The following is a 131,488-nucleotide window of genomic DNA, read 5'->3' as shown; positions in this document are numbered from 1 at the left end:
AGAATTACTACCTGGATGTCTCCATCTCATTAACTGACGTGTTATTAAATATTTTATAAACATATATAAAAAATTAAATATATTCATTAGAACTAAACAATTTATCCATACTTAATTAAGTTAATAAACTTATAAAGTTAGTAAATATTTTTTTTATCATAGTAATAACAAATATTTTAATGTTTATATAAGTACTCTGTCACTTGATTTTGTAGTTAGATGGTCTGGATGTTTTTAACTTATTGATTAACTTGCGAATTTGGATATTTTATTGAATTTTTTGTGTTATTCTTTTGCTAAACTTTTAAAATACTGATTTTATTAAAAACTTTTTTGTATACTAATATAATTATATTTTAAATGTTGAGTAGAAGAGAATACTGAGCAGAAAATCTTTAATTTACACATTTCTTTGTGGAAAAGAAAAAAAAAAGTTGGAGATGAAAGATGACGGAAAAAATTACTAAACGTCCCTTTGATAACAACAATCAAATCAGAAAATATTTAAATAAAAAATTAAATATTAAGTAAAATATATTTTTTATTAAAGAGTTAATTAAAAGCATTCAAATTTATTATATATTTAAAACTTTGATTAAATCTTTGTTTTTCTTTTGCCAAGATCCTTTGATGTTCCTTCTTTTTTCCTTTTGGGTTGCTCATCAGTTTTCTTGGGCCCAAACATCATTTGTTTTGGGCTTGGTTTAATATCAGAACTGGATTTGAGTTGCTATATTGCACCGATTTTAACAATCACTGACTTTTTTTTTATTCTCTTGCACACAAATATATTTTTTGAAATATCGAATACATTAAATGTTTTAGTTTAAATAGTATATTTTATACATTAAATATCGAATATCACTGATTTGGGTTACTATATTTTATTCACTACCTGAAGAATTTGATACATACCATTATCCTTCATTTAAATAGTACTATATGTATTTTAATGACACAGTAAAATTGATGCAGGAGAATAATCACGGAAGGTAGGTGTGGCCAAACCCAATATTATCAATTTGATCAGTAATCTACAAAATTGAGTTCAATATAAAGACTGGGTCTCTTAACAAACTTAAAAATTGTCTGTTTTGAATGTTAAATCGAATCTCAAACAACGTTTATTCCGAAGGAGGATGATTATGGGAAAAATTAATCAGTTCGAGCTTGACAATGCAGAAAAAAATATTAGATATTCAGACTTGAAAGTTCAAAGTTTCAATTTGAAAACATTAATTTATTACGCAACTGAATATCTGAAGGAAGAACGTTTTCATTTTAAAACTTTTCAAAGGTCTTCTTCGCCAAGTAAACATGCATTCAACGACTCTCAATATAAAAATCATTAATCATCTAACACCAACAAAACTACTCGCTGTTTGAACCGTGTCCTTTCCATTCATAACATAGTGGATTTTATAAGAAGACCATTCCAGGAAATAGTTTATATAGCTACTTGAACTTTTGTTTATTCAAAAGTCAAAGCTCTTCGCTTTAAAAGATGACTGGAAATGCAAGTGCAGCTTTGTGCCATTTGAAATTTGCTGCCAAACATGACCAAGAGGAGAGTGAGATGGAACAAACTTGATATCATTATGTTTGCTTATGCTTGTATATCAATCCTTCAGAATACGTCTTGTGCAGACGATGCGTTGACTCCAACATCTTCCATTGCAGATGGCCAAGAACTCATTTCTCCTGGACAGAATTTTTCTCTTGGATTCTTCACTCCAGGAGCATCAAAGAGCCGCTACATAGGGATATGGTACAAGAATATTACCCCTCAAACAATAGTTTGGGTAGCAAACAGAGATATCCCACTTAACGACTCCAGAGGAAATTTAACCATTGCTGCTGATGGTAATATTGTACTTTTTGATGGAGCAGGTAACAGAATATAGTTTACAAGTTCATCAAGCTCAATCGAAGAACCGATTGCAAAGCTGTTGGATTCTGGAAACTTTGTGTTGATGGATAGCAAGAACCATGATTCTAAAGGTTACATATGGCAGAGCTTTGATAATCCAACAGACACAATGTTACCTGGGTTGATGTTGGGTTGGGATAAGAACTTACGTATGAATAGATATTTGACTTCTTGGAAGAGTGCTAATGACCCCTCTCCTGGAAACTTTACCTTCAGGTTTGACCAGATAGAATTTCCCGAGTTGGTAATCCGCCAGGGAACGAACATCACATTCAGAAGTGGAATTTGGGATGGCATCCGTTTTAATTCGGATGATTGGTTGTCCTTTATGGGAATTACAGCCTTCAAGCCACAACTTTCAGTAAATAGCACTGTGGCAGTGTATTGGGATGAACCTGGAGATAGATTGTCAAGATATGTGATGAAGGATGATGGACTCCTTCAAAGATATATCTGGGACAACAAAAATTTTAAGTGGACTCTGATGCATGAGGCAAGAAAGGACTTTTGTGATAACTACGGAGCATGTGGGGTGAACGGTATTTGCAATATGAAGGATATTCCTGCTTACTGCAATTGCTTGAAAGGGTTTACACCACATTCTCCGGAAGATTGGGATTCATTTAACTGGTCTGGTGGGTGCATCAGGAGAACACCCTTAAACTGCACACAAGTTGATAGGTTTCAGAAACTAAGCTGGGTTAAACTACCCATGTTGTTGCAATTTTGGACTAATGAAAGCATGAATCTTGAAGAATGCAAGGTGGAGTGCTTGAAGAACTGTTCCTGCACGGCGTACGCAAACTCAGCCTTGAATGAAGGGCCACATGGATGCTTGCTCTGGTTTGGGGACTTGACTGACATTCGGAAGCTTATAAATGAAGAGGGTGTACAACTTGATCTTTATTTAAGGTTAGCCGCTTCAGAAATAGGTATGCAGGGGTTCTGTTTTAACATGGCATGTAATGTTTACCTTCACAACATCTCTATCTTGGTACGAAAGAGTAAGACAAAATTCAGAACTCTGTACTTGGCCTTTTTCTGAAATATTTTTCATCCAGGCTTCATCTGAACTATTTGTTGCCTCGTTCTAGGAAAACAGCAGTAACATATAGTGAAGACACAAGTTATTCATTCATTAGCATTTTAACAGAATGTATTCTTGATTAAATTTTCTTATATGTTTACATATGCATTCTCTTGAAGAAATACGTGTTCTGAAACTTAAGCATCTGCTTGATTCTTGTGAAGAGTCCACTGCTAATGCAAGTAAAAGGAAAAACATTGCACTGATTATTTCGGTACCTGTGGCACTGCTTCTTTGTTGTATCATTTTCTACCTTTCTAAGAAGTATATAAAACGGAGGACAAGCACTAGTTCGGGTAAGATTCTTAAGCAATTCAATTTGTTTATTTACATTATTAAATGTTTTCACTTCAAATTCTTCCATCCAAGAACCATTTATTATCTTTGTTGGACAAGGACATTTATATTTGAGAGGAAGAAAGAAAATAAACTGCTATAATAGCTATAGTTTACTGTGATATGATTATCATTTCAAGGTTCAATACATATTCAGCTTAGGGCTCAGATGATCAACTGATCAAGAAAACTTAGCGACTCGTTATTTTTTTGGTGCTTCAAAGTTTAACTGGAGCGGTAGAACAAAACTATTTTCTTATTAAATAGTTATCAAACATGCATGATGGTTAAGTATATCTATAAGTTACCCATTGTTTCTTGCAGTCACAATCACAAGTCACAGAAATCAAAATGAAGATCAAGCATCACCTATTTTTGATATAGATACTATTCTGGCTGCTACAAACAATTTTTCCGTTGAGAACAAGATCGGGGAAGGTGGTTTTGGCCCAGTATACAGGGTAATCTTCTTTTTCCGTTAAGAAGCTTGTTTTTATTTCTCCTCTTCAACTTAACTGTCACCTTAAAATCAGGGTAAATTGGCTAATGGACAAGAAATAGCCGTGAAAAGGCTATCAAAAACCTCAAAACAAGGCATCACAGAGTTTATGAATGAAGTTGGATTGGTAGCCAAACTCCAACACCGTAATCTTGTGAGTGTTTTGGGAGGGTGCACTCAAAGAGAGGAAAGAATGCTGATATATGAATACATGCCAAATAGTAGCTTGGACCACTTCATTTTTGGTAATACCACAACTGCAAGACTATGTAGTTCCCCTTATTTGCAACTTTGAAAAGCTCTGCCAGCATATATATATATATATATATATATATATATATATATATATATATATATACTCTTTTGCTTTAAATAACCTGTTCTGTAATGGCTAATCTGATCTTTCTCAGATCCTATACAAGGAAAAGTTTTGAACTGGAGGAAACGATATGAAATTATCATTGGGATTGCACGAGGACTACTTTATCTCCACCAAGATTCAAAACTAACCATCATTCATAGGGATCTAAAAACTAGTAACATCCTACTAGACAGCCAATTGAACCCCAAAATTTCGGATTTTGGTGTGGCCCGCATCGTTGAAGGAGATCATTCTTCAATAACAACAGAAGAGATTGCCGGGACAATGTAAGCTTTATGATGAATACTGAGATTTACTCAGGATAATATAATTTTTTTTCTAAAAATAATATAATTCGTACTATCAGTTGTTTGCTGATAATGTATGCAGTGGTTACATGCCTCATGAGTATGCAGTAAACGGGATTCTTTCCCTGAAGTCTGATGTATATAGCTTCGGAGTTATAGTGTTAGAGATACTAAGCGGGATCAGAAGTAGTAACTACAAAGTCAAGCATCCAGATCATGATCACAATCTGATGGGGCAGGTAACCAAAACTAACTACATGCCCTGATATGTTGACTTTACTGTAAAAGCCACTTGTTGATCTTTCTATGTAATAATATCTTTACTTTTACCAGTATTAACCTTCTCTTAAAATAACTAGGCATGGACATTATGGAAAGATGGACGAGCTGTGGGATTTATGGATGTTAATTTAGACCTTACAGTGGTTCCATCAGAATTACTAAGGTGTCTGCAAGTTGGTCTCTTGTGTGTTCAAAAGTTACCTGAAGATAGACCAACTATGTCTTCTGTTGTTTTTATGTTGAGCAATGAAAGCATTGTTCTTCCCCAACCAAAGAAAACTGGTTTCTTTGAAGAAGAGTCAGAGTATCATCATGCGTACAGCGAGAATGAGAGTTTTAGTAACAATGCTATGACTATAACTCTATTAGAAGCTCGAAGTTAGTGGCTAACTTACTTGTATTGCAATTTTCCTGGCAACATTGTTGGTCAGAAAAAGGTTTTCGGCTGATTGGTTCTATTTTGTCAAAGAAAAACCACTTAGCTGTAGCTGCATGACATAAAGTCCCAACAGAATAACTTATTTTCTGTTTTGTTTTTTTTTTTTCGTATTCCTAAATCAAGTTAAACAGATCAATTCCTACCACTGTTCATTAATGAAAGGAAAACACTTTCCCACTTCACAATGTTTGTTACCCCAAATATAAAAAGACTAAGAATTCTGAATTAGTAAAATGGTTTTTCATTTTCCAATAATGTCTTGATCATCAATTGAATGAACTTTTATTAACTCTTGTTGAATATAATATAGCAATTAACATATATTAAGAAGATTCTTAATGATATTAAAATATTAAGATTAGTTTCTCTTAGTTTAATATGAATTTAAGTCTCACATTAATAAAAAAAGAATATATAAAAAAAATTATTGATAAATTTATTACATCAAAATTTTAGACGGAAATTTATTACAACAATCCTAATATTTTATTCTTTTCATAATTATTTATATTTATCAAACAAAGTTAATTATTAATCCCTAAATTTACCGAAATTGCATAATCGCATATTCAATTCTAATCCTTGGTTGAAGCTCAATAACTAACTAATTTCCTATTCAGGAGAAGTTCGAGAAAATATAAGACAACATTTTCAAACTTGATTATCCAATAAAATTTTATTTAAGGGATTGAGAATCATTGTTCTAGTAAGTTTTTCAAACTTACATTATACCATGAATTTCTCATACGAACAATTTCTTATATACATAATTGAAGCATAGTCGTTGTGATTGAATAAATTAGATATTACTTTTAAAGTTCAAAGTAATAGTCAATTACACCAAGTTATCATCAAATCAATTTGAATCGTTGTCAACTATTTTAATAATTTATGAAGGGAAAAAATAAGTCTGATTTTGACGGAGTCATTCAATATTAGATTTTTAGACTTCAATGTTTCAAATCGCAAACTTTATTTTATTCCTCGAGATTTTTTATTTTTTATTTTTTGCAGGAAGTCTATTTTTAAAATATATAAAGTTTTTCATCTGTCACATTTTTTTTATAACTTTTAATCACCACATCTCAATAGTATATACTAAAATCTTCCAACAAAGTTTGAAACATGATAACCTCATTCTTCTTCATCCCTGGAACTGTGAGTGATGTTGTTTTAAAAAGCGTTAAAATCAAAATTTATTTATTTTATTTAAATGATTGAATTGTGATTTTATGATATTAAATTGTTTATTTAACGTAAGTAAATTTATTGGCTGTTTATTTTTCTTAACGACCATTTGGTTAGAAGTAAGAATTAACGGCAAAAAGTAAGCTCAAGCTCTTAAAGTAAGTAGTGTGGTTTTCACTGTATCTCTTGCATATTACACCAAAACAAGATCAAAAAGTAGATCTCAAAGATGCCGCAACTATCAGATATGAAGGTAAATTTACAGGATAATATTTATGTACAAATGTGCTAGGTGATGCTATGCTTCTTCTAACTACCTAGCATCTAGCAATGTGACTGTAACTTGGTTCACACTCCATGATTCATCTTGCTTACTTGAACTAGAATCAATCTCCGCAGGATTCTTCCCTAAGGAAAATCCAGGGTTTCTGGGTTGTGGCATTAACGAAGATTCACTACTCAGCATCAACATCACTGAAGACATTGTTGGCCTGTCTTCTGCACGTTCTTGGACACACAAGAGTCCAACGTGTATGCATCTGAGAACTTCAGATGCTGAATACGAATCGCCAATTGATGAATCAACAAGTTCCAATGCACTGCCATCTCTCCAGTGTCTCCATGCCTGCAAAAATAAAAAGTACCATCAATTGTTTATTAACAGAACTTGATACTATCAACTAAGTATACTCTCACTTACATGCCCTAGAAGATTCATGTCATCGTTTGAGTAATAGAATCCTCTATTTTTCTTCCCAGTTATAATTTCCAGCGCTAGCACTCCAAAACTAAAAACATCAGATTTCACCGAGAAGGTTCCGTCCATAGCATATTCAGGAGACATGTAACCACTGTCCATGAGAAAAATATACAAATAATAAGGTCGGTATATTTGGTCTTGCAGAGAGTAACGTTTGCAATGAAGTGATACTCACTATGTTCCAACAACTCTTAGTGTGTTTCCTTCTGTCTGATTCGCGCCAAAAAGTCTGGCCATCCCAAAGTCTGATATCTTTGGGTTCATTTCACTGTCAAGTAGAACGTTGCTTGCCTTGAGATCCCTGTGGATAATCCTGAGTCTGGAATCATGGTGCAGATAAAGTAGGCCTCTAGCTGTACCACATATAATGTTGTAGCGTCTGTTCCAGTCCAACATGGGTTTTTTGGCTTCGTCTGAAAGCATTTAGATATAAAAATAAGACCAGATTACGCAAAAACATGCATGCATTGAAAAAACAAAAAATCTCAGGTGTAGAATGTTAAAAATACATACCAAACAAAATGGAATAAAGGCTTCTGTTTTCCATGTACTCATACACTAGCAACTTCTCATCCATCTCAACGCAGCATCCAAAGAGCCGAACAAGATTTCGATGTTGAAGTCTGACAATTAACTTGGCCTCATTCTTAAATTCTTCAGCTCCTTGCGATGAGTTTTTTGATAACCTCTTCACTGCAATATCACGGCCGTCCATCAGCCTTCCCTGCTAGCCACACAAGCACTCCTATTAGTATAAGGTTTTCTGTATCGATTATTATGGAAGCTATAAAAAACAAACCTACCCTGTAAACAATACCAAACCCTCCTTGTCCAAGTTTATTTGCTTCTGAGAAGTTGTTTGTGGCCATTGCTAAGGTTTTAAAATCAAACATTGGCAACTCTATGTCATCCATGTTCCTTTCTCCAGAGTTTTCTCTGTTAGTTGAAAGTACCCCGTCACTTGTCAGCAATTCTCTACTTCTTTGGAAAGAACCTGGTTTTGTGGCAAGAACAAGAATGGATGATCATCTACCACAACAGCGTGTATACCATATTTACTTCACTTTACGTGGAGAAAAACATTACCTCTGGGGGTAGTCTTCACATTCGATATACCTAACACTTTCCTCTTCTTCCAGTAAATCACAACCAGTCCCACAATTACTACCGCAGCAGAAATTGTAATTCCTATAATCTCTCCGATATGGTTTGACTTTTGAGACCCATCTGCAGTGTCCTCTGTGAAAGATAGGTTTCTTTTAGTACATTTATCCACTTAGTATTTGTTCTAAGTGGAACAAAATAGGTTTTGCAGTGTAAATACTAGCAAAAGTAAAAAATAGATGATGACTACATAACTAAAATATTCAAGACAGAAAATTATGTCACTTGGAAAACCTACAAGCTCGTTGAAAAAAATGTGACACCATTATTTACTGTGTTCAAGGGAACATTAGTGTGTCTGAATTAAACTCAAGCAGAAATGTAACTTGTCAGATTAGCTACAGAAATTCAGTTCAAGGAGACTGATGAAATTAGCTTAGTTTTCTATTGTACATTTTTTTATTTCCCTTACAAAATGAATCATTGAAAACACATTCACAAAAAGGTTAAGAAAAGTAAGAGAATTTTGCTTGCTTTGATGTAGACATGCAGCTTGAAATGCTTCCCACCAAAATGTATAAATATAAGTTTGAGTCCCACCACAGTGCAGATGATACTCATTAATAAACCAGATCCTTATCTTTTTTGAATTTTCACACCTCACTTTCCAAGACCTACCAACCTATGAATTTAGCATGATCCAGGACCCTCTTTTCCCATTGCCTAATCATATTCAATCTCTCCACTTCGCTTCCCATATTCAAGCATGAACAATAGGCAGAATTAGTTGTGAAATAAATTCAATCAATGACATTTCTTGCTACAAAGTTTTAAACTAAGAATATCAATGCGGCCAGATTTTATGTAGTTAAAATTATTCCATGCTTGTAAGTTGTATCAACAGTACTATTCTCTCCATCCATCTCGTGCTTAATTTCGTACACAATAACATTAAAATGCAAATTTCGGAAAAAGAAATCGTAAATGTTTTAATATTGTCGAAAAGAAGATGTGATAAATGTGATATAGGCATTGACTGAGAAAAGAACATAGCATCCGGTGGCGCCCAGAAGAAAACGTAAGGAGTCAAAAACGCCGGCCCACAACGCACCATTTCCTAAGGGCCCATATGAGAAAAGTGAGTGGGCCCAGCAAATTCTAGAAAAATAGTACTTTAATAAAGTGGCGTGAGCCAAAAATATCTGGAAAAAATAGAGAATTCGAATTTATTTAGTTAGGTCACCCAACCACTGGAATGAAAAAGGTGATGAAGAAATGCAATTCGTTCATATTTCCACTGTAGACAAATACCTCTCTTTTTTTCCTACCCTTGGTCAGAAGCCACGTCACACGTGAAACAAGTTTAGGGCGGCACCAAGAAATTGAACAAAAAATCCTCCTAAAATTTAATTCCAAAAGATCTGTCTAGATAATTTCCAAATTTTCGTTCATTCAGGTTTAGGTGCTTAATGTCAAAATGACCTTTCAAAATGTTTCAACATTCAATCGATTCGAATTCAGTCGACCAAATTGGTATGAAACAGAGTATGGAAGATTGGAAGACAGAACAGAAACAATTGTTTAATAAAACAGATGAATAAGTAAGCATAAATTTTGTCATTATTAAGTACTGTTTGGTTTTCCTAAACAGTGTTTAAAATAATAAAAGCAAATAAATAGCGGTGAAAAATGTTAAATAATGTTTAGTATGTAGGTGGTACCTGCATCAGAAGCTGCTATTCTGACAAAGAGATCTTGTCCACCCGAAGCATACTGCCTCATGTCTATGAGTTCACCACTCCACGTAACACACCCGGTTCCTCCGTTTGTGACCTCAATGTTGGCATAAGCAGTGCAAGAACAATTCCTGCGACACCAATCTTTACACTCTTCTAGGTTCATGCTCCTGTTCGAAAACACAATACTTGTCTCTGGCAACTTCACGTCCTCCACATGCAAAAACTTGTCACTCCCACAATCCAAATTCGTGTTCCTCACACACCCATCAGATCCGTCTCTCAAATTCCACGCCTGCTGGTTCTTCGGACTGAACCCTCTCATACAAGTGCAAACCGGCGAGGCGTTGCTGTCACACAAACCATAAGAACCGCACGCTTTGTAATCATCGCACTGATCCTTAGGTGCATACCAAAACTTGGTCCATGTGTTGCTGCTTGGCACCCAAGTAAGACGCTGAAGTTGATCGGCACCCGAAGTCACAACTAGCCTCGACAGAATAGAACTGTTCCCAATGGAGAAGGAATAGTACACACCATGGTTATCGTATGAAAAACTAAACGTGATGGAGTCAGTTTCAGGTTGCATCTCTGGTACCCCACTGAATCTCTCGCCGTTCCAAGGCCCACTTCTGTATATGATATTATCGTCACGCCACAAGAAAATTTCTGGTATCCCACGAGGATCTATCTTGAAAGAGTAATTTCCACTCGAAGGGTCTTTTCCTTCGCTTTTCCACGAGGTTATGTGTTTCTCCACGCCAGTGTCTAGGTTCCACCCCATTTTCATCCCAGGTAAGAGTGTGTCTGTTGGGTAATCGAAGCTTTGCCAGAGATAGTTTGTGGGGTCAGTTACGTTTTCTTCTCTGAGAACTAGATTTCCCGTGTCCAAGAGCTGAAGAATGGGGTTGTTGGCTTCGGTGATATTGGAGGACCAAACAGATTCCCCTGACGGAGTTGTTAGAACCATGTTTTTGTTTTCTCCGATGGTTAGAAATCCTGTGGAGTTGCGAAGAGGGTTGTCTCTGTTGGCAACCCATACTATGGGTCCGTTGCTGATGTTGTTGTACCATATGCCTAAGTACCAAGAGGAATTGATCCCGGAGAAGAAGCCCAGAGCGAAGACTTGGCTTGGTGATACCAGGGTTTGGTTGGTTAGAAGAGTTTGCGTTGAGGTTAAGGTGTCTGAGGAGAATGAAATTGTGATGTGTGATGCCAAGAACCAAAAGAGAAAGAATACTAAACCTGGCATGTTATGTTTGCAGAGGGAGAGTTGATGAAGTGTTTGGTAAGGAAGAGAAATACAAGTTTCATAGTTTTGGTATTGTGTGGGGTAGTGAGGAAACTAAGAAAACCAAATTGAACCCGGCATTGGCATTCTTTCTTGTTGGTCTATGTTGTTTCTCCGTTGAATAAGGTTTCGCTTTCCCAAATCTGAAAAGAGAAGCAGAGTCGCTCTTTTATGCGACTCTGTTTTTTTATCAGTCAACAGTCTGAATATGGTTAGCCATTCCAAAGACTCATCTCACGACCGCCTCTTCTTGCGTACGTTTTTCCTTTTTCACTTCATCAATCACCACAGAATCATGCAAGAGTTGATTTATGAAAAACATCACACATTAAATATTTGATTTTTTATTTATTTTTTTTGCCTGAAGTAAGGACTTTTTATGATCTTTTCTCTTTTCAAACACTGTTATTTTTAGAATACTGGTTAATATTTGTTATGAATTGATCATATTCACTTTATACGTTCTTTCAGGTGTAAAAAAGGGTGAGTGGATGATAGAGTATAATAATTAATACAGAAAGGTAACTGTGATTTAGTTTTGGGTTGGGTGGATGACGTTTTGTTCTTCCAAATGTGAAACTAGCGGCGGCCCAATTAGGTCACCAAATCTATGTTGCCTTCTTTTACCACAAAAAACTGACAGCGGATTCCAACAAAAGCATGCTAATACTACTATTAAGCCTTAAATTTTTTTTTTCTTCAAACGTAGTGGTATTTAATATAATTCTTTTAAAATTCTACAATAAAATTAAAAAAATTAAAAAGTTATAAGTCATAAAAATACGTTTTCAAGTTTTAAATGTATAGCAATAAAATATTTGATCATCTAAACGAGACATGTGCAACTAAGTAAAATTATTAAAAAATGTAAAAATAAACTTGACATGTAGGGTAAGAGTTATGGTTAAAGTTTAGAGTTTCAAATTTAGAGTTTAGTGAAAAGGTAAATATAATTAAATTAACTTGTACATTAGTGGATAAATCTAGAAAAACAAAAATTGATACGACTAAACTTGAGTCTAAACTCTCATGTATGATGAAATTGAGTAAGTTGACTACTGTATAAGTAGAAACGGTTAGAGTTAGTGTTCAAGATAAAAATGACTACAATAAGTTTAATAAGTTCAGGATAAAAATGACTACAATAAATATAGGGAGAAAATGGTAATGTTAGGGTAAAGATAGGTAAGATATCTAATATATAAGTATAATGACTAAAACTTTGTATGAAAATTTTTTAATATGAACGCCCACGTTAAGTAAAAATGAGTAAGAAGATTAGTATGAAATTAAAAGCAACTCAAAAATCAATTGTGGAAAGATTGTTATAATTCATTGAAGCCCTACATTGGATAAAAAAAATTAGTAAGATGATATTTAGGAAGAGCTATGATAATTAAACGTGAGTTTGAAATTTCACATAGACTAAAAATAACTAAAATAACTAGTATATAAGTAAAGAGACTTATATACTTAGTAAGGATATTGTAGGAATTTAACGAAGTCTCACAATAAATAAAAATAAAAAACATTTAGTTGGTTAGGATTTTTGGTTTAAAAATTAGGATCAAGGTTAGAGTTTATATTTTGGATTAGTATTTAAGATTTAGGATACAATTAGAGATAGGTCAAAGTTTACTGTTTATATTACGAATCAAAGAATAGACATTATACTAGAGGAATTTAAACTAGATTAAGAGAAATCATGAAATTAAAATCACGATTGTAATTATTATGTACTGGATCAACACATATTTTTTTTAATTTAAAATATTTGAATACATAAATTTTATTAAAAAAAATTTACAGGAATGTTATACATGCTTCATCATTACATTATTAAATCCAATAAATACATTAACTGTTATAAATAAAAAATAATAGAATTAAATGTCATATCACTAAATAGTACAAGAAAGATGAATGTTATTTATTTTATATATAATGAAAGCATATATTTATTTAAAATTTATAAATGGTATAATTTTCAGTTTATTAAAGTATAAAAACGTGAATGTTTATTTTAATGTTTTAAAAATAAGAGTATCACCTAACATAACTCTTGTTTAGAAGTACAATAATGATATTTTGACAATATTTTTTTAATAATATTTTAACATCATTTAAGTGTCATTATGTCATTTAAGTGTCATTATGTGATAGGTTCAAAATTACTCCACAATCAATAATAATAATCATAAATACCAACATGGACCAATTACAGAATGACACGTTGGTGTTAAAATGTTGTCGAAGTATCATTATTCTTAAAATTAATAAAGATGTAAGTGTAATTTTCTTTACTTGGTCTTTAGTTACTGCTGGCGAGTTTCAAACGTTAAGACTTGAGTGAAGTTATGTTTTTTGTTTCGGCCACTTGTAATGTTTACGTCATTGAAATCCATGAAATAGGTATCGAGTGAGGACAAAATATTTTGTGCTTGGATGATTACGTAATTGAAATGCAGTAAATAATTTTGTTTGCGTATAGACAAATTTTGGTTCTAGATCGTCGTGACGAAAAGGGGTTGAAACTTGACCATGATGGGGTAGGAGATTTGAACATCATGTAATTTGCAAGAAGGTTCTGTCGAATGAAGTTTTTGTTTGAAGAAAGTGATAGCAAGTTCAATAATATTGGATGGAGAGGGAAAATTCATGAATTTGTTCCCTTCAAACACGTCGTTGGTATGTCCTAATCAATCAGCCATTAGAGAAAGCGTGGATACAAAACTCAAACATATATTCCAACACTTTTTTAACATGATTTCCACATGCACTTCTTGAACTTTAATGAATTAATTATATGCAACATCAAAATTTTTTTAATGGAAAAATATACTTTTATATAAATTAAAGAAGTAAAGAAAATATCCTGCAATTGAGAAAAGAGCAGTCTGTTGACGACTTTTATGTGCCAGAAATTCCGGATTTATTTTATGCATGTGAAAGACGCACAAAAATTATGATATTGTCCTCCAAGATTGTACTACACCTAGCACCAAATTGACCACTTTTTATAATGTGAAACTAGTTTTTCTATGCCACACTTGCCTAACCTGCAAACAATGATTGATGTAGGTCATCAACTTTGGCCTTATGTTTCACAAGGATCTGGACATGAATCTTACTGTCGAAATCAGAATCTCATTCATCAATAATTCGTAAGTACTTCTATAAACATTAATAGACCAGATTTGTCTTGTTTTTACGTGACATATACAGGGGATTCAAATTTTAAGGGTATACTGTAATTTAATTTCAGTAGAGCCAAAAAGGAAAAAAGAGAGCCATATTTACGCTTTAAGTGTGACAGAGAATTGGAAACAAAACCGGCACGGAAAGGGAAGGATTCGATTTCTATCTCCCTACCACCATTGTGACTGTCAAATCATTTGAAACATCAAGACCTTCCATGTAAAATTGTCTGTCCTCAGTTCTCCTCATGGAAGTAATCAAAGGTTGCGTAGGCGTGGGAAGAGTTGTTGCTTCACTTTCCAGCATCAACACCACCGCTGACATGTTTGGTCTATGAGCTGCTGAATCTTGCACACATAACATCCCTATGTGTATGCATCTCAAAGCTCTGATTTTAGGACTACAATCACGAATGCATGGATCGATTAGCTCCATTGCTCTCTGTTCATTCCAAAGATGCCACGCCTACATCATCATAAATACATCGGCATTTCAGTAAACTTAGTGATAAAAATGTTGCAACTCTCAAAATTTTCAAATTAGTTTTTCTAGACATGTTAGATATTTCAGCAAAACAAAGAATTCACGTTGATAACCAAAAAAGTTCAATAGGAGATAGATACTCACATATCCTATGAGGCTGGAGTCATCAGAGTGTCGAAAACTGGTGTTTCTGCGGCCACTCAAAATTTCTAGTAGTAATACACCAAAACTATATACATCCGATTTGACAGAAAACAGACCTTCCATTGCATACTCAGGGGCCATATAACCACTGCAGCAGAGTTATGGATTAAGATTAGCCCGGTCCAAGCAAGAATTAACAAGTGGATGACTTAACTTAGAAGTAAAATCAAAGCATACTTACTATGTACCAACTACTCTGTTTGTATTGGCTTCATTCTGGTTCCCACCAAATATCCTAGCCAATCCAAAGTCTGATATCTTTGGGTTCATGTTTTCATCCAGCAAAATGTTACTCGCTTTTAAATCTCGATGAATTATTCTAAGTCTTGAATCTCGGTGCAGGTAGAGCAATCCTCTTGCAATGCCTTCAATGATTTCAAACCGTCTTCTCCAATCTAGTTGTGTTTGTTTGAATGGATCTGTCATTATGTATACCAGAAAATGCACAAATGTTAAGAAAATGAACCAAATAGTCTCTTTTCATGTTAATTTAAAATGCGTAAGGAAATTGACGGGGTTAATGTGAAGAAACATACCAAATAAAAAACAATCCAAGCTTTTGTTTGGCATGTATTCATACACCAGCAACTTCTCTTCCCCTTGAATACTACAACCCATTAGTCTAACCAGATTTCGGTGCTGTAGTTTGGCTATCAGCATCATTTCATTCTTGAACTCCTCTAAGCCTTGACCAGACCGTCTTGAAAGCCTCTTAACAGCTATTTGTTCTCCGCCTGGAAGCTTTCCCTGGTGAATAGAGCAAATCGTTTTTTCCATTACATTTTAGAAAAGCCTGTTTTTATTACTAAAAAGATGGGCTTTACAGAAGCATATTTACCTTGTATACAGGTCCAAAGCCACCTTTGCCAAGCTTATTTTCTTCTGAGAAATTGTTTGTGGCTATTGAAATGCAACTGAAATTGAAAAGTGGAAATTCTGGCCCGCTTAGCTGGCTCCCCTCCAAACTATGATCAGCTGATCCTGAAAATTCTGCTGACATGTCTCTGCTCCTGCTTCCATCATAAACTGGCAGTACATCACTATTCTTGCAACAAGAAGCTGAGGAAACTGTAGGCAGAACTACAAATAACACGTAAAGCAGGCAAGTCAATACCAATAATAGCATCGGACAGCTTTGTCGTCAAATATCTGATAAAAAATAATAGAATCTGGGGAGATGAATTATGAATTTTTAACCTTTAAGTTTTCCCTTGAATCTATACACCAGCCATACAATGATTCCTAGGCAGATTAACCCCGCCACAACAGCAGATATTATCGCAATCATGTTCTTTTTACCTCCATCTGTATAATTTGAAGATACAAAAGTCATACAAGTTATTAGAACTTGACTATCATAGAAGCTTGTGAGAAATTTAAAAAGATTATTTGCTTCTCATCATCTTCACAGACAATAAAAATCAACGTATCTTAGTGATTTAGAATTTGAGATGGCTAATTAGCTGAAATACAAGTTCAACCAAGATTTGTCATTCTACTATTTTATTTTCCTTTTCGCAATATAAATTGGTTTAAATGTTGGAAACAAGATAGAAACAGGATGAATACAGTCAAGTTTTCTTCATGTGAGACCACACATGAAACATTTGTACTGATAAATGCAAATTAAATTTGAAATGCTAATTTTGAAAACAAAAATAATGGATTAATTACCTTACCTAAATCAGAATGAGCGAGACGGATATTGAGTGTATTTCCTCTAGTACCATAATGTTGAATGTCAACCAAATCGACATTCCACACCATGCACCCTATTCCATTAACATTGGCATATGCCGTACAAGAATCATCGTTCAAACACACTTTCTGACAATCATTCGTGCCAACCACACTTGCGAAATCCGGCAACCTCATAGAACTAAGCTCCAAGAACTTATCCTCTCCGACGCTAACCTGAGTAGTGTCAGCGGAAGTAACATTCTCCCTCTGAGCCTTGAGTGGAGTCATCCTCGTACACCCACCCGACCAGTTCCCCTTACCCCACTGATCCCTGTTCTTCGGTTCAAAACCTCGTATGCAAGTACAAACAGGTGAATTCGAAGTGGCCATATCACACGCCGCGAAACTCCCACACTTGTTGTAAACCTCACACTCATGCGAAGGCCCTCTCTGAACCACATCCCAACGTTTCTCATCCTCATTCCACCTGAACTCTCTCTCATAGCCGTCCCACCCAACTTGAAACCTCACCTTATCAGTGCCGGGGTTATATATGAAATACCTACCTCCTTTACCATCCCCATTAAGCATAAAACCGTAAAGATAATTTCCTGCTATAGACACCCCTTCAAACATTATACCATCCCAATACCCCGTCCTCCATCTTCTTTTGTCTCCTTCCCAAACCACTATCTGAGGTAACCCTTTAGGATCCACCCCCATGGTGTAGTTTCCCTTCGAAGGATCCGTTGACGATTTCCATGAAGTGAACACATAGCCACTACTATTCCCAGTTGAAGCCCCCACTGGAACCCTCATACCAGGCATGAATGTATCCGTTGGATTCTCAAAGCTTTGCCACAAGTCTTTCCTTTCGCATGAGAGAACGAGGTTACCAGTTTCACGAAGCTTCGCCGAGCAGTTTTTGGTGCTGCTATCGATGGAAACTTGGGTGGACCAGACAAGGTTCTTGGCTCCATCGTGGACTACGAGGTTGCCGTCATTCGCAATAGTGATGGATCCTCCTGTGCCGTTGATGGGTTTGTCGCCGTTTGCGACCCATATAACAGGTGTCGCGGGAATGCTGTGGTACCAAATTCCGACGTAGCGGGAAGAGGAGTTGTCCGAACTGAAGAAACCCAAGGTGAAGTTGAGCTCTTCAGACACCAATGTCTCAAGCCCCTCGTCCCTGATAACGACTTCCTGTGTGATAATGATCTCTGAACTTGCCGCCAAGGAATACATATGGTGAAAAGAGATGAAAGAGAAGAGAAAGAAGACGGAGATGGACATCGCCGCCATAGTGTTATAAGCTGTTGCGGTGACGGAATGGGAGTAGTGAAAGCATAAAGGATAGGATTGTGTTTTTAGCTTTGGGGGGAAGAGATAGTGGGTGTGACTGTGGTGACATGAAAAAAAGAAAGAGAAGACGAAATGTATTTATTTGACCGGAGAGAATAAGAGCCGATTTGATTTTGAGAAGAAGACACGTTTGTGTTGTGGTTGTTGAAGACACGGCTCCCAGATTGGAGAAAGCGTTGAAAAAAAGAACCCAATACCCTTTGTGTCTCATTTATTTTTTGTTTTTTTTCCTCCCAAGAAAATAATAAATAATAAATAAGGGTAATTGTACCTTACATAACACATGTATTATTTTTTATTAGATTTAGAATATTACAAATGAATAATAAATTAATAAAAAAAACAACACTGTATGAAATTTTTTTTTAGTAAATAAACAAATAAAAGATACTGCACTGAAGAACAACAGTGATGCAGTAACTTGTATTAATAATTGACTTTAATGGCTTCCACTGCAGAGAGAGATTAGAAGCCACAGTGGGAAGAAGGTTCCAGTTTCCAGCTGATACACATTACCGCACTGTATTTCTCACAGTGAAGCTTAGCACAAAAAGGAAAAAGAATAGTAAGTAATCATATGAAAAATGGAAACAATGGCGAAAAAATCTAGACTGAGAGAAATTGATAGATATGTAGAAAGTCTTCGTAAAAGGGAGATAGAATTGAATTTGGAGGAATAATTACCTGTTTTACTACTTTTTCTCAGCCGATTGATTCAGAACATCATGTCACATTTGGTGCCTGCCAAAAATAAAGAAAAAATTAAACGCGACTCCTTTAAATAATTAAGTCAAATTTTAAACTTAAGTTAACCTATACGACACACAATTCAATGACTTACAAATAAACTACCTCTTCATTTAACAATAAACAGTCGCCATCTCTGACACTTTCTTCTCTTCTACTTAATATGACTTTTACCCATTTGGTGGTTTAAATGTGAATCAAACATAAAAAAATAAAACTACCAAATTTTGTTTTTACTTAGAAGAATAATGAAGGGAACATAAATCTATTAGTTAAGATGTATTTCCTTCAAATGGAATAAAATTAATGTAGATATTAAATTTTTATAGCATAAAAAAATATGAATGATTTTATGTTACAAGTAATAAAGTAGATATTAAATTTTAATTTTAATTTAAAATAATGTACTATCTTTATCGAATTGATATTTTATCTATTAAAACTAAAAAAAAAAATTTATTTCTTTTGTTCTTTATTTCAGCCTTGGTAACATTATTATTATGGCCGGTGTTGCGTGTTATATATGGTGAGAAGCATGGATTTAATGTGATTCGTATGTCCTTCATACTTCACATCGTAAGTTAGGCTCCGCGCTTTATACAATTTTTTTCATAGTAGGAATGTTCGAACGAAAATATTTGTAAATAGCATATTATTCACATAACATACTTTTGCATAATTTTGGTCTTCATTTTTATCAATATTCATTTGAAAAGAAAATCACAATTATACCTTCATTTTGAAATTTTTTTTAAATATTAAAATTTTAAAAAATTACTTTTCGATAGATTGTATATAAAATATTATACCCAATTAATTATTATTCATTACATAACTGATATGCTTTTTTTATTAATAAATTTATGAATTTATTTGTCAATGTTGAATCCATTATTAATTCATTTTTTCTAATTTAAATTTATGAATTTTCTTTTCATCTTAGTAAAAAATATTTTTAATCATCTAAATTACTTATGTAAAATAAAAAAAAACTTGAAAACTACGAATGTATGAAAGTTTCAATGAATTTTATCAAGAGACAGAATACATGATGGAGGTGAAAACAAAATCATGTAAATAAATTAGATAATTCAAAAATAAATTAACATTTATATCTATAAATAATATTTATTCATATTTATATAAATATATTAATTTTTTTTTATTGTAAAATGATTATTTTTTAAACATCGTCAAGATAAAAATACAGAAGTTTATCAAGATTAATAATAATATACAGAACTATTTTATTTTGAATTGGCGTTAAATTTCGCCCAATAATATATATATATATATATATATATATATATATATATATATATGTTTATTTATCAAATAAAGTACTTTTGTTTATCAAATAATATATATATTTAGTGATTACGTTTTGTAATCACATTAACTAACTAACAATTAGAAATATCAGAAAAAAAAATGGTAAACCAATAAATATGATGATAAAGATATTTCACCCAATAAACGAAATAGATAAGTAAGTAAGTAATATATATATATATATATATATATATATATATATATATATATATATATGAAAAATAATAAATTTAATTTTCTTATTTAAATATTTGAAACATACGTACTGTTATAACATTCGTGAATGCTTAGCCATTATAAGTTTAAGATATTACACATATGTGTAATTATATAAACATTTACAATATATAATCAATTAATTAATATATATAATTAGATAAATTAAGAAATTATTACTTTTATATTTAAAATTATTTTACCATAGTTAATGATATAAACTTTCTTTTAAAAAATTAATAATTTAAAATTTAATATTATTTTATATTTTCTATCTCTATGACAACATTAACTTAGTTTTTTTTAATTAAAATAGGATATAACAAAATAAATGAACAGGTCAAATAAAATTAAAGTTGTTTGTTTACTCTATCAAATTAGTAGTTGGCTTGCCCATCCAACCAATTTTACTATTCTAAATTTTGTAAGGAAACACAATCATATAATCATATAACTTGTTGAGAACTTGTTTTGACTTTTGTAATTATAAAATAAAAGAAATATAAGACAATAATCCTCATATGACTGTATAAATCTATTACATTGTCAACATATCACTGCCTATTGGAATAAGTATTAAACACCATATATTATTACAAAAGAAAACTAATCCATTCACATTAACGTTTTTTAATGATTTAGTTTATTTGTTGTCGTTTATTTTTGTAGTCATAATTATTATTTATGGTTATTTTCTATCATAATTTAAAAATCATGTTTATAATAAAAATTAATTTTGATTAATATTATAATGATTTAAGACATTTAAACAACTAACAAAAAAACACTTTATCCACAGATTAAATTATGACTTTAGAAATATATATCCATACAAAAATGCTCCCTCCCTATTACCGTCAAACTTATCCGCAGCAACAAATTTAATACAATATATATGAAACAAAAAGAAAGAGTTGGATTAACTTTTAGGATACTTATTTACATTTATAAAATGACTTTTTCTTCCTGTTATAAAGTTTTGAAAGTTTTTTTCTCTTGTTTTGAGTTATTCTTATTTTGAAAAGAAAAAGTCAATGTCATTTCAAAGCTTACTAATAACACATCTTTAATTATCATTACCTCCACTTAATATGTATTGATATTTTAATGTTTTTTTTTCATTTTCAAAAAGAAATTATATGTTATTCATTCGATTTTGTATGCCTACCATTACAATAGTAATTTATAATAATGACATATTGCATTAAAAAAATGTAATCTAAATAAAAAGCATTTGTGATATGTATTATACTCAAACATCAATACTCGTAGAATTAGAATCAAAGTAGAATTTGGTTTGTATAACTCTTGAATGTTTTCTATTGGATGAAAAATACCTTAGCATATACATGAAATCTTAAGATGTGAATGAGAAGTTGACTTTGACTTTTGATAAGTCAAATAAGAAAAATGGGTCCAAATATTCTGCAAGTGGACGGTAGCAACTAAACTAACTGACACGCCCCACGATTCACTTATTTTTCTTGTCGTATATGAATTTGTTTTTTTTTTTCTTCAACTGAACATTTTATTATTTCCTAATTTTATAAAAATATTATTTTACTTGTTTGATTTATTAAATTTATATTGGAATAATAACGAGTTATAAAAAAATAAAACAAGATGAAAACAATGTTGTTTTTGTAAAAGTTACGTTTTAAAGTTGTTGACATGTTACCAATTCCTTGGAATATCAGCTAAATTGATCAAATATACTCAAATTAGAAAATAACAGTAAAGTTCATAACAAAAATTGTTTTGATAAGACAATAATAGACAAATAGTAAAGTATGTAACCAACTTTTTGTTATCGTATTAGAATATAGAATATTTATTACCGACTAATATCACTATAAAAAAGTTTTAATAATGGCTTAAGAATCTTTCAGGGGTTTCTTCATAATCTGAAATTCGATAACTTATTTAAACAAAAGACTATATTTACTCACCAATAAATTATTGCATGCTCAAAATGGGTGCGGCAAGTTGTTTATTTTCCAATTCACACATTTTATAATCATCTTGAGAATATATAGAAGTAATTAATTATCTTATATATGAATGTTGGACGTGTCTTAATTTTTTTATAATTTTTTATATTTAATATATTTATTTTTAATTATTTTGTTCTTTCTCATTCTTAATTGATAATTAGTTGATTATAAATATTTGATTATTGGACTTTAAATTCAACTTTAAACATGAATATTTAATTAGTTGATAATTAGTTTATGATAAAACAAATAATAAATTCAACTTTAAACATGAATATTTAATTTTTTGTCATTTTAAAGATTTCAACTTAATTCTCAATACATTTATGATAAAGTTTACATTTGTTTATAAGAAATTAGGGTTTATTAAATAGTGGTGTAAATGCTAAAGTAGAAATTACAGGTTTATTATTTAATATTTTTACATTTAATTGGATTAAGAAACTCAATCGTGATAAAGTCATGGCTGCAAAATTTGAAGCTTAGACACATCATCTTTAATTTTTTGAGAAATTATTACAAATCATCATAAATTCATCAATTTTTTATTTTTCTTCTTTTTAGTACCTCATTCTATAATTATAAACTAAAAGATGATATACTTATAAAATATGATAAATTAAAACATAATAATTATTAAATTTATATGAAAATTTTATGTATTCTAAACACTTATAAGATGAATTTGAGAGAGAAATGTGTGGATGAATTTCAACATAAAGTTATATTATTTGTTTTAAATGATTCTGAATATGAATGAATTTAAAGAAAAAATTTGTGAGTAATTTAAATGTGATAAATGAGTACAAATTCATCCCTCCCAATCTTTCCAAAACAGCAAACCCTTTAAAACGGGATGAGTTGCTTTGAAGAAAAAGGTGTACGAGGAAACAGTGTGAATGGAATGGATTGTATAAACTTTTATGGCGTAAATTTAAAGAGTTTTACTGCTTAAGATTGTATCATGTTTCTAAATACAAAAGGGGATTGGGATCCAACCAAACACCCACTTTTGGGTGGACACTGACGTTATCCGTTATCCAATAATACGCCTCTGTACCAACGATTGTTGGACCTAAATAACAAAAATGATTCTTTGACATGGTTAAAGCAAATTACATTCATTTGACACGCGGTGGGACCCGATAATTGTCAACATCATGAAGGATAGTTTGGTCATTTCAGTTTATGGGCTGGTGCTGAGTTGGCTTATAAAAAAGTAAATGAAACGTTGCGTTTCACTTGCTGCGTTAGGATCGTGTGTGGAATTTGAAATTTCGAAAGTTGGAGCTAGGGTTAGGATTGAGAGAGAACGAGAGATAACGAGAGAACGAGAGAGATCGAGGGAGAAAAAAAAAAGGAGAACTCCATTGCTGCCACCAGAGGCTGGACGTGATCGGAAAAGTTTGTACCAGCGAAGGTGAAGCCGAAGGAAAAGTTCGTACCGGACGTCATCGATGTGGAGCGCGGAAGGTTTGTCCCCTTTCTAATTTCTCCCCTTTGTACCGTTTGAAGAATATAAAGTATGAGTTTCTTCTTCCTTTCTTCTTTTCTCATAATTTGTCTATCTTTCTTTATATTTTTGGTTTATTTTCGGAAACCCTAGACTAAAGGGGGAAATGTCGTGAGAGATAAAATTCTGGATTGGGCAAACCTGTAGGATTATTTACTGTCCTTAGTGTTTTTGGGCTTGCTTTGCTTATTTGCAAAAGGGATTTTTGTGAACAATTTTCTATTGTACTGTTATATATGTTGTAAACTTTTCTATGACTTTAAATGATACTCTCGGATTGTGCAGGTTTTTGGAAGTGATATTGGGGGCCCAACTGATGACCTAGTACGTCTATCAATACCAATTGATACCAACAAGCCTCCAACACGCTCCGTTGATGACATTCTATCGAAATTGATTCCACCTCTTCACAAACCTGAAGGCACTGGATGAAAGAAGAACAATATAAATGCAACAACTTTAAAACTTTCATAATTTCCTTGCCTGTATTTCAGATTTATCGTTGTTGTTTGTTGTCGAATATTGTGCGTGGTTACATGGATGTGTTATTTAGAAAAATTTGTGAACTACTTAACTTATGTTGATCAATTTGTTGTTGCATTAAGTGCTTATGTAATGTTCGTTATGTTATAAGTTTTATATGAAGTTCATTTGGTGAAAATTAAAAGTGTTTAACTTTATGGACAACTTTATTCGGTTATTTATTGAATTGGTTTTCTACAACAATACAAGTGGTTATTTATTGAATTGGTTTTCTACACCACCACGGTTGCAGCGTCCTCTGGTTTCCTCCCCGTCAGAACTCTCTGGTTCTGGACTCGAGATCTGGTATTACAGTTGTGAAATATTATAATTAATAACCTGTTTTCAAAAACCATATAAAACAATACAAACATATACTTAAAGAAGACCAACCGTTGTGTAATCGGGCATTTTTCCTTTTATCTTTAATAACAACCTAATGAAGAAATCGGGGATAAATACATCGTCCATCAAGATGATACAAACTGATGTGTTCAACAACCCACAACTGTAAAGTTCATTACAATAGTTATATCTCTTTCAAAAAATATCATTATTTATTTTGTAACAGTTAAATAAATGAATGTATAAACATACCTGCAAAACTGTTGCACACCCAGCCATGTGTATAACTTCGTGGTAAGATCTGCTATTGTATTTATTGCATGCCCGATTCAAACTACTTACTATCAAACCATGTACAACATCACCCCAATTGTATATATTTAGATCATTAATGTTATCTAGTTTACTAAAAGGGACACTGTTTATCACATTACTATTCCTAGGAAAATAAAATGCTCCAAAACCTAACAAAATATACAACCTGCAAAACATGTCAACACTTCTTTTGGATTTAAATGTCTTATGCTTCATCTTTTCCATTATACTTAAAATTGTGATGTCCTCATCCTTAAACAAGTCATTGACAATGCCACCGACATCATTCTCTAAATTAACACTCTCACCAACATTAGGTAAACCTAAAAAAAAACAAACTTCATCAACTCTAAAAGGCACTAAATTCTCCCTAATCCTAAACGCCTTATGAACCACGTCCCACCTACTGATTAACTCTATAAGAATAGGGCTAGAAATAACCATATCATCAACCATATCCACCAACCACTTGAAAGGTGTTGACTTTAAACGTTCCTTTTGAAAGGATGATAGGCAATCGTTCACTTGAACTATATGTTGTGTCTGGACTCGATGCCTAACTCTAAGTGAGGCCTGCAAGTATAAATCAAACCATATGTTACTTAATTCAATACAACAATGTGCATATTTAATAGTAAATTAATAAAAATACACCATACTTACCATTTCACTGACTTCTTTGTCCATATCACTATATCCTGCAAATTTAACAAAACAAAATAAAATTGATTGTATAATACTATGTATCTCACTTGACAGTCACATGTTCAAATTAATAAATTGGTTAAATACAATTTATCAAACTAATGCATGCATAAAGTGGAATCGTGATATCAAAATTTGAACATTGACCACTTACTGTACCAAAAAATACAATGTATCTAACTAATGCATGCATAACTAACCATAACACCACTTATTGCACTTTAAAATGTGGACATTGATATTGTATATAAAAACTGCTACAGATGTACAAAAACCGATTTACAAATAACCACATCTGACTAACAAGATAACCAGCTACTGCAGGGAGAATATTGCAATCTGATTTCGTTTGGGAGTGGAAGAAAAGGTTGTCCTGCAAGCTCACTGGCTTAGCAGGTTGTGAAGGGTCTCATTGTTTCTAAGGCTCTCATTGTCTCATTGAATATAAAAAACTTCTACGGCAGTACAAAACCAGATTTACAAATAACCACATAGGATTAACAACATAACCACTTACTGCAGCTCATTACTCAACTCATGCATGCATAAAGGGTCTTAAAAACCCACCTCAGTCAACGGCATAGCGACAAAAACAAACTCAAAAGTGTAAAAAACCACCTCCCCAATTTTAAACCAAATGGACCCCGTATCACGCCTACACCCTAGGGTCAAAATGAAACTCAAAAGTCTCAACCTTTTTACTACTCTGCTTCCTGTCGCACCACACATAAAGCTCCTACATAAAACACGTTACCAGCAAAGCAACCCCAACCCCACCTCCAACATAGAACACATCACCAACAAACCAACCCCACCTCCCATCAACCCAAAAATCAGAGATTGGTCCCCCACAACCCCACATCAATAAACCGATGTAGCAAAAAATTACATTGCGACAAAAACTACACAGCCTAAGACAGAAAATAAAAAATCAAAAACCTGTACCGTAAAATCCGAAGACGAAACGCGCGACACAAATCGATACACCAAGCACACGCCTCCACAATAAACCAATGAAGCGCCTCAATAACGTTCACAACAAACGACTAAGGTGTCTGAAAGATGAAACTGAGAACCATATGACAGTGGTGGAAATCGAGTTTCTTAAGAAAACTCAAATGGGGATTTCGATTCTGAAAAAACAAACCCTAGTAGGTGTTTTTCCACTTTTACCCTCCATCACTTTGCAGTTTTTTTTTAAAAAAGCTGACGTGGACCGTGTCAAATGAGTGTAAGTGACACGTAGGCGTGTCACCCTATTACTACTCCCTAAATAAATACAGTTTTATGTTCAGACACAAAAAGTCTGAAACATCCATCAAGAAACTTTATACAAGATGTTATACGTTCAAACTTTACATTCATTATATATATAAATAGCAGTATAATTTAGTTGACAATTTTGACTAAAATGAGTGAGCAGTGCAGCTATTTCAAGCATGTTATGTTAGCATCATCTATCTGCCATGCACGCTTGTTACAGTGACACTGTTGATGGAATTTGATTCGTGACTCCGCTGAGACGATTCTCCTTCTAACTCGGTGTGTCTTTGGATGAACGCTGGTTGTCGAGGAGGAGGAAAATTAACAATCTCACTGTTTAGCATTGACAACACAGTGGCCATAGTAGGCCTCTCCTTCGCTAATTCTTGCACACAAAGAAGTCCAATGTGTATGCATCTCAATATGTGTTCAACATTCTCTGGATTAAATATTTCTGGATCAATCAGAGATTCAATCTCCCCTTCGTTCCATAGTTTCCATGCCTTAACAAGCAAAACACAAATAAATTCTACCATTGTTTTTTGTTGTAAATAGTACCAAAAGAAACAACCAAACAAAAGGCTTACATATCCTAAGAGGCTCAGTGACTCCTCTTCGTTTCCAAAACTTGAATTTTTTCTGCCACTAATGATCTCTAACAGAAAAACTCCATAACTAAAGACATCTGATTTCTCTGAAAATAGTCCTTGCATCGCATATTCAGGAGACATGTAGCCACTGTATTTTAATTTCAAAATGAAGTTAGCAGTTATTTATGGCAAAATATGACTTTGAATGAAAAGAAGGAACACTCACTATGTTCCAACAACCCTTCTAGTATTGGCCTCATCTTCGCTGCCCCCAAAGATTTTGGCCATTCCAAAATCTGATATTTTTGGATTCAGGGCTGCATCCAACAGGATATTACTTGGCTTCAGGTCTCTGTGTATTATCCTCAGTCTAGAATCTCTATGGAGATAAAGCAAACCTCTTGAGACTCCTTCAATTATGTTAAACCTTTTCTGCCAATCTAAAACTGACTTTTTGGCTGGATCTGCAGAAACAATAGAAAGTGAGGTAATCTCAGGAAGCAATATAAATTTTTTCATATTTGTCGAAATAAAAGGTGGACTAACCAAACAGATAAAAGTCCAAACTCTTATTCGGCATGTACTCAAATATCAACATCCTCTCCCCTCCTTCAATACAGCAACCTAGGAGTCTTACAAGATTACGGTGTTGAAGTTTTGAAATTACTGTCACTTCATTTATAAATTCTTCTGTCCCCTGCCTAGATGCTCTTGAAAGTCGTTTTACTGCTACTTTTTGCCCATTTTTTAATTCTCCCTAGAAGAAAATGTTAAGGAAAACTTCAGATTGCACATAGTATTGATAAAATCAAACCTCACATGACAGTTACCTCGTACACCGAACCAAAACCACCTTCGCCTAGCTTATTAGCTAAATTGAAGTGATTTGTTGAAGTTGCAATGTTTTCAAAATTAAATACTGGCACGTCCTGGATTTTAACTTGTTCCAGCTCTCCACTCAAACCTGCAATTCTTTTTTCTGGATGGGTTTCCCTTATGCTCAGCACCAATGATGGTGATCTTTCCGTTCTTGCTGATATCAGGGACACGAACCAAAATCAACAGAATGAATTGACGGAGGAAAGAAAAGGGACAATAACTGAACAAGCAAACATACCAGAACGCTTAGAAGTCCATCTCCATAAAAAATATACACAAGTAGCAAAAAGAAATGCTCCCACTATCACTGTAACTACAATGATTGATGTCATGTTTCTCCCCCCATCTGTATTGTTCAGCAATTAACACATCCACAATAGAATCTAGATATTAGACTAAAAATTGAATGAATTATTTATAAAGATCTGATTTTAAACAAATTAGAGAAACAAAACTTGTATGTACTTACTGAGTTCTGAAGGAGCTTGGCGGATGTAAAGATCGAGTCCTCCACTTGAGAACCTTACAATGTCAATTAACTCGCCCTTCCAAGACATACAGCCAATGCCAGCATCATATGCATATGCTGTACAGGAGCATTTGTTCAGGCACTCTGTTCTGCATGTATCAATAGAAACAGATGATTGGAGTGCAAAATCTGGCACCTTAGACATCTGCAATTTCTCAAACCCGTCTCCTGTGCTGGCTTCACTCCTCTCGCACTTGAGTGCTTCCTTTCTCACACATCCACTTGTCCAGTTTTGCGTATCCCATTCCTCGCGGTTTTTCGGCTCAAACCCTCTCAAACAGCTGCATATTGGCACCTTATCGGGATCACAACTTCCATAAGCGCCGCAGAAGCCATAAATATCACAGTTACTGTAGTAAATGACCCGCTTCCCAACTTTACGTCTGTTCATCCAGGAGCTGTAAACTAGCCTGCCTTCTGAACTCAAGGCCATGGTTCCAAAGAAAGAATGATTTGGCAAACTATAGACCATACTGACAGTTCCATCATCTTCCCTTGCTAAACTGAATCCATTCAGATATGCAGAAGTATACATCCTTGGCAAACCAATAAAAACCTGACCGTTCCATGGACCCGAGCGCCAATACGGCTGTGTTTGATTCCAGACAAACACTTCAGGAAGACTTAGACGTTCGAGGCTGGCCGAGAAGATTCCAACGGCCGGATCAGAAGGGTTTTTCCATGAAGTCTTTTTGTCTTTCTTCCCCGTCACTTGGTTGCTGCTGATTATCATGCTTGGCAGGAATGTGTCAGTGGGTTGTTTGAAACTCTCCCAAATTGTCTTGCCTGTGAGGCTATCCAGCAAGACAATGTTTCCAGTATTTTGAAGTTGCACAGTTGTATTGGACTCAATATTTGAGACATTTGATGACCAAACAACTTGCTTTTTTCCATTTAGTACTACAAGGTTTCTGTCACTGGATATGGTGACAACCCCTGAAGAATCCTCTAGCGGTCGGTCTCTGTTGGCCACCCATATGACATTGGATTCAGTGAGATACCAAACCCCTACATACCGATTTGTTGTGTTTGCAGGGCTGAAGAATCCTAGCTTGAATGCGCCGTCATTAGAGGTCAAGGTTTCAGGGTCTGACATCAATTGAGACACTGTAATGGTGTCTAAGCCAGCTCCATAAATCATGTACAAGTTCGACAACAGAATGAGAAAAATGGGTAACATGTTTCTAATGAATCGCATAACCTGTACCAATTGCCAGTGTATCATGCACTCTTGATATTCATACAGGTAGAACACCATTTGTGAATAAATTTTAGACAAGACTTAAACCTATAAGACAAGTAGAGTTAACTAACTTTTAAACATGTGGTGAAATTTAAGTCAAATTCAACAAGTCAAAATTTACATTTAAACTTATGAATCTTTCTCATTATATGTTCTTTAACACTCATTATGTGTTCTTTAACTTTTTTATTTATAATTAATATGAAACTTAAATTCATTTAAATTCTCATTAAAAGAGAACTTTGTCAAAAGAAGTAGCCTATATACTTACAAAAGCTTTAATTGCAAATATTGTATTTAAAACGTAATTAAACTCTAAAAAGTAACAGTTATTTATATTTTTTTAGGAAAAAAAGTAAAAAGAAATATATACCTAGTTGCAGTTACCTGGAATTTGGGTAATAGAAAGGCACTGTGAATGTGTATATGTATTTTGGTGTGATGACTGATGGAGAAAATTAAGTTTGGAGTTGGAATATATATACTAAGAAGTCGTACCTCAACACTCTGACAAACTGCTTAGATTTAATGCTTCACTCGCACGCCAATCATGATAGAGATTGATGACTCTCTGTTTGTTTGTGCGCATAAACTCCTGCCTACATTAAATCCTCATATACTATTTCTGTGCGTATATTATGATCTCATCTTAACTTCATTGATTTGTAAGGTTGCATTCTTCTGCTTTACAAGTTTATTCACAAGTTAAAAGGGATTATAAGAAGGAAAAACACGAGTTTTTACTAAGATAATTAAAAATGGAAAGAAAAAGATAAATTAAAACTTAGTTAATTAATTTACCAGTCAAACACTGTATTTGAATTTGTCCCCACGGAAAAGCAAACCTCGAGGAGGATCAATTTCTCCACTAAAACTCAGTAACATATGGATTGACCAAAAGTTAATGGGAGCATTATCCCAAAGAAAAAGCAAACCTCACCGTAGGAGGATTTACTTTCTCAACTAAATATTAGTAACATGTAGAGAGGGACAAATAGATCTCTAGTAAGATAATTTTTAGGTTCGGTTTCACTTTATCATGAAAAGACGTATTTGTCTAAGTCTGACTCGGTTATTATATCAGAATTATGGATTCTAATACTATTTGTAAAGAGGTTCAACACATATTCATAAATCTCCAAACTGATAAAATATTGTTCGATTAGAGTCAAATTCTCACGAATTTGCTTTTTGTATCACTAAAAAAATTCTTTTACCATAAAAATATCTTATTTGTATATAAATTCATGTCTCTTATTTTATTTGACGTAAAATTTTGTTTTTATCCAAAAAAATAAGCATCGACCAAAAGTTAAATCCTAAGTATAAAATAATACTTTCTTTCAATCCAATTTCACCGTTGGATTAAAAAAGAAGAATGAAAATGAAAATGGAAATGGAAATATAAACAAAAGCAGAAATCCAATGTGGTCAAAGTCTCATTTGGCAGTACGCCATTAATAATAGTATATAACCTTGAAGGTCGACACGGGCAATGCTCACAAGTTACAACATTTGCATCAATTGGATGAATTACAGCCAATTTTCCCTTTTTTAACCATTTCTTCAACATACAGGAAAACCAAAACCAATTAACAAGCCAAGACAAAAAAAAAATACAAAAACACTGACAAAGAATGATAACATCAATTAGCAATGAGACAGTAAGAAGGACAGAAAAAGTAGAAAACAAATCATAATTAATAGATCGAAAAGGGTTTGGTTGTTTAGAGTTCTACTTCACAAGGGACCCTTTGGAAACTCTTGGCTTTAGAGAAATGCAGCAAGACAGGAGAACAAAATATCCTCAAAACTCGATGCTTGGATTTCCACGACCCAACTTTGAACCTTATCCTTGCCCTCACCAACACATCTAACTCAATATCCCCTGAGGATTTCTCAAGCTTAAGGTCCTTAGGCACGGACTCATACAGGGCCACTGTTTGGGCCGTCAGGCCCACGTGCAGCCTGGTGACATTTTTATGTGACTGGAAGAATGGCTGAACAGCATTGGTGGCAAGAGTTTGGTCCTCATAACGCACTGACACCTCGACACTGTCATAGTATATGGAGACTCTAGAATTTGGGTTGTATGATCTTATAGTGAAATCGAAGTTTGCATAGAGGTGGTTTGCATCCGTCAAGTTGAAGTTGTGGATTGCAGCATTCTCCACACTGTACTCCAACTTTTTAGGCTTCAAAACCAACCAAACTATGATCACGGCTATACCCACAAGGATGATCAAGGCCAGTATTACCATCGCTAGGTAACGGAGAAGGTTTGAACGTTTTCGCTTGCTTCCTTCTGCAGGCTGTGAGGTAGGATGAGCCATTTCAAAAACTCTTCAATGAAGGTATGGTGTTTGATGGAAGAAGCCTGTGAAATGGTGCCGCTTATATATTGCTGCCAACTGATGAAGGATAACATTGGACCTACCTGTTTCTGAAACTTTTATTTAATTTCTACTTTTATCACTTTCAGAATTTCGTGCATGAAACTCAAGACATCTATGGGATTCGTCGTCCAATGATTTTGTTCCTTTCTTGAGATTCAAGTGTCAAGTTACAAATAGTAACATACAATCGCAAGTAATGTAGCTGTCGGTATAAAGTGTCGCTTATACAAAATTTTGCAATAAAACATCATCCACAGTGCTTTAAAAAAAGGTATTATTCAACACCAAAAGTTATGTGCAGGTATCATCTTTAATGTCATCGAATGTTTAAGTTGGAAAATTTACAAAAGTGATCGCGGATGATGATTTTTCTTTTGGAAAAATTATCCTACTAGTGTGCTTGAAAATTACATTTAATTACCACCTAAAACACACACTTACGCAGAGGAGTTCATTCTAAATCCTTAATAATAATAATAATAAACATATTTTATAAATAAAGAGAGAAATTTCACCAGACAATCCATTTTCGTAAATACAATGTCTATTATAAATTTATTGAGAGAGTTATCGATATTTACCACCTAATTGTGAAATAGGCCCTTAAACTGTTTTATTAGTTCTCAATTTTGCTGACAAATTTGGAATTAACAACGCTTTGTATTGGCTTAGAACAGCTGGGCCAGTAAACAAGCCAGATGTCCATATAATACCAGGCCGATTCGAGCATCCTGATTTTACTTGGGCCTTTTCAATTGGGCCATATGAAAATAGTACCAGGCCTTTACATTTCAACACGCATCTCAACTTTTATATATTCAAATTCTAATATTCATTTGTTTGTAAATAAATTTGTGATATATTGTTTTTAAAACTTATTTCCTTAACTTCTGAAAGCATTGAAAATGTCTGTTTAAAATATTAAAAAAACGAATAATAATATTTGTGAGCAAATATTTTAATTTATAAACATCAAGCAAACAAAAATGAAAATGTTACCCCTATTGAGAGAGGATTCCTTGACTTAAATTGCGGTCTTTATTCTGTATTATGAATATGTCCGTTGTAAAGGTTTCTTGTGGTTCTCTTAGCCACACGGTATAACTGATGCTTTCCTTCTTTACCTTGCTTTCCTTTGCTTACTCGGCTAAGCACCAACATCTATTATTTTAATAATATTAATAATGATATAACTTCATTGTAATATAGTACATATATTCAATCTTATTATGTGGTTGTCATGAGTCTATTTTAATGATCCAATATATATATAATATATATCTATAAAGGAAAAAGCTACGTGTTTAATAAAGAATTGTTTGCTTTAATATCATTGCAGCAGGGCATTAAACAAAAGATGCAACTTGGTATTCTCAAATCCATGTTTTATCAATCCTATCTATATCCATTCTCTAGATACAGTTGTGCTTTTGAAACAATTTTGCAGTTCTAATATTAAAAGCATAATTTAGAGAACAAGCCTTATAATGGGCAAAGAGTGAGAAAAAAGGGACTGATTTCAATCAAGGTTGGAAATATGTTACAGGTTTAGCAGTTTTGGCTTCTGACTGTTCATCTTATATTGAACCGCCAATATTGACTACTTACTTTATTTTCTACAATTTGACGTCTGATCCATTGTCATTTTCTCTTTCCAAAGGCTTCTATTGTACAGTGATTTTTATTCTAGAATTTTCATCATCCGCTTTTATCCATAATTAAGCACTACTGCCAGATAGTTTATTAAAGGCCATCATTAAAGGATTACTGTTATATTGAATGTTTGATTATCTAGAAAATAAGACTGGCAGTGGATAAACATAACTCAATAAACATCAGCATATAGAATGGCAGCAATTTTCACAGTGAAAATGATTCTATATTGTTATCTCCCTTGGATATCAGTAAGAGTTACATGGTTGTTGGAGTTACAATTATTTTCTTGAGAAGAAGACTCTAAACTTGATGAACTTTGCTTCTGAACAAATGCAACTTGCCTAGGAGGAGGTAGATGGGAAATCTCACTGTTAAGCATTGAGAGCACAGTAGTCATAGTCGGTCTAGTTTTTGCAACTTCTTGCACACAAAGAAATGCAATGTGGATGCACCTCAAAATATGATTCTCAGATCCTGAAGCTGATATCTCTGGATCAACCAAAAACCTAATATTGTCTTCGTTCCATAGATTCCACGCCTAAGTAAAAATGAATTGAAATATTAGCAAGCAAACAAAGGCTATATGCAAATAAGAAGGCCGTGAGGTGGGAAGAGACTTACATATCCTATAAGGCTGAGAGACTGGTCATCATTTCGAAAACTAGTGTTCCTTTTTCCACTGATAATCTCTAGTAGCAAAACTCCAAAGCTATACACATCTGATTTCTCAGAAAACAATCCTTCCATGGCATATTCAGGGGACATGTAGCCACTATTTTTTATTCACATCACATAAAAGTTAATTCTCAAAGTAAACTTTATGTTAATAATATAAGTACAGTAAAGCATACTTACTATGTGCCAACAACCCTCTTGGTATTAACTTCATCCTCGCCTTTGTATATTCTAGCCAAACCAAAGTCTGATATTTTGGGATTCATATCTGCATCTAGTAAGATATTGCTTGCCTTCAGATCTCTATGTATAATTTTTAATCTAGAATCCCTATGGAGATAGAGTAAGCCCCGAGCAACTCCTTCAACTATAGTAAAACGTTTTGTCCAGTCTAGAAGTTTCCGCCGTAGTGGATCTGAAAATGAAAAAGAAATTTATCCAAAATAGGTTAGCAGGAACTGAATAAATTGTCCATATTTTACTAACGTTGAGTGAGCTGAATGATTGGAAAGTGAAGTATATGGATGCATAAACTAACCAAAGATGAATGCATCCAAACTTTTATTTGGCATGAATTCATATATGAGCATCTTCTCGTCTCCTTCAATGCAGCAGCCAAGAAGTTTTACAAGATTGCGATGTTGAAGTTTAGAAATCACCATCACTTCATTCATAAATTCTTCTACACCTTGTCCAGATGCTCTTGAGAGTCTTTTCACTGCAATTTCTTGACCATCTGGCAGTAGTCCCTATTAAGAGAAATTGAGCAAAATTAAAACGGAAGTTTTAGAAATACTTGATATGAGTGTCACTAGTCAAAATATTACCTTGTACACTGGACCAAAACCACCCTTTCCAAGCGTATTAGCTAAGTGAAAACTGTTTGTAGCATTTTCAACGACTTCAAATTCAAATAACGGTAGCTCATCCAGTTTTGCAGGTTTCTGGACCGCAGTTACTAAGTGTTTCTCACTTCCTGAACATGTTCCAAATGTATTAGATTTTGTACATGTTCAAGAGTCTACAATCTTAGACTTTCCGAATTAAGAGCTGTTGTAAATTGTTTTGTTTCAAATGGTTGACATCACAGATAGAAGCACATATAACAAAAGGAAGCACTATTTATTCTTCTTCGGTGTTAGTTTTCCTAGTTCTATTTTGTTTGTGTTTAAGGCTTGATTACCCGAATCTTCGGCAGTTCCCTTACGCGAGTGATATCTACGAATGGCTAGATAAGCACAGATGGCCAAGATGATTGCTCCAGCAGTTGCCGCTGTAATTCCGATGATTAATTCCTTGCCTCTTCTTTTATTAGTATGCTCTTGTGCATTACCTACAAAAGTTTACAGAAAACACATTCAGAATCAGACAGACATGAACAATAAATTGGAATAATAGATTCTATAACTTGTTAAAAATAAACATAAACAAAGAACAATAAAAATATCATACTGGATTGAAATTCTGAATGGGCGAGACGGATGTAGAGATCAATGCCTGCAGTTTGGAATTTTTGCAAGTCAATTAAGTCTCTAGTCCAATACATGCATCCAATGCCAGCATCGTATGCATATGCCAAACAAGAGCAATTCTTCAAGCACTGTGTTCCACACTGACCTTCCTCAACATCTAATCTCTCTGCAAAATCTGGTACTTTCATTGTTTCAAGTTTCAAAAATCTATCTTCTTGTGCAGCTTCACTCCCATTGTTAAACCTCTGACACTGGAGTGGCACCTTTCTGACACACCCACTAGTCCAATTTTTCTTTCTCCACTCCTCTTGATTCCTGGCCTCAAATCCACTCAAACAGCTACATATTGGTGAACTCTGCCCATTACAGCTTCCGAATGCCCCACATGTGCCATAAACATCGCAATCAGAAATTCCCAGATCCAAAGTCAACCCTTTCTTATTGTTATAATACCTTACCAATTTAATCTTTCCTTCTGGAGACAAGGTAAGGATTCCAAATGAAGACGGGTCAGCAAAACTGTAAGTCAGATAAACAATATCATTTCCTTCATATCCTACACTCCATCCATAAAGATACCCAGTTGACATCAATGGTGTCCCAATGAAGATTCTACCATTCCATGGGCCAGTCCTCCAATAAGGCCGAGTTCCATTAATCCATAGAAACACCTCCGGAGCATGCAAACGCTCAAGAGAAGCAGAGAAATAGCCAGTAGAAGGATCGGAAGCACTTTTCCTTGACACAAACTGTATTTTCTCACCTGTGACTTTGTTAGCACTGATCTTCATGGTTGGCACTGCTGCATCGCAAGGATGCTCGAAACTCTCCCATATGGTCCGTCCCGTGGAGTCGTCTTTGAGCATTAGATTCCCATAACGGGAAATTTGAGCAGTGGAGTTCGTTGTTGCAGTGTTGGACACATTGGACGACCAAATAACATGGTTTTTTCCATCAACTAGAACCAGGTTACCATCTTTGGAGATTTTGAAAACCCCAGAAGAATCAAGGAGCGGTTGGTCTCTATTAGCTATCCATATGACGTTGGAGTCAGAGAGGTACCAGATTCCTACGTAGCGGTGCGTTGAATTCTGAGGACTGAAGAAACCAAGTACGAAGACACTGTCGTTCGAGGTTACTATCTCTGAGTCTCTTATGGATTGAGAATATGTAAGGGTGTCCCTGGCAGAGGTCAAACCCAGGAAAATGATGCAAAAGACTATGAACAAAGCATTTAGCAAACAAGTGTAACTTGGGAAAACCATAATATCAGTGCTCAGCACTTAGTGTGCCGAACTCGGAATTTAATGCTTGTACAATCCTACTCCGTGATTCAATAGAAAATCCTGTTTGACTTTGCATTATGGTTTGCTGTCTCTTCAACAGAGGGCTGAATTAGTGAGGTAACTTATTACTTTTTGTTAACAAAAATGAAAACTATACCACAAATCATAGTAGTATATATTAATCTATATCGAGTTATTTCATATTATAACTAAAAATATGGAGTTGAAGTCTTAATGGTTGAAGCAGAAGTGCCTCAAATTCTTGTATAAGTATTATCATTATATTTTTGTCATACTCAACATTTAGTTGACTCACAGTGCTCTCATTCAGCAGATGAAATGCTACTTCCCTTTTTCTATTAATTTTGTAGAGGGGTTGCCCAGAAAATACGTTTTAGTTAAAATATTTTATGATACTTAGATTCAAACTTATGATCTTAAGTATAGTTTTTTAAATAAAAATATGCTAAAGTATTCTCCTGTGAGATTCTATTCACTAAATAATCACATAACATTATAACATGATTTTTTTCTTAATTCATTCAGTTCATATATCTGGCTTTCCTATACATTATGCTAAAGGAAGTTTCTAAGAAATTGCCAGTAAGACTGCGGTTTTATACATTATTAATCTGTCAAATATCAAATTAATACTCTACTTTTAGTGGAATTTGTTCTATTGATTATGTTTTCTTTTCGTGGATTGCGCTCCAATTGGTAATACTATATCATTTAAGGGTCTAAACAGATTAATGATTTACTGGTAATGAGAGAAAGTTCAAAATCTAGAATACCGTTTTTCAGAAAAAGAACATGAAAACGCGTCCTGCAATAGAATATCAAATTTTAGAAGCCGCAGTTGTTGACTGAGGGTAGAATCAAAACCGCATTGTGTTGAATGTTTGTATAGCAAATTTCAGGAACCAAATTGAAATATACCGTTTTTATTCCTTTGTTTTATAATTTTATATCAGTAATATAATGTGTTCAAGAAAAGCCAATGTTGATTATTGAAATAAAACCTTATTTAAGATATTATAATCAAACCGTATTCAAAATAAAACAATAATGATATTATTTCATGAAGAATGGGCTGAGCTTTGATGCAAGTAATGACAACTTTTTAAGGTTTATATTTCTAAAACATATTTTAAAATCATGCGATATAATAGATGCAAAATGAATGGTTATTATTTAATAATTTATTACTTATTTTTATCGTGTAAATCTACATATGATCTTTTATGATAATTCAATATTTTGTTTACTATGATTTTATCAGGTTGTTAATTAATATTTTATGTTAAAAATTGTATTTAATCATTTTAAATTTATTCTTGTTTAACTATGCTCTGTTCCAGACAAACACTGTGTAAACCATTAAAACAACCCACGAAGCACTTTTAATGGTCTTAAACAAATGACATAGCAAACGACCCTGTGGCTTCTGAGCTTATATATTTTTTTGCAATTAAATACTAATGGAGGGCAGACAACTTCTTCTTCCACCTTCATAATTTCATCTGGATCCCCATAATTTTTTGTGTTTTAGTGTAATTCAAAATATAAATTTTACATTTTAGATATATAATTTGAAATTTATTTTTTATTTTGTATTTCAGATTATATAATTTAGAATAATTTTTATATTCTAAAATAAATAATTTAAAATATAAAAATTATGTTTTAAATTATATTATATTTTAGAATATATAATCTGAAATAAAAATAATGTATTTCAAATTATACATTTCAAAATAAAAAATTATACGGAATGAAATTATGATGATGCAGGAAGAAGCTGCCCGGAAGGCAATAGAACATGTGTACGATATTCAGCCAAAGCCCACATTGGAAAAACATTTCTATAAAAAGGGTAATGGACCAAGCAATTCCTCAAGTACACTCCAAGAGTTTCCTGCCATAAAAATCACAAACAAAAATTAAAAAAAAAAATTCATTCTAATTTATCCATTTCAAAACAAATACAAAACACAACCAAATTGAACAATGTTATTTCCAGACAACTTTTCTTTTTCTTTTAAATTGAACAAGGTTATAGAGAGAGTTTATGATTTTATAGGAATTGAATCAAGAACAAAAATTGAAAAAAAAAAGTAGTAAAATTGAAAAGGTCTTATATTATATGGACTAAAATGTGAATCATGTTCTCTATTCATCTTTCCTGACAGTAAAGTTTGATTTTTTATATTTTTTTAGTGTTGTCTTGATCATTAAATAACTAATTCTTATTACTACGACTTAAGCATATACATATATCGATTTGAGTCACAGAATGAAATTGAAAGAATTGAGATTTGAAATATACTTGTTGGGGCCAATCACCATCTTCTAACTGAGAATTGATTAGTAATTTTGCTGCACGATGAAGGGGATTTGGGTCTCTTTCAGCCTACATACAAAATTTTGAAAATGAAATTTTAATATTTAATTTGAAGACAGTGATATATACACAGATGCAAATGAGAAATGTACCTGCTGAGAAAGAATTAGAGCCATGAGAGCCCAAGATGTCTGCACAAGATTTGATCGACCGCCTTCAAGAGGTACATACTCCTTAATCATTAAACATTGTTAGTAAGTTATTAGCATTGTTTATAATTATCATAAACGATGATTCAATCACAAACCTTCCTTGGGCAAGAAAGGTAACTCTCTCCCCATCCACCATCCTCATTTTGTATTTTAAGTAGAAATTCCACACCTTTACGAATAGCAGCACAGTTTTTGTAACTTTTTCCGGCAGCAACTAAACCTCCAATTGCAAACCAAGAGCAGTAAGTGAAGCAAACTGCCCAATTCCCATACCAAGAACCATCTTCTAATTGTGAATCTTCAATGAATGTTACAGCTTTACCAATGAAATTCTCAATCTCTTCCTTCCTATGCTCTGGATAGAGCTTTTTGAACAACACTAAAACTTCAATCGATGATGCAGTGCATTCAACGTACTCATGCTCAACTACTATGTCAGCAAAGAATTCCGTAGGATTCAGTAGCTAGTAAGTAAGTAATAACCAAGTTAATTAATTAATCCATTGTTAATATTGAATGTCTACACATTGCAACATTAATTAATATAACACTTACTTCTAACCATTCCTGAGCTCTTGCTGGCTCCCATGCAGGTATACCTCCGTTTGCACTCTATAGTGATTAAAGTAACTTTCAAGTTTTATAACATATAGCATTGACAGTATAAAAAAAATAAATAATTAAAAAAGGATCATTGATTGCCTAATCAATCAATTGAAAGCATGTCACAAAAAGTTCAATGATACTCACCTGCATTGACAGTATCAGAGTGACTGAATCATGTATCTTTTGAAGTTCCATTTTTTCTCCCACAATCTCTTGTGGCAACAGTGATAAAAGTAAACAACACTGAAACGTAGGACAATTAATTCGTTAGGTTAAGATGTGTATTTGTTTTGTACACGAAACTTTTTAACAAAACTAAAAATTAGGTGACCTTAATTATAAGTACTAATTAATATTACCTTTAAACATTCTGCAGTGGTGTCAGAAACTTGCCATGCTTGGTCTCTATCTGCCAGTGCCCATGACCCTTTACAAATATAACGATACATACTCTTAAAATCTCCTGATGGATTTTCCGTTACCTATAAAATTAGAATGTCAACATTTTTTTGTGCTGGATAAAACTAATATTGAATGAAAACATTTGTTTTGAAATTATCTACAGTTTTATTATTAATTAGTTATTGATTACGTAATAGCTTGAATCAAGTTATTGCTAGTCATGATTTCAATGAAAACTATAGGTCCAAAATAATTTGTTAAGTGAATTATAAACCTTATATCTTAAAAGTCCATGATTAAGTTAAATTTTTTAAAATTTATTTCTTAATAAATTAGACATTAATAATAGATGATGTTTATAAACGTAAGAGCTTTCTTCCTCAACTTGATATACGTAATTGTAACCTGAGATTTCTTGATGAAATCGTGTGCTTTTGCAAGTGTGGGACCTAAATCATCTACTAGGTTAGTGGCTAGTAGAGCTTGAACAATGAAACCAGCATCCCATGACTGGGTTCCAATTCCCTGCATTATATATATAAACAAATGGATTAATCAGTTTAATTATCATACATTTTTTTACCATTATCAACCATCTTAGCTACTAAATAATAAGGTATAAACTAATTTGTATTAAAAAGTGACAACACCTTTACTAATAAAATTGGTAATCCAATATATTTACCTGCATGGTCATTCCATCTTCTGAAATCCACAAACAATCTGGGATCCTTGCAAGATGCTTTTTGAAAGCATCTCCATTTGGATCTTCTACCCAGCAAGCAAGCATGCATAAAACCTATAAAATATAAGCACGACGGTGACCTTTTGATGAATTCCGGATAAAAACTATAAAAACGTTATTTTAAATACTATCATATTAAAAACGATGATGTTTACCTTTTCCACACATCCAATAGCAATATATCGACTGTTTTCATCTTCATAGTGGATATGTTTCATTGTTACTTCAAGTGCTTTTTCTCTCACTAACTTGTTCAAAGGCCATCGATTTAGAAGTGGTTCGGTGAATACATATAAACTATCCCATATTAGATCTTGTATCCAATGATGAGGATAGTAAAGATCTTCCTGTAATTCGTAAAAAATGTAAAATAACATATATATACATATTAATTGCAATTGATAATTAATTTATCCGTGTGTATTGAATTAGAGTTCATTCCTTAATTAATAAATAATTTTGTTGTTATATTCCTAAATATAAAATTATCTACACAACGTACACTGCTGATTAATAATTATCTTACTTTTGCACATGTATGACGTGCTTTCCTCCAAGTATTTTTATCGTAAGGTTCAACAAAAAGCTCTTCTCTCAAATTTGCTACCAATGGTGTGATTGGAGCCATGAATCTCTTTCCATATAAATAAGACATGGGCATGTATACCAATCGACAATAACACCACATTTTACCTGTATCAGTGAGATAAAATAAATACCTAACAATTGGATATGTTATATTCCAGAAATATAGTAAGAAATAAAAATGAATTAATTAATTTAACCCGGATGCATAGGAAGAAAAGAAGGAAGGATCCAAAATTCTGGAGGCATTGGGTTGCTTCCACACCAGTCAACTACACCAAGAACCTGTAAATACCTAATTAGTGAGATTCATGCATGCATATATATTTACGTATTTAAATGTCACAGAAAAATATTCATACTGAAAGCCAGAATTTCCCCCACGAAGGTATATGCGTTACACCACCATGATCGCGAATCCACTTTCTTGCGTTAGCACAAGCATTGGGTTCTTCTCCGAGAATTCGCAGACATATATAATTAAGTGCAGTGCAAAACATGGTGCTGTGACTTTCTATGTGCAGTCCCCAACCTCCATCTTCGTTCTTCAAATGTTTCCCAGTTAATTTTTAGAAAAGATAATCAGACAAAAGAATCTTTTAGTTTATAGATTAAATATATATATATATATATATATATATATATATATATATATATATATATATATATATACCTGGTGACAATATGTGTAACGAAGAATTTCTTTACGATATTCTTCTGAGAATACTGAATCAAGATGTCCTGTAATGTATAAACAAATGACCTGCAATATTGTTATACAAAGAAACTTATTAATACCAATTTCTCAGTTGAATAATTTTATGATGAATTTTGATATAGAAAGTATAATTTAAAATAAAAATGTTATAGAACTTACCAATGCTGGAGTAAAGAAGAGGGAACCTGCAAGGTGAGCAGGCCAATGGCCATCACTGGTTTGTAGTGCGGAAAGGTAAGAAGCAGCCCTATTCACTGTGCTTGTAGTTTTCTCCAAACTTACTTTTTCACCATCTTCAATCTTCACTTTCGCTATTCTTTCTTTGAACGTATTCTCTCTCAAAATCTGTAACAACGTATTTCCCTCTTCTCATTAATTACCAACCTATCCAAAAACAAAACCCTAATCCTCTATAATTTCTTTTTTAATTATTTTACCTTTTATCTCCCTCAATAATCAACCACTCCAATCTACAATTAATTCACAACTTTCTATTCTTTTTTCTTTTTTCTTTTTAACTTCATCCCCCAATTTACTTTTTGACGAGTTTTGATTTTTAACAACTCACTCGGCACCGCTCGGTCCATCCACTCAAAACCGTTTGGTTCATCCGCTACAGTCAAGCAGGTCAAAGATTGGGCCGCAACTGGATTAGCGTTTAAGTTATTGGGCCAATAGTCCAGCAGATAATAAAATAATCAAGAATATCTAATTAAAGATATTGATAAGCAGGTTATAAACATCTAATCAGATTTTTAGGTAAGTCTACTTATATTTTATTCTGTTTATATTTTATTGAGCTTATGTCAATATTTTATTGAGTTATGTCAGCTTAAGGTCCATGAGACAACTTATAAATAGAGAGTGAGGGCCACAAGCCAGATATTTTCAACTCACATTTCATAACACCCAAACATTCAATAGTGATAATTCTTTTGCAGGTACCTCCCCCTGAAACACAAAGGCAACTGAACGGTTCAAACAGAAGAAAGACAAGTAACTCAGGCGATTCCCGCTCAGGCGATCCCCGCTTTCGTAAACTAATAATACCGTAATAATAGATTTTAAATTGATGTCTACCGTTTAACATCATCACATGATTAATAATCAATTAGTTATTAACTTCCCATATCGGTTAAATTGATTTTTAAAATTAATATTTCTAGAGTCTTAAATAATTAATCAATTCAATCCTTAAAATTGGGTTAAAGTAGTTTTTAACATTGAAATAAATAGTAAAAATCTTTAAAATTAAAAATTATTGATCATTAATCCGTATATGTTATTAGCTGGTGTTTTGTTACGGTACCAACATAATTTTCATGTCAAAAGTCACTGTTATAATTTTCATGTCAAAAGTCACTGTTAACTTGTCAGTTATTTTTGTTTCTTCCGTTAGTTTTGTATTAGTTGTATCCGTTTTAAAAAGTTGTGTAGAGTAGAATGAACAAACGGAATCAACTTTTAATGAACTTTTAATGAGATAAAATAGTCTTCAATAGGATAAAGACGTTTGAAATAGTTTTTAATGAGATAAGTGACATTTGAAATAGTACAAGCAACGTTTTTAATGAGATAGAGACATTTGAACAAAAGCAACGAAGACTACTGTTCATTGCCGGATTGTTGTAGATGTAATGACTCCAGGGACAAAATTATCATTTTTTTTATTTACAGTTTCTGAATTAAAGACTTTCAAAGAATCTAAAAATTAAAATATTTGAAAATAAATAATTGATGTTTAGATCCAAGAATAATGAAATATGGAAACATAAATTTCACATGTTAGGAGAAACTTATCAGAGTGAGTGGATTTATAATGTCAAATATAAATTCAATGATGAAATTGATCATTTTAAAAGTAACAGGCAAAAATCAAATATAACAATGGAGTTTGAGGAGGCTTTTACCAAACATTCCTGGGAATTTTGCCATTTAACAAGACGATGTAATTCAAAGGAACAGTTAATAGTCACCTTAGTAATAAGTAATAACCAGTTGTTCTCTGAAAATATTTTGTAATAACAAAACAAAATGAAGATCAAATATTATCAATGTGAAAAGAGAGTGAAAATAAGATAGTTAGAGTGAATAACAAGCTTGATTAATAAAAAGAATGATAGAAATGGATCAAGTTTGATGTAATATATCTTTATGAAGTATATAATATATACATTATCATAAATTCTATAATAATAATCATTCTAATTCGAAACGAGTTGAATTGAGGTAATATGGTTAGAGTTTATCATCGTGGTTAATAAATTATTATAGGAAAACCTTTTAAGTTATATAATATAACGTCCCATTAATATTAATTTTATTTATTTATTTATAATTATGTATAAAAAGGTTTGTTTGAATTTTGCAATTAAAAAGTTGTTGTCATGGAAAGTTTGAGGAGTAAAAAAATACCTGAAAACGCCAAAGTCGATCAGCACAAGCCTTGGTCTGGAAACGATTTTGATAGAAGTTTTGACGAGCAAGCTGAACTTGGTCTCTCTCATGAGCATTGCCTGCTTCAGAATCAAACTCCCATGTTTGTCTCCCCACAAAATTATTTGTACTAAACAGATATGGATCATTTCCTCCATCTCCTATCTTCAACCTCCACATTTTCCTTTCTTCTTTCTTTTTTTCTTTTTTTCTTTTTTTCTGTGCACACCCTCTTCTTAGGTTTCCTTCTTCCCTTAAAATTAAGTGTGACTTTGCGTTTAATGTGGTAGAAATAAAATAATTAAATGTTATAAAGATGTGTGTCCAACTTAATATTACCCATCAAATTTACATTAAAAAACATCTCTATTAGAAAATAAAACAATTATTGTTCCCACCGTAAGTAAAATAATTTTGTGACACTGAATACGAAAGCATATATAAAATATTATTGTATAGAGTAAAAGAATAATAGTTGGAGAAGAAACCTGCTGATGAAGTTGAAAAGTATAGTCTCTTGTTGCAACAAACTTTCTGATTTTTTAAGATTGAAACTATGTTGTTATGACAAGAGTTGGTCCAATATTTATATGATGAAATGAGTGAGGTAAGGAAGGTATTAGATGTGAATTTACTCATCCGTCACTGTAACAGTCAAAATAATTGCCTACCATTTCTTACAACTGTAATTATGATTTTTTTTATACCACTCTCCTATTTTCTAATACTTTTGGAATTTTATGTCACATCTTCTTAGAAAGTTTTGTTCGGTGCAAAAATTTATATTCGACACAATTATAATAAACAAATATTTATAAGTTTATTATCTTAAAATTTTAAATTTTATATAATATTAATTGTTATATATATTTGTTAATTCGAGTAAAAACCACATAAATTTATTATTTTATGATTGTGAGGGTATAGTATATGTTTGGTTATATAATTTATTAAAGAATGTTGATTGAATGTTTTTTACTACATATTTTTAAATTATACTTATTTTATTTGATAAATATTTTTTATAATTTTAAAATAATAAGAACCTGGATAAATAAAAGTTATTATTGAATTTGTTTAATTTTTATTTTATGATAATAATGTGTATTTAAACGAAGAGGTGAAAAATTTATTTAAATAACTTTCTTCATAACTATTTCTAAAATATAAAATTAAAAATTATTTTCTTTTAAAAATTAATGTGTAAATAAAATTCTCATGATTTATTTAAAAAATTATTTTAACTCATGCACAGTGTTACACGGTTCGCAATAACTCTTCAACTGTCATCTTCTTCATAACCATGATAAGTTAACCCAAAAGAGCATCTTGTTGCAGAATTTATACAAGTTTAAATATTTTTTATTCATTTAATGATATTTATTTTATCATTAATAAAATAATTTATTAAATATCTCCATTTTTAAAAATAATACTATCAATTTTTTTCATTTTTAAAAATACTATGACTTTTTTTCATTTTTAATAAGTAAATATTGATCGTTTTAAGTTGCATATATCATCATATATAATTTACTAAACTAACTATGTTAACTTTAATCCATAAAAGAGTTATATTGTAGGAGTTTAAAAACATTGAATGACTTATTACATATTTTATTAATTGATTGATTAATTAAAAAAAATAACAAAAATTAGAAAGTAATTATACCCTTATATATATATATATATATATATATATATATATGGGGTTTGCTAACGCGCGTACGTCTGTTTTTTTAGCAATGTGTACCGGATTTTAGTAGACAAAAATACTCTTATATATCATGTTTTTCACTTGGTACATTTTAGCAATGTGTACCGAATTTTAGTAGACAAAAATACTCTTATATATCATGGATTCTAAGTTTTAAGGTTAAGGATATTTTAATAATTTTCATTCTCAAAACTTAAAAAAAAAAAAAAAAAACCCAAACCCTTACTCACCCCTCTCAATTAAAAACAGGCGTAAGCGCGTTAGCAAACCACTATGTATATATATAATAAAATGTTTTATTTAATATATTTTAATTGAATTTTACAACATTACTTTATCATAATAGTACACTCCTTCATTTTTTTTATTCTTGAAAATTTTGTCTTAGGAAAATAAATAAATATTTTAATAAATTAATTTTTTATAAAAAAATTCTTATACATTTTTTCTATTTGATTCTATCTATTCCTTCACATTTATAAAGGTTAACTATATGTTTCTATAAATAGAAAATTGTGATTATAAAAACTAATAAAAGACATGACCAGTTTTGTTGTACTATTAAATTTTATTAAACCTCAGCTGTACATCTGCTGGCCAATTCCGGGAAAACACACTGTTGTGTAACACTTTTTAATGGTGATAAAATTTGCTGCTTTTCGTTTGCATTTTTTATTTGTAATATTTTATAGTATTTTCTTTTAAAATTATATTATAAAATAAATATGAGTTTATAATATACTATAACTACTATATATTTTAAAATTTCTCCCAGACCAAAGAAAAATTTCAATCACAAAAAAACAAATCAATTGTTTTAATATAAGATTGATAAAAATATTATACTACTTAATTTTCTCTCTTTTATTACATAGTATTCAAAATTATACAATTTGTTAACAAAAGATATTACAAAATAATAAACATTATAAATAAAGTTTTTCTATTAAAATATTGAAAACAAATAAGCAATATATAAGGCTTCTATATTATATATCCTGATATTCTAATCAATAAACTAAAAGTACTTAACTCAATGTATTAAATTCAATAAATATAATTTTCAATTTATATTCTTCACAAATAAAAGTTCACATGAATATGTTTGTATCTTTTTTATGTAGAATTATTTTTTCTTAACCATTTGATTGTGGAATTATTGTCACAAAAAATAGTCTTACTTAAACTGTACTTTTTCAATCATTTTTCTCAACTATATGACTTGGTAAGTATATGTATTAGTTACAACAAATTCAACTTCACTATTAAATAGAATAATAATGAGTTAATCTTTAAAATGATGAAATATATATATTTTACACACGAAAACAAAATTATACGTGCTTTTTTCTATTGTATAGATTACATGCCTAATTATTGTATGTAAATCTAATCAAATCACATTTTTACCTTCTTGTAATACACTACAATGTTATGAGTTATTAGTTAATAATAAAGAAATATTTTGGTAATTAACAAATGATAGTAGTTTAGTTACATGAAGTACAATACAGTAAATTGTTAACAATTTGTTTGAAATATGATTTTAAAAAGTGATTTTTAAGCTTACTTAAATATTATAAATTAATTTATAAAATGTATCTTAGTTGAAATGTGATCTCCAATACAATAAGAATAGCATAACTTAACTATCGAGAGAAAAAAATTACAAAAAATTAATTAAACCAATTATATATATATATATATATATATATATATATATATATATATTTATGACTGCTAATAAATGAATTTAAATTACTTTTAATATTTATTAAAAATAAAATAAAAAGAATTTAATGATAAAAAATCATAAAATCATCTATGGATGGAATATCTATTTTTTCTTTCTCTTCCTAGTATTAAATGTTATTAATTCCTCCACCATCTTCCAACTACTGGACAAAACACACACCAACATGTGTACACTTATTAATGTCCATAAAGTTTGGAACATATACTTTGATTTGCACTTTTCTATTTGTAATATTTTATAAGATTTTATTTTGAAAGTATATTATAAGACAAATATGAATATATAATATACTAAATTTAATATATATTCTAACAGTTCCTCTCAAATCATTTTTTTTAATCACAAATCAATCAATCATTTTCATACAAGATCAGTAAATTATTTTATAAGTCTGGTCTTATATTTTTATTAGTTATTGGTAGTTTTATCCTATTAAATTCTAATCATTATTATCTAAACTTGCACGTTTCTTTTTCTTTCACTACACATGTTTTTAAATACTAAGAAGTACAAATTTCAATCCATATTTTAATGCGTGTGAGTACTTTTCACAAACTTTGAAAGTAATGTTCTTTCCTTTTTTTTTCTCTCTTTACATTTTCCCATTATATATTACCAATTGGGTTTTGTTTAAAATGTTTATTGTTATATGGAAGTTCGATATTTATGTGATGGTTTTATTTTGAAAAGGTAGAATATTAAATTAAGGGAAAAAATTGTTTTCAGATTAAAATTCATTTTTAGATTTACAGAAGTATCAAGACCAGTTTCCTAATTGAGATTAGAGAAATAAACTTGCTTATTTAATATTATCTTTGTTTTCATTTTCACAAAAGTTTCTTTTGATTAAGTACAAGTGTTAGTAATAGTAATATTTAATTTTTAAAATTAGTTACGGAGAAGGGATAGATGTGTGTACACATATCCATTCTCGTATTCTTCTAAATATTAATTTCTATCTTTATCTTATTTCTATTTAAATATTCATAATTCATTAAGTAATTTGAAAAACTTATATATATATATATATATATATATATATATATATATATATATAAATTTTTTTGTTCTTAGTTTTGTAACTTTTTTGTTTGTTTTTTACTCGTTCAATAATTATTTGGTTTGTTTATATTACAAAATTTAATCAGATTTTTAACTTATATATTTTCTTTTATGCGTGGCTTTGTTTAAATGAGGATTCTCAATTTCATTAAATTAAGTAATTTTTGAGTTACATTTAAATCAAATGAGTGTTTAAATAGTTTTTTTTTTCATTTGGAAAACATTTGTTTTGCTTAATTTTTATTACCTTCTCACAAGTATTTTTATATTTTCAATTTATTTTTCTCTTATCATACTTTTAATATATTCTTTTATACGTTTTCGTTTGATGATATATAAAATCGTTTTTAGAAAAGTTATTATTTGATAATTTTTACTTTTTTTAATATATTAATTTGTTGATTATTTTGATAATGTAAAATCTATTTGAGTGATTTTTTTTATATAATTATGTTTCATAGCTTGTTTTCATAAAACAATTCTATCATTACAATTTTGTAATATATTTCATTTGCTACAATATAAAATTTTATTGTCATAAATATTTTTTTATTACACTATTTATCATTTGTAAAATTAATATATATTTTGATTATTATAGAATTTTTGTTATGCGTAAATGTTTAATAATTATATAAATTTTTAAATTTTTCTTATTATTAGATACTTTAATTTAATATTTATATAACTATTTTTTTTATATTTGACATGAACATTTTAATATTGAATATTTTGATAATATCATAATTTTTTTATTATGATTATTTTTTAAAAAAAAATAATTTAATTAATATTTAAAATAGTAAAAGAAAATATATAGGTATACAGTATATGTGTTATCAAGTAGAGATGAAGGTGAAACAAAAAATTATATGTTTATTAATTTTAAAAATGAAATGAATTTTTATTTCAGAAATAAAAATCTGATAAAAAATATCACCCACTCTGGTGTCATCCTAATTGAGATTACATGATAATAGTGGTTTGGTCACTCTTAATGCTACTTATATCATCACTTCACCAATGTTAACATTATTAAAGTCACTAAATGTAATATATTATTTGTTTTGAAACTCGATATTATTTTATTAACATCTATTTCAATAATCTTTTGTCAACTTAAGTAATATTGATAATGAGATTGGGTGGCATCCTGTGCAAATAAATTCGATCAAAAATAGGTTTACTTACTGATCTAATTTTTATAATAAAAAAATCAAAATTAATATGATATGATTTTTATGATAAAAAAATAAAAAATAATCTGTTAAAAATCTGGAATTATATTAGAGTATTTTTTTTTTCTTGAAATGGAGTGACTCAAAAGTGGAATTTTATAAACAAAAATAATTTGATATATAAAATTTTTATATTTATTTTATATATTTTTCTTTAAAAATATAAAAAATTACTCTTTTATAATTATTTTAACTTATAATATGTATTAAATGAATATAAATATGTGTAAGTGTAATATAGATATAATTTTTACATTTATTTGACACATAATATAAATTAAAATAATTATAAGAAATAATTTTTTATATTTTCTTTTAAAAAAATAAAAGTAAAAAATAAGAACAATATTAAATGAATATAAAAAATTTATAAGCATCGATGTATATTTTTTATATGTGTAATCTAGGGTTGGGCAAAAATAACTTATGTGTATTGTACTATAGTTATGGTTTAGTTTTTAAAAACTGAACTTATAAGAGTCTCGGTCCAGTTAATCGTGAGAATTGTATCTATTCTTTTCTCTTTTCTATTTCAAATTCAACTAAACGTTATTTAATAATAAAATATTAATAAAAGAAACTGTTCACATAAAAAATTAATAATAAAATTTTTAAGACAAAATTTTTTTATCACAATTTTTTATATTTTTTTATCGATAAACATATATTACTTTTAAATAATATTATTTTAAGTAATAAAAGTAAAATATATTTTTTCAAAATTTAATTTTATTAAATGATTAAGTAATAGAAATCATAAAAGAAAAAAAGACTATATAAAAAAAATAATACTTTAAATATATTATATTCTTTAACATGTTATTAAATATGTAAAAATATGTTAAAAAAACTTTTAATGATATTAAAATGTGTGTAAGCACGTACTAAAATAACTATTTATTTTAAAAATCAACTTACTTTAAAATAAATATCAATATTATTATTTTTAAATGATAGTATTTTACAGACTAAAACTAAAATATATTTTTAACGTTAAATTTTATTAAATGACTATATAATGAAATATCATAAAAAATAGTAATATAGCAAAAATAATTAATATTATAGAAATATCAAATAACAAAAAAATTAACAAACGTTTATTAAGAGTAATATAAATAATAAATAATTGATTGATAAAACAATTTTATGAGGCAACAAAATAAATATAAATAAAAAATTATTTTAAAATAAAATAAGTAGATAAAAAGATAAAATAAATTATATACACATATAAAACAAAAAAATATAAATAAAAAATTTAAAAGATAAATATAAAAGTAAAATAATATTCATGACAAAATAAATATAAATAAAAAAATAAAATAAAATAAAATAAAATAAATAATAAAATAATTTTCATACACATATAATAATAAAAGAAATATAAATAAAATAGAAAATAATAATATCAAATAATTAAAAAGTTAATTTGTAAGACACTTATGAATAAAATAAAATAAAAATATTAAAATAAATTTCAATTAAAAAGAACATGTATTTTTATACTATTCAGTTTAAAAACTAGTACAATTCAGTTTAAAATTAGTACAACTCAGTTTAAAATTAGTATAGTTAGTAGTTCAATTTAGTTTATATTGTAGTTTAGTATAATTTAGTATAGTTCAGTCCAGTTTGATAAAACAAAAAACAGTTCAGTTTGTCTAAACTGTTTTACAACTCAGTTCAGTTTAGACAAATTACTTTTTAGTTCAGTATAGATTTTAGTAGTATAATGCAGTTCAATTCTATTTGCACGTTCCTAGTGTAACCATATCATAGTCTGATGTTTGGATTTAGCTCTTCATCCATCAAGATGTTACTGACTTCCATTATATGGAGATAAAACAATCTTCGAAAGATTCCTTCAATTACATTAAACCCTTTTGGCCATTCTAGATATTTCTTTGTAAAAAATATTATATGTGAAAGTATCATTTTTCAAACTGTTGTTAGGCATGTACTCGTATACCAACATTTTCTCCTCTAATTAATACACCAAGAAATTTGACAAGATTGCGACGTGGAAGCTTTGAAATCACTAATACCTCATTCATGCATTCTTCTAGTCCTTGTCCAAAAAGTCTTTTCACTGATATTATAGGTACTCCAAGTCGAACTGGAATTATAAATCTCCCTTTTCTTCTATTATCTGAATGTTTTTCTGCATAATTTTAAGTTAAACATGTCTGGATTAAAGTTGAAAATGTGTAAAAGTACTTTTATTATGAAAGTAACATTTTCTTTTCTGCATTTATTGCATTGGAATTCATTATTGTCTATAAAAATTCACTGAGATACTTTCCAAAGTTTAATCAAACATCATAGCATTAGAATTTAACTTGACAAGAGGAAAACAACTAACTTACACTTTGCTTTGCATTCATCTTCCAAAGAATCTGAGCTACGTCCAAAGTCTGGAACTTTCATATTCTCAAGCTTAGAAAACACATCTTTTCTACTTTACTTGCGTTAGTGTGTTTCCCACAATGCAATTTTTTTCTATTCCACTCGTCTACATTTTTGGGCTTATATCCACTCAAACAACTACATATTGGTGAACTCTGAAAATTACAGGTTGCAGATGCCCCCACAATATTTTTTAAATTTTCTTTTAACTTTTTGTTAATTTTTCTAATTTGTTTTCTTTTGTTTAAATAATCAATGGATGGATAGTTAATTGTGTCGGTTACATCTCAATTTGTACTTTTTTTAAAACATATACTTGTCAAGCTAACATCATATTATATATTATATGTTAATTTAATGTTTTATATTTAATTTGGTATCTATATTTATTATTTCTTTTTAACTTAATCTTATCTTTTAAAAATGAATAATTTTTTATATTTACAAATTAAAATTAAATTAAATTTTTATATAATTATTATACTAATATTTTTATTAAAATTTAAATTTTTATTAAAATATTTTAATTCTTTTGTCACTTTTAATCTCTTAGAATTTTAAAATTTTAAACCAATGATGTTATTTTCTACTTTTAATTTTTTTTATTCTAATTTCAAACTAATCCTATTTCTAAACCAAAATATATTTAATAAAAATGTGATTTCTTTTTCAATTTGAAAAAGGACAAACTTGTTTTATTTTAAACAATTGAGATTAAATTGAAAAAAAAATAAAACTAAATTGAATATAAAATAGTAGTCATGACATTTATTACTATCACACGTGTTGATTTGACGTAGAGATAATTTTTATATAATTAAAAAAAATTAAAAGAAAACCACAGACTAACACACACCATTTATTAATTATTTGAACAACATTAAAAAAAATTGACAAAAATTAAAATAAAATTAAACAAAAAAATATTTAAATTAAATTAAATTAGATAAACTCAACAAAATTAGAAACCAAATTAATACTTAAATCAAATTTTTAATTTCTCAATCTATTTTGGTCTTAGAAGTATAGTCTAGAGATTGGAGAGAGTAACCCACTTACTTAGTTTTTAAAATAAAAAAATAATTTTAAAAAAATAGTTTTTTTATATTATACTTTTTCAATGGTATAAATATATAAGTATAATTAATATTTATTATTTATATTTCAATAATTAATTAAAATATACTAATTTAACATGTAAATATAATAACTATTTTAATTTATTCAGTTAAAAACATTAACTAATAATTAAAACTTAAAAATATTTATATTTAATTAAACATGCTTTTACTATTTATTTATATATTTTTCAAACAGATAAATGTGTCCGACTCCCGCTTTACCATCCTGTCCACGTCCATCCTTCTACATATGCCTTCCTTTTAACTCATGCCCAACTCTCTAACTTTAAGAAAGCAACCCTATTTTCTATTTGCACTACCATTTTTACTTTGGGCACTTTCACAAGTACATATCTCATAGTTATCTGTTTTAAAATATATAAATAAACTGTTTTAAAACGCTCATAATAAACTGTTTATATAATTTTCTATGTAATAAACATCATATTATATATTATATGTTAATTTAATGTTTTATATTTAATTTGGTATCTATTGATGATTAAACTAAACTATGTAATCATTTATTACAGGTTGATTTGTAAGAGCCTGGAAATTAATTAGAAAATTTAATGGAGTATTAACTTAATGAAGTCAAAAAAAAAATTGTTCCTTTAAAAATCATTTTCAGATCCATTCTGGCTTATTAACCCAACTCCATTATTTCTCTAAAAACTCAGAACTCCAAGTTCCTCTGCCTTTTCTCTAACCTTCACACTCACCGACTCAGTGCATGTCCGTTTAGGTGGTGCCCAAGCTTCCACAGCGGAGATGGCTTTATTTTGAACCGATTGTTTCTTTCATTCGGACTGGGTATTGTGCGTTTGCTGTGAGAGGTTCTGTGGAGTCGTTGTTTGACTGTGAGAACCCTAGGTAAGGGGAGCTAATTATTTTCTTTGAAATTATTCTTAAATCTGCTTTGTAAATGAATACATGTTGAATTTTGGAATGTCATGCGATTTTGTACGGTACGTTGGATTTTAAATATATAGGATGGTTTAAATTGAATGGTGTAATTGATGGAACTGTGATTGATTGCTTTATAGTGAGTTTTGGTGAACTTAATTACTGTATTGGATCATGTTAGAAGTAGTTGGGGGTGGAAGTCATGTTATAGCATTTGCCTAGATAGAAGGCTCAGTGTTTGAGTAGTGTTTAGGGTGTCTTAGAGGTAGTAGGATAGTGATTTCGAGCAAATTAGGTAGTTAGTGTAATTTAGTTGTTTTGTAGTCTAGACAAGTCAATTGTGATTTGTTCAAATCATAAAACTGACCTAAAACACATTAAAAAGGTAGAATCAAGTTGGAGCCCTAAGTGATGGAATTTGGTATTTTAGAATGGAATTTGAGTCTCAATCACTTTAAAATCATTGTAGGAATGTTAGAAACCATCTAGACAAGTTTAATTAGGTTTATATCACAAATTAGAGGTCTTAACAGTTGGGAAAGATCCTTGGAAATGGTAAGAGGGTGTGAGTGTGCATAATTCTGCAGAACTAGCGTTCTGCAGATTATGCAGACTCGCTATGCGAGTAGTTTCGCATAGCGAGTCGCTATGACAAGGTGCTCTATGCCAAGGGCATTCGCAGAGCGAGTTGGTGCGCTGTGTGACTGACTTGAGAGGTTGTCTTTGTTTGTGGATTCGCCTGGCGAATCCTGTCGCTATGCGACTGGTGGTGGTCTGGAACCACTGTCTTTTTAATTCGAAGAGCGAATGGGGCGCAAGGCTAGAAGGTTTAGGGAGTTAGTCTCGACTTTCGCTATGCGACTTGAGTGCGCTATGCGAGAGACCAAATGTTTGTTACCTACGCGAAGTAATTCGCAAGGCGAGTGTGGTGCGCTATGCGAGCTACTCTGGTTTCACCATGCGAGTAATGTGCGCTGTGCGAGAAGTCCTGAGCTTAGTTGTTTAATTTCCTTTGGCTTAATGATTGATTAATTGGGTTGTTACACTATTTGTGAAGCATGTTTTAATATCTATGGCCTTATCTTATGGAGCCTAAACATGTATGTTGATTCTAATTAAAAGTTTGAGTTGGAAAGGAAAGTGGTATGATCTCAAGGTGGTAAGGTTATGTTTCAAAGTTTAGAATCTCTTGGTGAGATTCTTAGTGTTTAGAATGAGAGTAGGAGCTTAGTCTTGGGGGTCATTCTGAAACTCCAATGGTCTTTCTTCTCACGTAGAGAGGATTGAATCATGTGGTGAGGAGTAGCAGGAGGTCTTAGTCTTGAGGACTTCCAGTACGCCTCAAGGCTCGGAACAGGTTAACCTCGTGAGTGTGGTAGGGTAGGGAACCCAAGTTTCATAAGCCACAACAAGTGCAAGACCCGTCATAGCTCGACTACCATTCTAAAGTCCGGACGAGTCAAGTCTAGTATTCAACATGTTAAGATGTATGTTTATCTTTCTTGATTGAAGTTAACTCTTGTATGCACATATTGTTATATTGTATGTTTTCTTTTATATAATTAGCTCACCCTTGCTTGTTTGTGTTCGTGCTATGTTGGTCTGTTCTTCTTGCGATGATCATCCACTTGGATGGGAGCAGATGTCAAGAAGATGCCCCTGGAGCAGGCCTTGGAGGAAGATAACGTTGAATCCTAGTTTCATTAGGATTTCCTTATGTGTTTTGAAAAACCTTAATATGTAGAATCCTTGGTATGTTGGAGGACTCTAGTACTTTCAGATTTAACTCCCTTATATCTTAAGGATGAATGTAATCCCAATATTTTGTTATATGTTTCTAACTATTTTTCAATATTATAACTTGATGACGTCTTTATTATATATACATGTCGTATATTTTGGAGATGTCACATTATTCACTCATTCCTTTTTTTTGGATACTTAGACAATACTACGTGAATATGTTACGTATAAAATACCATTTTATCAAAATACCATCATTATTTACATAAATGCATTGCTTTCATATATTCCAAATACTAAGAATAACACAATTTATTTAAAGTACCTTAAAATAAAAATTAATACCGAAAAATGAATCCATTGTTTAAAAAAAAAAAAGACTAAAAATGCAATTAAATTTGGAAAGAAGTATCTGATAAAAATATGAATGTGAGGGTGCGCAGACAATCTAATTAATCAAGATTAAATTCTTAGTTTACAAGAATTTCAATTTGAATCTAAGGTATTTAGTAATAAATTATCTATAAACAGTTTTTAACATTAATATGTTTTGGTGTTATAGAATATTCATGTCTGAGTAATAATTAGAGCAATTAGGAATGATAAAAATAACTGTATTTGTAAATAAAATTTAGATAATTAGTATAAGTAAGTATTTATTATTTGTGAGTTATAAGTATTTTAATGTCTGCTTTTAAAAAGATTGAGTATGATATTATACTATTTGTGAAAAAATATATTATTTTAAATATTCCTATAAATTTGCATGTATTAGTAGATTATGAATAAATACTATCCATTTGCTAACCCGATTATCCGTTAGGAGAAGTGTATGAAGCCATAAATGTTTCAATTGGCAGTGAAATTATTAGAACTTAGAAACCTATGACTCATGCTGACCTATGTCCTTACGTGGCAACACATGAAGAATGTGATGGAAGAAGGTTACGTAAGATAATGCTTGTTTTCTTTTTCTCAATTATCCTGTATTATATTTTCCGATTATAATAATGACATGTAACATTATATGATTTTTTCCCCTCTCTTATACATTTATTTTAAGTACAAAATAGAAAGAAAACAAATAAAGGCAATTATTTCTGGTAGAAGTAAGTGGCAGACAATTTGAAGTCTCCATTTTTTTTCTCTTCCTTTTATTCTATATATTTGGTTGGTCTGTTAATTTTATGGTACGTTTAAACGTATCAATAATTAAAAAAACCGTTTTACTTTTCCTCTATGTTTTCCCCTTTTTTATAGTTATTTGTGATTAAAATAACTCTTTTTACAGATGATTTTATATGATATAGTAAAAAACTCAATAGCCTGCAACCATTTCTTATCATCGTTGCTAAAAAAAAAATCCTATTTTAAGTTAGCTTTTGCATTTCAAGTTTATTATCAATTATTTGCTTGAAAAATTAAGTACGAAACTTTTTCACGTTAATTTCGGCCGTACACTGGGGCCGGCTTATTCGCTACAAAATTCCATTTTTTTCAATTTTTTATAGTATTTAATTAGTCCGTTAACATGGTAATAACACCAAAATGATATAATTTCTTTTTCAAATTTATTAAAATAATGCAAATCATAGAAAATATTATAAAAATAGATAAGTCTTATTAAATTGATAAAATTTAATTGTGAAGAATTCGTGTCAATTTAATATAACTTAATATATTATAACTTTTTTAAATTTTCAATCAAAGTGAAGTAAACTTGGTACTACTTTAAATAAGTGTCAATTTGGTATGATTTTAGTATTTTGTAATTTTCTTTTTAATTATGATTGAAGTCGTATCAGTTTAATATAATTTCACTATATTGTGATATAAATGAAAGTCATGTTAATTTGATATTGTATTTTTTTTAATTGAAATCCAAAATAACTTTATTTTAGAGAGTAAAAATCGTGTTAAGTTAGCGTGACATTTTTTACTAATTTGACACAATTTCCTAACTTTTTAATAAATTTGACACAAAATTGTACTATTTCAATAAATTTGAAAACAAAATTGTATCATTTTAATATTTTTGTCTCGTTAACATATTCTTATCTAAAATTGTATCATTTTAATTCCGAGTAAGTTATTTTTTCTTTCATATTGGTTTCCTTCTTACTTGCATGTATGTTGAGTTTAATGGATTATATGCGTGTTGAGTATAGAAGATGTATATTTATTAGTTTAAGTTTATAATGATATAATTAGTTTATGAATAATTTTTTTTCCAAAAGAAGTTAGTACTACGAGTGAGCATAATCATGAATTGAACGAATTAAATTTAAAAAATGGTTGAGAAAACTAAACTAAATTGTATTATTTATTTTTACTAATGTATTAAGAAATAAAAAATTATTATTTTTTATAATATTCATAACTAAGTTAGATATAAATAAGTTGTTATATATATATATATATATATATATATATATATATATATATATATATATATATATATATATATATATATATATATATATATATATATATATATATATATATATATATATAAAGTCATATAAAAAATTAAGTGATATATAAGAAAAAAAAATTACAAATACCAAAACTTTTAAGTTTTGGATTGAAAAAGATATTATGTTATCTTATATAAATTTACTTTAACTCGATGGTGAAATTTCTCAATTTGTCTTTTTAAAAAAAAACCACCTGTTTATTTATTAGTAATTTATTTATTAAGTTCTATTTATTTTATTCACCTGTTTATTTTTTATTTATTTTTCTTTTACTACTTATATATTTATTGAGAGAGAAAATAAAAAGGAATAAGTAAGAACATGAAAATGAAAATAAAATATTGTAAAAATAAATGTTATATAAATGAAAGCTAAACTTTTAGACTCTTTAAATTATTTTGTCATTAATATTATTATGTGTTTCGGTTATGTGGCTGAGTCCTTCACAATTTGTCCTTTGTTGTGGACTGGTCTCGCTCCCTGCGTCTCTTGTTTGCTCGTTTGCTCGGGGGTGTACCTGTTAAATATATTCCGATACGAAAGTCAGGAGTTGAACCGTTCGGTAATCTAATATGACAATGACAATAATAAATACATAGCAATTGCCTCTATCTACCTTTTACCTTTGACTTATATTTATAGTTTTTTAGCATGGGCCTAGGATTAGCGATATTTTAATCTCGGCCCAATCCCGGTCAAATACCCTTAAACGCGATTTATCTTAATTTCCTTAACATTAATCATTTACGCTTATGAGGCCGGTTGTCCCTGTCAGCGCCTTTGTGTGTTTTGTTGGCCGTTCGATCATATGAAGTTTGTGGACTCTCATAATCGTCCGGTCATGTGATTATGTACACACAAAAAGAGAGAGAAAATAGAAACTTTGGAGAAACGGGACAACTTATTTATAATTTCCATTCCAATCCACTCTCATTTCCATGTATTTCTACACTTCTATATATAACCATAAACACTTATTTATTTTTATTTAGAGTAATAATAGTATACAATATCTGTTTTATTTATATAATAATAATAATATAAAATGAATGTAAAATATCTGTTTTATTTAACTTTTTCAAATTTCATTGAGTTTCCCTTCCAATCGGGTGATTGAGAAAGTGATCGAAAAAGGCAAATTTATTTGGATTGTCCTTAAAGAAGAAGAAGGTTTTCCGAAAACTTTGGACACATCATAGGCATTTGACTGATAGTAATTTTGGGAACATGATAATAACCTTCGTGGGGGAGAGAGGAAAAGCCATTATTGGTGTCTCATAGAACCCACTGAGACACAATGCGAGCAAACACAGACATAAGTCCAAACCTTCGAAAACTACATGAAATTTCTATGATTTGACTTCTTTGTTTCTTCCCTTTATACCATTTCGGCACCTTCCCTGTGTGCTTTTCTTCCTTTGCCTTATATAGCCATAAAAAATTCAAAAAGGAAGACTTGTCAGAAGGAAACCAACAAAGTAAAACCCTTATTCTTTCCACGCCATCAAAAAGTTACCACTTTTCGAAATCTGTAAGACAAAACATCTTAATAATTGTTTTAACAACTTTTTTTTTTAATAATTTTTATAATTATATCCCTGTTTTATTGATTCGTATATTTGAAACAGAACGATAATAAATTATTTGTTGTAAAAAAGTTTTTGAAAAAATATTTTGCAATGAGTTTATCATTGGTTATTAGTTATGATCGTGTGAAAAAATGTTATTAGTATAATCTGTATGATCGAAATTAGAGTACAACTATCGCTGTTAAACACCTAATCCAATACGAGTCTGAAATTAATTATGTGTGGGTCAACTCTTGCGGACAACATAGGTACCTCACGGCATCTTCTTGCTTTCGTTGTTTTTTACCTTTTCGTGTTTGGATTTGGCAAGGATGCTCCAAAACCCAAGAAAGTACCAAATTTTTATGTCTCTCGAAAGAGAGGAAAATGCTAATTCCATGAGTCATTGTTAAGACCATCTTGTACCTTCGTTTGTCACACTGCAGAGGTTCCCACGCACCTTCCACGAAAGACTAACCCCTTTAGACAACAAATCTCCCTCCAATTTCTGCATCAAAAAAATACTCTTCTCCCTTTATTATTAATTTTATTCAAAACTACAAAACTCTCCTACAATAATAACTTAATGACAAAAAATGTTTAAAAGATAATATATCATCAATACTTATGTTATAATCATAGACATTATTTATGACACCCATCGATTTCTCTTTCATTCTTTTTTGTCCTACTAATCAATCAAGATGAGATGTAGATTTAAAATTTTCCTTTACAAAAACCTCGAGTACTTGAATTGTCAACTTCTAAGAACACGACCATCACTCCTTCCTCCAACATTTTCTTCCATTTCTTCCATCATTCATCTGTCTATATAAATGCGCATACCCATATTAACAACTTCCCCACAACAAAAGTTTCTCCCTTTGGTCTCACTATACAACACAACCCCATTAATTTCTTTCTTTTTTGTCACGAGTGTTGCATTGAGGAAGTAAAAGCAGCGAAAGCAGCAATGGGATCCAGGAAGAACCCGGTTGTTTTTGAGGACTACTTCCCTGCAATGATGGAGAAGCTGGGAACCGATGGGTTCATGAAGGAGCTGACGAACGGTTTTCAGCTGTTGATGGACGGAGAGAAGAAGGTGATAACGTTTGAGAGCTTGAAGAGAAACTCTGCATTGCTTGGGTTGGAAGGGATGAATGATGATGAGATAAGGTGCATGCTAAGAGAAGGTGATCTTGATGGTGATGGAGCACTCGATGAGATGGAATTCTGCACTCTGATGTTCAGGTTGAGCCCTGCTTTGATGAACAATTCCAAGGAACTTTTGGAGGAAGCCATTTTCCCTTCTCATTAGTTTCTTCTTCTCTCACACAGCTCCTTTGCTTTTCTTTTTTCTTCTTTTCTTCTTCTTTTTTACTTTCTTTTTCTTTTTATGGAGCTGTTTGTGTTTGTAATTGGGATTTGTGGTTAACTAGTTGAATGAACTTTTCTTATTCAACAATGTCACCACTCGATAAGTTATTACTATTACTCTTTACTCTTCATCTTTTTCTATCTGCTTTCTCAGCACCACCACATTTGCTATCGATCCTGAATGCTCTGAATCATCTTATAAATCGTAACTTGTTGTATATTTAAAGGGACTGTGAAAACATTATTTTTTCTAACAAATTTGCTTTTGACAAAAACAGACTGAGAAAAGTAATCTAAATTTCCTCATATACTGCAGTCAGTTACTGTTATATAGAAACATTGCAAAGAAAGAGCTTAAACAGAGCATGCCAAATTCCTTTTCACTTGTTATTTCCCAAACCTGAATTTTTAGAGTTTTCCATAGTTAACTTTGATGTACCGATAAAAAATGTAATTGCATATATTAAGTGTAATGTGGCAGATTATGAACACATTTATTACTTAATAATTTCAGGTGGAGCCTTAATTTATTGATTTAATACAAATTTAGATGAGGAAGCTTTCAAGGATGGAGTAAATGATTTAAAAAAATGTTATTTTTCTTTTTATCCATTTTCATCACATTATTTTATTATATATTTTTCTCATTATCCCTGTATTTTCTACTTTAATAATTGAAATTAAAATAATTTCCAAACATGTAATTATTAAAAAGATATAAAGATTATATAACATCCAATCTTCCCGTTTTCCTATTTATTTTATTGAATAAAATAAATCTCATATTTCTTTTTTTTTTAAAAAGACTCTAGTTCGCCTTTTTTTATTTTGTATGGTTGGACAATCACACCACTAAAGAGGGACGGTCAATCATATATGCTTGAACTCTCAAATTTGAATAGGATAGGACGAATATCATCTAGTTTTGGAGGCTGAACGGACAGTTCCAGCAGTAAAGTACTTCTTAAGAGACACTGCAAATCAAGGTTAAGAGTAAGTGCTAATTAGTGTACAATGGATCGAGATTGTGTTGTGATTAAGTTTTCATTAATCTTAGGCTCGTCTCAAAAACTATAAGTAGGGATCAAAGATAAAAGATAGGTGATCGCATTTATTGTGAATTTAAAATATTATTTTAACCCGTTCGAATTAATTAATAACTTAAGTATGGAAGTACGTTTGACATGTACTCCAATCGATTTGGAGCGTTTATAAAGTAAAACTTGAACTAAAAACAAATACAACTATCAATATAACCAAGAAATAAAAGTGTAAAGATATATTATGTGAAGTTACTCAACCCTATACCCGAAAGATGTCTTATATAAACTTGTTTTGATTCACAGCAACATATACACATTGTATTAAGCTTTGTAAAGTGAATAAGATTAAAATTGTATACAAATAAAAGAATAACATCAAAGTATGATTTTTCAATCTTATAAACAATAAGTAGAATTTATGCTACTCTTAAGAAAAGAATATCTGTCTTTTCACCAATATCTTTAAAATACTATAATATAATTGATATACGAACAAAAACATTTAAGACCCATACTAAAAGACAAAAACTGTCTTGGGAATTCTGTTTTTATTTATAAAAAAAATCACATTTATATATATCATATTAACAATATGTGCATTTTTATGAAAAGGATAGTTAAAAATTATTAAAAAAATTGTAAACTTTAATACAACTGTGTGAAATTAGTGCTTATATATGTATATAGAAAGATAGTAAAACTAAGATAATTCCCTTCACAGTTGCCATAAATAACAAATAATATTATCTTTGGTTTTGTTTAGTAGTAAAAAGTTAGAAGTTAGAAATAAGTGATAAAAAACAAACATAAAAATAGAATAAGACATTTAATTTTGTATAGAGCAAAAATTAATAAAAAATATATTGGAAAGATTATTTAAAAGTTATTTATACCAGATCAACCTGTCAAATAATTTTAACTAATTAAATCTAAATATAATTAATTAATTTAGAGTGGATTTTATAACTTAAATAGTTTTTAATCAATTATTTAAAATTTAAATCAATTTAAATTTTTTGAGACGCTTTTAAAATTTGGACATTTGAATGTGGTCAAAGACTGAAAAAGAAAACAACAAAGTTAAAGAAGACAGGTGAGAGAGGGAAATGTAAAATTATTTGAATTAAATAAAAGATAAAATCGAAAATAATTATAATTTTAATAAGTGAAAAGAAATCGTTTGTACTTTATATTTTTTAAAATAATAGTTTTATAAAAAATAATAATAAACTACATAAAAATTATAAAATATCGATGTTGTCAAAAAATGTGAATGATTTATATAATATGATGTGTCATTAAAATAAGTATATAGCTATTTTTAGAAATATATACTAAACTATAAATCTTTTGTGTTGGTATATATTTGTGAGTTATAGAAGGGATTGATTTATTTAAAGAGTAAGTAAAATAATTAAATTTGTAATCTATATCTTTTTATTTAATTTTAAATTAACAGCTTGACAATAATGAAGTTTATTCACATTTTGAATCGTGAAAAAAGTAACATTTAGGACAAAGGTGTATATGTTAAAAATAATTATGAAAAATCATTCCGAGTCTTTCCTTTGACATATTTAACAGTTTAAAAAAAAAAATTAAAGACAATCGAAGAATAGAAGGGTGCCATGAAAAAACTCTTGACCTTTATAGCATTTTTTTTTATCGTATTCATTATTTTATTTTTTTCATTCATTCACATCTTACAATTCTTTCAATATACTTTAGTATTATTGTTTAGCAAATAATTCAATTTACTGAAATATAAAATTACAATTTTATAATAAACAGAAGTTGTAATTTATGATATAAATTGTGTTGAATAATAACTTCAAATAACACAAACCATGTATATTTCATCAACTAAAAAAAACTCTACATATGACATAGATAAACCTCATAAGTGCAATAATAAAACATAGAAAGAAAATTAAATATATTTTTTCTAAGTCATACAGTTTTAAATGAAAGAAAGCTAAAAGCAACTCTTTTTCCACAATCTTTTGTGTGGGGAAGTGCTGGTCAAAATTCTTTTCCTTATCCAAAAACTTAAAGCAGCGAAGAAGGTCCTACCCCTCCCCTTCCCCTTTAACCCTTTTTCTTTTCACCATGCAGGACTTTCATTTTTCAATCGAACCAAAAGTAAAAGTATAAAACTTAAACAAAGCCCGTAGCAGTTTGCTCATTATCACATTTATAATGTGATATCAAGGAGTATATGACAAGAGTTAATCATTACCACAATCAAAATGGTCAAGTCAAGATTATATTTCTTTTTAACTCTAGCTAGCTAGCTATACAAGTCCCATAGTTCACATAGACCCAATTATGCAATAGTTCCACTCCACACATCAATGACAAAAATGGTTATTTATGACATACTAATGCGCATACATGCAAAGCAGAAACCGCATAGTGACACGGAGCAGCGCTATCACACTAGTCAATAATCCCTATGCAGAGATATTGAGAAAAGTGAAATCAGGGACAACATATAAGGCACAAAGTATGGAGCTGAGTTTTAATTCTCAGTGCGTTAATGTTGACGTACTTCGTTGATCAATCTCTTCTAAACAGATAACATTCAAGAAAATTTACCATTCAACATTAACGAGGTACAGACCACACGTGTCCTTTGGCAACCGAATAGAACGGAGAGCTCTTTCCGCAAAAAAGTAACAAAGGGTCTTTTACCCAAAATGTCATTATCACTTTGGATAGAGGATATCGTAGTGACCAGGGCGATATAGCAGTGTGATGAAAGGAATATTCTTTACGGAGCTACAACTAGCATTTGGGAGATCACCAGCCACTGGCATGAAATCATGATGATTTACACTGACACCACCAGTATCACATGAGCTGCGGTCAAGGTACACAACACGGATTGGAACGCCCAATGCATCTGAAAGGGCAGTGATGTGCACATGGTCGCTCTCTTCACCCATTGGTTCAACAGATAGTTTGCAAAACTAAACCACAATAAATAGCATGAATTATATTTTAAAACCAGAAGACTGAGGTTATATTGTTTCTCTTTTGCCAGATATTAAACTTCCAAACAACTTTTGAAAGAATTACAAAAATTTCAATATTGAACATACCTGCTCGACTGTTGTATTGGTTAAGCCCAGTATGAACGGTTCAAAAAATTCAGTACGCATCTGTATTTCAGCAGAGGTAACAAACCTGAAGAACATAACGACTAACAAAGCAGATTTGTCAAGACATCTGGAAGAAATGAGATCAAGGCATTTGGGATAACTTTTAAGTCACTCACCATAATCGGATATTGACTGATCTCGGCTTCTGATAACGAGCTCTTCATGACTGCGATCATATTAATAAAAAGTTCATTCAAACAAAACCCGAGCAGAAATAGGAAAAGAATAAGAAAATTGCATGAACCGAAAATTGCTGAAATGAAATATTTTAGGAGCATATCATGCTTCGGGTTCATGATTGTAAACAAGGCATATTCGTGGTGAAGGAGAAATTTAACACCTTATGGACGTCTCTTTCCCTTGAATAACACATTCCAGCTGCTCAAGGAATAACTGAAATTTTTTACAAGAGTGTTTATCAAAAGTAAGTTTATTTATATCTTTAGAAGATGAAATTAATTGTATGAGCTTGCTAACATATGCAAATGCCTCTACAGATTAAGAATAAATATAACCTGCTAATAGGGTCCAGTCCTCCACTTCCAACCATTTTCTTAAAAACAGTAAACATGTATTTCAAGCATTGACTGTACTTCCCACCATGACAAGCAACATAAAATAATTTCCAAAAGCTCCTCGATAGAAAATTTCCTATATACTAAAACGACATAAATTTGTTCTATTGTATGATTTCCCTATTTATTTCAACAACCAGAAGTGTTTATTTCCTTGAATTATTTTCATTTGAAAAATTAAAACATAGAAGAAAAGCAATAAGTTGTTAATGGCTTGCGGGTCAAAAAGACAGCCCAGACCACAGCTCCCGCATGTGTAAAGGCACTTCGCTAGGTTCATAGGCATAAAATAACTCTATTTAGTTCAAGATTTCACAGAATATCAAGCTCAGGGTGATTTGAAAGCGAAGAAGAAGAATAAGAAAAGGCAGCAATGATATTGAATATGGTAACTATCAATCACATGATAACCAAGACTTTCATTTTATTTAAATTTTTAGAAGAAAAACAAGAGTTCAAATATATCCCCACACATATTACACAAGGATTATTTTGAACACATGAATAGAAATTATCTCTAATCACCCAATTCTCACATGACAAGACTGTTAAGGAATTAAACAAGATAAATGAAAAACCTTTTTTAAACATTTCCCGTTGTTTAAGGACTTAAATTCGGGTATAAAAAAGTATAGACTGCTACTTTCAACCATGACAAAGTTTAGGAGAGACTAGAGCATCCATAATGCATGGTTTCTTAAATGGATTACTTAACATAATTCTATGGACCTCATAATGCAGCGTAGATTTTAGCACTATTTAATGAAATTGACTCCAATGGAAAAATTGCTAAAGTGGTAACTTAATATAAATTTATGGATCCTTCAATTAATTTTCTTTATTGTGATTTTTTCAGGAACTCAATTGTATTGATTGAGTTTAATTATGAGCTTCAAAATTTTAGTTTTCATTGTACTTTTAGTTTTATAATTTCTCTCCTCTTTTTTTGTCCAAAATTTGTAAACAAAGGTGCTTCAATAACTTGTAGACAAAAATGAGTACACCCAATGCTAGCTCATACACTATAATGCCAAAAAAAGTTAAACGATAATGCTTAGCATTAATCAACTCTCTTAATTAAGCACTCCGATACATAGTCTTAGTACTACTCAATGCAATATACCTTTTTCCGATTAATAACAACCAAAGTTTTGGACATTTTTCAAACTTGAGTAGGATGTAGGCAATTTAGCCAATAGAATATTAAGATAATATTATAAAATAAATAAGCAGACATGTTTATCCCACAGAGATAAGGAATTGCAGCCATAACTTACCGCAAAAAAATCTTCAAAAGTCAAGTCTGCATAACCCAAGGTTTGCAATGCTTTTCTACTTTTTTCAACATTTGGTTGGATACGATCGACTTCTGCTTGGTCTTGACATTCCATAATATGCTCCTGGAAAAAAAATGATGAGAATTCAATCATTGGCCAAAATTGTTGGAATATTTGATTACATGCTCCATAAACCAGAAAATAGCCCTCCAATTTAAAGTAATGGATATGCTTTTAAGGTAGATAAACTAAGACATACAAGATAAGAAAACATAAAGCTTCGAAAGAAGCAGTTTCCATCTCCCCGAGTGCGACGAATGGCAGCATATTGCTCATCAAGCACCTGCATTAAGGGAAGTATAAAAAGCTCAACATAAAAAGATGAAAGGAGAAAATAAAGCACAGATGAAACTGAGATAAAAGATTAACAAACCTTTATTTTCTCCAGCAAGATAGGACTGCCAGATTTATATTCAGCAGCTAAGCTACTCAGCGGTTCCTGCAAATTTGTCACATGAAATCATTGTCCACACACACATACCCTCATTGTTCAACTCATATTCCACCCCTTCCATCATGAAAAGAAGTAGCAAAGAATAAAAAAATGATAATGGATACAAAAGTAATACGATTTGTACTTGATTAATTATAGCATTTTCCTCAAGCTCAAATGGGTCAAATTCAGAGTTTCAAGGAAAGTTATTACCACGATAAATTATAAGCCAATTAAACCTAAAACACTAGATAAGAAATAAAATAAGATTGACAGATTTATTATTCACTTAGCCTTGCCTTGTCACCCACAAATGGAACTTTCTTAGCTTCGTCGGCCTGAATTGAATACTGTTGTTGCATTATGTCATCGTCCCCAAAATTGTTCCACTCGTCAAATTCAGTGTCTGGAACAGTCACAGATGACGTTATTTCCCCATCCTCCACGACTGCTTCTTTACTCTGCATTTTCCCTCCAAAACAGTTCGGTCTTCTTTAATATCCACTACTTTCTAGGAGAACAAACAATCTACTCAAGAACTGAAAAACCCTGCCACAAGTAATATCCGTTCATATCGGTCTCCAAAATACGGTTAATATTCCAATAATGAAATTCAATTAAACTCATTCCCATGAGACAACAACAAATTTACAATAAAAAACTAAAGCGACAAAGCCAACAAATTAATATATTGGCAACCAAAATCTTGCAAAATTTTCTCTGTGTCACATCACAGAACAGGTATATCGACGCAGACCGCATCATTAGAATACAAACCATCAAAACTGAATAGAAACCTACCGGCAATTTCATTAGCGGTGCAAGAAAACCCTTTCTCGGAGCTGCAGCTGCAAACCAAATACATCACGTTGAAGTCTATTTCAATTCGCATTGAGAAATGAAAACAAAAGTACAGGAAATGAGAAAGGTTAAACCTGCGCGCGTTACGATGAGAAGAGAAACCCCATAATCACTGCGATAGTGAAGTTCAAGACTGAGATCAGTAAACGGAAATCCCTAAATTCCCAACAGATGTGAAACGCATCGTCGTTATCGTTTTATAATGCACGGCGCTGACGGTTCCATTTATTAGAATATTTTTACTTTCAAGATTAAAGATTTTTATAATTTATAATTATTTATTTTTTATCAGCGATATTAATTTCATGTCGAAACTGTGTTTTTATTCAAATTGAAATAATTTGTAAATTTTGAACTTTTTAAACCTTTTGAAGTGTAAAATTATCCCTGAAAAATTGTTTAAAACTAAACTAGCGGTCTTCAATTTATTTTTTGTAAGATTCGTAATTTGTAATATGTTTCGATCACAGTGAATAAATAAAATAAAGAAATAGATTTATTTTTTTTCAAAATAAAAAAAATGCTGTAGATAACGTAAAGGTGGTCAATATAATTTGATTTGATTACAAGTAGATGGTTGGAGTTTTCATGTGAGAAAAAAAAATTAAGAAATATTTTGGAAAGAATATTTATACATAATAACCTTTAGTAATCTGAAACAGTTTTTCTAGAATATGAAAAGACAGTGAATGTATTTTTTTATAATGAGGTTTTCATGTGAAAAAAATAATAAAACAATTATATTTCAAGGATATTTTTTGAAAATTAAAAAAAAAAAGTGTCCAAGAAATATGATAATTTCTGTTATTAATTACTATAAAATATAAATAACATTAGAGAAATACAATATCGTAACTCAACAACATAAAAAATTTAAAAACAACTTATTCTATACGTTTTAGCATGTAAAATAAACACATAAAAGATCAATAAAATACTATGTTTAAGATTAAGTGTGAATAATCTATACCTAATACATATATATATATATATATATATATATATATATATATATATATATATATATATATATATATATATATATATATATATATATATATATATATAAAGGAGATTATACGTTTTGTATTCTCGCTTTCCAATTTTACTTTTTTAAATATATTTTTTTAAATTAAAATAAGTATTTTATCAATATTATCTTTAAATATTCTTTAATAATAATAAGTTTTTCTTAAAAAATGATAAATAATATACAATTGTTATTTTACAAGAAAGAAAAATATATTAAAAAGTTATTGCATAATCCCAATATGGTATAATAATTATAGGATCTTTAGAAAAATATATAAGTGGTTAATGCAGTTATCTATATATAACTTATAATACCAAAATATATACAAGGTCCTACACCACTTTGAGATATATTATACTAAAAATAAAGGTGTAATAGGATCATTAAGGATTTGGAAGTAAATTTTTTTAATGTGTCACATCAATCAAATCCTACACTAATTCTCACAAACGTTGTTTTCAATCTCACTTACCTCCAAATTCACTCAAATAAACAACAACAAAATTTATCTTCAAGTTCACTCAATCACCTCCCCCAAATCCATTAAAGTGAACAAAGGGTAAAAAATAGACAAAACTATAAAAAGGACATCATATTCTATGTTTAATTGTGTCTCCTCACAACACTTGTTGTCTATAAACATCTCTCACTCACTATTAAGGTGATCATTATAAAAGAGAAAACAATCACACACAAATAGACAAAATATAAGGATAAACTAATGTATCAAACGATCATTCATACACATAATTATGACGGTTGACATATGTACAAGTTATATTAATCAATTTTAAACCTTCAATCATGCATTCTAGACTTGACTATCTGAATAAAGTATTGATGTTAAGTATTAGGGGATCGTGCACTTGTAGTGGTAATACATTCTCCACCTGAGCGCTCTACCTAAGGTTGTCCTTATGACAATATTTTTGTTCCTCTTATCACATATTCACTTTTCTCTACTTAAGAAAAATCAACCATTAGATTAAACATCAGTCAATGTCTCAATTCACCTCAAATGTAATATTAATCACACAATATACCAACATTTCAACATTCAATCACTATAAACAATTCAAAGCCCCTAATTCAACTCAAAAGGTCATATTTCATTAGCACAAACGACTCATTTCAACATTTCAACTAAATTTAAGCAACTCAAACATGAAACTCAGATTCTCAACACACTAAAAATTTAAAAACACGGCAATTTAGTTTTTTTTACTTACTAAACGACCGAAAGACTCTAGAGAACCTAAAATGGTCCTCTCTGCTCAAATAACTCTATCTACACCTATAAACCATTGATTTATTATCGGGGTACGCCGTTAGAACCATTATTCAATAAAAAAACCTAAAATGTAATGAAAAATTGTTTACATTGGAAAACGTTAAAACTAGAGAGGAGAAAATAAAATAATTTTCTCTTTTGCAAAACTGATTAAACAAAGTCAATTTTTTTGTCACAATCACCACTTTAACACTCTTTAATGTCAAAATAGATGACTAATTAGAAAACTTAGAAAGAAGTAAAAATTCTAAATGAATAAATTTTGTTTTATAAATTTTTTATTTATGTATTAGACTTTTAGTATTAAAATATTTGAAAAAGAATATTTAAGCATCTAATTGGTCGATAATATATATTGCAGAACAGACGTGGCCAAAACCACGCTGAAGCCAACCTCTGTACCAAAAACCACCTATTCCAAGAGAAAAATGGGGCAAACCTCAGAAGAAGCCCACAGATTCATTCACTACTGTATTGCCACGTGTCATCTTCAGAATTTCCTTCCTTATAAAAAATCAAAGCTAATGTTGTATTTGGGCAATTGGTGTGTTTGTGATTCAGAGAGACAGAATTAAGTGCATCCGTACACTCTCATCAACCAAGCAACCAACCATACGTTGAGAAAGAGTGACACAACAAAATATTAGTGCAATCTGACGTGCCAATCTCTGCTTATTGCTCTGCGACTTCGCTACTTCAATAATATCTCATCTACCTCTTTCTCTCCTTATAGAGCAAGAACTTTTAGTCTCAAATTTCTCCTTATTTTATTTTTTTAAAACCAAAGTTTATTTTGATTCATATATTTCAAATTTCTCACTACTGAGTTTTAGCTTTAATATCAGTCTTAAGTACAACAGCATTAGTTACAGTAATTTTTGAAATTTGTCTTAATGGCTTCACCTATTTTTCTTGACCAAATCCACATAAGAAATTCAACTGAGTTCACCAAGTTCAAACACGGATGCAGACATGACTAAAACTGGTATCATGAATCATGAATGTATTGAAAGTTGAAACTAACTGGCTGACCAACTTTGTTCGACTCCCAGTCATAATCAACTATAGTTTTGCCTTTTCTTTTTCTAAACTAAATAATTAAATTAAGGTCTTCAATTATATTAGTCTTCAATTATAATTAAGGTCTCCTAATGTTAATTCAACCAGTAAATCATCAGTCTTCGAAGTATGGATTTTGCCAGTGGCAATATTCTTGAAGATTGAATGACACAAGGAGGACTAATTTGACTTTATACAGAGACATAAACTTAGTTGCCATCATGCAAGATTCTTTAATTTCCGATCATTCAGGGTCTAACACTTTTTTTATTTTTAAATCACTAATATCAGCGTTCACACTACACCCCTTTTGCTTATTTTTCTTTTCTCTCTCTGCAATTTTTTCCACCGTAGAGCGAGAAAGCAAAATCTGTGGTTTGTTACATCAACAGCTTCCCCGAACACCATAGTTTATTTTTGTTCACAAATCAATATATGATATCTGGTCTGTGGTTTGGCAATAACAGCAGAGAGAGAACAAAATTTAGTACAAGGCTGAGATGAGGAAGTGTGATCTCTGTAACAGTCCTGCAAAGTTGTCGTGTGAATCGGATCAAGCCAGCCTCTGTTGGAAATGCGATGCCAAGGTTCACAGTGCAAACTTCCTCGTCACCAAACATCTCAGGATTCTTCTCTGCCATGTTTGTCAGTCGCTCACGGCTTGGCACGGAACTGGACCCAAGTTTGTACCCACCGTCTCCGTTTGCAACACTTGTGTTAACAACAACAGTGAGAGCCGCAGCCGACAGAATCACGATGAAGATGATGACGACCATAATGATGATGATGATGATGATGAGATGGATGACCATGTAGAAAACGATGAGGATGGAGCGGAAGAAGATGATGAAGAAAATCAAGTGGTTCCATGGACATCTACACCACCACCACCCCCAGCTTCCGCTTCTTCAAATAGTGCTGCAACTAGTTCTACCAGGTCCTCTAACGTTGAAGAGGGGGTCTCAGATTAATGCTTCGGATTTATGCTTCCGACATCTTGATGTACAAAATTCAGTTACAGTTGTTAAGTGCTGTGTATGCTCTTTTTGGATCAGAATTAGAGTTTCTATATATAATTCAATGTAACTTTCATAATATCAATTAATAAGATAAAGCTCTAATTTTGAGGAAATAACATTACTGACAACATCTTAAAAAATCGTATCCTAGTGTTTCCTGTTCATTCTTTTTCTCCCCCTTTACTATAATCCCGATAAACTTTGCCTGGTCACCTCTGTTCGGAAATCAAAGATTTTCACGAGTCACAAACAGAGTCAGTTGTTAGTTTGTGTGCTGTAATAATATCATGCATCCATCTCTTTGTAGTAAACGCTGCAAGTATATGTTTGATGTGTTAGCAAGTATCAGAGTATGAAACATAGTTGAATACGGATTCCGGTGCCTATTACACATCCATTCATTCAGGTGCCACGAGTTTTTGTTGTGATCTTTCTCCCCTTGATGCTTGGTTTGAGGAATTCGAGTCTGTCACAATATGTTTCAGTTTTCTGAACTAGAACAGACACTAACATTGATTTCGATTTTCCTGTTTTGAAAATAGTGAAGGGTCGCGATCATAGAGCATTCAGCTTGATGATCTAATCAGAGATTACCCACTTGCATTAATTATTAGAATTTGTTACTGTAGTACTAATTAACTACAGTAGTCTGGTTACATTTCATGCACTCAACAACTGTTTGATGTGATAACAAGGCTCTACACCCAACACGAAATGTGAGGAAAATTTATTCTAAACAGTCATTTTGGCCGAAGATTTGTCTGATCTGGGATAATTGCCTATATTGTATCTGAACCTGAGAATATGCAATACAGAAAATGGTCATGTCTTGGATTAAAATAGAAAGTTAAGAAAACGAAAAAACAATAAATCCATATATTTATGTCTCATGTGATTGAGCGAGAAATAGGATAATTACTAAGCTTTGAACCTGAGACTAAGGAAGTGGGACCAAAGTCCAACAACTTCACGTGCCTTCCATGCATAGATAAATTAGAATTTAAGTGCGAAATTGATCATGGGGAGTAGATTCCAAAAGAATGTTAAACTAAATTAAAGTCTAAGTTTTTAAACAATATTTGAAGGAATAAAAAAAGGGAACGTGATGGGTTAGGAATTATGTATGAAAATGGTTGCGTTGCAAGGAGAGAAACCCCTGTGTGGCTATAAGTGGAAGCTTTTATTTTGGCAAAATTTAGCACCAAAGATAAGAGATGCTTTTTGGTTTATGAAATATGTTTATTCCTTGGATTCTTTCCCCTCCAAAGCCGTTGGTTTGTATGATTTGTCTCTGATTGTGGGATATGTATGTATGAACCACCAGTGCCAAATATTCTGTATCATAGATATATCCTTTAGCTTCAAACTATAGCCACCACTCTCCTTTGGGTATCCCACAAGTGTGAAGTGTCTTTTCTGAATAAACTTCATCTTTTAGCCTCAAATCTCCTTTATAAATATTCTTCTTTACCACTTCAAAGTTTGTGGTTTAAATTACAACTCCAAATTTTTTTTCATCAATATTATTGTACGGTAGGACTGGTCAGCCAAGGACTAGGTTGTCAATCATTTAGTGAAAAAATATCAATCAATATGGAAGAATTATTAATTGATAATTAATTTGAACAATAACAATTATTTATGACAGTTAATAAAAATAATAGTCATTAATTAAAAATTAATAATAAGAATAACGAAAATAATTTATTGATAATGAGTATGATATAATACTAAGCTTATTTTAATATTTATAAATATATGATTCACGAAATGTAAGTAATTAATTCTTATTGTTAGTCTTTATTACAAGATTATTATACAAAGTCATTGGATTGAGGAAAGCCTTGGTACCTCCTTACACGTTTTGGAGTTTAGACAAGGAAAAGAGAGATCAAACAAAATAACTTGAATGATGAAAAACTTTCATACAGCATTGAGTGCTTTGAGTAAGAAATCACAACGCCTTACTCGAAACATTATTGTTTCAAATATAAATAAATATATAATGTTTATGAAATATGTCATCATAAAATAATTTTTTTTTAAAGGATTAATGGATTTATAATTTAAAGGACTTCATGCTTAAAAAATATTAGTACTTTATGTGATTTCCTTTTTATTTGATACTTTCTTATTATTTTATTCGTAAAAAGTTAGTAAAACTAAAGTATATTTAATTTCAGGGCATTATTGAAATAGGAAACAGCTTTGTTATTATCATACATTGTTATAACCAAATAAAATGTTAATAATCTAGTTTAAAGAAGATAGGCGATAGAAGGGTAGTGTTTAATGATTTGTATAGCAAAAGTAAATTCATTTGGTTAAATTTAAAACAACTAGCATGGGCAATAAGAAATATATATATATATATATATATATTATGATTTGAATTAAAAGATGTAAAAACAGTTAAAGTTCTTACATGTTTCTAACGTACTAATCTATACTGCAATGCTTATTTGTTAAAAGATTATTAAATAATCTTGTTCTTTTTTATAATAATTCATATATTAATACTGTTGACATAGAAAAATCGTGGTACATTTCAAACTAATCTCCATGCTGATATGGATGATTAAAATAGAAAGCTAATCTTTTTAGCTAACAATAAATTTTAAAATGCTAGGTTTATGTTTTTAACTATAAAGGTAGACGTTTATGGGTTTAAAAACATTTGATATTAGAAAAGAGAATTATACTGTTATCACAGTTAAGTTGAGTGAAATCTTAAATGGAAGCTGGAAAGTTTTACATATTTGGATGAGGATATTATTTATATAAATATGTGTTTTTTTATGATAATAAATAATAATAATAATAATATTATTATAAAATTAAATAGAAGTAAAATTTATAATTTTATTATAAATATTTTTATTAATTTTGTAGGTAATTTTATAATTGAATAACAGTTAAATTTTTAAAAAACAGTCAAATAAAAAATAATTAAATCAATAGAATAATTAATTTTTTTAAAGATAAAATTAGAAAAAAAAATATTAAGAGAAATCTCGATACAGGTGAAAAGGCATAACAATATTATAGATGTACAAAATTAATAAAAATCCAATCATTAAATACTTTACTAAAAAAGTATATAATTTGGAATGCTTCTTTCTTTATTGTATATAAAAAAATACTATTTGAATCTTGTTATATTGGTCATTATTTAAAAAAGGTTTAATAGGTTCGGAGGTCCCTATATTTGCGGGTTCGTTTCAGTTGGGTCCTCCAATTTTTAAAGTGATCAATTGGGTCCCTAATTTGGTAAATGTGATTCAATTATAGGATCTCCGTTAAATGTAGTTAACGTACGTTAACTTTGTTATGAAGTGGAAGCTGAGCATCCAGGTGGCATCCTTCGTGGATTTTTTTCATTTTTAGAAATTATTAACTAATGTTAAATATATTAATAAATAAAAATATAATTAGAAATTATTAAACATATCAAGTAATGTTTCGTTTTTTGGGTAGCTTCTGTCTGAGTAATTGGGGAAATCTGCGAAGTTAGGGTTCGTTGGAGGTGTTCTGGCATTTGGGAAGCACCGCTTTTGCGTGAGAAATTACTCAGCCATACCCTTTCGTTTTATGAAATTGTAGTGATGTATCGGTGGTTTCGAGTAAAAGCTTGTAACATTTGGTGGTGAATCACGTGGAGGAGTTTCGCGGAGGTCGTTGGAGGTGTAGCACGTGTCCAGGTTAGTAAATGTTTAGTTCTTTGTATAATTTTGACAATGATGCATGGTCAGTCGTGGTCCCCCATGTTCGAAGTGGTCGTAAACCTTGATCGTGACCAGTATCTACATTTGAAGACATTACGAAATATGGGTATCACAGTCTGCCACTTCCACAACTATGAATTGAATCACATTTCAAGAGATTTTGAAATATCATCATACCTTGGAGGAATTTTTATAAGGTATTTGAATGCCTCGAGATTGACTTCCTTTATATTTCTCATTTCGGTTTCCCAGGCTTGTGGATGAGTTGCTGTAGCTGCCTTCCACATCATCCGCTTTAGCTGCTTTGAAGGGAATTTTTTCCTGAAATTTGCGTACAGGTGCCTAACACAAAACCGATGATCAACTGTAGGGAGCACCTCTTCAAAAGCTTGCATTAAGCCCTGTAATTTGAAATTGACAGTGTTGTTAAAGGTATCATATCAATAATAATGAAAAGGTTTAATATGTTATTAGGAAAAAAGGGCATGTGAATAACCTTTTGTTGATCTGATATGAATGTCAATGATGCATGTACTGCCTCCCCCCTGATGTCTTCATCCAGAAGTTCCAAAAACCATTTCCATGTTTCTTTATTCTCTACTTCCACAATGGCATATGCTAGAGGTAGCATCTGGTCATTTGCGTCTCTTGCAATAGCAGTTAGCAATTCACCACCATATTTACCTTTTAAAAAAGCACCATCCAGTCCTATAATTGGCCTGCAAAACACAAAACTGTCCTTGCAGGCCTTAAGACAAACGTAAAACCTCTTGAAAATATGGCCTTCGATATTCTCTTCCACTTCCACCTTCACTGTGGATCCAGGATTACGAACTAACAGCTCATTCGCGTAATCATAGATCCTTTTATATTGTTCTTTGAAACACCCATCAACATGTTCGGAAGCAATGGACTTTGCTCTAAAAGCCATGGATCTAGATACACCAACATTCCACTTTCTACTTATCTTGTCACGAATTTCCCCTACCTTCACTTTGGGATTTTCTCTCACGGTATTCTCCAACCTTTTACTCAGCCATTTGGAATTAATAGTGAGGGTGATGAAGGTTAGTGGTTGTGATCATGGCAGCGTCTTCACAGCGGTTTTGTGGCGCTAAGGTTTGGCGAAGCAGCTGCGAGATGCGAAAAAAAAGGCGCGATTCGGAGAGGCTTGCATCTCTGGTTTGGGGGAGGTTGCGGCGAAGCTTGCGAGGAAGGAGATCGAATCACGCTTGATGGCAGAGGACGAAGGAATCGCGATTCTGGTGGCTGATACGATTCACGTTTCTGCGAGGGTGGATAGCGGCGATTTGAAGGTTGACAGTGGTGGCTTCAAGGTGGCTGACGGCTAGGGTTTATGGGTTTCCTCCTTTCCCCTATCTGAAACCCTAATTTTGGGTGGGAAAGGGGTTGACATGTGGCAGGTCTTCACTGGTCACGTTATGAATTAGTCAAAGCTGGTCAACAAGACTTTTCTGATGCCGTGCCACCTCGTAATTAAATCACACCTCAACATGCGACATTACAAGAAAATTAACGCCATCCATAATATTTAACGGTAAAGGCTTTATTGATTCAAAATTTATCAAAACAGGGACCCAATTGAAAACGTTCATAATACAAGGACCCAATTGATACAAATCTGCATAAATAGGGACTTCCGAACCTATTAAACAAAAAAAAATGACAGTCTTTACTTAATATCGTACAAATATTTCGAGTATTTAAAAATCTCGAATACCATGCCACATTTTTATTAAAAAAATGTTTTAAAGTATTTTCAAATCGTAATTAAATACACTCTCACGATATAAACAAGATTATACATTTTAATAGATAATATTCAATCATTGATAAAATAGATCGATATCTTCATCGCTTCGGTCACTACTCTAATTTTTAAAACATTGTTTTATTGCAATAATTTATAGACTAACTTATTTTATTCTTTTATTTTATTTCTATATTATAATTGAATACTTTAGCTTTAAATATTAACATGATTTTAAGTAGTTATCTCAAGATAAGGATGGTAGTTAATTTAAAATAAATTATTAACATGATATTTTTTAGAGGTTAAAGATGAAACTAAATTTTGAAAATACAAAGGAGCAGCGTGAATCTTATGTATAAAATAAACTAATTAAAATTATAGTTTAGCTTAATTATATTTTATCTCATCTTATTTAAGATAAATTTATTCGTAGAAATATTGGTTTTAGAAAAAGGAGATAAAATTAGGAAAATGTTAAGAAATTTGAAAAGGCCATTAAAACTGAGAGGCCGAGCCCATTAAGGGGTCCAGTTCAATTCTGGTTGCTTCTTGAGGTTCCCTTGACGCGACGGAACCAAGTCAAAGTCTAAGTTGAAGATCTGAAACCCTAGCAATCGATCGTTTTGTGGTGTGATAAGGGATCGTGTCTGTGTAAGTTGAGAATTGTGATTTGAGGAAGATGCCTCAGAGACACTCGAAGAACAACAACGATCTCGCGTTCTTCACGTACGACGAGAAGCGAAAACTAGGATATGGGACTCAGAAAGAGAGGTTGGGGAAAGACTCCATCAAGCCCTTCGACGCGTGTTGCCTCTGCCTCAAATCCCTAATCGATCCCATGAGCTGCCACAAGGGCCACCTCTTTTGCAAAGAGTGCATTCTCCAGTGTCTATTGTCTCAGAAGAAAGACATTCAAAGGTATCCATTCGTTGCCCTTTTTTATTCTGTGCCTGAAATTGTAGAGTCTATGATCGAACTCCAAGTATATGCGTCGTTCAAATTCCTGCTGACGAATGACGTTGAAATTAGGGATACGTAATTATTAATCGAATTGTATTGGTCGTTCTGTAGTTATCTTTGTTAAGGGTGGGAGGGAGGGTTCGTATGAAATTTTTGATATATACTTTTATATTTACTTCCTAACGAATTGTTTTGTTTTATCGAAGCTGTGCGATCGTATTGGCGTTCTGTGAACTAAGAATATTCGTTGTTTTGCTAGAATTCATGGGTGGAGCTTTCTTCAAGGATAGTTTTTGTTCTTTGATATGATCAATACGCTTCACTATTTTTTTTAATGTTTTGGTATTCGGATAGTTGAGCCGTGTTGTTTAAGGCATCCCTTTTGAGTGTTGTATGATTTTTTTTTTCTTTTTGTGAATTTGGGTTGAATTATATATGCTGCGATTCAGTAATGGTACAGCAGGCTTGTAAAGGTGATGTCCTTCCTGTGCCTATTGGTTTGTTTCTTGTCTCTGTCTCGACAGTCCTTTATGCAATCTGCAGATTGAAGATTTTCGCTTGTTATGTCCTCTTTGAGATATGCGAGTTAAGACTAGATTGGGAGATAGCTTGAGAAAAACTCGGATGATAAGAATATTCTTTATCGCTTTGGAATTAGGTTATGGAATCTGGTTTCCTAATGGACACCATAGCTCCACTTTTTAAGTTAGATGTCACATTTTATAAGTATGCTATATAAAATGGATATATTCGTGTTTGTATGCTATCTGGTGACTAAATATGAAGAATGAGAACTGATAACACTGACACATCAGAAGTTTGAAGAACTATTTCTTGGACATCCTTGTTCAAACAAAATTTTGCAATTTAGGTTAATGGAAACCGTTATCTTTTTGTTTAATAGCTTTAGTTGTTCCATAGGATTTGATTCTTTAACTTCCTCACTCTTAATATGGATTTCATTGGGTTCTTCTGAAAGAAAACTAAAGGATTGGGGGACGTACATGGTATTTTTTTTCTTTTACTGAAAAGGAAGGATGAAATCCACTATTTTAGATGTTTTTTCTTTTCTGCTTATTTTTGTTTATGAAATGAAGATTGGGGGGATTCCTCAGTAGTTAAGGAAATTAACTAATAAGATGAAAAGTATCACTTTCTGTCATAAGTCATAATATCATTTACCGCTGGTTATCAACTATTTGATAAATTCTAATCATGATTGACCATTTCTGTGTGCCGCTGAAGTTTAATACTTTTATTACATTACCTTTGTTTTTTCTTGTGATATGGTTCCTGTTGACCATCATTAGCCCTTATCAGTGAGCTTTTTCCATTTGCCTTGTTTAATTTAACTTTCCCTTGTCATCAATATTTATAATGCTTCACTTTTAGCTACTAGATCCCATCTCTGGTTTACATATTGCATGGGGCTACCATTTAAAATATTTATTCTATCAACCATTCCTTAACCTTTTTAACTTCATTTACAATAAAGGAAATGATTTTACCATTCCTATCAAGAAGGATTTGCTGTTCTATGTGATTGCTCAGAAGTTTTAAATCTATATTGTCTTTGTTTACTATATTTTCCTTGGTGTGAATCCAATGGCTGTTAAGTTGTGAACCTTAACAATGTGATTGCAATATTGATATATATAATAAAACAGGAAGCTTGCAGCCCATGCTGCTCAGCAGAAGCAAGAAAAAGAGGAGGAAGAAGAGAAGTTAATGTTGCAAAAGGCCAAAGAGCTTGATGCATTTGATCAACAGAATCATGGTGCTGTTCCACAATATAGTGACAGAAATTATAGCCGTGATAAGAATGGTTTCCATGGGGCAAACAGTGTGAAGGTCACTTCCTATGAGGAAGAAGCCCTTCGGACAATGAAGGCATTTTGGCTGCCTTCTGCTACGCCCGAAGCTTCTGTTAAAGTAGAGGCACCTTCTACCAGTACTATCTGTCCGGAAGGCAAGGAGAAATTGAAGTTGAAGTCACTTTTCCCTGTCCAGTTTACCGAGGATACGAGTGAGCAGAAAAAATCCAAGGCACTTGACAAGACCTACATTTGCCCAAGCTGCAAAGTTACTCTCACCAACACAATGTCGCTTGTGGCCCTCAGTTCATGTGGGCATGTCTTTTGCAAGAAGTGTGCTGATAGATTTATGGCCGTTGATAAAGTCTGTCTTGTCTGCAACAAGGCTTGTAAAGAGAGAAATTTGGTGAGTTTGGAGAAGGGAGGAACAGGTTTTGCTGGTCATGGGGATCATCTTCAAGCCACAGACTTCAAGCATTTGGGAAGTGGTAGTGGATTGGGGCTGGTTAGACCTGCAATGAAAACTTGACGCCTTATATATTGATTTGGGTCGTTAGGTGTATGATTCTCTATTCAGGGAAAGAAAATTATGTTTTAACTTCTCTTAATGATGTTGTTACGTCGTTATCATGGTAATCAGAATCTGTGTTATCTATGGTTTTCTACTTTGTTTACTGTATTTTAGTTTTTGTTCACCCGAGAAAAATCTTGATAACGTGAAAAATCGTCTTGATGGGCGAGAGATTATCTACCTTGTAAAAATGGATTCATTCTTAGCTGTCACCACTGGAGGTTGGTGGGCGAGAAATCATCTACCATGTTGATGGGGTTTGCTAATATGAAATTATTAATAAACAGCTATAAACTTTTGATCGAGTTGTTCGCCAACTTCGTTGGGATATTTATGTTTCTGAACACTAATACTTACTTTGATTACTGCATGAATTTGCAGTTTTGGTGTGAACATCATTAGGACTCGTAATAGTAAAAAACGTTGTGGAGAAATTTGACTCAGCACCAGTTATCTAATACGGTAGTAATTGTAACAATTAACCCTTAATTTCTTGGGTAAATTAAATATATCAAAGAAACTATTCTGAATTGGTAATTTAATTTTATAAAAAGTATTTATAATTTTCTAGTTTATTGAAGGTGATATTGATTCTAATCTAGGTATAATGATTTATGTTATAGCGCTAATTGTTTTAACTTCGAATATTTTAATTTGGTTACATTTAAAAAAAAAAAACGAGCTAATATATTGTCTTGTCAAATTTTGCATTGATCAACAATTTGAAAAAGTGAGACAAAAATATTCCCCTGTTAAAATATACGAATTAAAATTGATAATATTTTTTCATAGATTAAAAATGAACATTTTAGGATATTTTGAGGAATAAGAACATATTTGATGATGGTGTATATGGTCTTGGCCATATTATTATTTCCTTCTTGGATATGATATATAGTAGAAGATGAGGTGTTTCTGTGGTCAAATCGTTGGGGAATAAGTGGATGCACGTGGGGTGGTTGAGGGAACACACAATAAATTATTTCACGCTCTTAAACCCAACGAGGCAATCCTGAAAGAAAACCGTGTGTACTTGTTTCGCTTTCAACCATCATTAGCCTAACATCTTAAATTCAAACATTATTAGCCTGAAACTACACACACAAAAACTTTTACACCAAATAAAATGTATACAAGTATTAGAATATACATTGACTGTTTTCTACATCATTAATTTAGACGAAGAAAATTAAAAAAAATATTTTTTTATATAAATAATTTTTTTTTACACGTTCTACTTTTTGGAAAACACAATATTTCCAAGGCACAAAATAAAGATGAAGGTGGCTTGGCTTGGGTTGGCAACGACATGTTTGTCCTCATCTACAATTCATCACTTATATTCGCCATTTTTTTTATTTCTTTATATAAAGATGACATTCATACGACATGGAAGACAAGTTCCAACCTTTTAAGTTTTAACTCAACCTAACAAACTTGCACCTTTTTATTTACATTTTTTTTATTTTTAAAATCGAAAAAATATCATGGAAGCTTCAGATGTTTCTAAATAAGCAAAAGTATCCTTGTTAACCAGGCAAAGTAATAGTACCCTTTCGTTATTTTTAAAGTTTGTAAGTAACAATCTCTTCATATATAAAGATAGATCAATTGAATAATATACAAGAAGTTGGTATCATATTGTTTTACTTTATTTAAATTTTGTCCACACAATGTCCAAACTCTAAAAATAATATAATTAAACATTAAAAAAAAACTCTCATCAAAACGACAACATTTTTTTTCTTAATTGAAAATATAATTTTGTAAATATTTGACTAAGAAACACACTTTCTAAATTATGAATTAATTACTTATTTTAAACAACAGAATATTTTTCCAGGGGTCAAAAGTAAAAGAAAGTGGTACATTTAAATTTCATAAATCAATGATAGGTTTTTAATTAAAATTTTTTGCTTGACATTGTTTTTTATGTTATGCACAATATGAATGTGTGTATTCAATTGTTTTCTTCTACTTCCACAATAGTTCAAGTAAGCTGCACAATGACTAAAGTACATTCTATAAAAAAAGTGAACTATTAGGTCTTAGGAGAGAACACTTAAAATAGAAAAAAACTTTTCATAAAAGAGGAACTATCACTTCAATCAACATGTATTATAATGATAGTTATATTATAATATAACAAAATTTGAACTTTTTAAAGAAATATCTCTTATTTAATTTTTATTCCAAATATCTGTATGATTACTATATTACTATATTTTGGGAACGCTTATGAAAAGCCACATTATAGAAGATGCAACTTGGTACTATGATAGTGAAATCCGTTTCGCATCCAACCAATTAGTTTTTTTTTAATATTAACATAATCCCATTTGCAAAAAACTTTGTCCTTTTTCTCTAATTTCAACCTTTGACTCTCTTTCGTTTAACAAAGAATCTGGATGTAGTAATTTTTGGCGTGCCCTTTGACATCCTTAAAGATTTGTTTATTATCTATCCCATTTGATGAATAAGAAGAAAATAATGATGTTTATTATTAGAAAAATTACCCAAATTAAGAAGAAACAAAATCAAAATTAGTAGACTTTAAATTAAAAGGAGTAATTTATGGAAAAATAAATCCTACCTATATTCGCGTGACAATGTGGTAGCTGCACTGCCATCCAAATTGACTCACTTTTAGGGTGGTAGGTCCAACACGCCATTATTACCCGCCAACCGAGGATCATACTGTTTAGTATTGTTATTTTTTTTTATTTATTATCGCCGGAAAAACATTGTTCCACCTGCTTTCATTACATGACCTACTTAAGCCACCACGACACAACTTCGTGAATTCCCAATTCTTACTGTCTTTATTTTTTATCTGAAAAAAAAATATTCTTCCTTCTCTTTTCTGAAACTCCTTAAAGCGAAATCGCAAAGGGTGTCTTGGAAAGAGAGGGTTTGATTGAAAAGCAAAGATCTTTAAGGAAAGAGAAGAGAAAGGGCTACACTTTTTGTTTTCGGGGGCAATGGGGGATTTGGAAAAGCAACAGAGGGCGGTGGAGGGACGGGAGGAAAATGGGGATGATGAAAAGGAGAGTCTTTTGGAGAGTCCGGCGGTTGTGGATTTTGACAAGCTCTGTTCCTCGGTGGCGTTGCGAAGTTCGCATGGAAGTTGGGGGAAGCTTGGGGGTAGGGATGATGAGCAGCAAGGTGGGGTTTTGAGGATGTGGGAGGGTGAACTCCTCGATTGCTTTGACGATCGCCGCATCGCTCTTGAATCTGCGTGGTGAGGTTTAATGTTACTTGCTTTTTATTTGAAAAAAAAAAGCACTAATATTGTGGTTTTCATGTTCTTTTGTGCTTTTCTCAATGGTACAAATTGTGTGTTTGGAACAATGTTTTGAACGAGGACAGCGTTAGTTTTGTCTGAGGCTATGCTGATTTTGGAAAGAACTAAGGGGAATTATTAGGTTATTGTAATTATTAATTCTTCATTTCCTGGTAGAGAAGTCCTTATAAGATAGTAATTTTTGTCCTGTAAGATATTCTATTTCGTCGTTAATCTTTAGGTACCTACTTAAGGAATGTAAATTGTGCAACTGGAAAGCGGGTTTCCTGTTTAGTGTGCATTTGTGGGCTATGGATTTTCGTCTCGTTCATAGGTTTATGGTTTCACGGTTTAAATGATAGAACTCAAGAAGGGCTCTGATTTTTTTATTTTCTCAATGATGGGGGTGAGGGATTTGGAACATTGATATTCATTATTTCTGAGTTCCTGATATATTTGGTCGCGTTTTGACGGGTTAAGTTAAAATCATTTTAATTTGATTGTTCAATTACATGTTTATGCCTTCTTCTTTACAATGTATTTATGTTCATGCTTCTGGGGCAATGAAAGACTAAAATGCAAAATGTCATGCGGAAACCGATAATGTGCTGTGGTTTGTGGTGATTTTACAAGGTCTTTTTGTGATAAGTCATGTTTGTGAATGGTAGAACTTTTCGTTTTGCAGTTGTCCTTGCTACCGATTTGGGAAGAATATGAAGCTAGCTGGTTTTGGTTCTTGCTATCTCCAGGTATAATTAAATTTCGTTGAAATTAAAAGTGCATATGTTGGTTAGATTGGCCTAGTTATAACTAAAACTAATGGGAAACACTTTTAGAATTGGCAATTTCTTTGTGAATTTTTCTTTTACATTTGGCAATGTAGGTCTCTGAAGTATGAATTTCCGTGTTTTGGATCGCAGGCTATAGTTTATATTGTCCTTGTTCTTGGTGCCCTCGTTAGTTTCATTGCCTATACTATCTGGAGGGTTCATTACTTCCTATACCTAGCGGTTGCATTCACCATTGCTGTTGGAGTATACTTAGGATTCTACCGAACTCGTATGCGGAAGAAGTTCAACATCAAGGTGACTTTTTCTTCCTATAGTGTAATTGTTTATGAGCACTTAATTATTCATAGACATGTTTTGATGGAGTTATTTACGTGTTTTCTTCTCCCTGAATTATAAGTTTTATCATGTTTGAACATGGCTCTTCTACAGACTACAGTAAACATGTATCCACCCTTCATTTTGTTGTAAAGAATTTCAGTTCATCTTCATCTTAATCCTCTAAAATTCAAGGGTGGATTTTGTATGTATGTAATCACACTACCAAACGATGATGTTTTCAGGGTAGTGATAGTTTGTTGGACGACTGCGCCTACCATCTTGTCTGTCCTTGTTGCACGTTATGCCAGGTCATTTCAAAATCCTTTCCTTTTTTGTGACTTGAGTTGACTGATTGGAGTTATCCATTGTGTTGAATGTGTAATATGTATTGCAGGAATCAAGAACACTTGAGATGAACAATGTTCAAAATGGCACATGGCACGGTCGTGGTGATACACTATGCATAGGTGGCTTTAGAGATGAAAGTAAACCTCTGTTCGAGTTACGTCCTCCTTCTGCCGTGTCCATCGAGCCTACTGATGAAAATAGCTCGAAAAAGAGCACAGATGCTGCTACCAATGGTTCTTGAAAAATTGGTTCTTCATCTGAATTCATTCCGAGTTCTTGTGTAGGTTCATAGGTGGACACAAACTGGTGTACGATGATTCATTCCTAGGAATTTGGAATGGTTAACTAAGTTGTTTTTAAAATCATTGGAGAGGAACATCTTAGTTTTCAAAATGTCACCGTAATTGTGTATGTCATGTTATGTCATTATCAAAGTAGTGGGGTCTTATTTTTACCAAACCCCGCTGTAGTATAGTTTGATTAGTCTTGGAAATATGTCACCATAAATGTGTATTATTATATAGTGAACCTTTGAAGTTTGATCCATTTTTACCATCTCGCGATCCCACAAGCAAAAATTAAAAAAATGAAATTAAAACATTTTTTCTGAACTAAATTAATTTTAATAAAGATAAAAACGTAACTAATTTGAAGATAAATTTAATGTTTCATTACAAGTTTAGCATATCAATCCTTTTGGAGTTTTTGTAGATCGTTATAATTGAAGTACTGAAGAAGTTTAGAATAGGGTTATGCTTTAAAAGGTATATGTTAATGCCACTGGATATAATGCAGTAAAATAATGGATGGTGTAGATTGTATACAATTAATTTATCATTGTATACTTTGGATGTCAACAATTTTTAAAATTAAAATGTAATTTCATAATTTATTTAATCTTATTTAAAAAATATTTTTCCTAAAATATAATTCATTGAAAATTATTTACAATAGTTAATAAAAGCAATTTATTTGTTGAATAAATAATATTATTTTAGTATATTAATGAATAGAACATATTGATGTTCTTAATAATCATTATATGCAAAAACCTTAATTAGTCTTTTACTTTTGAAAATATCTTTAGTAACTTACCCTCTTGTCTTCTATTGAACATTATTTAGAAATAGGCTTTTTAATTTATTTAAAACTTTTTTTCAAAGATTCAACTTCCGAACGTAGAGTTTTCACCTTTCACCGCTTTTTTCTTCTTGCACCTCCCTAAATTCTAATACCCCATTTTACCCCTCCTATATTTTTAATAAAATAAGAAAAATTTACATACACCTTTCCTTCTTCATTGTTCAGATCTACCCTCTCCTTCGTCTTCATCCTTCACTTTGCAGTTCGCCTTTGATTCTTCAATCTTCATTGCATTCCAATTGAAGGCTTTGGAAGATTTGCTCCATATTGAATATGTATATGTATTTGTTCTTTATTTTCTGATTGGGCTGGTGGTGTCTAAGTTGGGGTATAATTTTTAGAATAATTTTCGAATTTACTTTCAGATTTGAAAATTCTTCCAAATTACTCAATTTCGAAATATATGTTTGTAAATATGTTCGAAATTAGAATATAATTTTGAAGGGTAAAGATAGAATTTTAGAATTTATAGGGTCCAAGAAGGAAAAAATTGAGGTGCAGGAGGTCTTATTTTCATTAATAGAATATCTTAAATATGAAAACTTTTACATTGGAAAGACGAACTTTGCATCTATATGGGAAGCACATGCTTTGTTTTAAAAAGCATTTCAGGTCACAAAACAAATTTCTAGCAGGAAGTGTTTGCCTAAGAATCTTTTTTCTGACGAAGAAACGCAAGAAAGAAAACAAGATCACATGATCCTGTCATTCCAGAGTCCCTAGAAAAAGAAGCTCCATTTCTTTTTTCTCTGGCTTTGGGCCTTAATCATGCATTCATCTTCGGTGGTATTCATAGTATTCTTTAAATTTATCAGATAGATTGGTATAATAATCAGACACTGTGCTCAGATGTTGCGAAAGTAAGAAAATATTCTATATTTTATTATTTAGTTATATTGCAAAGAAATTTTACTGAGAACTTTTTTCAAACTTCAGTTAAAATAGTGCAACTGCTTTTTAAGGAATTAATTGCAAGGAGTTTCTCTTTAAAGTGTTCAGTTGTCCTTGGTCTTAGAAAGCTGGTGAGTGTTGTTTAATAAGTTGGAAATTGGTTAAATAAAAAGGTGTTGGAATAATGATATGTGTCATGGTACTTTTGACCAGAGAAGACATCCTTAACGTTAGAAAAGGCAAGAGATATGCATGACAATGATCTCTTTCCTAAAAGCAAAGGACACAGCCATCCATCTAGGAATCGAACAATGATTTGGCTTCCCTATGTTTGAAATGCAACATAGGGAACATATCAGGTGACCTCAGTGTATTCATTTACAGCCACAGCCAAGCCTAAAACAGTGAAACAAACTACGATGAACCAGTTTTTAGAACTTTCTTCTGTGAGATTGATGCCATGATTTAATTACCTTGGGATTGAAATTTTGACTATTTTCTTTACGTTAATGGGATATATATCAACGTTTGAAAATAAATGTATACGCCAAGCTATGATATAATTCTGTCATCACGACCTAAACAAACTGCACTCAGATTCAAATTATGATGTAGTTTCATAAGTACTCTTTTTACTTGTTTAATTATAATTAAAATTTCATCTATCAGCTGTTTTATTTCATTGCATTGGTTGGGGCCACCTTACAAAACTTCCATTTGATTTAATAATGTAATTTCTGAATTTCATTTTATGCAATAGATTACAATAATTCCTTTATGGTGAATGACATATGGACCAAACATGATTGTTCTCCCTCGGCTTCCTCCTTCCTGAGTTTGGAGGAAAACAGGAATTTGTTTCTGCAACATATAGACCATTAAATTCTTTGTCGTTTGGTGTTTCTCTCAAGCACACTCCCTGGAGTTTCTGTTCTTAAAAAGCATCTTTCTGTGTCTAACTCTTTTGCTACCGTTCTTATCATCTCTTGCATCAAATCAAAGCACTTGGACAATGTCTCCTAAAACAACCACCATCAATGTGTAGACGCTATAGCAGCAAAGAATAAAAAAAATTTGCTTTTAAGCGTAGTGATTGAATGTAAACTTTACCTCATCTAGGTACTCACTGGATATAATTGAAGCTCTCAGAATAGAATATTGATGAGGGAGTAGTTCATGCGATGCAATGATGAGGGCAGTTGCTGCAATAGTTGAAGGCTTATACTCTAAAAGCTTAATGTCTGCAGACATAAGAGAGATGCAATTCAGAGTTTGTGATTGTTGGAGTTGAAGATAAAATCAAGTTATACGTATGAATGGAAACAAGCCACTTACCATTTTGAGCATTGAAGATTATAGCAGAAGCCCTCTCTTTGAGTGCTTGCTTCAGTGAGTGGTCATCAATTTCAGCTAAAGAGATGAAGAAGCGCAGGAAAGAAAAAGGTGTAATTGACCTCATACGCCATTTCAGTGCCCCGAGAATCAGAGGCTCCATTCTCTGAATACTTTGAACCTTAAAGTTACAACCTTCTTTCTGTTTCATGATCATAAACACCACATTTTCAAGTTACTATGCCATGGTTGGAGATTGTTTTTCTATTAAAATGATTCTAATTACGTGAATTTGAAGATTTACCAGCATTTCCAAAAATGGCAAAGTTGTGTTTTTCATCTTTGAAGCAAGAGAGAGACACGATACGACAACAAGCCTAAGATACCACGGATTCCCCTTCTGCAAACTCAGGACTAATGGCATCAGGGTAACATTGGAAATTATGGAAACGTATTAAGGTACAACTGTTCCAAGGTTTCTTTGCTTTTTTTTAATATGAACTGAACATAAGCTTAACATAGGCATCATCAGATATCTGCTTACCGGAATTTCCTGGCTTGACGTGAAACGGTGCATGTAATTTATAGCAAGGTAAGCTACAAAAGGGTCTAGTTTGTAAGAAAGCTGAACCTGAAGAAACATAACAAAATGTAGCAAATGTGACACGAAGGAGAGGGAAATGAACCTATTACATAAACATAACTTCACCTGAAGAATAAGAGATATGGCCTCAAAACAGAAAACGTGAAAATGTGTTAGACTTAAGTAGTTTGGTGAGGGCATGTGATCTGATTCGGAGGCAAAGAGTTCTGATACAGTAAAGGGTTGCTCTTCTTCCAAGCTGACTAGTGGGTCTTCAAGATCAAACTCCATCTTCCCTTTCTTGATATCCTAGTCTGCGTTCTATATTCTGTTCATTGCTATTGAGGAATTCAAGGCATAAGAAAGACAAAGAGACAAAAAGTCTCAAGATGGTAACTGAATTGATGGAAAAGAAAGAGAAGCTTCGGTTTCTGTGTTGATAAAGTGGTTGTGTTGGCGTTCTTTATTGGAAGTAGTAGTGTTTACAAATACATAATAGGAATATGAACTCTTTGCTCCTCGCTCTTCCTCATCATAGAAATCAGGAAAAACACCAGAGATGCGAGAGGAGTACCTCAAGAGTTTAACAAGTTTTTGGACTGAATATTAGGATTACTACATTTTCTACCACCTCCCAAAGATAAAAGTTCTACAGGTTTAAAAATATAGGAAAGAGAACATAATTATGCAGCATGTGCGCTTGATCTGAGATGGAAGTGACAGCGTTTTGATTAACATTAGGAGTGGTACCGTTACTTTCATCCCCACATACAAAATCCTTAAATCACCTTGTCCAACTCATAATAATGTTCATGTATTTTAAATTATACACCGTTCATGCTTACACAGTCTAGGCAAAACTATACGGTGCAATTGCTTATTCTTGCAATTCCCTTCTGTTTCTGTGGCTGAGAGTGTCATGTTTTGTGTCATACAATTTCACTACAGAAGATTCCTACATTCTGTTTAGTGAATTTTAATTAATTAAAACCCTTTAATTAGCCTTACTTTTATAATGGGATGCCTGCACAATGCAGTTATATCTCGGTCATTTGCATCGAGTGTAAGTGGTCCTCTGGTTGATCTGGTAATGAGAGCATGTGCAACTGGAAAACCAACCTGTCCTATTTGGGTTCATTGTCACATCCTTGCAATGTAAACCTGAGTACCTCCTTTTGTGTCATTTCAGAACAAGCATTGTTTCATGGCATTCTAATTAGTTATGTCGTAATACACACCCATTTTTCAGCTGAGAAATGATACAGTAGAGAGAATTTTGAAATATATCAAATGGTGTAACACAGAAAAAGATAGAATGATGTTGTATAAATTGTTGTCCATGTATCACATAATCTTAGCTTCGGCTTTTGAAACAAGTGAAACCCTTTTGCCTGGAACAATGATGGAAAAGAAAAATCTGTTGAATGATAAGTATTAAAAATCTTTACCTTATTCCCTTTGACCGGTTCCCTATCTGAATCACAAGAAGAACAAAAAGGAATCTTCTTTTACTATGACATCCTCAATAATAATAATAATTACTTTGACTACCCGTTTTGATACTCTTACTATTGTTGTTAGAATGGGTGACTATGACCATTCTTTTTTTATCGAGGTCACCTCCACTTTGAAGATGAAGTTAAAATGTTGCCATATTTCTCATGTTGCAGAATATTAAACAGTTCCCATAACTCATGATGGAAGAGTGAATCGACATGAATGCAGAGTTGTTCACATGATGACGATGATGAAGAAGGGAAGGGTGTCAGAAACGTCTCGCTTGACTTGACCGTGGTCTGGCTTGGGGATTATCTGTAACGTTTTGGCCATTGGGGTCTCGAGGGACATTCAATTGTTTGTCTTTACCAACATTTACCACATTACATGTGACTTTGGTTTCACAAACATCTAACTCAGTACAGTCTATGGGTCAAATCTTCCCAAAATTTCAAAATATCAAACATAAAACATAAATCCAGTAGAAATGTCACTTCTGTAATAAAAAGTTGTCACCATCACTCTGGATAGAGAAATTACTCGCTAAATGGATTTTGATGTACGTGGTTCTAACATTCCAAATTAATAAAAATCATCTGCTAATTTAAAATATCTCACATTAAACATCAAGCAAATAAGTAAAGGTTATAAGTATTACATTATTCCTCAATATATAATGTTTTCAAAATATAAAATTTATTAAAAAAGAGGAATACTATGCAATATAATATAAACTATACATAAACAACTATTCATCTCTACTTTAGGACTCGATCACGGTTAGGTTTCTCTTACATTATCCTTTGTTTTCGTAAAGCACACAATAAATACAATAACAAATGAGGGGAAGATAATATATTTTAAAAAATAACATAATTTAAATTAAAATAATTTTAAAATAATCAAACAATCACATACAATAAATTCATTCGATGATACATCATTATTAATATTTAAAATACAAGATATTCTTTAATAATTATTAAATGAGCAAGTAATTTACAATTATAAAACAATATAGAAATATATTTTCATATTTAGGACAAATTAGTTTAAAAAGAAAAACAAATAGATAAAAAAAAAAGTAAAATAACTTATAAACACATGTGACAAAAATAAATAGAAATCGAAAACAAATTAACAATGTCAAATGACTAAAATACTAACTTTTGATATACTTATCAACAAACTAAACGTGAGTAATAAAGTAAATTTTTTAGTATTTTTTTATATTATAATAGATAATAAATGAGTATTTTTGATGAAAAGTTTACTAATAACAGAAAAATGTTTATTGATTTAATAAATCATGTTTACATAATACAAGTGATTAACATAAGAAGTGATTATAATTTATGATGTTTGTCCAAGTGGCATACACAATGACCTCATTTTAGATGGGAGTTATAATGAGACGTATCGAGTTTTCAAAAATAGATTAAAGCATGATTTTGGATCATCTCTTCCATTGGTGCTTTTGGATAAAGAGAAAGCACCAATACCAACCTATCTCTATCTATCTTTTGATTGTGTTCATAATCTTTTACAAAAACACAACCAAGAAATGTCGTCCCCTTTCTATTGTAGCTATCTTTTGTAGAGGAAGATCAGAAAATTAATTAAGTCTTGACTATAACAAAGTCATTAGTGGTTGTGTTGTTCATTCAAAATGAACAACACAACCATGGCATCCACTATGCCTGATAAATCCATAATTTGTTATACACCACTCATGGTAACAACAAATGGGTTGTGGAAGACCAATAACCTTTTAGATTTCTCTCTTCCTCTGTTTACCTTGCAATTAACGTTAGTTGTATCTGCAACACGTTTCTTTGTTTTAATCCTCAAGCCCTTTCACCAACCTCGTGTAATTGCTGAAATCTTGGTAACTTCATTTCTCTTTCACCTTTTATTTTCTTTCTCGAATCAAACACACGACATAGAAAAAAGACACAATCATCATTGTTTATTAACTCTTCCAATTTTGGCATCATTTATAATGTATTAGTATCCAAATAACTCATAATAATGTTATGAGTAAATTTTTTCTTACTATTTTTATTGTTGGATCAATAACTTGTTAGAGAACCTGTGATTCGTAAGATTAAGAAAATGCATACGATAATTTGAACAGTTTATGTTGTAACCATGTGGAGCAAATATGTGAACAGGAAATTAAGGTATAGTGGGTAACCTTAATATGTAGCCATAGTATTGCAGGTGTGTTTAATTTCAGAGCCTTTGATGTTTTTTTGTTCTTTCAATATTTTACAACTAGATGGAATGATTTGAAAATATATTTACAGGGTGGATTGCTTCTGGGTCCATCAGTGCTTGGAAGAAATAAAAATTTTGCCAATATTGTGTTCCCTATGAAAAGTGTAATGCTGGTGGAGACAATGGCAAACATGGGTCTGATATACTTTGTGTTCCTGATTGGGTTAGAGATGGACGTTTCGATCATCAAACGTGCTGGAAAGAAGACGGTGTTAATTTCCCTTGCTGGTATGGTGATTCCCTTTATGGTTGCTATGTGTTTATCCTCTTTAATAGCTAACACAGACGAAAACATAAATCAAGCCAGCTGTATCCTCTATCTTGGTATTGTTCTATCTGTCACTGCATTCCCGGTGCTTGCTCGAATGCTTGTTGAGCTCAAACTTATCAACACAGACTTAGGGAAGCTTGCTCTATCAACTTCTCTCATCAATGATGTGTGTGCATGGATGTTGTTGGCTCTAACTATTGCTTTATCAGAGGAAATAATTAGCGCTTGGGTATCATTGTGGGTTCTGCTATCAAACCTTGTTTTTCTTTCTTTCTCCTTTCTTATTGTTAGACCAACAATGGCGTGGTTGATCGAGAAAACTCCAGAGGGAAAACCCTTCAGTGAGTTTCAATTATGCATTGTGCTCACTGGTGTATTGATGTCGGCCTTCATCACGGATGCCCTTGGAACACATTGTGTTTTTGGAGCTTTTGTGTATGGCCTAGTCATTCCAAATGGGCCACTTGGAGCTGCAATAATAGAAAAGCTTGAAGACTTTGTTTCAGGACTTTTGCTTCCTCTCTTTTATGCCATTAGTGGGCTTAAGACAGATATCACCTTAATCAGCGGAGCTAATACTTGGGCTTTTATTCTCTCAGCGATTTCTCTAACTTATCTCGGCAAGATTGCTGGGATTCTCCTTGTTTCAAACATGTTGCAGATACCAAATCGTGATGGAGTTGTTCTTGGTTTACTTATGAACGCTAAAGGCATTATTGAAATTATTGTGCTCAATGTTGGGAGGGAACAAAAGGTACACCATTCAATTTCTTTGTTAATCTAGCTATTACTTAAAGGATCAACACATGATGATGACTAGCTAACTTTGCATATGCAGGTCTTGGATGATAAAATATTTTCAGTTATGATCATTGTAATACTGATAATGACAGCATTCATTTCACCAATTGTAAAATTAATTTATAGGCCAAGAAAAACGCTTGTACCTTATAAAAGGAGAACAATACAAAGTTCAAGACTTGATGGAGAGTTAAGAGTCCTTGTGGGCATTCACACCCCTCGAAATGTTCCCACACTAGTTAATCTCCTTGAAGCAACTTATCCCAATAAAAGGTCTCCAATGTGTGCTTATGTGCTCCACTTGGTTGAACTCACTCGTAGAGCTTCTGCAATGCTAATTGTTCATGCCAATAGACAATCAGGAGGTCCAGCCCTCAACAAAACACAAGCACAAACCGACCACATCATCACGGCATTTCATAACTTTGAGGAACAGGTCAATTATGCTCAAGTCCAACCCTTAACAGCCATTTCCCCTTACTCCACCATGCATGAAGACATATGCAATTTGGCTGAAGAAAAAAGGGTGTCCATCATCATCATTCCTTTCCATAAGCAACAAACAGTAGACGGACAAATGGAAGATACAATCCCAGCATTAAGAATGGTGAACCACAATCTACTACAAAACTCACCATGCTCAGTTGGTATACTTGTGGATAGGGGATTTAATGGATCCAACCGCTTGATTGGAAATCAAGCATGTCATAAAGTGGCTGTCCTATATTTTGGAGGACCAGATGACAGAGAGGCATTAGCTTATGGATGGAGAATGTCAAGACATCCAAGGGTTCACCTTACTGTCATGCACTTCATTCCAACTGAGTATTCATATCAAAGTTCAGAAACAGATCGCTTATGGGCAAAGATTGATCGAAGTTTCACCACTATGAAAAATGGAGGGGAAAACCAACTGGATAATGAGTATATAAGTGAGTTCAAGAATATGATTGCACATGATGATTCAGTCATTTACATAGAAAAGGTTGTGAACAATGGGGAGGAAACAGTTGCAGCAATAAGATCAATCAATAACATGAATGACTTGTTCATAGTTGGAAGAGGACAAGGGACAATGTCACCACTAACAGATGGCCTTACAGATTGGAGTGAGTGTCCTGAGTTAGGAGCCATTGGCGATTTACTAGCATCTTCAGACTTTGAAACAACGGCTTCGGTGTTGGTGTTGCATCAATATGTAGGGCAAGGACCAGATGGAGAGGACAATTTTGTCGTTGAAAGACCATGGGAATCAGCTGAATCCCGACATAGCATAAATCAACAACAACATATGCAAAGATATGTAATGCCAATGGGAACAGGACACTCTTCTGTAATGTTTACGATAGCATGAAGCCCATACAATTAGAAATCAAATCCAAACAGTTTATTCATATATACATTTAAATTAGCACAACGACTATATAGTTGATGCTAATGTTCCCTTAGAGGCTACCCACAGCTAAAGTGCGGTGATAGAGGTTCATAAAAGGTGTCATCATAGTTATTTTTATACTTTTGGATTTAGGCTTAAGCTTGAACTTGTATGTTCATACAACACAAAAAGAGAAAGGAAAACATAACTTAAAATGTACAGTAAAAAGATGGTAGTTTTTTTTTTTAATTTAATTTATGCAAAAAAGAAAAAATAGTTTTGAATCTTGATGTTTTTTTACTTGAATTTAACACTATAATTAACTAGTTCAAAATGAAATAAAGATCTTAGTATTGATTTTCATATTTTTCTAAATTATACAGGAACTACCCCTGGTAGGAGATACAGGTAAAATGTTTTAGAATTAAATTTTTGAGAAAAAAAAAATACTCTTCCATTAAATATATAGTAGAGATCCCTTTATTAGGGAGGATTTGGGGGCAGGGGGATATTATTGCTCCCCAAACTTTCAAAATTATTTATGGTAACGAGAATTTATGAGTATTAAATTAGGCGAATTTTTAATTTTTTATACGTTATTTAATATTAATAAATAATAAAATATAGAATTAAAGATAATAAAAAATAAGCAAGTTTATTAAGATATTTTTTCATTTTCTTTCTTCTTATTTATTGAGTTATTTATTATTTTTGTTCATTTCTCGTTCTCATATCTTTTTGTTTTTTAAGAAAAACGGAAAATTAAATATAATTTTATTATTTCTGTTCTGATATGATACAGTATAATATGTTTTTTATCTTACGAGTCGCTTTTTTATGATTTCTGTCAGAACATAAAAGGAAAAATTGACCATGTCATAATATGTTTTTAATTGGGATTTAATTATGATATATTTTCCTTTTAGTAAATATATCTCTTAATATGTAATTAGATTTTGATAGTTTATTTTTTAAAAACAGGTATGTTGTTGAAGGATGGAAAAATAAATTTATTTTTTAAAAGTGATAAGAGAAAATTTATATGAATAGATAAAAACAATCCAAATTTAACTTTTTTACCTACCTATCATGAAGAAAAAATATTAATAATTTAATTATTCAATTATAGAAGTCATTTTGTGAACAACTTTTATTCTTTAGATTTCAGTAAAAAAAAATAATTTAAAATATCAATTTCATCACTTTTATTGTTGATGTTCCCAAAATTAATCATACTTAAGAATTTATCAACTATAATTATGTCTATCTTTAGCAAGAATAGAACAGTCAATAACATATTTTATTGATTGCTTAACTAATTTATTTTTGTCTTTTTTTTCCTTCTACACCTATAAAAAAATTAGTTTTTGTAATAAATATTATCAATAAAATAAAAGATAAATTTTTTTGTACAATATAATTATTTACATTAAAAAATAAAATAGCTGAAAATTTTAATTTTAATATATCGATAAATTCAAATATTTGAATAGCTGTAAAATCTAATTTTAATATATTGATAAATTAAAATATTTGAATAAACAAAAGAAATCATATATATATATATATATATATATATATATATATATATATATATATATTGGTGTATGTGATTTATTTTAAAATTATAATTATATTAAATTATGTATTTATTTTTATTATATTAATAATCATAATAAAATATATACATTTTGAATATATTATTTTACCTCTTCAAATGTTAATAATTAAGATCAGTCACTAGTTACATGTTTTTAATTGTGATGTAGCATAAGTCCATCATTGTTAATTAGACATTTAAAGAAATGTTACAAATAAAAAGAATGCAATTTATGTTGTTTGCGGTATTAATTTTCCGAAATTGTAACAATTTTAATCAGAACTTATTATTTCAGTATTTTTAAAAGTTAAAACAAATATGTAACTTTTTAAAAGTAATTATTCTTTAATTAAAAAATCACGCAGAAATAGTAACAGACACACAGAGGAGATAGAAGAAATGGAAAAGGGTAAAATGCATTGTACGATTTTTCTAAGCTTTTAAAGTATTTTATTATAATTTTTAAAATTTTGGTTTTTCAACTGTGATAATCTCTTCAAAGAAATCAATGGGCTTTTAAAGCCCAATGGGTTCATTAATAAAAAGAAGTTCCACGCTGTAGCACATGTTTCGGTAATCTTAAAAATCCCAATTAAAAGTTATAAAATGCTATAAATTCGGTGTCTAAGCAAGAAAAAAAAATGCATATTGCTAATCTTTTCTGCTGCTAGGAAACAAAATCTGACACTATTGCTTCCTGAATCTTCTTTCAAACTAAGCTAACTATTTTTTAATCTTACAATATCTTTATTTAAAAAGGTTTAGGATCTCATTTTGTAATGAATATTTTTTAATAAAAAATTAAATATATTTTTGGTTAATTTTCAATAAAAATTAAAAATATTCTCTTTTCAAAATTTACCTTAATTTAATCTTTCAATTTTATAAATATATTAATTTAATCATTTTAATTAAAATTTATTAAATTTATTAGTATTTGAATTTTTTATTTTCGTTTGATATTTTTTACTTTAATATTAATAAAAAATATGTTTAAAACATTAAACAAATTGAAGAAGATTTGATTGGTATTTTAGAAATAAAAGACTAAATTAATTGAAAGTGTAGAAAAAGATTAATTTTAATTTTTACTAAAAGTTAAGAAATCAAACATGTTTAATCTTTTAATAAATACTCATTTTTTACTAACTAACCTTTTATTTTTAAAAATTTATTTGAAAATAATAAATAAGATAATTCACTGTTAAAATTATTGAAACTTAATAAATTTGATTTAAGAGGATATTGTGGAATATGATTCTTGATGACAGAGGGTGTTTTAATATGTATGTGAATCCTGGGAAGACTCCCTGTGTATCAAATTACCTGTGAAAACTTTGGATATAATCTGATGAAGGGAAAACTGGACCAATGGTTTTCTCAATTATGGATTTATTGAGAGACAATAGATAATATCTTAGAATTTGTCTTTTTCCCTCTGCTTGATTACACAAAAGTATGGAAAGATTCACTTTCTGGGGAAAATAAAAACAATCACAAAATCCAAATCTCAACTTACTACTTACAAATAATTTATAACGATTTTGGCACACACATCCATTTCAGTTGACTTCCTCTTAGTTAACATCACCCATTATTAGGTTATTTATATCCTCTCCATTTCCAATTCCGTTTAATTCTTTTTTATTCTCATTTTTGTTTTGTTACAATGTATTTTTCATCTTCTACACATTTAATTGCATATTCTATTTTTAAAAATAAATAATTTTGCTGTATATTATATATAATCTACTTTTCAATGAAAACGTTTAACATTTTTTTAACAGTAACAGATGTTAATTATTGATATAACATAATCAGAGTTATTGTTTTACGATTGGATGACTGCCCATTTTAAACTCAATTTAATAATACAAAAAAGTTATTATCACGGTAAAACGTAAGCCTAATTGTATTTCCGCAATGGTTAATAAAGGCATTAATTTTTATAATGGTATGATATTTTGATCTCATTTATTACTCTATTCAATCATTATATAACAATATATATCATTGTTTTTTAAAATTGTATTTATATTTATTATTATCACAATCTAAATATAATATTTTATTATTAAAAAATTGAAAAGTTGTTCAAGGAAAAAAGTGGTTACGAATATTTTTTCGTTTTTATAACTGTTTTTTGTATATATTTTCTTATTCTTTTATACGTAACGTTATGATAACTATTATTTCTATAAGTAACAAACAATAAAAACCAGAATCACAAATCAGGAACTAAATGATTTCTAAAATTGTAATTTTTAATCAAACAATTTAATTACTGAATATTATTAATATATTATGTTTTTAATTATAATGGTAAATATTTACTAAATATGACATTTTTTAAAGTTTCAAGAGTCAGATCAGTTTTTTTTTTTCAAATGAACGTTTTTTCTTTTTTCTTTATTGTTTCTATTTCCTTTATGGATTTTTTTTCTTCTTTTTCTCAATGCCAAACCTGTTAAATGGTCATTAACCAGTCTATTGTTACCTTAACTTGGTTGTAGCAGATTCTTGCAGCCATGAATCTTTCTAATGGCAATGAACCACCAAGAAGGTTGGAGGTATGTTATTGTTACTATGATATTTTCTTGGTATTCATCCTCCGTTATTGCTATGCTTACCTATAATGGTTGGATTGATTTGTTTCAAGCAGGGAAAGTTCCAAGCCATGGTGGTTTGTTTCATTCTTGGATTGGGATCTCTGGTTGCTTGGAACAGTATGTTGACAGTAGGAGATTATTACTACACTCTGTTCCCTGTGAGTATCTCATGAACCCAGAATTGTTCGTTCTTCTTTCTGTGTTGCATATTTGAATTGAAAGGTTTATTGGTCTGTCTAACGACTTTTTGCCATAGAGATACCATCCATCGCGTGTGCTCACCCTTGTTTATCAACCCTTTGCACTTGGTACTATGGCAATACTGGCGTATAATGAGTCAAGGATCAACACTAGATTGAGGAACTTAATTGGCTACTCTCTTTTCTCCGTCAGTACTTTGCTAGTGCTTGTTGTGAGTGCTCGTCCTAATTCACTGTTTTTCATTTTTTCTTTTTCTAGTTTGAAAAAGATAAAATCTATAGTCTTATACCGCTTCAAGTCTGCTGCAACTGGTTTGTGGTTGTTAATTTCATTTTTTCTGCTTTGTGTCACAGTTAGACCTAGCAACATCAGGAAAAGGGGGAATCGGACCTTACATTGGTATATGTGTCCTTTCTGCTTGTTTTGGAATTGCAGATGCTCATGTCCAGGGTGGCATGGTCGGAGACCTGTCTTTTATGTGTCCTGAGTTCATCCAGGTTCGTTATCCTCATAATTTCTTTATCGCTCCTGTTTTGTGATTTTTGAGAAATTCTCAACCCTTATTTGAAGAAGAATGAAGAAAAAACTGTAAAACTAAATTTAATTTTTTTTTTCAAAAGAGAAGGTAAGCGATGGAAGTTACAGGGAAAATATTATAGAATACCAAAGGAAGAGATCAATTTAGTCGTTGTCATTTGCTGGAGAAATACATTATTTTAATTAGTCTAATAACGATGCTTAATTTGTATGAGGTTGAACATGATACCGAAAAAACCACATATACTGTCTTCTAAAATAGTAGTCTTGTTTTTACTAGGTAGACTAATTCTAGAATTGAATGCTTTACAGTCTTTCTTTGCTGGTTTAGCTGCCTCGGGAGCTCTAGCTTCTGGTTTGAGACTTGTCACCAAAGTAGGTTTTGAGAATTCAAAGAATGGTCTTCGGAAAGGGACTAGTATGTTACTCTTATTCATTAATTTACACTGCCACATATCAGTTTTACTCACTTGTTTTTGCATTATGGCAGTTTTATACAGCATGGTAGATTTGGTTGTCATCCATTAACTCTAAAGATTGCTGTTCTTTGACACAAGATTGATTATTTCCTCATTTTGCAGTGCTATTTTTTGCAATCTCCACCGTTTTTGAGTTTTTCTGCATAATTCTATACGCATTTTACTTCCCTAAGTTGTCCATAGTAAAATATTACCGTTCAAAGGCTGCTTTAGAAGGATCAAAAACTGTATCAGCTGATCTTGCAGCTGCCGGCATTCATAACGAGACCAACCATCAAGTAATGTAACAGCTGTTAAAGAAATTCATAAACTAAGCTCCAGGAAGTATATTACAGTAATCTGAAAGACTTGGAACTATTGCAGGTTGGATTCGATGCTAAAAATCAAGACCGGCTGAGCAATAAACAACTATTTCTACAGAACATTGATCTCGCAGCTGATTTGTTTCTAATATATGTGTTAACACTATCAATTTTCCCTGGATTTTTGTATGAAAATACTGGATCTCACCAGCTAGGAACATGGTAAGTATTAATTCCCACTCTTTTTGTCATCTAAATGCGTTTTCACACGGCTTATCATCTGAGGTTCTTTTAGGTACCCTCTTGTTTTGATCGCAATGTACAACGTGTTTGATCTAATATCCAGATATATTCCCCTTATCAAATGCCTGACTTTGGAATCCAGAAAGGGTTTACTCATTGCAGTGCTTTCTAGATTCCTGTTGATTCCAGCATTTTACTTCACAGCAAAATATGGGGACCAGGGATGGATGATCATGCTCGTGTCTTTCTTGGGACTAACCAATGGTTATCTCACTGTATGTGTATTTACCATCGCACCAGAAGGTTACAAGGTCAGTCTCTATCTAAAATTCTATTATTATACTCATGTCTCTTTATAAGCGTTTATATACATTTTCCTATATTTTTATACCCGTAATATATATATATATATATATATATATATATATATATATATATATATATATATATATAGTAACTGAATAATGAATTTGTTTTAAAATTATTTGTGATCTGTTTTTAAACGGTACTTTTGGTTTCTATTTTATTTAAATTTTTTAAGTCTAATAAACTGGTTTTTAAAAAAGCATTAATTTTTAAATATAGATATTTAAAGATAAATTTTGATAAGGGAGGAAGTACAAGAGTTAGTTATATATCTAATGATGGCTTGCTGGTTTTGCAGGGCCCTGAACAAAATGCACTGGGTAATTTGCTGGTGCTGTTTCTTTTATGTGGCATATTTTCTGGGGTTGCTCTTGATTGGCTGTGGCTCATAGGAAAATCAGGCTTTTAAAAGAACTCAGTAGTGTATGTAAATTTGCTTGTCTCTTTGAGCCATGTTGCAGGCAGGGGAGAAAATAATTGAATATAACAAGATTTTCTCTTTTATCCCCAACTGGCTAACATGAGAAGCTGCTGCAAGTTACGTGCTTTCGAGCATGTCAAAGTATTTAATACATTTTATTATTTACCCTATATTTGGGAAAATTAAATTCAAAAGTTTGAGCTATTTTTATGATAAGAAAACTGTTTGTAAATTTTAATTTATTTATTGTATTAAATAAATAAATGGATAATTTTTATTGGATAAATAGTTAGTTTAATTCACTATATATTGTCACATTTTATTTTTAGTATAATAAAAAAAGATTAAATATATGTTTAATTTTAAATTTAAATGTAAAGTTAGAATTCATTTTTATTTTAGACTTTAATATAGTTTAATCTTTTAACTTTAATAATGAATGAATATGAGTAAATTTAACTGCTTGAAATATTGTTCGTCAATAAAGCTTAATGTAAATAAGTTAAAAAATATATATTTATTTATTTTTAATGTTTGAAAATTAAAATATATGATAAAAATAAATTCCAATTTTACATTTAAGTGTAAGAAATATTTAATCTAAAAAAAATTACAGTCTTTAAAATAAAACTTTAATTTCATTAATTTTATTTAAACTAATATTTAAGATAATTGAACCAAAAAAATATTTAGTAATTGTCACATATATTTATTGAAATAAAAATTAATAATATATTAATGTCAATTTTTTCACTAAACTCGTGTTGAATTATCTTAAATATTAATGAAACTAATGAAATTCCAACAAAATTACAATAATTAATTTTTTATTGTACTGAAAATAAAATTTATTAATACTCGTTATATTGAATCAATTATATATATTTTATTTATTAAAAGATAAAATTATCTAATTAACAATGTACACCATCGTGTATTTGTTTGAGATAGAAAGCGTCCTGTTTCCAATTGAGCTAATAGGAAATATAATAATAGTATATTGACATTCTTTTCTTTAAAAAAACTTATAATGTTAATATTTTGTGAATAAACTTAATATAGAAGCTATTGAATCAAGAACTAGCATATTCTAAATATATTTAATAAATTGTTTTATTAAAGGTAAAGTAAATCATTTTGAACCCTCCATAATATTGACATGAGTAAATTGTTTTACATGGGAATTAATGTAATTAATTAATTAACATTTAGAAAATAATAAATATTAATTTGACTCAGGTGAGATTCTTATTTAAAATGTGGAGATCTCGAGCACATCACCACACAAGGCGTGAAAAAGGAGTTTGAGCGCGTGTGCAGAAGAGGAAAGGGTGAGAAGAACCAAACTCTGCCACTGATTTGTTGTCATCTTCACAACAACAATTCTGCTTCTGGTAAATTCCAAAACCCTATCACTCTATTCTTTTGTATTCACTGCGTAATGGATTCCTGCTTTTGTGAATGGATTACTGTCGTCGTCCCAAATGTCATTTTCTGATTACGCATTGAGTGTGGCCTTTGGACGAAACGTTTTCTCATTCTTTGCGGACATTTTTGCAGATTGGTTCAATTTGATGTCTACTATCTACTATACTTTTTCATTACTTTTTCTTAACATTTGACCATTTATATATATGAATAAGAAAACTGGAACTAGAGTTCTCTGTATTTGAAAACCAACAGCCAGATCTTTTAATCACCTATTCAGGGTTAAATTTTTGTTATATTTTATTTTATTATTTGATGTATGAAAATGATTTTTGACAGTTTGGAGTTGATGCAATCGTTTCTGTGAATGCATAAATATGTGTATTGAAGTTGAAAATTCCTATTTATTGGGTTCAAAAGTAGCAATGAACGTGGCTGTATAGAAGCTCACAGGGTGCTTGGGTATGCGATTTGTTTTGGTGAGTTTTTTAATAAAGTAGAATTGAACTTTACGCAAGGGAATCACGAAATATATTTACATGTATAGTTTAAATTGATTTAAACTTATTATCTGTATAAAAAAAATTTGGTCTAAAACTATTTTGAAAATATTTTTAGATACAAAATAATTTCTTTTACTTTATTTCTTTTACAATTAATTTATATATACAAAATAAAATTTGTTTTTCTTTATATATAATATCATATGTTTCCCACGTAATTTTGTCTACAGGATTATTACATTCATCACCAACCAGAAACATAAGAATAAGTCTAAAATTAGACACAATAAACATAAATATTTATAAAAAATCACAATTCACATATAATTTTCAATATGCGTATTTATTTAATAAATTCATTAATTTATCAATTTTCAAAAAGCCAAACTTTTAAGTAAGGTTATTCATTCTACATCTTTAAAACTTCCACATAACTTTTTCTCAAATTGGAGTTGCATATAACATGTTATTTTCTTAATAAAATTATGAATTTTATTTAAGGATAATTTTTTCATACTTCAAATACTTCAACTCACAACAACTATATTTATCTTCAACTCTTTTATCCCAAAATTCTATTTGTAATAAAAATATTTATAAACATTATAATTTGAAATTCCTAACAAAATTAAATATAATTATAGAAGTGAATGCATATCACTATCGTTTCATGTACATATAAACATAGATATCAAATCACACATTTTGTCGGTGAAACATTATATCCATATTTAAACAATGATATTTAGTGTATAATCTAAAAGTTCTAAAAATATTATTAGCTATCATCAATCCTCCTTAATATGCATTATAAGTTGTCGCTTGACAAAACATATATATTATTGCTTGAACAATGTCACTTTGTGTAAAGTAACCATTATTTTGACTTAAATACACTTAAGCCTCAGTGTTGTTGGGTGGTATTTAAAGTTCTAATATTTATAAAGTTTTAAAATAATTAGAGTTACATAAAGATAAATTTTGTGCAATTAAAATAAAAAATAATTACTAGAATTTATTTATAAAATTTTAATTATTTATCTATTTTAAAATTATATCTCTAAAGACAAATTCAGATCTAGATTAATTTTTTGGTCATTTTTATTAAAAGAATTAACAAGAATCTCAAACAACTACAATTAAAAATATAATTTATTTTTAAAATTTATTAAAAAAAGTTAAAATTCTTTTTTTTTCAAACTGATATCAACAACAGAAACACATTAAAAGCAAAATATTAATTACAATAGTATTATTTATATGAGGTAAAAAATAGTTAAAATTTACATATTGATTTAATTGGTTTTTTCTACCATTATAATGATTTGTTTAAAATTCGTACCATTATTTTAAATCTTCTTAACTTAGGTATATTTTTAAAAAGAATGAGTTAATGTAATCTGTTTTTTTAAAATATATTAATAATAATAATAATAATAATAATAAATCATATAATAGTTAAAGTTGATTTCACTTGTAATCACTGAAGGAATTAAATTCGTTTATTTAAAGAAAGTAGAATTTATTAAATTAAAAAGATTTAAAATGGTGTTATGAAATCAGAAAATAACTATAATGAGAAAAATAAAAGCCATTAAAGTTTTAAGACCGTCAAACTTTTTCTTTTTCTTCTTATAATTGATTCCCACGTGATTACCTTTCAGACAAAAATAAAATATAGAGTCCACTTTAATACTCATAAAGTTAATTGGTAAATAAAGGAACTTATTTTATGATTGTGTTATCCTGGTGAACTTTATTAGAAGGGCTAAATCATTGAACTGATGGTGATGGTGGGTAGGTTGCATCTTATGATTGTTTATTAATGCTTTCTCTGTTGTCCTTTATAAAAGAAATCAACTTCAGGAATATTAACAAGAATAGACTATATTAAATTTTATTAATCTTTTTATGATGTTTTTTTTTTCTTGTACTAAAAACTGAGGCGTAGTAGAAAACAAATCTAGGATTAATGACATGTTGTTTATAAGAAAATACGATGATTGTTGAAGAAAGAAAAGATCTGGCCAGATTTAAGCGTTACGAGGATTGGTTCAGTGAAAGCGTGTAATGGAAATCCATCTCCGACCACATCAAAATACAGTTCCGACGTCAAATAATTACTGCAAACCTTAATTGCGTTCAATCTTTCTAATCAAATCCGAATCATCTTCTATGGCATCAAATGATAGGCGAGTCACCCAAGTTAATGTTATTCATTTCTCCTTAATTATTCTTCTTTTTTACTTTTAAATCTTAGTTCACTTTGTTAATTTTTAATAGCAAGCCACTGATAAGAAATGGATCAAACAAATCACAGGAGTTGTTCGTTCGTGTATTTTCTTAACCAATTGAAGTGTGAAGCCCACAGCACCTCTGCATAGAGCTAATCTACATAAAGCGTACAACAAGATATTCTTCTGATAATACCAATGCTGCTTTTCTCTACGTAAAATTTAGTTGTTGCGATTAACGAGCTTCAACACCATAACGCCATCTAGATTGTGTCTACTTCAACATCGCCTGTTCTGGTATTTTTGTTGTGGATCCATCAATTACCACAGTAGGCACCAGTAATTCAATACCTTAAAAAAGAACACAATTGCAGGTCCAGTGAAATTAATAGGGTGAACCATATAATTTTAAGTTCTTCGTGCTTGAAGATTTAAACTGCGCCAATAATAGCATCTATATTTGTTCTCTCTCTCTAATTATTCACAGAACTTTATTCATGTATTAATCAAAACGTATTTTCTTATCCAAGGACTCAAATATCTGTGGACTAGCGGTTATTGTTGATAAATATTAATTATCCTCAGCATTTATTTTTCAAGAGGAGAGCCATGGATGCCAGTGATTACTGTGGAACACCTCAAAAACCCAAGGTCAGAGCAATTTTTACTAAAGAACTTACTGCTAACATGTATAACGGTAACATTTCCCTAGAATGGAATTTGTCATCTTGTCGGTTTGTTTTCAATGCAACCAGGGAAAATATGAAGCTATGACAATTTGTTTCATTCTTGGAATTGGGTCCCTTGTTTCCTGGAACAGCATGTTGACTATAGGAGATTACTATTACACACTGTTCCCTGTAAGTAATGCATGGTGCTTTCAGTTTCTGACAGGAGTTAACGTAACTGTACAATGTCTTTATTCCCAACAATAAATGTTTTCTCCTATAAAAGATGGGAAATGGAAATTTTCTAATTGTGATTGACCGATGCTTCTTAAAATATGGGTTGCCTAATTTTCTAATTGTTCGATTCTGGAGAAATACCATCCTGCAAGGGTGCTTACCTTGGTCTACCAACCATTTGCAATTGGAACAATGATAATACTGGCTTACTATGAGTCGAAGATCAATACTAGAAAGCGGAATTTGGCTGGATTCACTCTTTTCTTCTTTAGCACTTTCTTTGTTCTTGTTGTAAGTATACCATTTCCAGTTTTATAATCTGCAGCGTCTGATATATGTAATTTCCGTAGTGAATCAGTGGTCTATTTTCCTTGGCTCATAAAGCTTCAACTATCTGTTGTTGTGACAGGTGGATCTAGCAACATCAGGAAAAGGTGGAATTGGACCTTATATTGGTATATGTGTGCTTGCTGCTTGTTTTGGAATAGCAGATGCTCTAGTCGAAGGTGGCATGGTAGGAGATCTATGTTTTATGTGCCCTGAGTTTATCCAGGTCTGTTTTTCATATAATTCATTCAGTATCTTTCAGTGATAAACTTTCTAGTTACAATTACTATATATTGGAGGTACAGTTTACAAACTCATAAGTTGAGGTCTTCTGCTATCTTTTTTTACTTAAATAACACATATTGCCATGCAGTCCTACCTTGCTGGTTTGGCAGCATCAGGGGCTCTAATTTCTATTCTGAGAATGCTGACCAAGGCAGCTTTCGAGAAATCTAGTCATGGACTTCGCAAGGGAGCAAGTATGCTTTTATTCTTATTTTACAATGTATCTTATATTGTCTTGATCGGTTGATTTTGATATAGTATTATTTTGTCATGTATAAAGCTCCTGTCAATTTTCAAACAGCATGATGATGATTCTTAGTGCAGTATCTTTAAAATAAAGGTGATGGTTTCTTATTCTTGCAGTACTATTCTTGGCAATTTCCTCATGCATTGAGTTAGTTTGTATATTCCTGTATGCAATCTACTTCACCAAATTGCCCATAGTGAAATATTACCGTTCAAAAGCAGCATTAGAGGGATCAAAAACTGTTGCAGCTGACCTTGCTGCTGCTGGAATTAGTACAAAGACTAAAGATCAAGTAATATAACTATGTTAAAACAATAACAATACTTTATCACGTGGAAATCATTTTTATCATCTCCTAAAATGATTTGGAACTTGTGCAGGGTGGATATGATGATAAGCAACAAGAGCGGTTGAGCAACAAACAATTATTTCATGAGAATCTTGATTATGCAGTTGATTTATTTTTTATATATGCGGTAACACTGTCAATCTTCCCTGGATTTTTGTATGAAAATACGGGCACCCATCGGTTAGGCACATGGTAAGTGTTCTATGCTTAGTCTTATTTAATCCATTTGCCTTTGACATGACTTGATGGAGCACAACTCCTCTACAATCCAGTACAAGAGAAAAAAAAACATTAAATAGATGAGACCCACTTTTTGTAATTAGAATGTAGATATGACATTTCTAGAAATTATTAGGTGATCTTTGATGATTCTGTTTTTCTCTGTTTTGTCCTTTGATGACCGATGAAACTGATAGAAAAAAGTTAAAATAACTTTATTTGAGCACTGGATATGTTACAGGTACTCAGTTGTTTTGATAGCTATGTATAATGTAATGGATCTCATATCAAGATATATTCCCCTTGTACCATGGCTGAAGTTGGAATCCAGAAAGGCTCTACTGATAGCAGTCTTTTCTCGATTCTTGTTGATTCCAGCATTCTACTTTACAGCAAAATATGGTGACCAAGGATGGATGATTTTACTCACCTCCTTTCTGGGACTTACCAATGGCTATCTCACTGTCTGTGTTCTTACTGTTGCACCAAGAGGTTACAAGGCAAGTTCACCCAACTCATCTCTCAAATATCAAACTACAACTTCAAATGCATCTATTAGCTCTTGTTATATCAGCTTAATTATTTACTTTGGAGTTTGTGGTGTTGCATTACAGGGTCCAGAGCAGAATGCTTTGGGCAATTTGCTAGTCTTATGTCTTTTAAGTGGCATATGTGCTGGGGCTGTTCTTGACTGGTTATGGATCATTGGTAATGGAACATTCTGAAGATATACTAAATCTATATTTATTGTATTAATCAACCCTCACTCACTTTTACCTTCTGGATTGGTTGGTCTCTCAGAGGGCAATGCAGTGTTATATCAAGTAACTGAATTAAAATATTTAAATAACTATTTGATATTTGTAATTCTTTCATGAAATTTTTTCAATTTCATCACTTGTTATATTTTTTTTATGCAAGTTTTATAATTATTATTTAACTTTTTATTTTTTAATTTTTAACCTAATACATTTAGTGAACTGTACTCATTTAATTTTATTTGAATTTCAAAGACTAATCTGACAACATTATACACTTTCATGTCATGGATTGAAAAATTGATTTGCTTCTCTATAAAACCTATTTGACCTAGATTGTTAGTCACAAGATAGTTTTCAATGTTAAATATCCCGCCCAAATGAGATAAAACTTAAATAATATTGGTATAAACCCATGACAATAGTGTAGGATAATTATATGCTATCCTTCCATTTAAAAATAGTGTGTCGGTAACTTTATTAACTTTTAAAATAATTACTATAAAAATCTTACATATAAAATATATTTGTCATAGTTGTTTTTCAGTAAAATTGCATATTATCGAATGTCAAACATTTTGCACCTTCACCGTCCTTTTATTTTGGAATAGGTATTTTAAAAATTTTGATTTTTCTTATTTCAGAATGCTTATTTTAGAATACTCATTCCAATATAAAAAGAGTGGACTAAAATTTTGAAAGGTTTAAAAAATAATCACATTTTCTATTTTCTTCTCTCTTTCTTCTCCAATTTTAAAAATAGTCATTTCGTTGAAAAGTCTTACAAACAATTTCTTCTCCCACTCTTAATATTTTACTGAAATATTACTAATTGGATTAACAGAAGAAAAAGAAATTCATCATTGGCGTCGTTGAAATAAAAGGGCACGTGAAAAGAGTGACAAATTGCGCAAGCAATGGCTTGCATGAAGCACTAATTAGTAATTAGCATCGGACATCAAAATATTTAACCACACGACACCAATGATCCATTTGTCCACGTCAACCAGTTGTGGTCAAACGGATCACCCAAACCAAAGCCCAGTCCATTTCGTTTCAGATAAGCCCAAGGTGTTGCTTATTTTATGCTGTTTTGCTTTTGTGAAAAATAGTCTCTTTGAGATTATCAAACATAAACCTTTATGCTAGAAAATAATGATTAATCGAAATATTGTCATTCCTTGTTATCTATTTGACCAAATCAGCCAACTTAGTCAAATTCTTATCTTCAAAAATGAATTATAGATTTTTTTTTATGTTTTATGCGTGAAGTATTCATAAATGTTTTTTTTTCTTGTGAAATGTTCTCCAATAACAAAATTTGACAAAGCTTCTAACTTCAATCATATTCTCTCTATTTATGTGTTCAAACTCTAATTTTCTTTCAAAAATTTGAATTAATATCACTCAGATCAACTTTACGTTGGTGGATTAATTATAGAATTTTTACTGAAAAAAAAATTATCTTGGGTATAGCAGTCTAAATCTTCATGACAAATTATAACTAAATAGAAAAAATCTTTATTCAATTTTATTATGATTAAATTTCTGATTACATCGCAGCCGACAAAAAAACAGTTTTTGTTTGCATGTGGCAGTTGTTGTGCGTGCAGTTATCACTCAAGGAAGTTGTTTTTTAAGGAGCACTAAAACCGATATCTTCTTATTGATATGTATTATTACAGATAAATTATTCTACAGTGATTTTTTTGTTCGAGTTATTTAACGTACGCACGTTGATTTTGTTGCATGGTGTGGTTGGTGGTGCAGACAAATATAGCCGTAATAGAGTTTCCCATATTTGGATGATGAATGCGTTTTTTAGGTTTTGTTTATTATAGTTACTAAAATACAATTCAATGGTTAACGTTACGTTAGGGAAAAGAACGTGCAGTCTTGTTTATTCTCCTGCAATCTTTATATGATAGTTCATGCACGCAATCTTCTTTAGCAACAGAATATGCTTAGTTTAGAGAGTTCCTGAAGAAGAAACCTCTCCCATTTCTCATTATTTCGGTATCAATTTTTGAATCTTCTTTCCTTTTTCTTCACTCCAACTTCATTTAATGCGAACTTCCGTGAAGCAAGAACCATTAATTTACTTTCATAATAAGCAGCACAACCCTATTCATCAACCCATCATTACCATTATTATTGTCTTTCATGTTTCAAGGTTTCTGTGTTTCTTCTAGGCATGCATCATACCTTACATCTTCCTTCTTTTTCAAACTTTAGTCTCAAAATCGGTACGTGTTAATTTCAGTCTTCCTTGTTATTTTTTGCTTTGGTGGAAATTGAATTCGTTCAGGAAACAAAAACAAATACAGAACAAAGATTTCCAACAAATGGAGTTGCTATATTGAACTTTTCCTTCCCTCCAAATTCAATTAGTTATTTCGAATTCCGACCAGTTTCTTCAACTATTGTACAACTGTTTTCTTACAGTTATTAGGAGAAATTAAGATTGTTATGCTATCATAGGAATTTTTGTCTCAAATTAACATTCCAGATATCCCAGTCATTTGTTTCAACTCGAGTGGTTACAAACAAATACACATAATGTTGGGTCTAATAAATATATTTAGGTGCCAAAAACCAGTGCAAAGTCCTGTTTGTGGGTTGATTAGGTATTTCCACAAGGAAATAATCCCAGTGGAATGGAAGAAACCAAGCATAGGGTGGACAAAATTGAACTTTGATGGATCCTGCAAAAGTCTAACTGGAAAAGCAAGCATTGGTGGGCTTGTCCGAAATCACAATGCAGAATTCTTGCTTGGCTATGCTGAATCCATTGGAGAAGCCAACAGCACTGTTGCTGAACTGACTGCACTTAGAAGAGGCCTTGAGCTAGCTCGTGAAAATGGTTGGAATGATCTTTGGCTTGAAGGAGATGCGAAAACATTGCTTGAGATCATAGAGAAAGGAAAAAAAGCTAGATGCATGGAGGTAGAAAGACATATCAGTGATATAAAATCTATTCTACCAGACTTTAACAAGATGATGGTGAGTCACATATATAGGGAAGGGAATGGAGCTGCTCATAAATTTGCTCAAATTGGTCATGACTTGGACCATCCTACAATTTGGAGACTCATTCCTCCTGACGAACTCGTCACTCAGTTGCTTCAAGATGCTCAAGGTACAATTGTTCTTAGAATGAAGGAAATGAAGGATAAATCATACTGATTTTTTCTTCTTCTTAGTATATATACAAATATATGATTTTGTTTTCAAGTACAATGTATATATGTATGTGTAAGTACTGTAATTTATTATTGTACATGTATTTATGTAAATGAAAAGCTAAGTTGGGTTCAATTTTCAAATAACTATATATCTTCTTTTCTTGATCATGTTAATGATTAATGCAATAAACATTACCAAGTTTTACACACACAAACACATGTAGCCTGAATGAATGGCTTCAATATAATGGAGGTCAATTACTGAAGAAATTAATTAATGAGATGGCATAAAATAATAAAAGAACTTATTCTGTCTATTCACTTTATAATGAGTGACATGAAAGTGACTTGAGTTGGAAGTAAGATGCATATGCATCCTTAATGGATAATTTCTTACTTTAATTGAATTTACACTCTATCTGATGATCCTTCTGTAACGTGTATTTTGCACAATATATTTAAAACTATATATATATATATATATATATATATATATATATATATATATATATATATATATATATATATATATATTACTAATTATGGCATGCTTTTTATCTTTTTAATTTTTTGGAGCACACATAAAATATTTGGGATATCTGTTAGGTTGGTTATTCAATTAATCTAATTTAATTCGATTAGATTAGGTTGAATTTCATTGATAAATATATTAAATATTTTTTATTTTAGTAATTAAGTCGAATAATGAGTTTATGTAAAACCTACAAAGTCTAACTTGCCAATAATCCCATAAAGTGTATGTGCCAAAAATAAATATGCTTTTTTTTGAAGAGCCGAATTTGACATTTGTAAGCCCACATTCGATAACGTTCAATCTAAAAACATTTTTCTCTCCTTATATTGTAACATATATCATCTGGTTTATAAAGCTGCAATTCTAATTAATTTAATGAATTCTCCCAGATAGATTTAATACAAAATTAATTATTTTACATTTTTTAAGGTAATATACAGAACAGATTTTTCAAATACACTATGTTGCAAATGAGCTTTTTCAACCTTTAATATTGTATCTATGCCACAAATAATCATGAATTTTACAATGTAGTATACATGTCGTTGTTGGAAGATTTTCAACAAAGGTTATTGCATGCTCGCACTCTATATGAAACAGGTTGTGTCTTCTTTATGTTTTTTACTGAATGTATAAGTCATGGTCCATTTTGGAGCAATAATAAATAAATATCACATTCATATATAACCAACAAGGATATGCAGATTTAAATTCCTTTCTTATTTAAATATTTTATTGATAAATATATGTGAATACATCTGGAAGCTTTATTTGAACCTTGTAAACAAATGGAAACATGATTTTTCTCTTTTGTCTCAATCTCTTGAAGTTTTGTGTGCATGCATGAGCAATTTCAACTTTATATTCCAACTTTTTCTTTAGTTGAAATTCTCCTTTTCGAACTTAAGGGGAACAAAAGTCACAAATAGAAAATTCCAAAAAAAAAAACTACAGGAGAGAGCCTTGTATAGTATCTGTCTAAAAGCAAAAGATAACTCAAATAAGTGCACATCTCTTTATATCTCCAAAAAAAAAAAGCTGATCTTTAACATTATTGGAGTGGCAACAACCAATATGCAGAAGTGCTCCAAAGATATTCGTCATAAATGTCACACATTACTTACAAAGCCAAAAAGCCTTTAGAAATTGCTGATATACTTATTCAGGATTTTCTATAAAGATAAAACCATGATCATTTCTCATTTCACAAAATAAACAAACCAATTTCAACTTTCAAGACTGTAATAAAGTATTACAAATGTTAAAACAGATTGCAGTTTTAAGAAAACAAAACAATCAAAGTTATTTAATGGTAAAAAAAAATGTTTTTTTTATCAAATATATGCAGCAGATAATTGTCATCTCTCTACATCTAATTTAAAGCCCAAAATTTCAACACAGAAAACTGGACTTCATTAAACAATGCTTAAACAACTTTTCGGCCCATAATAAAGTACATTTGTTACTCTAACTTATGCAACTCAACTGCAGAAAAACAAAAAAAAAAAATTAATATCCGGCTTAAGGAAACATCTCATGTACCATGCACCACTTTTCATGTTATTAATTGGTATGAAATTATCTCAGTTTAACTGATAACAATGTAAATTTGAAGATGTAACGTTAAATACTTGAAAAGTAGTTTTTTAATTGTTTCAGATATATGAATCCAAATTTACAGCACAGATCATTAAAATATAAACTTAAGAGAACCAAATATCAAAAAATAAATTTAATCACACGACCTTTCATGTGATACCTTATATGTAACGAACTTTTTCACCAAAACATGTGTTATATGAACCTGTGATCGATATAAGTTCAAGTTTCACAATCACAACCAAGCAGGTTTATTTAAGTTTTATATTTGTATATTCCTATTATCTAAAACTAGAAATCAACAGGAAAATCAAAACATCTGACAAGAAAGCTTTCCAAGTTTATCACTTTCAAACAAGTAATTTTCAGAATAGAATATATAATGGCAACGGGTTTGGCATACTGTTACCATCAGACACACCAGTTTTTGTGTACATGAGATTGTACAGAACCAGCACATATAGAAAAACATCTACTTTTATCTAAGATGGCATGAGAACCAAAAGCACACACATACTAATATCATAGACATGAAAAACAGCTATCTAATTCCAACCACCAATCATGTGTTTTATTTTATTTATAAAATCTCTCAAATGGTAATTCACAACACTGCATTCATCTCAGCGCTGGCATTTCCACAACAAGGAGCCTGAAATTTTGCAGTGACACGATTCACAACCATCCAAAATCAGAGCACCACCAAAAAGGCAAGAAAAAAAAGAGAGATTAAAAGCATTGTTTTTAACAGAAAAGTTTGCAGCTTGTAGGTGAGTTAGCGAAAGATAAGGATTTTGGTTTTTGAAAGATTAGCGATCAAATCAAACGAGGATTCCAATAATGACGCGAATATGCCACGCGCACACATGTTATGAGAATTGGACTATTAGTATTTTGTTTCCTGCCATATAAATAAATACACACAAAATCACAGTCTTTTAGTTTTAGGCGTTAACCTGTTCCCCTTTCTTTTCTTTTATTCTGTTCCTCTGTTCTCTTCTGCCTCTTTCACTCCCACTTTTACCACAAAATATCCCAATTTCGCCACAAAAAGAAATAATAAAAATTGAACTGTTATTACTATTTTATGGGGAAAAAATCGACGCCGGAAGAGGAAGGAAAAGCGGTACCGGAGCATCTGCGGTGCAACCGGACGGACGGGCGGCAATGGCGGTGCCGGCGGAGAGTGATGGAAAACCTAAAGCTCTGCGAGATTCACTACCTGCAAGGTCAGCATCGGCAGCACAAGGAAAAGGTTCCGGAGTCTCTGAAGCTTCAGAGAAAGAGCCAAAACGACGCCGTTGAGACTCATATTGGGGCGAAGCGGAAGGGCAACTCGAGAGAGGCATTTGTCAATAGGAGGAACCAATTGGAGCTCATAAGGATGGTTCTGCAGAGAGAGGCTGAGAAGAAGAAAAAGAAGGAATCGCAATTGAATTTGCCTTTGAATTTGAATTTGCACTCCAATCACGACTTGAGGAGGGAGTTGCCGAATGGGGTTATGGCTATTGCTTCCGCTTCAAGGCCCAATGTGGCTTCTTCTTCTCGTTACTTCAGGTCCAAGAATGTTGAGAGGGGTTCTGGTGGCAAATTGCAGGTGGGTTTTGACTGTTGATATTTTGACTTTTTCGTTTTTTTTTTGTCTTTCTTTGTAGTGATCGGTGAGTTTGTTTGATTCTTTTAAGGTTGTGCAGTGTGGACGAAATTTGAAGAAGGGGAGGAGGAAGAAGTGTCATTGGTGTCAGAGAAGTGATTCTTGCAGTCTTATAAGGTGCTCAAACTGCCAGAGAGAGTTTTTCTGCATGGATTGCATTAAACAAAGGTTGGAACTTGGACTTGTTTCGTTATTTCGCTACCATTTACAAATGCTCTTTTTTTTTTCACTGTGAATTTCTAGCTTCATTGTTGTCCTTGCCTATGAGGTGTGAAGTGTTGCTTGATCAGAGTTTATTACCTAGCTGTAGTCTGTACATTACTTGTGGTGCAGTTCTAGAACTTCTTAGATGCCCCTTTTGATGTAATGTCGTTAAATAACCGAGATGCGCCTCTATAGCACTATGGCATTGCGTTTTGTAAAGGGAGGTCCGCGACGGCGGCATTCTAGACTGCAATGGCTTGTTTATATGGTGGAATTTCGGCGTTCTGCCATAACCACCGTCTTCCATTGATAAAATTGGTTCATAGAGATTTGTGGAATGATTATCAATGTCAACAGAGGTGGATAAGAATAAAAGATTAAGTGAAAAAGAAAAGTACATCGTATTTTGTACATCCAATTCCATTCCACTTTCCTGTTCCCTGTTATGTTTGTGCCGCTTCTAGAATCAGTTCTACTACACCAGGTTATTGAATCGAAATTCAAATTGTAAACTGCCGCTCTATTCCGTGAATCGTAATTTTGTATCAAATAGTAACTTTCAGGTATGAAAAGTTACCTCAAATATGTGTGTGCGTATGTAAAATTTAATGTAAACAATTTAAACTGGATGGAAGTAGATAAAACAACTTAAACAAAAGGCATACAAAACAAATCTACTAGTTATATCTAAGGCTTTGAAATCTTTATTTTAGAAGAATGGAAGCAGACCAATGAAATAGCTAAACAGAGTACACGCATTGAGTGAGGGAGTAACAAATAAAGTTGGAATAATCAAATAGGTTAAGTTCAAAAGTGTTCTTTCAAATTCCTACCTATGTGAAAATTTAAACTCGCATGATTTATTATTTTTTTCATAAGATTTGGTGAAAAAGTAAAAACATGAGAATTGTGTGGGTGATACAAAATTACATTTGTTCATTCATGTATCTTGGGATTTAAAGTCATATAAGTTTCATCTTGGAATACGAATTGGTAGATAGACAAAAATGTATCAAATCCCAAGATTTTTATAACTATGCTACTGCATAATCACATTGATCAATAATGGCTAGAACTAGGTGTTGCCAGCATCTTTGATGCTTATGATCAAAATATGAGATATTTGGCAATTTATCTGTTGAAAAACCTGTAGGTATTTTGACACTCAAAATGAGGTTAAGATGGCATGTCCAGTTTGCCGAGGAACTTGCACCTGTAAAGATTGCTTGGCACCTCAATATGAAGACAGTGAAAGTAAGGTCTGACATCAAAGATAAATGCTTTTTACAGATACTACAGTTTTTTCTTAGCAGCATTTGCTGACAGATTGGTTTTGTGCCTTATTTTTTAAGGAGCATTTAGCTGGTAGAAACAGAGTTGATAGGATATTGCATTTTCATTATTTGGTCTGTATGCTCCTTCCTGTACTGAAACAAATAAAAGAAGATCACCACGTGGGTGTAGAAACAAAAGCGAAAATTAAAGGTAGTGACTATTATGCTTCTAATATGATGGTTGCTAAATTAGTCATTTTGATTTCAACCTGGTTATCTTACATGATATTGTGCATGGCAGGGAAGAAAATGAATGATATTATCATCAAACCAGTCAAGTTTGGCTGCAATGAGAAAAATTACTGGTAAGTTCTCTTTTGTTGATATTATTGAGAAAATTAAAATGTTTCTCTAGTGTTGCTTGCTGACAATTATAAGTATCTATGGAACCCTTGTCTCAGCAATCATTGCAAAACACCCATTTTGGATCTTCATAAAGGCTGCCTTAGTTGTTCATACAGTCTTTGCTTAAGTTGTTCTCGCGCATTAAGTCAAAGAAGAATCTCTGAACAAAACAACTCTTCCATATCCAAGCAACCTGACAGGATAAGTGCTTGCACTTCTGGCAAAAGGTACCTATTGGATGAGAAGGCCATTTCTCATGGCAATTTAACTGATACCTCAATGTTAACTGAGTGGACAAGTTGTAACGGTGCTTCCATAGTATCATGCCCAACTACAAAGCTTGGTGATTGTGGTAATAGCCACCTTGATCTAAACTACGTTTTTCCCTTAAGTTGGATCAAAGAAATGGAAGCAAAGGCAGAAGAAATAATTTGCAGCTATGACTTTCCTGAAACTCTGGATAAAAGTTCAAGTTGCCCAATGTGTGTCGACAAAGATCATAAAACTAGCAGATACAAACAGCTACCGGAAGCAGCTCAAAGGGAAGATTCTAATGATAATTACTTATTTTATCCTACAGTTTTGGACATCGGTGGCAATCATTTTGAACACTTTCAGAAACATTGGGGAAGAGGCCATCCTGTAGTAGTGAGAGATGTGCTGCAAAGTACACCAAACCTTAGTTGGGATCCACTGTTCATGTTTTGCACCTATCTTGAGAGGAGCATGACAAGATATGAGAATAACAAGGACTTACTTGAAGCTTGTTTGGATTGGTTTGAGGTCAGTTTATCAATATTTTGTATATGCTAAACACATTTTAAGTTGATACTGTTATGTTGTTTGAGATAAAAGGATAAGCACCATCTTAGAAAACTATTCATTGCAATTAATGTACTTGGTAGCATAAAATAAATTATAATGTTCGAAGTTTTTGCTATTTGTAACTTTCAATATCATGCAGCATAAAGACATCACATGCTCAGATCAGTGAAACGTGAAGAAATGATGGATCCTTCTGTTGAGTCTGAACAGAACGACCATTGTTGAAAGTATAATATTAATTACGGAACTCTTACTTTGGCAGGTGGAGACTAACGTTAGGCAGTATTTTACCGGATCTCTTAAATGTCAACCAAAGAAAAATACTTGGCATGAGATGCTGAAACTTAAAGGGTGGTTGTCTTCCCAACTATTCAAAGAACAGTTTCCAGCTCATTTTGCCGAAGTAATCGATGCACTTCCAATTCAAGAATACATGAATCCCTCGTCAGGTCTTTTGAATTTAGCTGCAAATTTGCCACAGGGGAGTACAATGCACGACATAGGACCATATGTTTATATTTCATATGGCTGTGCTGATGATGAAGCCGAGTCCGTGACAAATCTCTGTTATGACTCATATGACATGGTGTGTAATATTTCCTGAATTAGTTTATTTAATTAAAACTTACCATGGAAAGGAAATTTCTCATCTTATGGAATATGCTCCGTCTTTTGATATTTCCTTTTCGTTACAAAATTTCCATGTTCATCTTGTATGCATTTAACCGGTTGATAACTTATAGATAATCTCGCCTTTTGAAGTAAAAAGCACCCTCTTGAAATGCTGCCTATTCAGGAAGCCTTGTGTCCTCGTATGCTTTGAAAACCTTGTTCCTTGTATGTATGCTTGTTTTCAGGTGTTGAGTGAAAGCATGAAAAGTTTTCCAGTACAAATATGGCTGTACCTATTACATTCTTGTAATTGTTTAAATTTTACCATTTTTTTTATCTTAATAGACATGGCCTTTATATTTATATTGAATAGTTACTCAAATATGTCCGAAAGTATATATTCCAACCAAAACAGCCAAATATGCCACTCACTATGGTTGATGTGTAATTCCAGGTTAACGTTATGGCACATTCCATGGACATCCCTCTGTCCACTGATCAGCTATCTAGAATAAGCAAGTTATTGAAAAAGCACAAAGTTCTATGTCAAAAGGTGTCATCTAAAACTACTACTGAGCACGCAGAAGACAGGGAACAAAATGAAATGCAAAGTTTGGTAAGAGAAGGAACTGATTTTTTAAGGAGAGTCAACAGAACATCTTGCATCTCTTGTGAAGCGAAAACAATATGCAATCAGAATTTAGACAACAATATTTCCGGTGATAAAGAATGTGGTTCCTATTCTGAAACTGAAAAGGCACATCGCTCTTTATCTTTCCACAGCATAGTTCTAAGTTCTGAGATGTTTCCAGATCATAATCCTAGAAATTCCGTTGAAAACTCAGACAATGATAAAAGGAAGAAGGCTACAGGGAATGCTGGTGCTCAATGGGATGTCTTTCGAAGACAAGACGTGCCAAAGCTCTTAGAATACCTTAAAATACACTCTGATGAATTTTCTTATACTAGTGAACATCACGAGAAGGTATGTTTACAAGAAGACAATTCCCAACATGATGTTGTCGAAGTTGGTGATGATCAATTTTATATCTTGTATGCAGATGGTTCATCCACTTCTAGATCAGAGCTTCTTTCTTGACAATACTCACAAGATGAGACTTAAGGAGGAATTTAGTAAGTATACCCGTGTTTCATTATGTATTATAATTGTGCATAACTAAAATTGACTCGGCTGTTTCTGTTGTCAGAAATTGAACCATGGACTTTTGAGCAACATGTTGGAGAAGCTGTCATCATTCCTTCTGGATGTCCATACCAGATTAGGAATCCTAAGGTCTATTGCGTTTGTATCAAAGATTCTTACCCTGTCTGTCTCTTTTGTAGTCTAGTTAAACAACAGAAATTTTAAACTGTTCTTGAACTTGATGTACATGCTTGTTGAATGTGATTTTCACATTTGGAAATTTACTTACAACGCCAAATCTGAAGTGAAATTCAAGCAATATGAAGTTATCAAAGCATACATTGTACCCATACATTTAAAAGGAAACAAAAATATTAGCACACCATCGATGCCCTTGCTTTCCACGTGATTGCTGATTGAGGATATCATTATTTAGGCACTGACTTTTGTTTCACTTTTTATCTTGTGTTTTTTAGTGTATGACAAGTTTGTTATTATTGATCTGCAGTGTTGTGTTCGTGTGGAGTTGGAATTTGTGTCCCCTGAGAATGTTGCTGAGTGTATCCAATTGATTGATGAGGCCCGGCTGCTTCCAGAAGACCACCCCGCAAAAGTAGAAAAACTGGAGGTAGTCTTTGTAATAATACTTTTATTTAGCAATTTAGCCTTTGTCCTGTTAGATGTTTGCCCTGAATTCACAAGGCCTGTTTCTGTTTTGGGTTTATGAAAACAGGTGAAAAAAATGGCCCTTCATAGCATGAACACAGCAATAAAAGAAATATGTGAACTTACATGCAGAACATGATTGCACAAGCTAAAGTATATTTTAAGATGCCTCTGAACCTCTCATGTCTAAGCTCCATATCATGTATTCTTTTTTGTACAGATTAATTCTCAAAATTGGTTGCTGCCTGTTTCTATTCTTTAATTTGCGGTGACCTTTATGCTTTAGCTGAGAATTTGAAATAAAAATTACATGCTCTGTATATGTTCCTCTGAGACTGCGAAAATTCCAATTAGCCAATACCACTCCATAACTGCTCCATTCCAGACTATTCAAATCTAGTTTCAAGGAGTGGATTTAATCCAATATGCTTTTAGATTCTAATTAATTAGATTTGGATTCCGCCTTTCCAGACGATGTTTAATGGGTGTGTCCTTGTGGTTCAAGTTCATATCACTTCGCAACTAGCTGTCGCAAGGTCGCGTGCTGCTCTAGACAATTGCATTACTTTTTTTTCATATATTTTAAATAATTGAGATTTAGTAGTCACTATATTAGTATTCTTCACTCTTTCTTTCTAATGTGATTTGCAGGCACTCAAATCATTCTTCCTAGCCAAATTTTTCTATATTCTTTTATTAAATACAAAGTATGATTTAGATAATTTAGCAATCTTATATAAATTGCTTTATATAGTAAGAATATGTTAGTATTATTTTCTTTCTTTTCTAATATGATTTGAAGGCATAAACTTTAAAGGGTGCGATAGTTTATTTATGTTTTCGAAATGCAATGAGCCAATCTGTTCGAGTGTGGAAGTCGGTATAATTTAAGAGCATTGTTAACTATTTTTTACACATTTTTATTGTGAATATAATCGGAATGTATACTATAGTGTAAATTATTAACTTTAATAATAATTATTTTGAAAATCATATGTAAGGTAATTTCTAATAAGATGACATGAAAATTTTATTAGAAGGTAAACTTTATCTTTTTAAACAAGTCACGGAATTTAAGTTTGATTGCCATATTTGTCTTAGTTATAGCAACCGCTGCAGCAATAAAATAAAACCATGTATTTACACTTTCCAGAATAAGTAAATAAATTTTAATTTTTGACGATCACAAGCGTTAGAATTGAAATAATTTTTGAGGGTTTAGAAAGAAAATTAAAATAAATCAGGATTTACTACAAGAGAAAATTTATATTACATGGCAATCATGATTTAGGAAAATAATTGTATTTTAATTAATCTATAGAAATATCGTTAAAACTATTTATGAGCTATATTTTAATAAAATCTTTAATTTCCCATCATATTAAATGATTTTATAATATTTCAACTCAAAATAATTACATTTTAATTCATTAAGAATAATTTTATAATATTTTTTATAAATGTTATTATCTCTGATTCCCTTATAAGAGATCACATGGTTCTCTTCTATTAAAATAAAATCGAAACAAAAATACGAAGAATTACAAAATGAGTGTTCTTGATAAGAGAAAAGTTACATAAAACTACTAAGAAAAAAAAAAGAAATTAGTTATTTGAGTATTAACTCGCCATTTAAGACCAGCTTTTTGTTGATTTCACTTTAAATACGAAATATGCAGAGGCATTAAACGTATATTCACCGTTTTATTACTTCTACTTCCATTTTTCTGGTAAACTATAATGCTCACAACAAAAATAACTTGGTAATTAACCAAGAAGAATACAGGGGATAAAACTTTCAAAGATTAAAATAGAACAAAAAAATGTGGGAGAGGCATTAGGAGGGGATGTGTTTGTTTAGGGTTTTATGTTAGTCAAAATTGTTTCTCAAGAGCCTCAACAAAGAAAGAAACTTCCTCCTCAAGGGGCCATGAGTCCGTCAATTGTGTAAGAAAGAGACTTTGCCCAATCAGCTCTAAGTAACAGCGTCTGCAGCGTCTGCATCACATTGTAACCAGGATCAAGCTTTCGCTGCCAACCCTACAAATTAAACAATTTCCAATAACAGGTGAATCACATCAGCAAACAGAAATAGTATATGGGAAAGGAATAAGTATTATCTATCTTCTTCCTTGGCTGTATCCGTATATGTCTTATCACATGTTTAGAGAACCCAATAAAATGAAGAAAAGCAATTACCTCAAGAACCAAGGTTGTCACCATGACAGTACAAACATTGCCATCAATATTAACTCTGTGACGCCTAACTTTCTCAAGTAATTGCTCCATGCACTCCGCAGGATGAACAATGTCACCTTCTGGGGTGCCCCAAAAAGTAAACGATTCTTCTACTTCCTGTTAGAAGACAAATTACAGAAATTGTCTAACATGGTTCAAGAAAATAAAATGCATTTATCTCCAGAAAATTAAGCAATCAAACAATAACCAATGTCAATCGTTCCATGCAAAACTATAATAGAATAAATTATTTAACATTCTGAGTCAATAAACCAGAAAGCACAATCCATGTAACATATGGTTGTGGTGCATGTAAATTTCGACCAAGATGTCACTAAACAAAACCATATTAGTAAGATCTTGTTTAATTCATCGATTGTTGTAGTTTCCAAAAACTATTTTCAGTTTATAAAAAGTAAAGAATAGAAAAATATGTTCAGATAAGTGTTTTCTACATACGTATTTTGAAATTTGTTGCCAATTTTACAGTTCTGAAAAAAGGAAAAGTGAAAAAACTTAGAGTGCTATATATGTATCCGGAGCCATACTCCGCAGATGTTAATTTCTCATGCAAATATTTTTAAAAAAACTATTTTGACATTTTTTTAACAAGTTTTTAGTTTTGTTTTGCTTTCAAAAACTATGTATTGAAAACAAATTTTAAAAACTCTATTGAAAATAAGCTTTTTAGAATAGCAAATGAATGGAAGTTGAAGACAAAAATACCTCAATGAAGGCATCAGGATTTGGACAGTTTTGTTGCTTTGACAAGTTGAGGGCGCATTCTGCAGCAGTTCTACCATCTCGACGAGCAACAGCTTTAAAAAATTCCAGTAAATTTATTCTATCACTACCAGAGAGTTCGGCAGTCATACCCACATCAAGGAAAACTACATGAGGCTTTGATTTGAAGAGCTGTTTTCGCGACTTGCTCTGAGCCACTCGAACAAGGATATTTCCAGGATGCATGTCTGCATGAATGAAGTTGTCCACCTGAAAGAAGACATTGCAATGTCTTGGAAGTTAAAACTTTATAATGTTACAGTTTAAAACTATTACCAGAAGTCAAATTTTTTTCGTTCAAACTAAGGATTAGGAGATGCATGATATGATTATTATTATCAAAAGACAAACTATTCAATTTTTTTTCCTTCAAAAAACAAACTATTATTTTGGACAAAAGAAAATTCACTTTGACTGATAAGGCAAAGAAAACTAAATAAATAATATACAAAGTAGATCTAAACAACCAAGGCCATGCAAACATCACCATACTTCATGAATATCCAACAAAGAAACCTTCTAAATCTAATCTGTAATGATCTGAAAAATCAGTTTATCACACAGTAAAGACAGTTTCTAGAAAGAGTTGATAATTATTAAAAGACATGGTTTGCTATTGTTATAAATAAAAACAAGCATTACAGCAAGTATTGTGAGATTTGTGGTCATCAGTCGTGATGACTTATGCTTTATGTTGCATAACAAATAAAGTATCCCTATACGCAAGTAAATAGTGACACAAAAAACTGCTAATCAGAGATACTTTACCAGAAGCATTTTCAGAAGTGCGTGAGTCCCAATATGAGCAAGAGAAGATTTAAGCCGTTCATGTCCTTGAAGATCATCAACATAATAAGCCACACTCTCACCCTTCTCATATGTTTCCACCAAAACAGCGGGGTGCACTAGTGGATAGACAGGCTTAGGGAAAGAAACATCCTTCCATCTACGGAAATTATAAATAAAGCGACTCAAATGGGCAGCTTCCCTCGCAAGGTCAACTTGGGACATCATGAAAACTGCAAATTGTTGTACACTCTCATCTAATCTTAACCAATTAAGGGCAGGAATGAATTTTGAAACTTTTGCCACCAAATTAATGATAGCAAAATCCCGCCTGATTGACTCTCCCACACCAGGATGTCTAACCTTTACAGCAACCACCAGCGGCTTTGCTTGCTGACCAGGATAACGATATTTTAAGGAAGCGCGGTGCACTTGGGCGATGCTTCCAGATGCTACAGGAAGTTCTTCAAAATTGTCAAAAATTTCAGAAATTTTTCGACCAAATGCTTTTTCTATAGTTTTCTTTGTGTAGCTGAAACTATGTTCAGGAGCTTTAGTATGAAGTTCCGAGAGCTTAGTGCATAAATCTCGAGGAAAGAGATCAGGCCTCGTAGCTGCCCACTGACCCCATTTTATGAATGCTGGCCCTGATTTTTCTAGTGTGCGATGAACAACATGGAGCCACAGTTTCCTAAACTTTGGTCCAAAACTATCTGCAAATGGGGCCATCACAATGCTAGGAGAGAATAATATTGCTAAATAGAGAGCCCTCACTAATAAGATAAGTCCTTCAACTATTATGAATGTAAATGTAAACATGTAATTATACCCATCTTGTGCACGCATGTACAAATCATTCTGTGATGGGTACCGTTCTGAATCTGCCCAATTTCGCTGTGCAAATGCAAGCTCTCCACATGTAAATGCCAAAATACCAGGAACTAGCAGATAAGAACGAGCTAAAGCCAAGCTCACTGCCTGCGCAATCATATTTACGGTAGGTGTACCATCACCACTGGAACAATACTTTCTGTACAGCCTTTTCCAAGCAATCTGAGAATCATGTGTGACTGTATTGCTTGCTGAGGCTACAGTAAACTTCCTAAAAGAACAGCATTTATGAAAGGCTTCCCTTGTCCCATGCAACAAGAATGAACTGCGTGCTTCACTAGGAAACTTATATTGCACGTACAACCGGCAGTGGTGGATATTCGGTCCAACTGCGACAATTGGCCCATTTTTACTCGCTTCCTGGTATCTGCTATTGTGAGTACGAACAGATCGAGAAGCTCTCCTTATATTTCTAAGCATCAAATATCTGCAAAGTGCAAAACAATAATCATGTCAACTACAATACATCAATACTTTGATCACATGATTCAAGTATGTTTCAGGTTATTCCATCCACAAATACTGTACACAAGTAAACCATTACTTTGGAAATGCTCCCTACAGTGACTTCTCTTCACTCGTCATCATAGTAGGTATAGACGTAGAAGAGTAATAAATTTTACATCCATCACTCCAAGAGGCATAAAGGGAATGAGAAGGTTGATCCCGCATATAATATGTCCCACTATCTGTTCCTCAGTTTTTGCAGTCCTAATTTATTCCCAGTTTGCCTGTATATATTACCTCTCCTTTCCACTTTGTTACCGCCCGCTTTAAAAATTAAAAAAGATGTTTAAAACAACTATAACAAATTTTCTCACCCTCCAAGAAGGGAACTCAATGGGGTTAGACATTTAAATTAGAAGGTAAGAGCTGTCGTTTCTAACATTTTCCTTTGGTTGATTAGATCTCTACCTTTTGAAGGCAATTCAATAGAAATACAGGTCAGAGATGAAGGAATAGCCATAAAATAACAACCCCCAAATTGCTGGAGAATGAACAATAGACCCTTACAATTTTTTGGGTGCAACAGAATTGAAGGATCAAGGATTGCTACTGAAACTCCAGATGCATTCCCCACATGAAAGATCCTGAGTCTAAAATCGAACCCGGAAAGAAAAACGACGAAGATTGTTTGGTTTAATCAAAGAAACAAAGCAGCACGTAGACAACAGACATGAAATAAAATATAGCAGGAAATTTAAAAATTGAAATCACCTAAATGCAGAGGCGAAGGAGAACAGAGAGAAAAGAAGAAGAGGGAAGTAAAAGGTTGAAGAAAAGGGAACCTGAGAAGGAAGAGATCATGCTATGGTGGTTTGATGAAGATGATGAAACGGAACGGAAGGAATGAAAGAAGCGATGCGATTAAGGAGGTGTGATGAGGTGAGGCTGAGAGCACAGAGAACACGTCTCTCCTTGACTGAGGCCGTCTCAACCAATGGAACAAACCCTAACACAACACCCATTAAATTCATTTTACTCCCAACATGGAAAACAAAATCATCTTTTCTCACAAATATTTCCTCAAAACTAATAATAAATTAATAAATTATTTTTATGCTATTAATTAATGATTTTAAATATTTACATTAATCCTTTGCGTAATACCTTCGATAATATCAGTGGTCAATTCTTAGGGGCGATCTGTGTAGAAAAATTCATGTTCAAATGTAGCTCAAATACTATTCTAGGAACAATCTAAACTTAACCTAAAAAGATAAATAAACAAAATACTCGTTTCCTTCGTTAAC

The 131,488-nt window shown here is 31.4% G+C and overlaps 18 protein-coding genes and 1 long non-coding RNA gene across 32 annotated transcripts; 10 read left to right on the top strand and 9 right to left on the bottom strand.

The window, feature by feature from the left end:
* Window positions 1-1,537: 1,537 nt before the first annotated feature.
* Window positions 1,538-5,305, top strand: LOC108341704 (receptor-like serine/threonine-protein kinase SD1-8). Its single transcript, XM_052878909.1, has 7 exons — window positions 1,538-2,862; window positions 3,182-3,313; window positions 3,678-3,814; window positions 3,887-4,097; window positions 4,263-4,500; window positions 4,604-4,760; window positions 4,881-5,305. The coding sequence occupies exons 1-7, from the start codon at window positions 1,974-1,976 to the stop codon at window positions 5,184-5,186; spliced, it is 2,070 nt and encodes a 689-aa protein (XP_052734869.1). The 5' UTR covers window positions 1,538-1,973; the 3' UTR covers window positions 5,187-5,305.
* Window positions 5,306-6,583: 1,278 nt separating this feature from the next.
* Window positions 6,584-11,588, bottom strand: LOC108342168 (receptor-like serine/threonine-protein kinase SD1-8). Its single transcript, XM_017579889.2, has 7 exons — window positions 10,016-11,588; window positions 8,277-8,429; window positions 7,994-8,184; window positions 7,704-7,914; window positions 7,366-7,603; window positions 7,131-7,281; window positions 6,584-7,055 (listed from the first exon to the last, which is right to left on the bottom strand). The coding sequence occupies exons 1-7, from the start codon at window positions 11,280-11,282 to the stop codon at window positions 6,744-6,746; spliced, it is 2,523 nt and encodes an 840-aa protein (XP_017435378.1). The 5' UTR covers window positions 11,283-11,588; the 3' UTR covers window positions 6,584-6,743.
* A 2,883-nt stretch (window positions 11,589-14,471) lies between these two features.
* On the bottom strand, window positions 14,472-18,424 carry LOC108343114 (G-type lectin S-receptor-like serine/threonine-protein kinase B120). 3 transcript variants are annotated; one of them, XM_017581185.2, is made up of 7 exons: window positions 16,886-18,424; window positions 16,404-16,511; window positions 16,045-16,274; window positions 15,743-15,953; window positions 15,388-15,625; window positions 15,147-15,294; window positions 14,472-14,984 (listed from the first exon to the last, which is right to left on the bottom strand). In XM_017581185.2, the coding sequence occupies exons 1-7, from the start codon at window positions 18,186-18,188 to the stop codon at window positions 14,682-14,684; spliced, it is 2,541 nt and encodes an 846-aa protein (XP_017436674.1). In that variant the 5' UTR covers window positions 18,189-18,424; the 3' UTR covers window positions 14,472-14,681. The 3 variants fall into 3 exon arrangements, with proteins under 3 accessions (XP_017436674.1, XP_017436673.1, XP_052734868.1); XM_017581184.2 differs by having other exon boundaries at window positions 16,045-16,286; window positions 16,886-18,423; XM_052878908.1 differs by lacking the exon at window positions 16,404-16,511 and having other exon boundaries at window positions 16,045-16,286.
* An 8,866-nt stretch (window positions 18,425-27,290) lies between these two features.
* LOC108341703 (G-type lectin S-receptor-like serine/threonine-protein kinase At1g11330) lies at window positions 27,291-30,376 on the bottom strand. Its single transcript, XM_052878907.1, has 7 exons — window positions 29,139-30,376; window positions 28,908-29,015; window positions 28,621-28,823; window positions 28,337-28,547; window positions 28,017-28,254; window positions 27,788-27,938; window positions 27,291-27,703 (listed from the first exon to the last, which is right to left on the bottom strand). The coding sequence occupies exons 1-7, from the start codon at window positions 30,337-30,339 to the stop codon at window positions 27,395-27,397; spliced, it is 2,421 nt and encodes an 806-aa protein (XP_052734867.1). The 5' UTR covers window positions 30,340-30,376; the 3' UTR covers window positions 27,291-27,394.
* Window positions 30,377-31,869: 1,493 nt separating this feature from the next.
* On the bottom strand, window positions 31,870-32,912 carry LOC108343116 (uncharacterized protein At1g08160). The gene has a single exon (XM_017581186.2). The coding sequence runs from the start codon at window positions 32,772-32,774 to the stop codon at window positions 32,169-32,171; it is 606 nt and encodes a 201-aa protein (XP_017436675.1). The 5' UTR covers window positions 32,775-32,912; the 3' UTR covers window positions 31,870-32,168.
* A 1,554-nt stretch (window positions 32,913-34,466) lies between these two features.
* Window positions 34,467-38,102, bottom strand: LOC108318684 (G-type lectin S-receptor-like serine/threonine-protein kinase At1g11330). The gene is made up of 7 exons (XM_017556283.2): window positions 36,621-38,102; window positions 36,352-36,501; window positions 35,996-36,144; window positions 35,707-35,917; window positions 35,349-35,583; window positions 35,115-35,265; window positions 34,467-35,031 (listed from the first exon to the last, which is right to left on the bottom strand). Exons 1-7 carry the CDS (start codon window positions 37,903-37,905, stop codon window positions 34,723-34,725), a joined length of 2,490 nt encoding a protein of 829 aa, XP_017411772.1. The 5' UTR covers window positions 37,906-38,102; the 3' UTR covers window positions 34,467-34,722.
* A 1,597-nt stretch (window positions 38,103-39,699) lies between these two features.
* Window positions 39,700-46,505, bottom strand: LOC108341702 (beta-amyrin synthase). 2 transcript variants are annotated; one of them, XM_052878906.1, is made up of 17 exons: window positions 46,463-46,505; window positions 45,954-46,054; window positions 43,698-43,883; window positions 43,494-43,583; window positions 43,183-43,365; window positions 43,021-43,105; window positions 42,762-42,928; window positions 42,391-42,582; window positions 42,176-42,289; window positions 41,896-42,015; window positions 41,448-41,570; window positions 41,233-41,331; window positions 41,038-41,094; window positions 40,578-40,946; window positions 40,423-40,503; window positions 40,256-40,339; window positions 39,700-39,844 (listed from the first exon to the last, which is right to left on the bottom strand). In XM_052878906.1, exons 5-17 carry the CDS (start codon window positions 43,318-43,320, stop codon window positions 39,707-39,709), a joined length of 1,767 nt encoding a protein of 588 aa, XP_052734866.1. In that variant the 5' UTR covers window positions 43,321-43,365; window positions 43,494-43,583; window positions 43,698-43,883; window positions 45,954-46,054; window positions 46,463-46,505; the 3' UTR covers window positions 39,700-39,706. The 2 variants fall into 2 exon arrangements, with proteins under 2 accessions (XP_052734866.1, XP_017434841.1); XM_017579352.2 differs by lacking the exon at window positions 46,463-46,505 and having other exon boundaries at window positions 45,954-46,220.
* Window positions 46,506-62,753: 16,248 nt separating this feature from the next.
* LOC108342646 (calcium-binding protein KRP1) lies at window positions 62,754-63,467 on the top strand. The gene has a single exon (XM_017580440.2). The coding sequence runs from the start codon at window positions 62,945-62,947 to the stop codon at window positions 63,287-63,289; it is 345 nt and encodes a 114-aa protein (XP_017435929.1). The 5' UTR covers window positions 62,754-62,944; the 3' UTR covers window positions 63,290-63,467.
* Window positions 63,468-66,886: 3,419 nt separating this feature from the next.
* Window positions 66,887-70,976, bottom strand: LOC108340974 (OVARIAN TUMOR DOMAIN-containing deubiquitinating enzyme 1). 4 transcript variants are annotated; one of them, XM_017578564.2, is made up of 10 exons: window positions 70,836-70,976; window positions 70,702-70,748; window positions 70,200-70,449; window positions 69,841-69,906; window positions 69,667-69,750; window positions 69,408-69,530; window positions 67,896-67,948; window positions 67,672-67,721; window positions 67,496-67,596; window positions 66,887-67,363 (listed from the first exon to the last, which is right to left on the bottom strand). In XM_017578564.2, exons 3-10 carry the CDS (start codon window positions 70,365-70,367, stop codon window positions 67,100-67,102), a joined length of 909 nt encoding a protein of 302 aa, XP_017434053.2. In that variant the 5' UTR covers window positions 70,368-70,449; window positions 70,702-70,748; window positions 70,836-70,976; the 3' UTR covers window positions 66,887-67,099. The 4 variants fall into 4 exon arrangements, with proteins under 4 accessions (XP_017434053.2, XP_052734864.1, XP_052734863.1 ...); XM_052878904.1 differs by having other exon boundaries at window positions 70,200-70,439; XM_052878903.1 differs by having other exon boundaries at window positions 70,702-70,742; window positions 70,836-70,968.
* A 3,342-nt stretch (window positions 70,977-74,318) lies between these two features.
* On the top strand, window positions 74,319-75,276 carry LOC108342659 (B-box domain protein 31). Its single transcript, XM_017580453.2, has one exon. The coding sequence runs from the start codon at window positions 74,645-74,647 to the stop codon at window positions 75,113-75,115; it is 471 nt and encodes a 156-aa protein (XP_017435942.1). The 5' UTR covers window positions 74,319-74,644; the 3' UTR covers window positions 75,116-75,276.
* Window positions 75,277-81,172: 5,896 nt separating this feature from the next.
* LOC108342996 (E3 ubiquitin-protein ligase CSU1) lies at window positions 81,173-84,091 on the top strand. The gene is made up of 2 exons (XM_017580982.2): window positions 81,173-81,580; window positions 83,290-84,091. Exons 1-2 carry the CDS (start codon window positions 81,342-81,344, stop codon window positions 83,963-83,965), a joined length of 915 nt encoding a protein of 304 aa, XP_017436471.1. The 5' UTR covers window positions 81,173-81,341; the 3' UTR covers window positions 83,966-84,091.
* Window positions 84,092-86,669: 2,578 nt separating this feature from the next.
* Window positions 86,670-89,292, top strand: LOC108342018 (uncharacterized). Of its 2 annotated transcripts, XM_017579716.2 has the most exons (5): window positions 86,676-87,248; window positions 87,976-88,039; window positions 88,211-88,375; window positions 88,642-88,707; window positions 88,794-89,292. In XM_017579716.2, the coding sequence occupies exons 1-5, from the start codon at window positions 86,989-86,991 to the stop codon at window positions 88,986-88,988; spliced, it is 750 nt and encodes a 249-aa protein (XP_017435205.1). In that variant the 5' UTR covers window positions 86,676-86,988; the 3' UTR covers window positions 88,989-89,292. The 2 variants fall into 2 exon arrangements, with proteins under 2 accessions (XP_052734862.1, XP_017435205.1); XM_052878902.1 differs by lacking the exon at window positions 88,642-88,707 and having other exon boundaries at window positions 86,670-87,248.
* Window positions 89,293-91,659: 2,367 nt separating this feature from the next.
* Window positions 91,660-93,368, bottom strand: LOC108342658 (putative cyclin-D6-1). 2 transcript variants are annotated; one of them, XM_017580452.2, is made up of 6 exons: window positions 92,823-93,367; window positions 92,658-92,744; window positions 92,418-92,513; window positions 92,117-92,315; window positions 91,892-92,022; window positions 91,660-91,800 (listed from the first exon to the last, which is right to left on the bottom strand). In XM_017580452.2, the coding sequence occupies exons 1-6, from the start codon at window positions 92,985-92,987 to the stop codon at window positions 91,660-91,662; spliced, it is 819 nt and encodes a 272-aa protein (XP_017435941.1). In that variant the 5' UTR covers window positions 92,988-93,367. The 2 variants fall into 2 exon arrangements, with proteins under 2 accessions (XP_017435941.1, XP_052734861.1); XM_052878901.1 differs by having other exon boundaries at window positions 92,658-93,368.
* Window positions 92,470-94,585, top strand: LOC128197359 (uncharacterized). Its single transcript, XR_008249841.1, has 2 exons — window positions 92,470-92,572; window positions 94,367-94,585. It is a non-coding gene; the product is annotated as an uncharacterized LOC128197359 (long non-coding RNA).
* Window positions 94,586-95,807: 1,222 nt separating this feature from the next.
* Window positions 95,808-99,075, top strand: LOC108341701 (cation/H(+) antiporter 15). Its single transcript, XM_017579350.2, has 3 exons — window positions 95,808-96,081; window positions 96,503-97,498; window positions 97,583-99,075. Exons 1-3 carry the CDS (start codon window positions 95,863-95,865, stop codon window positions 98,897-98,899), a joined length of 2,532 nt encoding a protein of 843 aa, XP_017434839.2. The 5' UTR covers window positions 95,808-95,862; the 3' UTR covers window positions 98,900-99,075.
* A 3,884-nt stretch (window positions 99,076-102,959) lies between these two features.
* LOC108342155 (equilibrative nucleotide transporter 3) lies at window positions 102,960-105,909 on the top strand. The gene is made up of 9 exons (XM_017579872.2): window positions 102,960-103,090; window positions 103,183-103,287; window positions 103,386-103,541; window positions 103,684-103,827; window positions 104,180-104,285; window positions 104,449-104,624; window positions 104,710-104,870; window positions 104,944-105,202; window positions 105,556-105,909. Exons 1-9 carry the CDS (start codon window positions 103,049-103,051, stop codon window positions 105,664-105,666), a joined length of 1,260 nt encoding a protein of 419 aa, XP_017435361.1. The 5' UTR covers window positions 102,960-103,048; the 3' UTR covers window positions 105,667-105,909.
* A 1,042-nt stretch (window positions 105,910-106,951) lies between these two features.
* On the top strand, window positions 106,952-113,060 carry LOC108342211 (equilibrative nucleotide transporter 3). Of its 4 annotated transcripts, none has more exons than XM_052878900.1 (11): window positions 106,952-107,072; window positions 109,930-110,140; window positions 110,444-110,494; window positions 110,599-110,703; window positions 110,884-111,039; window positions 111,158-111,301; window positions 111,449-111,554; window positions 111,724-111,899; window positions 111,988-112,148; window positions 112,417-112,675; window positions 112,790-113,060. In XM_052878900.1, exons 3-11 carry the CDS (start codon window positions 110,453-110,455, stop codon window positions 112,898-112,900), a joined length of 1,260 nt encoding a protein of 419 aa, XP_052734860.1. In that variant the 5' UTR covers window positions 106,952-107,072; window positions 109,930-110,140; window positions 110,444-110,452; the 3' UTR covers window positions 112,901-113,060. The 4 variants fall into 4 exon arrangements, with proteins under 4 accessions (XP_052734860.1, XP_052734858.1, XP_017435431.1 ...); XM_052878898.1 differs by having other exon boundaries at window positions 110,374-110,494; XM_017579942.2 differs by lacking the exon at window positions 109,930-110,140.
* A 6,025-nt stretch (window positions 113,061-119,085) lies between these two features.
* On the top strand, window positions 119,086-125,437 carry LOC108343467 (lysine-specific demethylase JMJ28). 2 transcript variants are annotated; one of them, XM_017581778.2, is made up of 12 exons: window positions 119,086-119,849; window positions 119,947-120,074; window positions 121,264-121,369; window positions 121,463-121,595; window positions 121,686-121,749; window positions 121,846-122,572; window positions 122,877-123,200; window positions 123,681-124,211; window positions 124,288-124,360; window positions 124,435-124,520; window positions 124,879-124,998; window positions 125,104-125,437. In XM_017581778.2, exons 1-12 carry the CDS (start codon window positions 119,340-119,342, stop codon window positions 125,173-125,175), a joined length of 2,874 nt encoding a protein of 957 aa, XP_017437267.1. In that variant the 5' UTR covers window positions 119,086-119,339; the 3' UTR covers window positions 125,176-125,437. The 2 variants fall into 2 exon arrangements, with proteins under 2 accessions (XP_017437267.1, XP_017437266.1); XM_017581777.2 differs by having other exon boundaries at window positions 119,087-119,849; window positions 119,938-120,074.
* Window positions 125,438-126,772: 1,335 nt separating this feature from the next.
* On the bottom strand, window positions 126,773-131,228 carry LOC108341700 (uncharacterized). 2 transcript variants are annotated; one of them, XM_052878896.1, is made up of 6 exons: window positions 131,024-131,222; window positions 130,749-130,831; window positions 128,826-130,161; window positions 128,001-128,267; window positions 127,236-127,391; window positions 126,773-127,076 (listed from the first exon to the last, which is right to left on the bottom strand). In XM_052878896.1, the coding sequence occupies exons 3-6, from the start codon at window positions 130,152-130,154 to the stop codon at window positions 126,957-126,959; spliced, it is 1,872 nt and encodes a 623-aa protein (XP_052734856.1). In that variant the 5' UTR covers window positions 130,155-130,161; window positions 130,749-130,831; window positions 131,024-131,222; the 3' UTR covers window positions 126,773-126,956. The 2 variants fall into 2 exon arrangements, with proteins under 2 accessions (XP_052734856.1, XP_052734857.1); XM_052878897.1 differs by lacking the exon at window positions 130,749-130,831 and having other exon boundaries at window positions 131,024-131,228.
* Window positions 131,229-131,488: the final 260 nt, after the last annotated feature.

The sequence above is a fragment of the Vigna angularis genome, chromosome 6, assembly GCF_016808095.1.
Source record: "Vigna angularis cultivar LongXiaoDou No.4 chromosome 6, ASM1680809v1, whole genome shotgun sequence".
NCBI classification, from domain to species: domain Eukaryota; kingdom Viridiplantae; phylum Streptophyta; class Magnoliopsida; order Fabales; family Fabaceae; genus Vigna; species Vigna angularis.
This window is presented reverse-complemented; position numbering and strand designations above follow the sequence as displayed.

Excerpts from the sequence above, each read along its gene's own strand:
- LOC108342211 (XM_017579942.2), top strand. The coding sequence starts at position 110,453 with ATGGATGCCAGTGATTACTGTGGAACACCTCAAAAACCCAAG. Across the intron at positions 111,040-111,157 it reads GCACTTTCTTTGTTCTTGTT|GTGGATCTAGCAACATCAGG; the intron begins GTAAGTATACCA and ends TTGTTGTGACAG. Across the intron at positions 112,676-112,789 it reads TTGCACCAAGAGGTTACAAG|GGTCCAGAGCAGAATGCTTT; the intron begins GCAAGTTCACCC and ends GTTGCATTACAG.
- LOC108340974 (XM_017578564.2), bottom strand. The coding sequence starts at position 70,367 with ATGCAGAGTAAAGAAGCAGTCGTGGAGGATGGGGAAATAACGTCATCT. Across the intron at positions 69,531-69,666 it reads GCTTTATGTTTTCTTATCTT|GAGCATATTATGGAATGTCA; the intron begins GTATGTCTTAGT and ends TTTTTTTTCCAG. Across the intron at positions 67,597-67,671 it reads TCAGTCAATATCCGATTATG|TCGTTATGTTCTTCAGGTTT; the intron begins GTGAGTGACTTA and ends CTGCTTTGTTAG.
- LOC108341704 (XM_052878909.1), top strand. The coding sequence starts at position 1,974 with ATGGATAGCAAGAACCATGATTCTAAAGGTTACATATGGCAGAGCTTT. Across the intron at positions 3,314-3,677 it reads GAGGACAAGCACTAGTTCGG|TCACAATCACAAGTCACAGA; the intron begins GTAAGATTCTTA and ends TGTTTCTTGCAG. Across the intron at positions 3,815-3,886 it reads GTTTTGGCCCAGTATACAGG|GGTAAATTGGCTAATGGACA; the intron begins GTAATCTTCTTT and ends CCTTAAAATCAG.
- LOC108342646 (XM_017580440.2), top strand. The coding sequence starts at position 62,945 with ATGGGATCCAGGAAGAACCCGGTTGTTTTTGAGGACTACTTCCCTGCA.
- LOC108318684 (XM_017556283.2), bottom strand. The coding sequence starts at position 37,905 with ATGGTTTTCCCAAGTTACACTTGTTTGCTAAATGCTTTGTTCATAGTC. Across the intron at positions 36,502-36,620 it reads CCATTCAGAATTTCAATCCA|GTAATGCACAAGAGCATACT; the intron begins GTATGATATTTT and ends AAACTTTTGTAG. Across the intron at positions 35,584-35,706 it reads TTTGGATGCATTCATCTTTG|ATCCACTACGGCGGAAACTT; the intron begins GTTAGTTTATGC and ends TTTCATTTTCAG.
- LOC108342155 (XM_017579872.2), top strand. The coding sequence starts at position 103,049 with ATGAATCTTTCTAATGGCAATGAACCACCAAGAAGGTTGGAG. Across the intron at positions 104,286-104,448 it reads TGGTCTTCGGAAAGGGACTA|TGCTATTTTTTGCAATCTCC; the intron begins GTATGTTACTCT and ends CTCATTTTGCAG. Across the intron at positions 105,203-105,555 it reads TCGCACCAGAAGGTTACAAG|GGCCCTGAACAAAATGCACT; the intron begins GTCAGTCTCTAT and ends CTGGTTTTGCAG.
- LOC108342996 (XM_017580982.2), top strand. The coding sequence starts at position 81,342 with ATGCCTCAGAGACACTCGAAGAACAACAACGATCTCGCGTTCTTCACG. Across the intron at positions 81,581-83,289 it reads CAGAAGAAAGACATTCAAAG|GAAGCTTGCAGCCCATGCTG; the intron begins GTATCCATTCGT and ends ATAATAAAACAG.
- LOC108341700 (XM_052878897.1), bottom strand. The coding sequence starts at position 130,154 with ATGCTTAGAAATATAAGGAGAGCTTCTCGATCTGTTCGTACTCACAAT. Across the intron at positions 128,268-128,825 it reads CACTTCTGAAAATGCTTCTG|GTGGACAACTTCATTCATGC; the intron begins GTAAAGTATCTC and ends GTCTTCTTTCAG. Across the intron at positions 127,392-128,000 it reads ATCCTGATGCCTTCATTGAG|GAAGTAGAAGAATCGTTTAC; the intron begins GTATTTTTGTCT and ends GTCTTCTAACAG.
- LOC108343467 (XM_017581777.2), top strand. The coding sequence starts at position 119,340 with ATGGGGAAAAAATCGACGCCGGAAGAGGAAGGAAAAGCGGTACCGGAG. Across the intron at positions 121,370-121,462 it reads ATGAAGACAGTGAAAGTAAG|GAGCATTTAGCTGGTAGAAA; the intron begins GTCTGACATCAA and ends TTATTTTTTAAG. Across the intron at positions 121,750-121,845 it reads TGCAATGAGAAAAATTACTG|CAATCATTGCAAAACACCCA; the intron begins GTAAGTTCTCTT and ends CCCTTGTCTCAG.
- LOC108341701 (XM_017579350.2), top strand. The coding sequence starts at position 95,863 with ATGAACAACACAACCATGGCATCCACTATGCCTGATAAATCCATAATT. Across the intron at positions 96,082-96,502 it reads GTGTAATTGCTGAAATCTTG|GGTGGATTGCTTCTGGGTCC; the intron begins GTAACTTCATTT and ends ATATATTTACAG. Across the intron at positions 97,499-97,582 it reads ATGTTGGGAGGGAACAAAAG|GTCTTGGATGATAAAATATT; the intron begins GTACACCATTCA and ends TTGCATATGCAG.
- LOC108343114 (XM_017581184.2), bottom strand. The coding sequence starts at position 18,188 with ATGGCGGCGATGTCCATCTCCGTCTTCTTTCTCTTCTCTTTCATCTCT. Across the intron at positions 16,512-16,885 it reads TCTCGCTCATTCTGATTTAG|ATGGAGGTAAAAAGAACATG; the intron begins GTAAGGTAATTA and ends CAAATTATACAG. Across the intron at positions 16,287-16,403 it reads ATTCAAGGGAAAACTTAAAG|TTCTGCCTACAGTTTCCTCA; the intron begins GTTAAAAATTCA and ends TGTTATTTGTAG.
- LOC108341703 (XM_052878907.1), bottom strand. The coding sequence starts at position 30,339 with ATGATTTATGGAGCTGGCTTAGACACCATTACAGTGTCTCAATTGATG. Across the intron at positions 29,016-29,138 it reads CCAAGCTCCTTCAGAACTCA|ATGGGGGGAGAAACATGACA; the intron begins GTAAGTACATAC and ends TGAACAATACAG. Across the intron at positions 28,548-28,620 it reads GTTTTGGTTCGGTGTACGAG|GGAGAATTAAAAAATGGGCA; the intron begins GTAACTGTCATG and ends ATTTTCTTCTAG.
- LOC108342658 (XM_052878901.1), bottom strand. The coding sequence starts at position 92,987 with ATGGAGTTTGATCTTGAAGACCCACTAGTCAGCTTGGAAGAAGAGCAA. Across the intron at positions 92,514-92,657 it reads CGTCAAGCCAGGAAATTCCG|AAGGGGAATCCGTGGTATCT; the intron begins GTAAGCAGATAT and ends CTGAGTTTGCAG. Across the intron at positions 91,801-91,891 it reads CCAGTGAGTACCTAGATGAG|GAGACATTGTCCAAGTGCTT; the intron begins GTAAAGTTTACA and ends TGGTTGTTTTAG.
- LOC108342659 (XM_017580453.2), top strand. The coding sequence starts at position 74,645 with ATGAGGAAGTGTGATCTCTGTAACAGTCCTGCAAAGTTGTCGTGTGAA.
- LOC108341702 (XM_017579352.2), bottom strand. The coding sequence starts at position 46,154 with ATGTGGAGGTTGAAGATAGGAGATGGAGGAAATGATCCATATCTGTTT. Across the intron at positions 41,571-41,895 it reads ATTTCATCAAGAAATCTCAG|GTAACGGAAAATCCATCAGG; the intron begins GTTACAATTACG and ends CTAATTTTATAG. Across the intron at positions 40,947-41,037 it reads GAGCTCAGGAATGGTTAGAA|CTACTGAATCCTACGGAATT; the intron begins GTAAGTGTTATA and ends CTTACTTACTAG.
- LOC108342018 (XM_017579716.2), top strand. The coding sequence starts at position 86,989 with ATGGGGGATTTGGAAAAGCAACAGAGGGCGGTGGAGGGACGGGAGGAA. Across the intron at positions 88,040-88,210 it reads TTGGTTCTTGCTATCTCCAG|GCTATAGTTTATATTGTCCT; the intron begins GTATAATTAAAT and ends TTTGGATCGCAG. Across the intron at positions 88,708-88,793 it reads CTTGTTGCACGTTATGCCAG|GAATCAAGAACACTTGAGAT; the intron begins GTCATTTCAAAA and ends TATGTATTGCAG.
- LOC108343116 (XM_017581186.2), bottom strand. The coding sequence starts at position 32,774 with ATGGCTCATCCTACCTCACAGCCTGCAGAAGGAAGCAAGCGAAAACGT.
- LOC108342168 (XM_017579889.2), bottom strand. The coding sequence starts at position 11,282 with ATGCCAGGTTTAGTATTCTTTCTCTTTTGGTTCTTGGCATCACACATC. Across the intron at positions 7,604-7,703 it reads CCTTTATTCCATTTTGTTTG|ACGAAGCCAAAAAACCCATG; the intron begins GTATGTATTTTT and ends AAATGCTTTCAG. Across the intron at positions 7,282-7,365 it reads CTAAGAGTTGTTGGAACATA|TGGTTACATGTCTCCTGAAT; the intron begins GTGAGTATCACT and ends TCTCATGGACAG.